This window comes from Pinus tabuliformis, chromosome 6 (assembly GCF_031772625.1).
Source record: "Pinus tabuliformis cultivar Carrire ecotype Pingquan chromosome 6, CPIR1, whole genome shotgun sequence".
NCBI lineage: Eukaryota > Viridiplantae > Streptophyta > Pinopsida > Pinales > Pinaceae > Pinus > Pinus tabuliformis.
This window is the reverse complement of record NC_142292.1, coordinates 533985611-534129789: the sequence shown is the minus strand read 5'-3', so window position 1 is coordinate 534129789 and position 144179 is coordinate 533985611.

Sequence of the window (144179 nt, the reverse complement as noted above, 5' to 3'; positions counted from 1 at the left end):
CAAACAAGGGAAAAGACAGACAATTAAATACATTACATAAAATAAAAACACAAACATTTAAAACCCTACCATCATGAAACAATCATTTGTAACTAATTATAAATATATATTAATTAAAAATACTTATAAAATAATTTGATTCTGGAAGATGCATTGAATAATGATACTTACAAACTAAAAGAACGTGGTCATTTGAAAAAATAAGTGAAATTTTGTTAAACTAAATGCTAGTTTGAACATATATAGTTTGATAGACATTCAATTAATTGGAAGTGTAATTCTTGGATATTATATTTTATGTGTGTAAGATCATGATAAATGTGAATTATATCAAGTTAATAGACAATTTGGTCAATGACCATCCATATGGAATATTCTAATGAAAGCCTTTCTCATGTTCTAAATGTTATACACAAACAAGAGCATAAACAAAAAAACACATACATTACATAAAATCAAAAAACAAACATTTAAAATTCTATCATCATAAAAATTCTATCAAATTATAAAAAATGGTTGACTAAAAAGAAATGTTCATTGAAAAGTGGTGCTTGTGAAAATTCAAATTCATTCATGATGTTGTTGTCATTTGCAGAAAAAAACAAGATTTTATTAAATTAAACTACAAATTAAAGATCAATATTTTAGTATATAAATGCTACACATTAGCAAAGTAATTATTGTATATGATATTTCAGATGTGTAAAAGATTTTATTCGCTGAACAATAAATAATCGAATTTAGACAAACTCAACATAGAAGGAAGCTCATCATAGGCATAGGAGCAAGGATAGTCGACTGAACCCAACAGGGAAAAAAATTGAACATCGACTTGACTTGTGATTCACCCCATGTTACTATGATAACAATTATAGAAAAAAGTGATGGTCAAGATAAAACCCGATCCCGGTAGACTGATACTAACCTAGTAGGTGCATGTTTCAAATTTTGAAGAACCAGTGCATGCATAGTTTCAGTGGTAGTGAAATTTATGGTAGTGCCCAAATCTACCAGTACATTTGGAATTTCTACTCCATTAATTTGCACGATTATAATTGGGTTCCTCGAATCCCCATATTTCATAGGCATGGCCTTTCCCAACATAACATCTAATAGTTTTCCCATCACATGAATTGTGAGTGGGTCCCTTGATTTATTTTTAGGCTTCTTATCACAATATTCCTTGAGGGTGTTTGCATATATAGGTACGTTCCTCATAGTTTCTAATAGGGGGATCTTAACAAGAAAATTTTGTAACTCCCGTAACAATTCAAACTCATCTTAATGGATCTGTTTATTCAAGGTCAATCTTTCTGGATAAGGTGGTTCAGCTTGGTGTTCTTAAGTAATTAGGGGCTGAGGAGGTGTTTGATTTTTACTAACTTCATTCGATTCCTCCTCAACTATTTCTTATTCTTTTGTCTCACTGCCAACTTGTGTAATGACAATAGGGGAGGGTTGAGCATCGACTACCTGCCTAGATCTCAAATTCATCTCATAAAGCTCTATGGTGCATATGTTGTATGAAGGTAGGTTGAGGGTGTCAGATTGCTGAGCTTCCTTATTGTTAGGATTCGGATTGGGTTGGATAGGAAGCTGAGGATGAATAGGTAGATTATTAGGAGTCATATTAGAGGGAAATGGAGTTGCTGTTGTGACATTGGATGGGGAAATTGCCCAAATGGAGAGGGTCCATGCCAGTTCGAAGCCCATGAAGAAGTTGAACTTGCTTGAGGAGCCCATTGCTACCAGTGTGGAAGCTGATATTGGGGCCACATAGGTGGACAAGGCATGGACTGAGGACCCATATTAAAATTATTGAAATACTAAGATGGATCTAGAAACATACCTTGATTTCCAGTTGGTGGCCAAGGTTTCCATGGCTTTTTCGATCCCATAAAGTACATCTGCTCCATCTCTTCACCTATCCCTTCAAAGATTGCTTTCAATCCTAACAAGGAGGGGCATGAAATTGTTGGATTATTTAGCTCACAGATTGCACATTCCTCCAGGGAGTTCAATGGGCATTCTCTTTGTGGATTCTTCTTTCTGCACTTTGAGAAAAATATGGCCAGAGTCCTTGCCAATTCCATCTATTTCTATTTTACTTGGAGTGTGTCTATTTGTGTAGAAAGGGTACTTAGGATATCAGTGCTAAGGTTATCCAGCAGAATTCCAATTTCTACTTTCATGACACCTCCACGAGATACTTTTGTTAATCAAATTCCCTATTTATTCCTTACAACTTCTCTCGAGCACTGAATGCACAACACACAGATGGTATCGAAGTTGTCATTTGATATGTCTCCCTTCCCCACTACATTTAACAACTCCAAAGAGTCTTCTCGAAAGGCTCGGAGAAGGATAATTATTAAAATGTCCTTATCCAAGCTAGAATGACCTGATCTGTGTAGCGTGTACTTAAACTCTTCCACAAAATCCTCCATGTTCTCGTATTCTTTCTGCATGAACTTAAAAATCTCTTCCTTAATATCCCGAGATTTACAATAGTCCTCATACTTCTCCAAGAAAGAGGTTCGCATCTCATCTAATGTGGTGATAGTCTTTCCTCCCAGACCCATAAACAATCGCAGGGTTGCCACTTTTAGTGTAACAGGGAGATTTTCAATTTCTTAGCATCTGTTATATAGTCATATCCCCAAAATATAATATCAAATTCAATGAGGAATTTGTTGGTATCCTCTGAAGTCAACCCATGAAAGCTAGCTAAAGCTGTTAAAGGAATGGGCTTCATTAGTGCACTAGTCCCAACATCCACAATTAGGAATTCAATAGTAGAGGTTTTAGGTTCCATGAATATCCTCCAACAATCACAATGGATTTTAGCAGATTCTGTAGGAAGTGGTGGAAGGATTCTTATCATAGGAGTTTGAGTTGCTTTGATAACACTCCCTTTATCCCTTGGTGATAAAAGTACCCCTACAAATTCTTCCTCTCTGTCACAATGGATTGAATTTTGAGACCCCTTCTCTATGACTTCTTCTTCCTCTATTACTGGCAACGTACTCCTTTACAGAGTATACTATTGTACACCTGTTTTGCTGCTAGAAGGGTATGCTGTGTTAAATCAATAGGGTGTACTATGGATAGCACTGGATGTTCTATAGATTGTCCCTCAGATCTTGTTTGAATACCTGACCTTACGGCAGCATGAGAAGATGCCTCTGATTCAACTTTTGTGATTGGTTTGTTGGATATAAGTATTCCTTCCAAAATCCTATCCTCCATTGTTTGGAGCTCTTTCTCTGCATCTTTTATTAGAATCTTTGTTCATGCAAGTCAGTGAGAGGAAAATATATAAATTAAGTCACTATGTTAAAGACCTAGAGTAGGGTGTCAAAGGACCATTCCCTCCCCAAGACAGGAGATCAATTTTTAGCAAACAAGAAATGGAAATGACTAAAAATTATATCTAGGGTTCAGGGCCTGGAGTAGTGTAGCAAAAGACCCTTCCCTCAACAGGAGAAGAAACTAAACAAGAGAAGAACACACATACAAGGAAATCTACAGCTCGGGACCTGGCGTAGGGTGTCAAAGGACCATTCCCTCCCAGGATGAGAGATTGGGTTTTATTAATGCAGAAAAATTCAATACATCTAACAGAAGAAAACAACTCGGCCCAAAAAAATAAAAGCAACAAAAATCAAAACACTACACTAAGGACTTAGAGCAGGGTAAGGCTTCCTTCCCTAAGATGAGAGATTGATCCTCTGGTTGATACAAATTGTGTCTTGCACCTTGTTAGCCTCCCTGGAAATGGCCCCAAAATATTGGTGTCCAAGTGTGAATAAAATATTCAACCCTTTACGACATTAACTCATCAATCTAGGTGCGTATAGTTTTGAAGGTAGTGCGAAATGTATATATAGGGTGAAGGTTACAACCTTGCATCAAACAAGGATTCGTGATTAAGAAATCAACACATCGCTGTAACAGGAATAAAAATTAAATCACAGAACTTAAATAGGCATTCACAACAATCTATAGAGAGATATGTAACTGCAATAAAGAAATAAAAACAATAAGAAAAACACCATACATAAAACAAAATATGCAGCACCTGATCAGAATAGCGAGTCGAGCTCTCTGATCAGGGTTGTGTTAAATTACAACTAGAGATAGAACAACAAAATTGCATGTATTTGATTAATTTGTGAAGAAGCTGTTATAATACATATCTATACATGGCTAACCTTCCGGACATGAATAAAACCCCTTTTATACAATACATGGGTAATAAAATATTACCCAAAATCCTGGAAACTAAATGCCCAAAATATAGAAGAATTTAGAATAGCGCTAGTTGCTAAGAGAGAGAAAATAGAAATTCTCCAAAATAGGCTTGAAAATAGCTACGAGTTGGTTGTGATGTCTCAAAGTTTCCGAACAACTGCTATGAATCATGGTACTACTACTACATGTTGTGAAAGAGATACATGTTCACTGAAATCTATGGACATAACAAGTTTTACTAGTTTTCATAGGCAAAACCCTCATCACTTTACTTCATCAATTAAATATTACAAGAGACATAAGAAATGAGGGTTACCTCATAGGTTTATCATAATAAATGCATGTTAATTAGTTCAAGAAAGATGAAAAGATACGTGAAAATGTAAAAAAAAGATAAAGAGATTTGGTGCCCAACACTTACCTTAACAGCTTTAGTAAATTACATTTCTAAGTCAAACATACTTGAATGATTATAAAATACAGTAAGAAACTTTAAAAATCAACCTTCAACCAAATTATTGATATAATATAAAGTAATTTGGAAAATTTCTATAACATATGTAACTAACACCTCACGGTCGATGGATATGCTCTTTCAAACAGTAAAACTCCACTTGCAAATGTGTTTCTACTTAGGTGGTGTTAGTAGTGTCATAATCATTACAAAAGAAAAAAGTGTTGGAACTGAATTTGAATTTTCTAACCAACGCCTTTATGCCGTAATATTCTAACAACTTCCATCAAATGGATAAAATTCATCCAATGAATAGCGTGATCCTGATCAACATGTCAACTTTTCAAGCAATAGGATTTCTACATACATTGTGTTCCCTCATTGTTCAATTATTTACCCTATGTGCTCCCTCTCTCAGGAGGTTGCACAAGTTTTTCTGTGTATGAATATTCTCTGTATATTGTCTTCCCTTTCTCTGAAGCGTTCTATGATTATTTTGAGTTTCTTTGAGGTGTTTGTGTATGTATTGTGTCTCTATCCATATTCTCTAATTTTGTGTTCACTGAGAGAGGAGAATGGAACAAATTCGAGGAAAAAATAAATGGTAAAGTCAGTGTGAAAGGGCCAACCCCATTCTGTTTTATTTTTTTAATTTCTAGGATTGTTTCCATTGTTGTTGTAATTCTATGTTATTTGTAAAATATTTGTAATTGTTTACTGGTATTCCAATCTGATCAATTTTGTTTGTAAAAATTTATCAAGCAATTCGTCAGTTATTTTAACTTATCTGAGTTCTGTGTGTATTGAAGTTACAAATCATTAAGATAGACCTTCGGCCAACCTTGATCCTTTGGCCAGCCTTGATGGTACCCAATCACCCCACCTTCCAACCTTACTTATTATTTTCAGACTTCAACACAGAACCTTCCTTCTTCTAGCCTGGATATCCCACCTTCAGGTCCCGCTCCACCATCCTTCTGGTTCCTCCTTCAGGTCCCCACTCCACCTTTAGGTCCCGATCCACCATACTGTTACCCTTCTCAATGAGCTCATATAGCCACTTTCCTCATTATTGCGGATTAAAACCCCATGTGGGTATAGCATATTTGGCATTTGTAGAATGATTATTTGGTAAAATATTTTAATTTTTTGTATTGGTTTTTTATACAGAATTCCTCGATTTTGGACCTTTTTTTGTTTTTTTTGATATCTTGCGTGCTGGTGCTCATCAGCTGAAAATTCGAAGAAAAAAATATTCACAATGTTGGCATGGTCCGTCATTGAAAAGACTAAGTAAAGCTGTTTTATTTTATGCTATCTGAGTTTTGTTTGTATTATCTCCTTTCTCAAGAAGGAGGAATTAATGTGAGTATAACAATGGTTAAGAAGAATAGTTGCCTAGTCGTGCTCATCAGCTGAAAAGTCGAAGAAAAAATATTCATAACGTTGGGATGGTCTGTCATTGCAAAGACTAAGTAAAGCTGTTTTTTCTCGATAATGTTCCTTTCTGTTGTTCTTGTATCTTTTAAGTTTCAAATTATATGTTCTTTAATTTGATGGTTTATTTCTATCAGCAATTTATTTTTGTAGTTGGAAATAGAAATGTTCTAGGGCTTTCACCATTTTCACTCATAATTTATTTAGGCAGGCATGCTGTTGTTTTGTTATTTCTTTTCATCTTCCAGATGCATTTATAAATGTTATAGATCTAGCAAGAACAACTCTGAAGATATCAAAAGCAACTTGGTACAACCAAGAGCCAAAGATGCACTTTAAGCAACATAGACTGCATATAGAGCAAGAAATTGTACTGAGTCAGTTTTACTAAAAGCAACATATACAAAGGTAGGTATTGCATTCATTGTACAACCTGTAGCATTTAAAGTGCCTGTGAAGAGAATAAAAAGTTTCATATACAAAATTCAGCATATCTATGGATCACACTTTTGTTTGGTATATCACCATCTATCTAGCGAGGAAGCTCCTCGTAGAGGACACTACTTATGCCCAGTGGCCAGGCAAGGATCTTCAAATAAAAACAAAAAAAAACATCAACATACTGTTGTTGCCATCCATGGGTACTTTATTTGAAATAGATTTTTAGTCACCGAAGTAGAGTCCCTGATAAAGAGATTGACAACAGAATGCAGGAAAATAAGTAAACTTGATTTTTTTGACCACTGACTGTATGATTTCCTCTTTACTAAAACATGTTTGATAGTTCCCATAAAAGATTATCATCGGTCTATGGGAAGACTATAAACATATTGTTTCATTAAAGCCTGTAATAAATAATAAATAAATAACATTATTAATAGCATTTCACTAAACTGAAACCTGTAATAAATTTCTTCTGTTTCCAACATATACCCTTCACTAGCTCTGGTTTCTTTTTCTTTTTTAACATCCAACCTTTTTTCTCTTAACATATTTCAATTGTTAGAGACAGATTTTGAAGGTGATGTTTCACCGTTTTTATCTTTAACGAATAAAAAGAAATTTGAGGATCAAATTTTTTTATGCATATCAAAATCTTAAATTTTCTTGAAAGTAATAGTTTAAGTTTCTACAATATTTCGATTAATCTGCTCTTTTTGAGAAGATACCATTAGTGGTTTGTTATTTCAATAACCTGCATCTATACTTTGAATAACCTATTATATCAAGTTATGGGTTTCTTTCTTAAAAAGAAATCATCATTTATTTTACCAGTATCCCAAATTCCTGATCCCATCATATAACTTATGCAATTTCCCAGAATACCTGAAGCTTCATAGCCTCTCAATTCAAACAGATGAGCAATGACCAAAATTACAAGGAAAATTTGATAACATCATGTTATCTAATTTTTAGATTATTCTCAAATTAAACAATCAAAACTTTATTTGAAAGAAAAGCATGCTTAAGAGGATATCATTCCCACCAAGGCGAGGATCAAAACAATAAATCTACGAGGATATCATTCAGAATTATAAATCTCTTCTCGAGAGACTTTGACTTCGGCTCTGGTTTATGTTGCTTTCTGTGAGTATTTAGAAAATACATGCAATGGCACGGCCTAATCCCTAAATTTTAAAAACGGACTGGAATTTGTCTAAGGTGCGTCAATGTCATTTACCATATGTTTTATCATTAATTTTAGTGGAATTTAATTTTGTGAAAAGGTGAGAGAACTATGTTCTAAAAATATCAAATTGTTGGGTCCCTATAATACTAGTGATTACCCCATTACTATTGTAGTTATACCCCTTATTTATATTGTTGTGCCCCTATTACCCCCATATTGTTATTTCTGTGCCCCATAGAATCCCTCTATTGTTATTTTTGTGGCCTTATATTATTATTGTTAGGTCGGGTGGATTATATTGTGACTCCTTAGACTCCTATATATAGAAAGGAGGTTTTGTCATTTGAATCATCCAAGAATTGTTCATTTATGTAATGTAAAGGAGGCTGCCCCGTCGAAGAGGATGAATTCTAAGGCGTGATCTATCTTTTCTATCTTTTCTTTAGCTGGTTTCATAACATTTGGTATCGGAGCTTTGGATTCTAGGGTTTCATTGCTCCAAACAGGCCATCGTGGGTCGCAAAAGAACCCATTTGAGAAGAAATCATGCGGAATCTTGGATCCAAATTTTAGAGCTTTTCGCATGATATTTGTGGAGATATGATCTGAGAAAGTTGGTATTTTTGGAGATTCCTGAATTACATTCAAAATAGGTGACTTAGGGAAAATCATCATAACTTTCTCTCTAGGGATCAGATTAAAATTTCGTAAGAAGGTACAGGTATAGGACGGACTGTAGTTTCTTTCATGCATTTTTAGATCCATAGTTTGAAACAGTGACTCATGGCACATTGTACAAGTTTTCTCTACTGAACTAGTCTATAATCAAGTCATTGTGGGAGATTTCACATAACTCTTTCTTGGAAAAACCAATTTGGGTCAGACTTGTGGCATTGGAAAGAGGACACAGAAGGCTACTACAGTTTGTAATTTTAGAACTGGATGATCTGAAATTACAGAGATACATCAGATTCAATATCAGGCTTCTACAAAGTGAAAAAAGGTGTGTAGTTTTATTTTTATTTTTGCATAAGCTTGGTTTGAAGGAATTCAAAGGGCATAGTAAAGCATTATTATCGGTAACTGATGCCCCGAGGAAAGAAAATGCAAACACCTAGTAAGGAACCTAAAAGCTCTAGCATGACTCATGAAGAAGAGGAAGAAATGCTACATGATATATCAAAATTACAAGAACAAGTGCAACAAATGTTACGCTCACAAAAGGTAACAGAAGCTAAGATAAATGGCGTGGAATCTAAGATAAATGGCATGGAATCTAAGATAAATGGTGTGGAAGCTAGGATGGATGATTGGAAGATAGATTTAAAGACAGACATGGAAAAATTGAAGATAGATTTGAACACAAACTTGAAGACAGGCATGACAGATATGAAGACAGATTTGACAAATTTTCTACAAGAAATACTTATTAATGGTGAAAAGCTAGTAAAAGAAACTCATGATGCGAACAAAAGAAATGTTAATCATGATATCATAGACTCTAATGTTGGATCGAAGACCCACCATATTCCCAAAATCGATATGAGGAAGTTTGATGGCAAGGATCCCACAACATGGATATTACAGATGGAGCAATTTTTCGATCTCAATAATGTGCAAAACACACAAAATCTACGTACGGAAACTTTATATTTGGAACCAAATAAATTTGTATGGTATCAATGGCTTTGCTCTCGTAAACAATTTATCACTTGGGCAATTTTTACGGAAGAATTGATAGCACATTACGAGGATACAAAAAGCAACACTTTTTTTAGCCAATTGATAAGTCTCAAACAAAAGGCTTCAATAATGGAGCACATTGAGGAGTTCCAAAAATTGAACATAAGGGTAAAATATATTCCAGAGGAGCATAGGATTGATGTGTTCATAGGGTCTTTAAAGGATAATATCCAACATGATGTTCGCCTTTGGGAACCTGATTCATTAGAGAAGGCATTCAAGTTAGCAAGAAAAATGGAAAGCAAAATTATGGCAACCAGGATACATACCACTCACAACTATAAATATGGAAGTGTTGTTGCCCCTAGTCTTCCACAACCTATAAGGTTGACACCACAACAATTGGAAGAAAAAAGAGCAAAAGGGCTTTGTTGCAGTTGTGATAGCAAATACACTAAAGGTCATAAGTGTGCCGAGAAGAAATTATTCTACATAGATTGTGAAGAGGAAGAAGAAAATGAGCAAGAAAGGTCAAAGGAAGAGGATATACTCCAAGAACAAAGCCTAGATGAAGAAAAAATAAATCCGACCATATCTTGTAATGCATTGGCGGGAATTACCAATCCTCAAACCATTAAGATAGAAGGACAAATGAAGAAGAAAAAGGTAATAGTGTTGATTGATTCAGGGAGCACCCACAATTTTATTCATTGTAGGGTAGCCAAAGAATTGAATTGCTTCCTATATCCAGCACCAGAGTGTCAAGTGATGATTGCAAATGGAGGAACAATAAATTGCTCTAGAAAGTGCCATAATATCAAGCTATCGATGGGAGAATATGTATTGACTAGCCCAATGTTTTCCATTCCAATGGGAGGTGCTGATGTTGTACTAGGAGTCCAATGGCTACAATCCTTGGGTACAATAGCCTTTAATTTTCAATAACATTTCATTAAATTTTCTACAAAAGGAAAGGAAGTTGAATTAAGGGGTATTGCAGGGAAACCAGGAAAGATAATCAGCTCTAATGGTATGACAAAGCTTCTAAAAAAGGAACAAAGAGGTGTAATTGCACAATTATGTTCGCTAGATGTTTCCACATCGGAATCATCTATTTCTCCAGATCTCCAAAAAGTCCTGGACAATCATTCCAAGGTATTTGAGACTCCCAAAGGTCTCCCACCTATGCGTGATCATGATCATGCTATTCATCTAATTCCAGGAAGTGTTCCTCCAAACATCAGGTCGTACAGATATCCCTATGTCCAAAAGAGTGAAATTGAACGTATGGTTGTAGAAATGCTAGAGGCTGGTATAATTCAACTGAGTCAAAGTTATTTCTCTGCTCCAGTAGTATTGGTGCACAAGAAGGATGGATCATGGCGCATGTGCCTGGATTATAGGGAGCTCAACAAGCTCACTATTAAAGATAAGTTCCCCATTCTTGTCATTGATGAATTACTGGATGAATTGCATGGATCAATTTACTTCACCAAGTTGGATCTTCGTTCAGGATATCATCAAATCAGAATGAAGATTGAAGACATTCCGAAAACAGCATTTAGAACTCATGAGGGTCATTATGAATTTTTGGTCATGCCTTTTGGCCTTACCAATGCACCTTCAACATTTCAAGGTTTGATGAATTCAATTTTCAAATCATTCCTTAGAAAATTTGTGTTAGTATTTTTTGATGATATACTAATCTACAACAAGTCTTGGAATGATCATGTTGAACATGTTGACAAGGTGCTACAACTATTGGAGGAGAAACAATTATATGCAAAAAGATCCAAATGTTTCTTTGGAGTCGAGGAGGTGGAATATTTGGGTCATACTGTATCTCATGAAGGAGTTAAGGTAGACCCTAGCAAAATTAAAGCCATTAAGGAATGGAAAATCCCCACATCCATAAAGGATCTGCAAGGATTTCTTGGGTTGATAGGGTATTATCATAAGTTTGTTAAGAATTATGGGAGAATAGTAGCACCTCTAACAACATTATTGAAGAAAGATGCATTTTCATGGACTCCGGAAGCAACAAAGGCCTTTGAACATCTTAAAGTGGCAATGTGCCAAGCATCGGTCTTAGCTACACCGGACTTCACAAAAACCTTTATTGTGGACTGTGATGCTTCAGGAAATGGAATTGGTGCTGTTCTAATGCAAGATGAAAGACCCATTACTTTTGAAAGTCGTTCGATCAAGGGAAATTTTTTAAGCAAAGCTATTTATGAGAAGGAAATGTTGGCAATACTCCATGCACTTAAGAAATGATGACCCTACCTAATGGGAAGACACTTCAAGGTAAAAATGGATCATGACAGCCTTAAATACTTTTTAGAACAAAGATTATCCTCTAAAGAGCAACAAAAGTGGGTCACAAAGATGTTGGGTTATGACTTTGAAATCATCTACAAAAAGGGGAAGCAAAATGTGGTGGCAGATGCACTCTTAAGAAAGGATGAGGATGTGGAAGCATTGTTGTGTGCCATTTCTATTATCCAACCAGATTAGATAAACGAAGCAAGGGAGGAATGGAAGAATGACAAAGAAGTGTGGGCACTTATTTGAAAGCTACAATAAGATTCCACTATGTCTGATACATTTAGCTGGAAAAATGATTCGTTATGGTACAAAGATCGCTTATACCTCTGTAAGAATTCCAAGCTAAAACAAAATATTCTTATCAAATTGCACACTTCTCCCTTAGGAGGGCACTCAGGATTTCTGAAAACTTACCACAGGGTTAAGAAGGAATTTTTTTGGGATGGTCTTAAATCAGATATTCAAAAGTTTGTGGCGGAATGTTTGGTTTGCCAACAAAATAAAGTGGAAACAATTAAGACAATGGGTCTATTACAACCTTTATCCATTCCAAGCCAATGCTAGGAGGAGGTTTCAATGGATTTTATCACAGGTTTACCCAAGTCTGAGGGAAAGAGTGTCATCATGGTGGTAGTTGACAGACTTACCAAGTATGCACACTTTTGTGCATTATCACATCCATTTAAAGCCATTACAGTTTCTACTGCATTTATGGAAACAATTCAAAAGCTACATGGAAACCAAAAGATTATTGTAAGTAACAGAGATCCGATTTTCACTAGAAATTTTTGGACAGAATTATTTTCTTGTCTTGGTACTCAGTTAGCTCATAGCTCATCTTATCATCCTCAATCTGATGGGCAAACATAGATAGTAAACAAATGTTTGGAAGGATATCTTCGTTGCTTTGTTTCTGATAAACAGACACAATGGATCAAATGGTTGCCTCTGGCTGAATGGTGGTATAAAACTTCCTTCCATACAGCAACAAAAATGACCCCATTTATGGCACTTTATGGGTATCAGCCACCGTCCATCACATCATATTTAATAGAAAATTATAAGGTTCAGGCAGTGGAACATCACATCGAACATCAACAACAAGTCCTCCAACTCTTAAAGGATAACCGCGTGTTGGCATAGAATAGAATGAAACAACAGGCAGATCAACATTGCAGTGAAAGAAGTTTTGATGTAGGTGATTGGGTATTCCTACGGCTACAACCATATAAGAAAATGTCCCTCAAGCAAGCTAAGAAGGATAATAGATTATCACCAAAGTATTATGGTTCGTACAAGGTGTTGCAAAAGATTGGTACTATGGCATACAAATTGGAGCTTCCTGCGGCTTCTCGATTGCACCCAGTTTTCCATGTTCCATGTTTAAAGAAGGTTATAGGCGACAAGCTCCCAGTTCAAACAATATTGCCAGAACTTGGCGAGCAAGGAAAAATTATATTGGAACCGGAAGTAGTCACAGAAACAAGAACTCGACAGCTATGAAATCGATCAATTTCAGAGTATCTTATCAAGTGGAAGAACTTATCCGCTGAAGATTCCACATGGGAGGATGAAAATTTTATGTAGAAGTATCCAGAACTACTCAAGCGTTGAGGACAACACTTTTTTTAAGGAGAGGGGCATGTTGGGTCCCTAAAATACTAGTGATTACCCCATTACTATTGTAGTCATACCCCTTATTTATATTTTTGTGCCCCTATTACCCCCATATTGTTATTTTTGTGTCCCATAGAATCCCTCTATTGTTATTTTTGTGGCTTTATATTATTATTGTTAGGTCGGCTGGATTATATTGTGAATCCTTAGACTCCTATATATAGAAAGGAGGTTTTGTCACTTGAATCATCCAAGAATTTTTCATTCATGTAATGTAAAGGAGATTGCCCCCTCGAAGAGGCTGAATTCTAAGACGTTGATCTATCTTTTCTATCTTTTCTTGAGCTGTTTCATAACACAAATATTTTGGAATAAATATCTAGTGACTTTAATATATGTTTTCGTTAGCCGAAAAAAAAAATCAAGATCAACTCTAATCAATGTTTTCATTGACCAACAACACTTACCCATCCCCCCAAGATAGCTAGGATCACCTTGAGTTAAAAGTGGAGACATCGAGCTCTCCTTTCGATCAATTGAATATTTCTAAGCTTCGAGATGTGTCTAAATTTAATTGAATTTAAATTAAATTATTGGAAAATGTTGATTATTAAATAGATCATTAATTTTCCATCTTATAAATTACATTATATTTTAAAAACAAAAACTTATATTCATAGGTTTTAAGCTTTTAGCAAAAAAAATAAAAATTATTTATTAGTTATTATTATATATTTTAAAGGTATTTTTTTTTTCCATTTAATAGGAAAGAAAATCAAATATATAATACAAATAGAAGAATTATTATATATTTTAAGATTATAATATATTTTAAAGAGAAAGATATCAAAATAGTAAACTTTGTTAAGTTAAATAAAATAATAAGTAAGAATTTATATTTGAATTTAAAGAAGATGTTGTATTCTTTGAATTGAAAATGTTCCTGTCCAAAATTTGGAAAAATAGTTTGAATTTGAATTTAAAGAAGATGTAGTATCCTTTGAAATGAACAGGTTCCTATTGAAAATTCATACAGTTTTGGAATGCACATGTGTTGTTGCAGTGGGGAAGGTGGATGGGAAAGGGACGCAAATAGAGACTAAGAGAAAATGAATACACTTGCGAGAGCAAGAGAGAGAGTGAGAGTGAGGGATGGAGAGACAATGTGGGATAGGAGACACAATGTGAGAGGGAGCGATCAAGAGAGGGGGAGAGAAAAAGGGAGTGAAATGCACTAATGAAGAGGAGGGAGAGATAGGGAGTGAGCAAGAGGGAGAGGGATAAAGATAGAGCGAGGGTGAAAGAAATGGAAAGAGAGTCGAGTGGAGGGTGAGGGAGAGGGAGAGAGAGTGGTCGAGGGAGGGAGAGAGGGGGAGAAAGATAGAGAGGGGGAGAGGGAGCGTAAGCAAGACAAAGAGGGGGATGGTGAGAGTTGTAGTGAGATTTAAGGAGAGAGAGGTGGTATAAATAAAGAGGAAGGCAAAGGGAGAGAGCGGGGGAGATAAAGAGAGAGAACTAGTGGGGGGTCATAGGAGGAAGAGAGGGGGGAGCGCGAGGGAGGTAGAGCAGAGGTTTGAGAGGTTCAACATGGGAGGGGGATGAATAGGGGTAGGAAAGAAAGTGATGAATAGAGAGAGGTGGTGTGGGGGATAGAGTGTGAGGGAGGTAGATGGAGGGAGTGGTAGGTTAAGGGAGTGGAAGGGATGGAGGTAGGGATAAAGGGAGAGAGATAATGAAGAAGTGAGAAGGAGTAAGAGGGGGAGAGAGAGAATGAGCTAGAGGGAGGGAGAATGGGAGAGTAAGAGTTAGGGAGAGTGGGAGTGAGAGAGAGAGGGGGAGTGAGAAAGAAGGAAATTTGGGATCGAGAGATGCATAGTGAGGAACAAAGAGAGAGGGGTAGTGAAGGAGAAGGAGAGGGAGAGGTAGTGAGGGTGAGAGACTAAGAGAAGATGGATATAAATGGGGAGAGACATAGAGGGATAGGGACAATGGTGGAGAAAGTAAGAGTGTGAAAGGGATAGAGAGAGATGGTGAGATGGTTGAAGAACATATATGGTGAGAGAGAGAGATAGAGGGAGGGAGGGAGTGAGAGAGAGAGACAAAGAGACAGATAAATAGTGAGACAACATAGGAAGAGGCAGAGGGAGAGAGGAAAGGAGAAATGGAGAGGTATTATAGATAGATGGAGAGGGGGAAGTGGGAGAGAGCGAGAGTGGAAGTGAGTGCGACTAAGAGAGAGCCAGGTGAGAGATGAAGAAATAGGAAGAGGGAATAGAGAGATTTAGAGTGGGAAACAAAGAGAGAGAGAAGGGGGGAGATGGACATATATATCAACACAGAGATATAGAGAGAGAGGGTGACTATGCCACATTCTCCTTCACCTCCTCCCCCTTTACAAATTCTTCCTCCTCCACCTCCCCTCCCTCCCCCTCTCCCCCCATCCCCATCCTCCCCATGTTTCTATTTACCTAGCACCTTCCCCTTCATTGCCTTCCGCACCTCACCTTACATATCCTCCTCCTCTCAATGCTCTCCCACCAAATGGCTCATCCCCCACCTACCCCTACCTATCTCGTCATCCATCCACCTCTATATCCTACCCCTAAGTCTCCTCCTCAACCTCATCCTCCCTCCTCTACTCTCTCCCCACTCCTCCCTTACCTTATTCTCCTCCAACTCCTCCTCTGCCTCCTCCTCTGACGTCAACCTCTCACTCACACTCCTCCTCCTCCTCCCTTTTCTCCTACTCTAACTCCCCACCCCTCCTTTCCCAACTCCACTTTTGGCTGCATCTCCTCCTCCCCCCTTGACCTATTCTTCCTTCCCCTCCTCCAAACATCCTCTTTTTCTCCTCACTTCCCCAATCACTCTAATCCTCTACCAACCTCACCTCCCCCTTCCCCCCCACACATGTTCCTCTTTTTCCATGATCCTTGGTCCTCCTCATCTTTCTAGTATTCCCCACTCATCCCTCATCGTCTTTGTCTCTCTTTTACTTCCTTCTCCTATTTCCAACCTCCTCCCCCTGTTAACCATCCTCCTCTCCTCTCCATTACTACTGCCTTCATTATCTACCTTCCCCCTTCCTGCTCCTCCTCATGCACACCCTTCCTCTCCAACCCTCCAACTACTCCTCCACCTCAACTTCCAACTCCCTATCCTCACCCTCCTCCTTGTCCCTTTCCCTCCCTTGCCTCATAGCTCCACCTCACCTCTAGCTTTATCATCTTCCTTCTCCCACTAGCCTAACATGTTTTTCTCCTCTGCTTTCCAGACGTCTCCCCTTGCCTCGTAATCCTACTATTTCTCCACCTCCTAAGTCTAGTCCTCTTCCCTCACCTCCCTTCTCTACCCCCCATCTACCCCTCCCCTGTGCTCCTCCAACTCTTCCTTTTCTACCTCCTCTCCCCTCACCTCCCACTCCCCCTCCTCCTCCTCCACCTCCAACTATGCCACCCTACTCTACTTCCCCCACTTCTTCCTCCACTCTTTCCTCCCCCTTTCCCTCTTCTTCCTTCCCCTCCTCCACACATCCTCTCTTTCTCCTCAATTCTCCCCCACCCACCCAACTTGGTGAACCACCTCCCTACATCCTCCTCCTCCTTGTACACTCCTCTCCCCCTCCCCAACATCCTCCTCTTGCTACTCCTCCTCCATCCTCATATTGCCCCATTGCTCCTTTTCCTCCACCACATCCTTTGTCTCTCCCTCCTCCCTCCCCTTCTCTTCCCACATCATCTTGCCTTGCCCTCCCCCTATCCATTCGCCCAACCACCACCACCACCAATCACCACCTCTTCCTCCTTCTCCTCATACACCACTCCCTTGTCCACCTCCTCCCCTCAACCACATCATCTTCCTCCTCCTTCACCCCTTCATAACACCTGCCTCTATCCTCGTCCTCCACATCCTTTTACGCCCCTTCGTCTCCCCTTCTCCTCCTCCTCTTCCTTGTACTCCTCCGCATGCATGCCATGCTCCCTCTTTGTCTTCTTCCTCCCCCTTCCCCTCTCTATATGTGTTTGTGTGTAAATAATAATCCAAGAAATAATATGATTTGAAAAATGAATATAAGTAATTAGTTATGTAGAAAAAATTTAACTGATAAAATTTATATAATAATATCAAATCTTTTTGCGAGAAAGCACAAAACTCAATGTTTATTTCTAATTTATAGGACTATCTAAAATAAGTATATAAATTATATAAACTCTTTGAAAACTAAAATAAACTAAAATCTCAATTATCATAATCATAAATTCTAGAAACCTTAAATATAATTAAGATACACGTAAAACACAACGAAACTTCCAAAATCTCAATTACTATAAACATAAACTCTTGAAACCTCAAATATATTAAGATACACACATTGAACACAAGGAATCTTCCAAAAATCTCCAGTGGTCATAGACGTAAGTTGGATGTAACACCACTGTGGATGTTGTATAATAAAAGTAATAGTACTATAATCTCTCATATTCTATTATTTGATGTGGTCACAAAAGGAAGTACATCGACATTGAACTGAATGAATTCATGAAAAAAATACGTTACTCTTTACATATCCCAATATGATAGATGGTCATTTTCTTCAATACCTTTATTGTTAATATGTATTTCTAATCCATTTTTATATTAAGACTATGTACTAGTAGCACTCTCTTTCACAATTATAAAGAACAAAATGGTTTATTAATATTGTAACCCTTATTTTCATTTAGATCTAAGAAGAAAATTTAATTGGCTAGCGATTACTGAGGAGAGAAGAATGTTGATGAGAAAGTCCTCCTCCTCCCTCCTCCACCTCCTCCTCCTCCTCTGCCCCTCTACCTCCTCCCTCTGCCTCCTCCACTTTTCCTAACTCTGCCTCTGCCACATCCTCCCACCTCGCTAGCCTCCTCCTTTGCCTCTACTCCCACCTTCTTCTCTTCCTCCTCCTCCTCCTCCTCCTTCCCATCCCTCCCCTAATGCCTTCTCCTCCCCATCTTCCCCCTCCTCCCCCACCTCCACCTCCTCCCCATCTACCTCCGCCACCACTTCCTACCCCTCCCTCCTCCACCTCTTCCTCCTCCCCCTACCCCTTGCCTCCTTGCTCCCATCCTCCTCCTCATCCTCCCCCTCTCCCACCTCTTCCCACTCCTCCCGTGTCGCTGCCTACTACTCCTCCTCCTGTGCCTCTCTCACCTTTTATTACTTCCCCCCACTCCTCCTTCCCCTCCCTCCTTTGCCTCTTCACCATCCTCCTCAAACCCCCACTCCACCCCCGTCACCTCCTTCGATGCTCCCTTGTGCCTTTATTTTGGTCATGTATTGGCACCCATGTAAATGAATTCAAGTGGGTTGAGTTATATCATGTCAGGGTGCCCATGTAAACTCTTTCGGTTGGTTTGAGTGCGGTCGTGTCATTTAAGGGCATTCCCCAGCACACGAGCCCATGTCAAAAATGCTAAGTTGTTACCGAGGGTGGACCTTATGCATGTTCGTGCAACCTGATTGCCCAGTTATCACTTGTGCCTTCATTTCGGTCGTCTGTGGGTACCCATTCAAAATTGTTCGAGTAGGTAAGGTTGGGTCAGACTCGGTGCCCATGTAAACACATTCAACTAGGCTAGGTTGGATTGTGTCACTTGAGGGTGCCCATGTAAACTTGTTTGGTTGGGTTGGATCATGTTGTGTTGTGTGAGTATGCCCATGTAAAATTTTTCAGTTGAGTCAGTTTGTGTCGTGTCCTGTGAGGGCACCATGCAAACTCATTTGATCGGGTTGGCTCATGCCATGTGAGGGTGCGCATGAAAACTCATTTGGTCGGGCTTGGTCGGGTTGGGCCGTGTCATGTGAGTGTGCATCGGAGAACGCATGCCTGTGAAGAAAATGCTAAGTTGTGACCAGGGATGGGTCGTGTGCACATTCGTATGACCCGTTTGCTCAACGCTCCCTTGTGCCTTTGTTCTGGGCTTGTGTCGACACCCATGTAAACTCATTTGGGTGGGTTAGGTCCTGTCATGTGAGGGAACCCATGTAAAGGCATTCGGTCACATGGTATTGGGTCTTTTCGTGTGAGGGTGCACCTAGGCACATAGGCTCGAGTAAAAAATGATAAGTTGTGAATCTAGGTGGGCCTTGTGTATGTTTGTGCAACCCATTTCCCAACGCTCACTTATGCCTTCGGTTTGGTCATGTGGGGGGCACCCATGTAAAATATTTTGGGTGGGTTGATTTGTGTCATGTGAGGGCACCTAGGTAAACTCGCTCACTCTTGTTGGGTCATGTCGCGTGAGGGCACCCATGTAAACTTATTTGGGAAGGTTAGGTCGTGACATATGAGGGCGTGTCCAGGCACATGTGCTCGTTTCAAACATGCTATGTTGTGACCAATGGTTGGCTTTGTGCATGTTCGTTCATTATGTTTTCTTGACACTTCGTTCTTCCTTCATTCCAGTTGTGTGTGGGTACCCATGTATACTTCTTCGGGTAGGTCAAGTCATGTCGTGTGAGGGCACCCAAGCAAACACATTCGGTTGAGTTGTGTCGTGTCACGTGATGGTGCCCATGTAAACTCGTTTGGGCGGATCAGGTCGTGTCATGTGAGGGTGCGTTTGGCCACACGTGCCCATGTTGAAAATGTCAAATTGTGACCAGGGGCGGGCATTGTGCATGTTTATGTGGCCTATTTGCATGATGTTCCCTTGTCCCTTCATTTTAGTCATGTGTTGGCACCTAGTTCCTATTGCTCCTCTCGCTACCCTCCACCTCTTCCCTCTCCCCCCTCTCCACCTTTGACTCTTCCTCCACCCCCTCCACCTCCAGCTCTTCCTCCTCTCCCCCCTTTGCCTCAACTGCTTGCCCCTCCTCCCCTGCTTCTTCCCCCTCTACCTCTTCCTCCTCTTCCCCTTGCACCTCCATTGCCTCTGTCTCCCCCCTGTCCTCATTCTACTCCTTATCTTCACCTCCACGCATCCCCCAACCTTTGCCTCAGAACCCACCCTCACACACCTTCCCCTCACTATCCTTCTCCTCCTTCGCCTCCTCTCATGCACTCTACCTTCTCCTGCCTTCACCTTTGCCTCTCCCCCTACCTCCTCCCCCTTCTACTCCTCCACCTCCTCCTCTACCTCTTCCTTCTCCTCCCCCTAACCACTTATGCCTTCTCCTCTCCCCGCAAATGCCCATGCCACCTCCCCCTCCACCTCCTCTCTACCTTCTCCTCCACCTCATCTTACTACGAAAAACATAAAAAGAAAAATAATTACATATCACTTAATTCTCTTTATTTATAGTACTTATAGATTTTCAGATTTATTCCCCCACCTCATCCTCTCCTCCTCCTCATTCACCTAAGAAAAAACATAAAAAAATAAATAATTCCGTATCCTTTCATTCTCTTTATTTATACTACTTACGGTATTTACATATTTTCATATTTATTTACGATGATAATTCACATATCAATACATAAATGTTAATAGAACAAATGATCTACATTAAAAAAAATGCAATATAAATAATTAATTATGTGATCTCAAATTTAATTTAAAATAGCTTCCTTGTCATTCTACCAAATCGAGTTAAGGTGGCCAAAATACAAAATTACAAAAATGCCAGTACTATCTGCATATGCTAGTTGCTCATTGTCTTCCATTCCTTAGCTGTTTAGAGGCATTTCTAATCTAATGGTGCATTAGGACAATGTACCTATAGCACTCTGTTTCAACTAATTTATCACCATTATACTGACATGTATGATTGTCTTTCAACTAATTGATCACCATTATATGAAATTGTAACCATTTAGCTTTTGTTGTTATTTGTGTTTATATCTCAAAAGAAAATTTAATTGCCTAGAGATGGGTGAGGACTAACTGTGATTTGTAGTGAGGAGAGACCAATATTAATAAGAAATTGTTCAAAATTTCAAATGTGTGAAGAATAGTATAATGGTCTAGTAAAATTATAAATAAATGTCATCGATAGTTGCAGAAAAATAATTATAAATAAAACTTTGAAACAAGTGCTCAATATTTCAAATGTGCGAACAAAATTATCCATAAATGCTATCCATAATTGTAGAAGGAATTATCCATAAATATTATCCATCACAAGAATTATGGGAGAAAATATATCCTTCCAGGGTAAAGAATCATTTCATCTTACTCTCCATGAGAGATTTTAGGTCCTTCTCACGTATCGAATCACATACAATGAGATTTATGTATATTGCCACACACTCTACAACATGATTTAACTTTGAGTATTACCAACAGAATTAGTCAAATTTAAGTGAGTTTATATGTACCAAAAGATTTATACACGCAGGCAATATAGAAAAGGAAGATATCCATTTATAATAGACAAGATTTAATATCGCTCGTTTAGTATATTACAACAATAATTTGAAATGTAGCTTAATAATATTACATATCTTGTAATTAGCTTTAAAATTATAAAACTAAATCTAATAAATAGCCAAGGTGAAAATTGAAATTAAGTTGTATTGTAATTAGCTTTTAAATTTATAAAATTAAATCTAATAAATAGTCAAGGTGAAAATTGGAATTAAGCTGTATTGTAGAGGAGAGTTAAATTAGGAATAAACGTAAGCTTTCTATTTTGACAAAATCAGGCCAACTAAATTGATGGAAAAAATTGTGTGGTGAGTTAATCAATTATTAAAATAGTGTGGTTAAGTTGGTGGAAATAAAAAAAAAAAACTTTTAATTAGACAAGCAAAAATAAGCTGGTTAAAGGTGATGGATTGTTTAAACTAGCATGAAACCAATAAAAATTTAATTGAACAGGGATAGAGAATAATAAAGGAGTTAATTAGATAAAGATACGATAAGCACTTAAAAACTTATTAAACTGGTCAAGTTTATTCGAAATCTAATATACTAGATTAAACAAGTAGTTCAATTATTAAAAATGTTTGTGAAAATCATTATTAATATAATATTAAATTTAATCAACATGGTAGATTCATCACAAATTCATGGAGCCATTATGGATAAACTATTGAATTAGAATGGAAAGTATTACATACTTGTAGCTCATATTTGTCAAGCAAAGGATGTTTAAGGGTTTGCATCATATTGATGTCTCATCTCTCCTCTTTTCACCATTGAGCTCATCCAAGAAATCAACATTACCATCCTCCACCAACCTAGGATGATATGAGTACATTACCAATAAATGAACATGTAGTTAAACATGCAACCTTTGGAATCAAATTGACAAAAACGAATGATATATAGATGGAATTTGATGTCGTGGAAGAGCTTAAAATCATACCATATAAATGAAATACTATGTCATCCATGCACACGGTCATTGATCTATCCACACAGAGACAAGACATCACTAACTCACACACAGACAAAACATGATTGACTCACACACACATACTGCCATTGAAAATTCTCTCGTCCTCTATCCACACATAAACAGGACATAAGTGTCCATTACTTGCATTACCTATCACATACTCACCCAATACTGGCATGTGCGTTTAAATTCGCTTCAAAGCTTCAATAGCTCCCAAGTTGCTGTTATGATTCCTATGCCTTCTTTCCTATGCCTTCTTACTGGAGAAAAATGTTGAAAGAAAATGTGATATACTTAATTCATAGTTAGCTAATTGTAAAAATTAAAATTACATTTTCTAATAATTTAGAAATAATAATAAAAAAAACTTAAATTTAAAATAACAAAAATACAAATTAGAAAAAAAAATATTGAATTGCTTTCGTTAAGGTGCACAGCGCAAAGTCAATTGTTAAATTCAAAAAATGTTGAAAGAAAATGTGATATACTTAATTCATAATTAGCTAATTGTAAAAATTAAAATTACATTTTCTAATAATTTAGAAATAATAATAAAAAAAACTTAAATTTAAAATAACAAAAATACAAATTAGAAAAAAAAATATTGAATTGCTTTCGTTAAGGTGCACAGCGCAAAGTCAATTGTTAAATTCAAAATATGAATCTCTATATAACGTCTGCAACTTCCAAATAAACTCTATATAAAATACAATTTAAAGATGTGTGTTTTTATTGGAAAAATATCTATTAAAATTCCTATGGATTAATTATTTTTTCCTCCAATAAATAAAATATTTATATAGATAAATGGTTTTTTTTGGCAATAAAAAAAATAATGAAATTATATTTTTTCAAAATATTTTTAAATTAGAAAAAATTGAATGATGCTTATTCTCTTTAATATTTTTAGGAGTATCGTAAATCTCTAGCTCGTTGAAAAATTTTAATTACCAAATATTTGAGGGATTGTTTAGCTACAATCTAGTAGTTGTGAGATTACAACAAGGAGGGAAAATATACAGAAACATACATCCACTGGGTTTCCCAATAATATATTGATTTTAATAATTCTAATAAATTTATTATTAGATATTCCTATTCATTGCACTATATATTAACTCCTTCTAATTGTTTCCCTTCTTTAATGTAACCTTTGACCACTATGCCCACTATAATATCTAATAGAATATGTTTCCTTTAACCAAAAAGTCATTGTGAATGCAAAGAAACTAATATGTCCCATAACCCATATAACCTCTAATTTACTGTGATCACTAGTACTCTTAGAGAATTAGAAACCCTTCCACAATGAAAACTCTAACCACTATTAGGATTAATGAAAAGTGACATTGATTAATTTATAATCCTTAACATACTAACTCTAAAATTAGGTCAACCATTATGCACTATGATCTTTAACACAACCTAAGTTACCGGAAACTCCTGAAGAATTTCCCAGAAACGCGGATCCCCGTTTCCGATACATAAACGGATACGATTCTTGTCTGAAACACTGTAAAAACGTTTTTGTGACGTTTCAAAAAATCGGAAACTTTAGATTTGGAATTGGATACGTTTCCAAGGGATTTAAATTTTTTTGGATCCGTTTCCGCTAAAACGGATCCATGAAAATTGTGATCAGAATCCACCCTTAAAATGTTAAAAAGCTTGAAAATTTGCATAGCCATAAATAAATAATAAAAATGAAGAAATCAGATTTGCAAATAAACTCACTATAAACAGAGTCTCATAAAATCTTTTCTAAATCTTTAGAAACAACAACACTCCATATATTTATCAAAAATTCTTACTAAGAAAAAGATAGATGTTCAAAAATGCAAATAAAGGTGTTTGATGAATGTCTTCGTAAAGAGATTTATTTGAGCGATTAATTTTCATTTTGGTTAAGGTTTTGTTAATTGTCATTGATTTTGCTTTTGATTTCATAAATCCCTCCAATATAACAAATCTTCTCTAGCCAATCTTGTGCCTGCATATAGTCACAAGACCAAGCTAACATTGAGAAGATTGAAATGTTCAGATAGGTCTTGATGGAATATCCCAATGATTCCATGGGCCTTTTAATTTTCATGCAAGGAAGATAGATATCATCTGCCATGCATGATACGTTCTTTGGAGGAGTTGGACTTGAAAGCACAAACGTTGTTGCATTTCTGATTACATTATTAATGATGATGATAATATGTTGAATGTTATAATAATCACTAATGATGATGACAATTTTTATGCTGAATTGATGATGATGATTTGTTTATGTTGAATTCATGACGATGACTATGCATTTTTTGATATAGATTCTAGATTCTAGATTCTAAAAGATGAATGGTAATATGAAATATATATATATATATATATGCATGCCGTTTCCTTGCCGTATCGTATCCTCATATTTTGAAAATTTGTCGTATCCGTTTCAAACCCCGTATCCGTATCCGTTCCCGTATCCGTTTCAGTGCAACTTAGAACACAACGAATTCTAGAAACTATGCCCCTAGTGCAATGTCAGGATAAAGATATTGTAACTCCTAAAAAGTCACAATGCACATAAAATTTAATAGTTATGATATTAGCTATAACTTATATATACATAAAGTGGCTTAACATAGTGAAGATAACAATGAATCAATGGTAGCTCCTTCAAATCAAATTCTATGAGAAGGGAATATAATAAATCTTGACTATTGACATTAACCAAAAGAACATTTGATGGGAGTCAACCTATGGTAATTATATTTATGAGTATTCATATATGTCCCATTAGATGATATGATAATGGCCTATATTTTGTAGATCACTTGAGGCGATAATGTTGGTGTGTCAAGCCCATTTCATCTATTATGCTTATGCTTTCAAAACCTTAATTTTACCTATGTTCCCTATCTTAAGGTCATTTGTTGTTTTCCTTTTTACTAGTAACTAATGGTCATTATCTACTACACTAGAAGTATATAAGAAATTTGTTAGAATATTTTAGTAAAATATAAAATATTGTAAAATATTGGTGCATATATTAATGAATTGTAAAATCTTGTAAAATACTAGTGAATCATTCACTTAATTATAAAATCTTGTAAATTATTGGTGAATCCCTCATTCAATCTTTACATCAAGTTATTTTTCCTTCTGAAAAACAATTATCCAATTACCTCGCTTCAAATAAACCAACATCTTTAGGATTTGGTGGTTCATCACCATCTATATGTTTTTTCAACTCCTTGGTGTGTAACTATTATAGTAATTATTGTGTTTTCTTCTTCAACCAAAACTCTAACAATTGTTGATCAATACACAATTTTTTGAAATTACACAAAATGCGCAATGGGATTGATTAAAAGACAAAAAATCTAATGAAACTTAATTTCCTATATGATAAAAAAATCAATTAACACAAGGTCCTTATAAAGCCACAATTTTCGAGTTCAAAAATATAGCCCACAAAGAGAAATATTCATTACTTAGTATAACAAGTTACAATATAAGTATCATCAAAGGATTTCAACTTCAAAAATTATAATACACTAAAGAGTCTCTCATCCTCCAATATTTTCATGTATTCCTCCTTTAGCCTTTCCCTCAAAAGCATAATTTCATTAAATGAATTTTGTTCCAATGAAAATAGATTCCCTACAATGAACACATAGGAAGCTAGAGCATAGGTCATTATTCCATACAAGGTAGATTGTGGATTCTCTAAAAAATGAAGAAGCTCAAGTCATGTATGAAAGTGACCCAAAAATTAATTTAATTTCCTTAAACTATTAGATATATAGAAAATATTGATAATTACACAAAATATGTGGAATACCCAAAGAATAAATAAAGCCATATATGATTCCTAATATCCTATGTTCATCAAGTAAACATTAAAAAAAAACATGAGGCTTTGTATTCAGGAAAAACCATTGACATTAGCCCAACACTTTTTGAAGCAATGATAATTAGATGAAACAAGTCATTTCCAAACAAATTGTTCATTAAATAATAAAACTAGAACTATAAATGTTTAAGGGACTAACAAATTTTTTAAATAATATCTATCTATATATATATATATATATATATATATATATATATATACATGCTTCAAATTCTTGGACAATATATTAGATTTAAACATAAAAGAAATTTCATGTACTTGAATGACTATATTTGTGCATACATAAAATATTCCTAAATGAATTTCCTATCATTTAATAGTAGGATATTATGTATGTGAAGAGTTCTATTTTGGATTCATGAGAATGTAGCTTTCATTTCCAACTATGCAGAAGAGAGTTCCAATTGAATATCTGAATTTAAGACATGAACCTTAAATTAATTTTCATATCTCCACATCTAGCTCCAGCATCTAATCGTCCACTTTCACCTCCTCCTCCTCCTCCTCTCCCCCAACTCAAATTTCTCCAACTCCACTTTCTCCACCACCTTCTCCTCCTCCTCCTCTTCTTCCACCACCTCCTCCAACTCCACCTCCACCACAATCTCCCTAACCACCACCTCCAACTCCACCTCCACCACCTCAACCTCCACCCCATCCTCCTCCTCCACCCCCTCCTCCTCATCCTTATCCTCCTCCACCTCCACCTCCACCTCCTACTCCTCCTCCTCCTCCTTATCCTCCTCCACCTCCACCTCCACCACCACCTCCTCCTCCTCCTTATCCTCCTCCACCTCAACCTCCACCTCCTCCTCCTCCTCCACCACCTCCTCTTTACACACCTCCTCTTCCCCCACCTCCTCTACTACCTCTGCCTCTACCTCCACCTCCTCCTCCACCTCCTCTGCCTCTAACTCCTCAACCACTTCCACGTCTGCCTCCTGCTCCTCATCCACCACCACTAGCACCTCCTCCTCCCCTGCCTCTTCCTCCTCATCCACCATCAACTCCAACTCCATCTTCACTTCACCCACCACCTCCTACTACTCCTAGTCCTTATCCTCCTTCCTGTGCTCCTCCTCCACCTCCACCTCCTCCACCTCAACTCGTCCTTCTACTCCTCCTCCTCCACCCCTTCCTCCACCATCCCCTCCTCCTCCTCCTTATCCTTCTCCACCTCCACCTCCACCTCCTCCTCCATCGCCTCCTCTTCCCCCACTGCCTCTACCACCTCTGTCTCTACTTCCACCTCCTCCTCCACCTCCTCTACCTCCATATCCTCCACCACCTCTGCCTATTTCTCCACCTCCTCCTCCTCCTCCTCTACCTCTGCCTCCTCCTCCTCCTCCTCCTCCGCCTCTTCCCCTCATCCACCACCAACTACAACTCCACCTCCACCTCCACCACCCCCTCCTCCTACTCTTACTCCTTCTCCTCCTCCTCGTGCTCCTCGTCCACCTCCTTCACCTCATCTCCTCCAACTACTCCGTTTCCTCCTCCTCCTCCTCCACCTAAACCTCCACCTCCACCTTCACCTCCTCCTCGACCTCATACTGCACCTTCACCTTCACCTCCTTTTCCACTCGTCCTCCACCTTCACCTCCACCTCCATCTCCTCCTCCTCCACCTCCTCCTACCCACGCTTCTCATCCTCCTCCTCCTCCACTTCCACCTATACCTCTACCACCTCCTACTCCATCACCATCTCCACATCTACTCCCTCCTCCACCTCCTTCCTCCTCCTCCACCTCTACCTCCACCTGATCTACCTCCAAACCCCTATCTGCTTCCTCCTCCTCCTCCTCCTCCACCACCTCAAACCTTGCCTGCTCTTCCACCTCCTTCTCCACCACCACCTTTGCCTCTGCCTCCTCCTCCTCCTCGTCCACCTCCACCTTCGCATCCTCCACCACCTCCACCTCCTCAATCAACATCACAACCTCCTCCTCCTCCTCGACCACCTCCTCCTCCAACTCCACCTCCTCCTCGACCACAAATTCCACCTCCATCTCCACAACCACCTCTGCCTCTACCTCCACTTCCTCCTCCTACTCCATATCCACCTCTACCACTTCTACCTCCTTCTCCTCCTCCTCCACCTATTCTTCCTCTAACTCCACCTCCTCCACCACGTCCACCTCTGTCTCCTCCTCCTCCTCCTCCTCCTCCTCCACCACCACCTCCACCTCCACCTCCACCTCCACAACCTCCATGTCCACCACTTCTACCTTGTCCTCCTCCTTCACCTACTCTTCCTCCACTTGCACCTCATCCACCACCTCCACCTCTGCCTCCTCCACCACCTCCACCTCTGCATCCATTGCCTCCTCCTCCATCACCTCCACCTCTACGTCCTCCTCCACCACCTCCACCAACACCTCCTCGACCTCTACCCTCTCCTTCTCCCCCTCCACCTCCACTACCTCTACCTTCTCCACCACCTCTTCATCCTCCTCCTCCTCCTCCTCCTCCTCTTCCTCTTCCTCCACCTCCACCACCTCAAGCTCCGCCTCCTCCTCCTCCTCCTCCTACTCCACCACCACCACCTCCACCTCCACCTCCACCTCCACCACCACCACTTCATCCTCCACCAATAACATCGCTTCCTCCTCTTCCTTCTCCTCCTCATCCTCTTCCTCCTCCTTCACCACCTCCTACTCCTCCTCCTCCTCCACATTAACCACCACCAACACCACCTCCACTTCAACCTCTTCCTCATCCAGTTCCACCTCCACCCCCACCTCCACCCGCCTCCACAAAAAACTTATAAAAAAATTGCACATCATTTCATTCTCTTTATTTATAATACTTATGGACTAATTCACTGCGATAATTCAAATATCAATATATACATGATAATATACCAAATAATATGTATAAAAAACCACAATATGAATAATTATGAGAACAACAATTTAATTGATAAGATTTAATTTAGTTTCTAGTTTAAGTCAAATATAATTTTCAGAATTTCACTAACAAAGATACGATACAGGTAATAAAAATTATTTGTGGCGACTTATGATTTTCAATATCAAATTTGTAAGAGTGGTGAACATCAAAAGTAAACACCCAATAATTGAAGTGCAATGTACTTTAACACAACAACATTCTCGTTTTTTTGGGAAAAAAATAAAAATTGATTATTTTTCACATATTCATATTTCTACAGATATATTTTTAAAAATATTAAAATTATAATTTTTATATTTAAAAATATAATTTAGAATGTTGAATTTATTTGTGTATTAAAAATTTCAAAGATATATGATCTAAGCCAAATTCCAATTCCAATTCCAATAAAAAGAAATTGAATCTATTTTCAAATACCTTAAAAAAAAGGAGAGATCAAAGTGTATCACCGACCCAAGAAACATTTCCAATCCATCATTTGACAAACCTGGAAATAGGTGAATGTTTGCATGAATTTATATGAAGTCAAAGTCGTAATCTAATTTTTTGGTCATAATTTTATATGAAGTCAAAGTCGTAATCTAGTTTTTGGGTCATAATTTTGGTGCTAAGCATATCGATGATTGATGTCTCGGTAACCATAAGAAAAAAATTCAGTGCACAAGATTGGGCCGATATACGAAGTGATCAGACTTTTCAATGTGTGAACAAAATTGTAATGAAACACGAAAAGTATCAATAAGTATTCTCATAATTATAGAAAAGCAATTATAGATCTCTAGTCAACATTTCAAACGTGTAAATAAAATTATCCCTAAACCATATCCATATCCATAATTGCAGAAATTATTTTATAAACAACACTTTAAAACAATGATTGTGCAAAGAAAATTATCCATAAACTCTATCCATAGTTGTAAAAAAAAATTATAAACCATATTTTAAAACAAGGCTCCAAAAGAGACATGGCTTCAAATGCTCAAGCAAAATTATCCATAAACGCCATCGAGGAAGAAGAGCCGTGGCTCAAAAATGTTAAGATACCTAGAATTGACAGAAATGGCTATTTATCTCCAGCGTGATTGGAAGTAGATGTATGAAGGGCTAGGTGCGTTGAGCGTGGATCGAAGACACAATCGTTGTATATTCAGTCTGACGCTTTCCCAACAAGGATACAGATCGAACACACGACCTTCAAAGATATTTAGTGTGACGCTCTTCTATCAAACATACATTTCGAACACACGACCATCATGTCATATATTCAGTCTCACGAAAATCATCACAGATTGACGTACCTGAACCATCAGGAAACTGTTATGAAGGAAACGGGTCGAATTCAAGAAGACAGTTCATAAATGGAAAAAATTATCTAAATTTAGAAAGTAACGTTAAATTCACTGACAGGCCGAAAAAGCAAAAAGTCATCTAAATTTAAAAACAGAATATTAATTACATTTGACTCCACAAAAAGGAAAATTGATAAATTAAAAAAATACAAATCAAAATAATTAACGTAAAAATTTTAAAGAAATGCAAAGTAAAAGATAAAAAGTTAAATTTAAAAAAGAGGTAAAAGATTGGCAATTTCAAAGTCCAAAGATTAAACAGTTGATAGTAAAGTAAAAAATTGAAAGTTAAATTTTAAAATAATATTTATTTTTTAAGTAAAAAATGGGCCGTTTCAAAATTAGAAAGACATACTATTTAATTGCTTTTGCTGTAAAAAACCAAAATTCAAAGTGAAAAAAGTAATGGTGAAATGTCAATCTTTATCTTCGTGACTCACACTGCTGAACTCACTTAAATTCACACAATTTTTTTTTTTGCTTAATAACATTTTTCATTAATAAAATATTTTTTTTTAACTAATAAATAAAATCATATAGATTAATAATCATCTTCATTAAAGTCACATGCAATAATAATCCTCTTCATTAGTAATTAAAAAATAATTAATTTATATTTTTTTCTAAATACTTTTAGGGTGGAAAATTTGAATGATAAATACATAGATAAAATATTTTTTTAAAATTTTGAGCTAACCTATTTTTTCAATATTTCTAAGAGTCTTTTAAAACAATGAGGGAAATCATAAGGAAACACACATTTGTTTTACCAGTAATATTTTGATCTATAAAAATATATATTAATATATGTATCTATAAATTCACTTATTGTAACGAATTTATTATTAGTTATTTCTATATATTGCACTATATGTCAAACCCCACAAAATTGTTCCCCTTATTTAATGTAACGTTACATTTCCACTCTGACCACTATAATATCTGATACAATATGTTCTCCTCAACCAAAAACCATTATGAATGTCAAAACACTAATATGACCCACAACTGGTAATTTACTGTGATCACTCATACTCTTAGATAATTACAAACCCTTCCATAATGCAACATCTAACCATTATTACTATTAAAAAACAATGACATTGATCACTTGAAAATTCTTAAGGGACTAACTCTAAAATTAATTAAATCATAGTGCACTATGATCTTTAAAACACAATGAATTCTAGAACCTATGACCTCTAGTACACTTCATGATCATGACAATGTAATTCTTGAAATTTTACAACACATATCAATTTTAATATCTACCACATTAAGTATAGCATTAAAAATATACCTATTATGTACCTAAAGTGGCATAACATAGTGACAATGTTGAATGAAGTGTATCTCCAAATTCAATCCCATAAGAAAGGAATATAATAAATGTTGTGCATTTTGGAGATGATATTTTGATTATCGATATTGATCCAAAAATCACTTTTCATGAGCCAACACGTGGTAGTGGTTTTGATTATTGATATTGAGCCAAAAACACTTTTAATGAGTCAACATATGGTAATGATCTTCATGAGTACTCAAAATTCACCCATTAGATGTTACAATGGTGGTGTATATTTTGTAGATCATTTAAAGTCTTAATGTTATTGTTTGAAGTTCATTTCAACTATTATTCCTTGCATCAATTAGTATTAATCAAATATAGATATGTTTTTTTCTATATTTAGTTATATGTATTTCAAAATTATAAAACTTCTAAATTTATAAATTGTGAATTTCTATATGGTTTTTTCCTGTTTGCACTATTCAATGCAATACCAATAATAAATATTCTTTATTCGGTTTCTATTTATTAATGTTTATATTGTGTTAAATATATGTATTATTAAATTAATTTTTTAATATCTCATTTCTTTTTTCTTACTTCTAAATTTTTGCTAATGAGAAAGAGTCATTTTGCAGGAATAGGGAGAGTCTGTAACATTAAACTAACTATTCTACAATAAATTGGTCAAATCATCATGACGGAAAAATATACAACTAGGAAAAACACATTGTTGACATTTTGAATATGAATCATTATGAATGTGAAAATTCTAATAAGTCCATTTGGTTCCCCTCTTTACTAATTTGGCTAGACATGAAACAAACTTCACTAGTTAGTCCTTTGGAAATCTCTAAAAATATTCTAATAGATGGAGAGTACCTCAACACATACAAAAAATGTTTCCTATGTCATCCCACATTCAATTGTCCCTACAAATAATTGATGTTTGGTATGTCAACTCTTTAGATGTAGACGAACAAGAGAATTCGTATCAGCCTACAGTGACCATATATATATATATGATCAGTCAATAATCTAACATAATATTCCCAATTCCACCACAAGCTCGAGAAGAACAAGGGGATATACTTAGTACCTGTGACATAATATCATAAGAATATTGCAAGAAAAGACTCACAGAGTTGGAAAACAACACGGACATAACCATATACAATAAATGGGAACGAAATTTTTCTAGGTATTCAACTAGAAGATCCACAAAAACAATAGAATCTACACTCAATTTCATGACTTTTTCTTTAGAATACCCTATAAAGGGTAGAGAATAAAAGAAGCCTAGAAAATTTGAACAATTTCTAGAATAATCTATTCGGCTTGATGTCTTGCAGTTTCTTGGACATGGAAAATATGTATTTATTGAAACATTGCTATAGAAAATGATTGTAGTTCAACAAACATAGGAACATAAACAACCAACTCTAGAATAACTCAACATAGAAAGAAGCTCATCATAGGAATACGACCAAAGATAGTGGACTGATCCCAACATGGAAAAAAAAAATTAAACGTCGACTTGAATTATGATTCACCCCATGCTACTACGATAACAAATATAGAAGAATATGATGGTCAAGATAAAACCCGATTCAGACAAACTAAAATTGATGAAGTTTCATCCAAGCATTCTAGGTTTGATGACATATTATGTTGGATAGTCACAATATTCAGCTGTAAAGAGAACAAAAAGAAATGGAGATTTGGTAGGAATGTTATAACTTTTAAATAAAGCGACATAATATAAACATTCCATTAAGGATGAATGATCCACCTTTTGCAACCCAACAACTAGTACATAAGTCGGTCGACCACACGTTATATATGCCTATAATTATGTTGATAACCATAGTTATAACGTAATTATTAGGTTGATGGAAGATATTTAAACCCCATGGAATATGTTGGAACATTCATAGTAATATTGACATATTTCACTGCTAAAATTTTCCACTATGAATTTTTGTTGTTGTTGAAATATGCATGCAACTATTTATTTTTATGAATAACCACAATTTAATTTGTAACTTTAGTTAATTTCTATTTTTTTTTTAATCTATGAAATGTGATAGGAATAATTGGGTACCCATTTTTACGTTATCTTAGATTGAATTTTCTTTGTAGTTGGATCCATTTAATTTATATGGCTTCCCTAGTTTGTCTTAATTTAATGTTAATATTTGCTTTTAAATTAAATTGGAAATAATATCCAAAATAGATATGCCTATAATTATGCTATAGTAAGAATATACATTCGATAGTTATAATTTAATTATTAGTTTCATCGTAGATATTTAAACCCCATCAAATATGTTGGAATATCGTGGTAATATTGACATATCAATAATATAAGCTATTAATTAAATTATCTCAAATTAATTAATTCAAGAAAATGGCATATCAAACATCATATTGGGAATGGTAATGTAAGAAGAAATGTTTCTGTAATAATGGTTGGTTGAATGTGCACGAACAAACATATATTTATATATCATATATTTTTATATATCATATATTTTTATATATTATATATTTTTGTATATTATATAACTCCAATAATAATAATAATAATAATATAATAATAATAATGAAGATATAGTTTAGTTAACTTTTATTAATTTTATAGTCAATATATTCTATATATAACATATTTTAAATGATTTTTGAAATATTTCTTTTTTTAATTAAATTGAGAATGAATGGAGATCATAACAACATTTTAAATAAATCTCAACCTTATATTAATGATTGATATTATTGAATCTCTAACATCAACCTATTGATTATTGGTAACTAAATTAAAATTATAGAAATCCTATTATAAGGTATACATATTATCAACATAACAAAATTAACGAATCATAAATATGTTTCCACAAATTTATTTATATGTATTTCAGATTTGTAATTTATGTATTCCCATTTTTTTAATCACTAATATATATATATATATATATATATATATATATATATATATATATATATATATATATATATATATATATATATATATATATATATAATATGATTTTTGAATATTTTTTGTTTTGTTTTGGCACTTTGTATTGAAATCGAAGGCAATGTTGATTCAATGCAATGGCTTTCACTAACTTCTAGTGTACAATGTAGTGTCTATGAGATTTATTTTTATTAATACTATGCAAATCTCAAAAGCCTTCCAATTTATTTTTTTCGGAAGGGAATTTAAAGGATACAATCCAAAATATATTGAAACCATTATACACATATTAACGTTTCTCTAACCTCATTGCTCATGAAAATCCCCTTCGAATGAGTGCGAGATATGCAAGGCACTTTCCACGTGATTTGGAAGAGAATGATATTATAATATAAAAACATATTTTTTTGATGGTTATTGATAAATTAATAAATATATTTTAGGAAAAAAATAAAATATATGGAAATATAATAAAACAGATATACACTCAATAGGAAAGGTAATACTTTTCATTAAGAAGAAGATAACGGTTCAACAACACACATTGTTTAGGATTTGTAACACGTACATCATCTCCTATTGCAACTCTTCTACTAAAAATGTTCATCACACTAGGGAAACCAAATCTGTAAGGATTAATTAATTAATTTAATTGCTTAGGATGTGATCTATCTTCTCGACAACAACATCACACTAAGGAAATTAAAGTTGAATGTTCCAATCAGTTGGCCAGGGAAGGGAAAAGAAGAGGAATTCACATCCTAAATCTTGTAAATTTAATCCAAGAAGTTCTAATTGACCACGAAACTAGATCTGGTAATTAGCCAACCACCCTTTTCGATGAATTTTTATTTCATTGCAAGGATTTACATTTTTTAATTTATGGTGTATCAAATTTGTACAAATTTTGTAAGACTCCAAACCTTCCCTTATTTGTCACAAAGAAGCAATTAAGGGTAGGGAAGATGTTGGAGGGGCTAGTCAACATAATTGACCATCCCAAATATAGAATTGATATTATAAAGTCGATCAACTGTCTAGTCGATTCGAGAGTCTATGTTAGATAGGCTAAATTGGTTTTGACAATTAAATTGTTGGGACTATCTCGAAATAATTACTATATATATCTATATATATATATATATATATATATATATATATATATATGGAAATGTATGCATCATTAAATCTTTTGTGACTGGATTCTCAAGAAAATATACTATAAAGTAACAATTTATTGGTTCTTCACTACATCATTTCTCTTCTTCTATTCCTATTTTCCTTATCTTCATGTGATTTCTTGTTTTCATTTCTACTAGTAACTAATGGTCATTATCTACTGCTCAAATATAAAATATTTTAAAATATTGGTGCATCTTCATTTCTTCGTTATTGTTTTAGGAGATCCAGGGAGTAGGTTTGAAATTCATACCTCATGAACTAAGAAGAAATGAAGTGAATTTGAGTTCATGCAGTTTTCTATGGAAGGTTTTTGGAACATTATTTTGAAGGTGTTTTCGCATTGATCTTGGGGAGCTTTTTTCGAGTGTTTGAGTTCTTTTTTTCAGGGATGAATATTTTTTTTTGAAAGACGAGTTTAAGGGAGTGACTTATGTGGTTTGAAAGATGAGTTTCAAAGGACATACTCTGTTGCTTGAAGGCCAAGTTCATGGTTGAGTTTTGTCTTTGAAGATCTAGTTTGGGCTTGATTTGAAGTCCATGTTCTAGTGTATTGAAGCCTCAATTCATGTTGGAGCCAACAATTACTGTATCTTTGTGCTTACAGAGGATTGGTGTCCTCACAAGAGAATGAAATAGATTAAAAATTGTTTCATCTCTTAACCCATTGTAGATGAAAGAAAGGAAGTAGAATAGATTTCTCTAAATATTATTATTGGCCCCAATGATATCATCTTATCACCACTTTCTAACAAAGATAAATCTTTGATGATCTCAAGAAATATCTCTCAAACACAAAACCATGTGAAGAGTTTATTAATTTTAGATGTTATAATGACCTAAGAGACAACCATCCTCTAGTTGCTTGCTAGAAAGATTAAACATCACTAGGAAAAATGTATTCCCTCATGTAAAATATTTTCCTTGACATTATCAATGGTGTCTGAGCTATCCACCTCAAAATTATGGTTTTGCTACTCAAAATCTCACTAAATCTTTGTAACCCACCTCTAAGATGAGGTAAAATATAAAGCATAAAATGGTTTTGGACGGTTAATAAATTAAGGCCCATCCATCCTCCAATTTATTTCTAACAAATTTTAGTTTTCAATATTTTAGTTTTTAAAGACAATTTTAAAGGAATGAGATATGTGGTTTGAAATCTAAGTTTCAAAGGATATGCTCTATTGTTTGATGGCCAAGTTTAGGGTTGAGTTTTTCCTTTGAAGATCTAGTTCAGGCTTGATTTGAAGTCCATTTTTTGGTGTATTGAAGGCTTGGTTCATGTTGGAGCCAACAATTACTGTAATTTGGTGCTTACATAGGATTGGAGTCCTCACAGGGGAATGAAATAGATTAAACATTGTTTCGCCTCTTAACCCCTTTCAAATGAAGGAAAAGAAGTAGAATAGGTTGTCCTGAATATTCTAATTGGCCATAATTCTATCATCTTATCATTGATTTCTAACAAAGAGAAATCTTGATGATCTCATGAAAATTTCTCTCAAACACAAAACCAAGTGAAGAGTTGATTAATTTTAGATGTTATAATGACCTAAGAGACAACCATCCTCTAGTTGCTTTCTAGAAAGATTAAACATCACTATATAAAATGTATTCCATCATGTCAAATATTTTCCATGACATTATCAATGGTGTCTCAACTCTCCACCTCCAAGTAATAGTTTTTCTACACAAAATATCAATAAACCTTTGTAACCCACCTCTAAGACAAGGTAGAAAATAAAGAATGAAATGATTTCGGATGGTTAACCAATTAAGACCCATCCATCCTCCAATTTCTTTCTAACAAATTTTAATGTTGAATCTTGACTTTCACATTGTCAATCATTGTCAATTAAATCGCTAACTCTTTCCAAAAAATATCTTCACATATATATACTCATTACAAAACTAATGATGAAAGACAAACCTAACCTAAAAAAAAAAATTATGACAAAGTAAAACAACAGTTTCCATAAAGAAATTCATAGAAGTAAGAGATAACCTTTCCTTATCTATCAATATAACTACAAATAAACTTCATTTCCAACAACAATGTTAAAGGTAGATCCAATAAAAAATGTTTGACAATCTACAAAGTTTGAAAAGATGCTAAGTTCATGGAAAATAACTAAAGGATATTTTACTAAATAACCATACTCCTCAGGGTTGTTTCAAACACAATGAAAACTAAAACTTGCTACCATTGAGTAAGGCATACCAAGGTATCTCTTTTTCATAGTTTTTCTTAGCTTTGAAGTTTCCTTCATGCATAGCCGAAGTGCTAAATATGTAATCATTTCATGTATTGCAAAATTTTTGTGAAAACTAATTTAGGCATATTTTACCAAAAATTCCTACTCATTTGACTATTTTATACAACCAAAAATTAAAATAAGTATCATAAGATAATAGGTACTAAGGAATATCTTTTGTTAGTTCCATATTTTTTTGAATTTCCCATTGGGCATAGCTGAAGGGCTAAGCATGTACTCATTTTTTCTATTTCAAGAGAAAAAATGATTTTGTTCCTGTTTTGAAAAAAGAGGATAGACGAGTAAGGAAAACCACTCAAGATTAAAAAAGAACCCAAAATAAGAAATAAAGGATGCATATAAATATGATAACAACTAATTATGAAGACAACACAAAAATATACATATGATTACCATACCTGTAAGTAAAAGTAGGTTTAACAAATTGGAATAGATTCTCTTCAACTCAATGTAAAATTGGATGATGAAATTATTAAAAAAATAAAATGCAAAGGATATACCATAGTATGCAAATGTCGCGAAGACAACACGAAAGAACATTTTATCATAATTCTTCAATACAACACACTAACTCTTGAATATGACAACATAACAAAATTCCACAAGAATGATTCCATTTCAATTCTTGTTGCACTTCCAATCAATCGAACTCACAATTCACATCAATGAGAACACCGCTATGATACCAAACTTGATCCAAATCTCTTCAGCTACTGGAATTATCCAAGATCTTTTACTTCTGTGATGCTAGCAGAATTGAATTTCAAAGATCATGATATACCACTTGTGCATATTGTTAAGGATATGAAGCATAACAACAACCATCAAATCAATGAGCAAGAACACATTGATAATGGAGTTCACCCATCGTGGGTTACGTCTCCGGGCCCAGTGTCAAGAGAGTGGAGGTCACTTCATTCATGCTACAAGATGATCATGACTACATAGTATATTCTTTATCATTACAAGGAAAAATACATTTCAACTGAGTGGCATGTCTCTCCATGAGATTTTCTCCCTACAGGAACCCTCACTCAAATGGTTCCTCCTTCAGCATGAGAAGCTAAACAATTTCACATAATGTGGCAACAAGTATCCCTCAACATAATGGTAATCAGAGATCTCAACAATAAAGACATCATCTTAGGAAATCATGAAGAATGACATAACATGACTGCATCATATACCTCCACTTTCAAAGATTGCCAAAAAATTAAAACCTTAGCTGCTGAAATGGGCTACACCATTTAATTCCAGTGACGAGTGGTGTAAAATGAAATGTAAACTTGTCTATTTTGAAATTGTCAAATTTCGGACCCTTGGGAATCTTGAGAGATTCATTCCTAAGGATGGTCAAGAAATCTGCTACTCATATGAAGATTTGTAGCACACTAATGTGCTCCTTGTGAAATTTTGTGAGAAATGACTATAAGGTTGATAGCATTTTTCCTCAGTAAAAAATCAACGTCTAAGGGAATCTTTAAGATTGCACAAGATTCTCCAAAGATTCTTTGTCGCTAGGCACGTACATTTATGTTGCTCAAATGAATATTTTGTTCTGCATGGATGGACCGCAGGTAAGAAAACTTGAAAAAATGACTATCTGCTTGTCGAATTCAGTCAGTGGCACCTCTGGTCCTCAAGGGAATCTTTTAAGCATCTTGAGATCCTCCACGTTTAGGGTTCCACACAATTTGTCCTCTCATGCCTCCTTCGAATAGAAAGTTTAGGCATATATGTATGTTTACAGGTGGATTAAACAAATTTTATCATTTGGCCTAACAGTGGAAGAGTCGTTAATGGTGAGAGTGGTCGATGGTTCAATATTGCCACACCCCACATAATATATACAGTTTTATACTCATGTTTTTTTATGGCATGTGGTTGGGTCCATTGGAACTACTCTCATATATTCTGAAATGTGGAGGTGCCCAAGAGGCAGGCTAGCCAGACTGAAGCCCCGCTGCCTCCAAACTGCGCCATGTGTCATCTTTATGGAGGTGGGGTCAGGTCCACCAGCATTCAGGCCACCCAATACATATAATATGTTTTTATATGGTGGGTTTCGGCACGGGTGGTGACCCGCTGACCCTTCTTTGGGTTTTTTAAAATATAACAATGTTCTTCGATTAGGTGAGCACGCTTGGTTCGCTCGCCATTTTTAATAGTTTTTTTTATAAACAAACTTTGTCGTTTTTAAATTTGTGAAAAATAAGGATAATTGGACAAATTAACCATCCTAAAAATTCACCCACACTGATGGACGAATTCTGTGCATAGGGTCTCCGTGGATTTCTTGCCTCGTAAAACTTGGCCACTTGGTTAAGTTTGAACAAAACTTTGGCCACGAATAGCATGGCCATACAAACTCATATTTGAGTGTCATTTGTATAAAATCACGACACAAAATGGAAAAAAAGAACACAATCAATAAACATATCCTAAAAAATAAAAAACACCTTTTAAAATTCTATCATTATAAAGCGTCAATTTCCAGCTAATTAATTTCTAAAGTACATAAGTTCTTGCAAATTATGATAAATGTTTTGTGGTATATTTTTTTAAATGTATTGAGTAGTTGTGCTTTCAAAACATTTATCATAATAATCATTTATGATATTATACTTATCTCTTTTATTGAAATATATGTTAGTTAATAGATGTTATGATAATTTGTAGAAATAAATGGGATGTTGTTAAATCGAATATCAATTTGCACATAAATTTCCACATCAAATAAGTTAATATCAAATTCAATTCGTTTAAAGTGTAATTATTAGATACGATCTTTGTGTATGGGTTAAATGATTATATATGTACAAATACAAACATATACACAAAATAAACTATAATCACAAACATTTGAAATTCTATCATAAAACATAAAATTGTAATTAATTATAAGAATATATTAATTAAAAATAATTTTGATTTTAAAATACACACATTGAATAGTGGTGGTTAAAAAGAAAAAATACATTTTCATTCATCATGTCATGGTCATTTACCAAAATAAGTGAACTTTTATTAAATTGAGCATAGATAAGCTATGCAAAAATTCAATTCATTTGAAGTGTAGTTCTTGCATTTCATAATGTGCATGCTTAAAACCATGATATAAATTATTTATATCATGTTATTTTAACAAAAAATTTATTTTGTTTAAAAATTTTATACATACAAAAAAAACAAAGAAATCAATACATTACATAAAATAAAAACACAAACATCTGAAATTTTACCATCATAAAACATAGATTTGTAAGTAATTATCAATATATATTGATTAAAATACTTTTCAAAGATGCATTGAATATTGATACTTACAAAAAATCCATAGCCATTCATGATGTTATGGTCATTTGGAAAAATAAATGAAATTTTGTTAAACTAAATGCTAATTTGAACATATATAGATTAATACACATTCAATTAATTGGGACTGTAAGTCCTGCATATTTTATTCTATGTGTGTAAAATCATCATAAAGGTATAAAGTCAATAGACAATTTGGGCAATGACCTTCTATACGAGATATTCTAATGAAATCCTTTTGTTCTAAAATTATACACAAGAAAGAGCATAAACAAACAAGCACATACATTTCATAAAATAAAAACACAAACATTTAAAATTCTATCATCATAAAACATCAGCATGTAAATAATTATAAAAATCATATTAATTAAAATACGTATAAAGAATATTGTGCATTGAATATTGGTGCTTACAAAATTTCAAATTCATTCATGGTGTTGAAAAAATAGGATTTTATTAAATTAAACAAGAACTTAAAGATTAAAAAGTTAATATACAAATTCTACTCATCTAAAAGTAATTATTGTATATGAAATTACATGTGTAAATATATTATACACAAACAAACAACCACACGCAAATAGAAGTGCAACAAACAAATACATATCATAAAGTAAAAGCACATAAATTTAAAATTCTATCATCAGAAAACATTAATCTGTAAATTAATTTTTGTATTTCATGTTTATTTTGTTTGTATTTATTATCATCATGAGGGCCATTTGATATATTTTTAGTTTTACATTGAACGATCGTGGTTAAAAAAATATTCATGCTCATAGTCACTTCTGATGTTGTGATTATTTGTATTGTTGAAAAGTATATATTGATTAAAATAAATCACGAAAACTTGTGATTTTCAAACATACAAAAATTGTTGATGATTCTTACAAGGAAAATCTATAGTCATTGTTACTTGTGTTATTGTCGTGGTCATTTGTATCTATAAAGTTTATTGACTAAAAATATTTGTGAAATTTTGATTTTATAATAATTAGATTTAACAAGTTATAGCATAAAAAATTACCTAACTAATACACTAGTTATGAACTTAAAATCATTGAATTAAATAAAAAAAATTGATTAAAATGTAAGATAAGAATATATTAATTAAAAAATAAAATTAAATATTGATAGGGGAACTCTATCAAGATGATGAGCTCGGTGCAATGGCTAGGGTTTTCGAGTGTTTTTGCTTTCCTTATGTAGTCATGATTCTTCAGACATCAAATCCACCGTTTGCATCATTGCTAAGACACGATCTCATTACTCATTGGTCTGATAATAGATTTTTTAAATGGAGTAAATACTGGTTTTAGTATCTTGTGCAAGGATGGAGACTGATAGCCCCAACTGTTGGTAGTATCATTCACCAGATCATCTATGCAAAGTATTTTCTCACCCCGTATGTACATGATGGCATAGAGGGAAGTAAAGGGAATCACATTCATAATTTCGAAATGGGGCTTTGTAGGATTAAGGTGACTCTAGTGTAGAAATATTATAATTGTCTATTCTTAGTCACAAGGCAAATATCGGTCAGATTTAAAGGTAAAATTTTGGCTACAAAAGTGAATCTTCTACGTCTAGCACACTATTTCAAATATCTTTTGTTAAAGATATTGGATCTGGATATTCTCAATCCCCTGAGAACGTTAGGTTATCGAAATGGAGGGGTAGTGTTAGATCTAGAGAGTTTTCTTTTCTTTTTGTAAATTTATATTTTTGCTCCATCAAAGTGGGTGGATTTAGTGGTTTGGCCATCACTTATGATACATGTTAGGATAATGGTGATAAATTAGGCAAGAGGCGCGTTGAACCCTTGTCATGGGATTTTGAGAAGGTGTCCTTTAGGCCCTAGTATTACTTTACCCAAGACTGCTTGTTCGATGGCCAATTGATATGATTCCAGTCATTTGACCTATAACAAGTGAAACTAGGTATACATTTATTTTTCTATAAGTTAAACTATGTATAAATTTATTTTTCTTACCTGCAATGTTCTTTTCTATAGTAGCTTAAAAATATATATATATTTTTATAGGTGAATAAGGGATAGTATGCATGTTCATATATTTATCCATCCAAACCAGTTTCTTTAATTTATTACATATAATATCCTTTCGCATATTTTCACACATTCAAGTGTTTTTTTTTCATGTTTATATATTTATCTATCCAAACAAGTTTAATTAATTTATTATATAATATCCTTTTTCATCTTTGCAAACATTCAAGTGTATTCTTTTTTAGAATATACTTTTCTAAGATTTTATTGTTGGAAATAAATTAAAGACCATTTCATTCCTCCAACCTAGAACTATGTTTCCAGGTAGTTCACACAAAGCTCTAACTCCTACTTCCTAGGATGAGTACAATCATTCTTTCCAAATATACCTTTATATCTTATCGGACCCCTTTTATCTCCAAGAATCTTTCTAAGTGAGTTTCACCCATGAAATTTTTATTTTCAGTCGTGTTTTCTTTGTAGTCTGCAAAGCCAGCAATTCAACTCTAGCAAAAAGGAGAACTTTTTTATTATCTTGCCTCTTCTAGGGCATAATTCATTTCGTGTGAATTAGAAGTATAATATCATATGTAAGCCTTTAGTAGTTTTTCAAGAATCATAACACAAAAGCCAAATTTTCTTTTATATTAATAAAAATAGATATTTACAGTGTCATATGTCACATCACTTCACCCACTTTGTCTTGCTAGGGGAAATTGAATATTAAATTAAAAAGGTCATAATATAAATTTATCAAGGCTTATTACAATTTAGTTTTGTAATTAGAGGAAACATAGGAACCTTGAAAAAGACATCTTTAGCATGTTCAAAAGAGAAAGTTGCATATTTTTAAAAAGAATTGTGTTTGTTTTCAAAATCAATTTATTAAATTAAAAAAATATATAAATCAAAGGTTAAAAATTCAACTCCATACTTGTATTTTTGAAATATATTTTGATTAAAATATTTGTAAAATTAAATTGAACTTAACTGAATTAAAATACAAGATTCAACTTTTTCCTCATTTTCGTATGATATTATGATATTATGTATGTGAAAAAACCCCACACGAAAAGGACACAAAAAATAAACCCATACTAAAAAATATAAAACACATTTTAAAATTCTATCATTATAAAGCATCAATTTCTAGCTAATTAATTTCTAAAGTACACAATTTCTTGCAGATTATCATAAATGTTTTGTGGTATTTTTTTTTTAAATGTATTGAGTAGTTGTGCTTCGAAAACATTTATAATCATAATCATTTGTGATACTATAGTTATTTTTATTATTGAAATATATGTTAATTAATAGTTGTTATGATCATTTTTAGGAATAAGTGGGATGTTATTAGATTGAATATCAATTTGCACATTCATTCGTACATAAAATACGTTAATACCCAAATTCAACTCGTTTAAAGTGTAAATGTTATATACGATCTTTATGTATGGGTAAAACCATTATATATGCACAAACACAAACATATAATCAAAATAAACTATAATCACAAACATTTGAAATTCTATCATAAAACATAAAATTGTAATTAATTATAAGGATATATTAATTAAAAATAATTGTGATTTTAAAATACACATATTGAATAGTGTTGGTTACAACTAAAGATACATTTTTCATTCATGATGTCATGGTCGTTTACCAAAACAAGTGAACTTTTATTAAATTGAGCATAGATGAGCTATGTAAGCATTCAATACACTTGAAGTGTAATTCTTGCATTGTATACTATGCATGCTTAAAATCATCATATAAGTTATTTGTATGAAGTTATTCTAATAAAAGTAAAATTGTGCTCAAGAATTTATTGACACACACACACAAAAAACAATCAAATACATTACATAAAATAAACACACAAACATCTAAAATTCTACCATCACAAAACATGGATTTGTAACTAATTATCAATATATATTGATTAAAAATATTTCTCAAAGATTTATTGAATAATGATACTTACAAAATCCATAGCCATTCATGTTGTTTTTGTTATTCGCTAAAATAAATGAAATTTTGTTAAACTAAATGCTAATTATAACATATATAGTTTAATACACATTCAATTAATTTGGATGGTAATTCTTGGATTTTATATTTTATGTGTGTAAAATCATAATATAGGTTATCTATATCAAGTCAAGAGGCAAATTTGTGCAATGACCTTCCATACAGGATATTCTAATGAAAGCCTTTCTTGTGTTCTAAAGTTATACGCAAACGAGAGCATAAACAAACAAACACATACGTTTCATAAAATAAAAACACAAACATTTAAAATTATATCACCATAAAACATCAACCTTTAACTAATTATAAAAATCATAGTTATTAAAAAAACTTATAAAGAATATTGTGCATTGAATAGTGGTGCTTACAAAAAATCAAATTCATTCGTGATGTTAAAAAAATAATATTTTATTAAATTAAATAGCAATTTAAAGATTAATAAGTTAATATACAAATTCTACTCATTCTATAAGTAATTATTTTATATGATATTACATATGTATAAAAATATCATACACAAACAAACAACCAGAAGCAAACAAAAGCACAACAAACAAATACACAACATAAATAAAACCACATACATTTAAAATTCTATCATGAGGAAACATCATTTTGTAAATTTAATTTTAAATTTTATGTTTATTTTGTTTGATATATTTTCAATTTTACATTGAACGATTACGGTTAAAATAATATTCATGCTTGTAGTCACCTGTGATATTGTGATTATTTTTATTGTTGAAAAGTATATATTGATTAAAAGTAATAATGAAAACTTGTGATATCAAAAATACAAAATTGGTGATGATTCTTACAAGAAAAATCCATAGTCATTGTTACTTGTGGTATTGTCATGGTAATTTGTATCTATAAAATTTATTGACTAAAAATATTTAAGAAATTTTGATTTTATACTAAATAGATTTAACAAGTTATACACTCCACCCATTTTGTACCATAAAAAATTAATTAACTAATACAGTAATTATGAACATTCAATCATTGAATTCAACAAAAAAAATTGACTAAACTGTAAGAGAAGAATATATTAATTAAAAAACCAAATTAAATATTGATAGGGGAATTCTGCCAAGGGCACGAGGTCAGTGTGATGGCTAGGGTTTCTTAGTCTTTTCAGTTTCCCTACGCGGTCAGGTTTCTTCAGACATCTAATCCATTTGTGTCATTGTTAGGGCACGATAACATTGCTCATGGGTCTGATAATCGGGTTTTTGAATGGAGTTAATACTAGTTTCGTTCTCCTATGTAGTGATGGAGACTGACAGCTCGGGCCATCAATAGTATCATTCACCATATCGTCGATGCAGAGTATCTTCTCACCCCATATGCACACAATGGCATAGAAGGAAGTGAAGGGAACCACATTCATTAGTTGGGAATGGACCTATGTAGGATTAAGGTGACTCTGGAGGATCCAGTCATCCACCATCATATTAAACTTGAGGCTTCAGGGACGATCACCTAGACTATGAAATTCAAAGTGCATAAGGGCAGTGTCTAGGTCTAGTATTCCCAAAGGAACATAATCAAATAAAGGGAAAGTAAATAGAGGATTTTTGTTCATAGATATCCTCAGAGGAAAATTTGTTGCCTCAACAACACCAGATTAGACACACAATATACCCAACCCCTACATAGTGGAACAACTAAATCAAATCCCAGTGATGACTGTAGATCTACAATAAACAAATGGTTTGGGCACATCATATGAATCTAAGGAAGTACTATGTAGATTCAATAGTTTCTGGCTAAAGCCAGTGGATCTCTTCCATTAGATATTCACAAATTGGACAATAAATTTTGAGATTCACTTTTGCTACAATGACTTTTTCCTAGTAAAATTTGCATCGTGAGAGGATTTTGAATATATATTGCAAGAGGGTCCATGGTTTTTAGTCTCTGTGAGAGATTTTCTCACCCCTTGGTTCCCATATTTTGATGCCAATATAATGGTAGTATCTCGAATGTTGGTTTGGGTTGATTGCATAATCTACACCTACATTTCTGATCCATAATGTGATAGAAGCCATTGGGAACACATTAGGGTGATACATAAAGAAAACTACACAAATATTTGAGGAAAAATCTATATAATCACTAGAATTTGTGTGGAGGTAGACCTCATCAAATGATTTTCAGATCATATTCTCTTGACACGCAACAAGTAGCGCTCGACATAGTTCCTAGATTTTGAGAACACAACATTTAGATTTGAAATAAGCCGAAAAATGGGACATCCACATGATTTATGTCACGATTCCAAGAAAGTTTCTCAAGGGAAAAAGAAGACAAGAAAGCAACCCAAGGGATGGCAATTCCCACAGCAATTTCCTGAAAAAGAAGAGGATGATGAAGAAATAGATTCTCCTACCAATGAATAAGCCCAAAATACACAAGAAAATGTAGAAAAGGGGAGCATTCATCATGAAGTTTTAGGAACTCCAACAGACACATCAACGCATATGATGATCCCTATAGAAATGGAGACAAGGGACTCAAAATGTCATCACGTATCTGAAAGTTTGGATTCAGATAAGGAAAATCCAAGAAAGAATGAAGTGACCCGCCTAGCACTTGTAATTACCACTCCTTCCCAAGGATAATGGCGAAAGTATAAAAATAAGAAATGGAGAAGAGGGTAACATGATTACCACCATTTTGGAGTTGTATTTTTGGTCTCTATGATCACCACATTTCATTGGAACGATTGAATGCATTATCAACATATACAACATGTAATTTTTGTTGTCATTAATAAAATTATTATTTTTCCTGAGGAAAAAAGAATATATTAATTATAAATAATTATAAAAGAATCTGATTTTCAAATAGACATTGAATAGTATAGTGGTTGTTACAAAAAAAAAAAAAATATGTCATTCATGGTGCATGGTCAATTAGCAAAGTAAGTGAAATTTTATTAAATTGACCATGTATAAGTTAATGCAAGCATTTGATTCATTGGAAATGCATCTCTTGCATTGGATGCTATGCATGCTTAAAATCATCATAAAACTTATTTGTATCAAGTTTATAGACAATTTCTTTAGTGACCTTTCATATGGTATATTATAATGAAAGTTTTTTGTTTGTTCTGGAATTCATAGACATAGAAACACAAACAAGGGAAAAGACAGATAATTAAATACATTACATAAAATAAAAACACAAACATTTAAAACCCTACCATCATGAAACAATCATTTGTAACTAATTAAAAATATATATTAATTAAAAATACTTATAAAATAATTTGATTCTCAAAGATGCATTGAATAATGATACTTACAAACTAAAAAAACATGGTCATTTAGAAAAATAAGTGAAATTTTGTTAAACTAAATGCTAGTTTGAACATATATAGTTTGATAGACATTCAATTAATTGGAAGTGTAATTATTGGATATTATATTTTATGTGTGTAAGATCATGATAAATGTGAATTATATCAAGTTAATAGACAATTTGGTCACTGACCATCCATACAGAATATTCTAATGAAATCCTTTCTCATGTTCTAAATTTTATACACAAACAAGAGCATAAAAAAACAAACACATACATTACATAAAATCAAAAAGCAAACATTTAAAATTCTATCATCATAAAAATTCTATCAAATTATGAAAAATGGTTGACTAAAAAGAAATGTTCATTGAAAAGTGGTGCTTGTGAAAATTCACATTCATTCATGATGTTGTTGTCATTTGGAGAAAAAAACAAGATTTTATTAAATTAAACTACAAATTAAAGATCAATATTTTAGTATATAAATTCTACACATTAGCAAAGTAATTATTGTATATGATATTTCATATGTGTAAAAGATTTTATTCGTTGAACAATAAATAATCGAATTTAGAAAAACTCAACATAGAAGGAAGCTCATCATAGGCATAGGAGCAAGGATAGTTGACTGAACCCAACAAGGAAAAAATTGAACATCAACTTGACTTGTGATTCACCCCATGTTACTACAATAACAATTATAGAAAAAAATGATGGTCAAGATAAAACCCGATCCCGATAGACTGATACTGACCTAGTAGGTGCATGTTTCAAATTTTGAAGAACCAGTGCATGCATAGTTTCAGTGGTAATGAAATTTATGGCAGTGCCCAAATCTACCAGTACATTTGGAATTTCTACTCCATTAATTTGCATGATTAGAATTGGGTTCCTCGAATCCCCATATTTCATAGGCATGGCCTTTCCCATAATAACATCTAATAGTTTTCCCATCACATAAATTGTGAGTGGGTCCCTTGATTTCTTTTTAGGCTTCTTATCACAATATTCCTTGAGGGTGTTTGCATATATAGGTACGTCCCTCATAGTTTCTAATAGGGGGATCTTAACAAGAAAATTTTGTAACTCCCGTAACAATTCAAACTCATCTTAATGGATCTATTTATTCAAGTTCAATCTTCCTGGATAAGGTGGTTCAGCTTGGTGTTCTTAAGTAATTAGGGGCTGAGGAGGTGTTTGATTTTTACTAACTTCATTCGATTCCTCCTCAACTATTTCTTATTCTTTTGTCTCACTGCCAACTTGTGTAATGAAAACAGGGGAGGGTTGAGCATCGACTACCCGCCTAGATATCAAATTCATCTCATAAAGCTCTATGGTGCATATGTTGTATGAAGGTAGGTTGAGGGTGTCAGATTGCTGAGCTCCCTTATTGTTAGGATTCAGATTGGGTTGGATAGGAAGCTGAGGATGAATAGGTAGATTATTAGGAGTCATATTAGAGGGAAATGGAGTTGTTGTTGTGACATTGAATGGGGAAATCGCCCAAATGGAGAGGGTCCACGCCAGTTCGAAGCCCATGAAGAAGTTGAACTTGCTTGAGGAGCCCATTGCTACCAGTGTGGAAGCTGATATTGGGGCCACATAGGTGGATAGGGCATGTACTGAGGACCCATATTAAAATTATTAAAATACTGAGATGGATCTAGAAACATACCTTGATTTCCAGTTGGTGGCCAAGGTTTCCATGGCTTTTTCGATCCCATAAAGTACATTTGCTCCATCTCTTCACCTATCCCTTCAAAGATTGCTTTCAATCCTAGCAAGGAGGGGCATGAAATTGTTGGATTATTTAGCTCACAGATTGCACATTCCTCCAGGGAGTTCAATGGGCATTCTCTTTGTGGATGCTTCTTTCTACACTTTGAGAAAAATATGGCCAAAGTCCTTGCCAATTCCATCTATTTCTATTTTACTTGGAGTGTGTCTATTTGTGTATACAGGGTACTTAGGATATCAGTGCTAAGGTTATCGAACAGATTTCCAATTTCTACTTTCATGATAGCTCCACGAGATACTTTTGTTAATCAAATTCCCTATTTATTCCTTGCAACTCCTCTCGAGCACTGAATGCACAACACACAGATGGTATCGAAGTTGTCATTTGATATGTCTCCCTTCCCCACTACATTTAACAACTCCAAAGAGTCTTCTCGAAAGGCTCAGAGAAGGATAATTTTTAAAATGTACTTATCGAAGGTAGAATGACCTAATCTTTGTAGTGTGTACTTAAACTCTTCCACAAAATCCTCCATGTTCTCGTCTTCTTTCTGCATGAACTTGAAAATCTCTTCCTTAATATCCCGAGATTTACAATAGTCTTGATACTTCTCCAAGAAAGAGGTTCGCATCTCATCCAATGTGGTGATAGTATTTCCTCCCAGACCCATAAACCATCGCAGGGTTGCCGATTTTAGTGTAACAGGGGAGATTTTCAATTTCTTAGCATCTGTTATATAGTCATATCCCCAAAGTGTAATATCAAATTCAATCAAGAATTTGTTGGTATCCTCTGAAGTCAACCCATGAAAGCTAGCTAAAGCTGTTAAAGGAATGGGCTTCATTAGTGCACTAGTCCCAACATCCACAATTAGGAATTCAATAGTAGAGGTTTTAGGTTCCATGAATATCCTCCAATAATCACAATGGATTTTAGCAGGTTCTGTAGGAAGTGGTGGAAGGGTTCTTATCACAGGAGTTTGAGTTGCTTTGATAACACTCCCTTTATCCCTTGGTGATAAAAGTACCCCTACAAATTCTTCCTCTCTATCACAATGGATTGAATTTTGAGACCCCTTCTCTATGACTTCTTCTTCCTCTATTTCTGGCAACGTACTCCTTTACAGAGTATACTGTTGTACACCTCTTTTGCTGCTAGAAGGGTATGCTGTGTTAAATCAATAGGGGGTACTATGGATAGCACTGGCTATTATATAGATTGTCCCTCAGATCTTGTTTGAATACCTGACCTTACAGCAGCATGAGAAGATGCCTCTGATTCAACTTTTGTGATTGGTTTGTTGGATATAAGTATTACTTCCAAAATCCTATCCTCCATTCTTTGGAGCTCTTTCTCTGCATCTTTTATTAGAATATTTGTTCATGCAAGTTAGTGAGAGGAATATATATAAATTAAGTCACTATGTTAAAGACCTAGAGTAGGGTGTCAAAGGACCATTCCCTCCCCAAGACAAGAGATCAATTTTAGCAAACAAGAAATGGAAATGACTAAAAATGATATCTAGGGTTCAGGGCCTGGAGTAGTGTATCAACAGACCCTTCCCTCAATAGGACAAGAAACTAAACAAGAGAAGAAAAAAAATACAAGGAAATCTACAGCTCGGGACATGGCGTAGGGCGTCAAAGGACCATTCCCTCCCAGGATGAGAGATTGGGTTTTATTAATGCAGAAAAATTCAATACATCTAACAGAAGAAAACAACTCGGCCCAAAAAAATAAAAGCAAAAAAAATCAAAACACTACACTGAGGACTTAGAGCAGGGTAAAACTTCCTTCCCTAAGACGAGAGATTGATCCTCTGTTGATACAAATTGTGTCTTGCACCTTGTTAGCCTCCCTGGAAATGGCCCCAACATATTTGTGTCCAAGTGTGAATAAAATATTCAACCTTTTACTACATTAATTCATCAATCCGGGTGCATATAATTTTGAAGGTAGTGCGAAAGGTATATATAGGATGAAGGTTACAACCTTGCATCAAACAAGGATTCGTGATTAAGAAATCAACACATCGCTATAACAGGAATAAAAATTAAATCACAGAACTTAAATAGGCATTCACAACAATCTATAGAGAGATATGTAACTGCAATAAAGAAATAAAAAAAAATAAGAAAAACACCATACATAAAAGAAAATATGTAGCACCTGATCAGAATAGCGAGTCGAGCTCTTTGATCAGGGTTGTGTTAAATTACAACTAGAGATAGAACAACAAATTGCATGTATTTGATTAATTTGTGAAGAAGTTGTTATAATACATATCTCTACATGGCTAACCGTCAAGACATGAATAAAACCCCTTTTATACAATACATGGGTAATAAAATATTACCCAAAAGCCTGGCAACTAAATGCCCAAAATATAGAACAGTTTAGAATAGCGCTAGTTGCTAAGAGAGAGAGAATAGAAATTCTCCAAAATAGGCTTGAAAATAGCTACGAGTTGGTTGTTATGTCTTAAAGTTTCCGAACAACTGCTATGAATCGTGGAACTACTGCTACATGTTGTGAAAGAGATACATGTTCACTGAAATCTATTGACATAACAAGTTTTACTAGTTTGCATAGGAAAAACCCTCATCACTTTACTTCATCAATTAAATATTACAAGAGACATAAGAAATGAGGGTTACCTCATAGGTTTATCATAATAAATGCATGTTAATTAGTTCAAGAAAGATGAAAAGATACGTGAAAATGTAAAAAAAAGATAAAGAGATTTGGTGCCCAACACTTACCTTAACAGCTTTAGTAAATTACATTTGTAAGTCAAACATACTTAAATGATTATAAAATACAGTAAGAAACTTTAAAAATCAACCTTCAACCAAATTATTGATATAATATAAAGTAATTTCGAAAATTTCTATAACATACTAACTAACACCCTCACGGTCAATAGATATGCTCTTTCAAATAGTAAAACTCCACTTGCAAATGTCTTTCTACTCAAGTGGTGTTAGTAGTGTCATAATCATTACAAAAGAAAAAAGTGTTGGAACTAAATTTGAATTTTCTAACCAACGCCTTTATGCCGTAATATTCTAACAACTTGCATCAAAGGATAAAATTCATCCAATGAATAGCGTGATCCTAATCAACATGTCAACTTTTCAAGCAATAGGATTTCTACATACATTGTGTTCCCTCGTTGTTCAATTCTTTACCTTATGTGCTCCCTCTCTCAGGAGGTTGCACAAGTTTTTCTGTGTATGCATATTCTCTGTATATTGTCTTCCCTTTCTCTGAAGAGTTCTATGATTATTTTTTGTCTCTTTGAGGTGTTTGTGTATGTATTTTGTCTCTATCCATATTCTCTAATTTTGTGTTCACTGAGAGAGGAGAATGGAACAAATTCGAGGAAAAAATACATGGTAAAGTTAGTGTGAAAGGGCCAACCCCATTCTGTTTTATTTTTTTAATTTCTAAGATTGTTTCCATTGTTGTTGTAATTCTATGTTATTTGTAAAATATTTGTAATTGTTTACTAGTATTCCAATCTGATCAATTTTGTTTGTAAAAATTTATCAAGCAATTCGTCACTTATTTTAATTTATCTGAGTTTCGTGTGTATCATCTCATTTCTAAAGAACAAAAGTTGCATGCTCGTGCTCATCAGCTGAAAAGTCGAAGAAAAAAATATTCACAATGTTGGCATGGTCTGTCATTGCAAAGACTAAGTAAAGCTGTTTTATTTTATGCTATATGAGTTTTGTTTGCATTATCTCCTTTCTCAAGAAGGAGGAATTAATGTGAGTATAGCAATGGTTAAGAAGAATAGTTGCGTGGTCGTGCTCATCAGCTGAAAAGTCGAAGAAAAAATATTCATAACGTTGGGATGGTCTGTCATTGCAAAGACTAAGTAAAGCTGTTTTTTCTCGATAATGTTCCTTTCTGTTGTTCTTGTATATTTTAAGTTTCAAATTATACGTTCTTTAATTTGATGGTTTATTTCTATCAGCAATTTATTTTTGTAGTTGGAAATAGAAATGTTCTAGGGCTTTCACCATTTTCACTCATAATTTATTTAGGAAGGCATGCTGTTGTTTTGTTATTTCTTTTCATCTTCCAGATGCATTTATAAATGCTATAGAGCTAGCAAGAACAACTCTGAAGATATCAAAAGCAACTTGGTACAACCAAGAGCCAGAGATGCACTTTAAGCAACATAGACTACATATAGAGCAAGATATTGTACTGAGTCAATTTGACTAAAAGAAACATATACAAAGGTAGGTATTGCATTCATTGTACAACCTGTAGCATTTAAAGTGCCTGTGAAGAGAATAAAAAGTTTCATATAAAAAATTCAGCATATCTATGGATCACACTTTTGTTTGGTATATCACCATCTATCTAGCGAGGAAGCTCCTCGTAGAGGACACTACTTATGCCCAGTGGCCAGGCAAGGATCTTCAAATAAAAACAAAAAAAACATCAACATACTATTGTTGCCATCCATGGGTACTTTATTTGAAATAGATTTTTAGTCACTGAAGTAGAGTCCCTGATAAAGAGATTGTCAACAGAATGCAGGAAAATAAGTAAACTTGATTTTTTTGACCACTGACTGTATGATTTCCTCTTTACTAAAACATGTTTGATAGTTCCCATAAAAGATTATCATCGGTCTATGGGAAGACTATAAACATATTGTTTCATTAAAGCCTGTAATAAATAATAAATAAATAACAATATTAATAGCATTTCACTAAACTGAAACCTGTAATAAATTTCTTCTGTTTCCAACATATACCCTTCACTAGCTCTGGTTTCTTTTTCTTTTTTAACATCCAACCTTTTTTCTCTTAACATATTTCAATTGTTAGAGACATATTTTGAAGGTGATGTTTCACCGCTTTTATCTTTAACGGATAAAAAGAAATTTGAGGATCAAATTTTTTATGCATATCAAAATCTTAAATTTTCTTGAAAGTCATAGTTTAAGTTTCTACAATATTTTGATTAATCTGCTCTTTTTGAGAATATACCATGAGTGGTTTGTTATTTCAATAACCTGCATGCATACTTTGAATAACCTATTATATAAAGTTATGGGTTTCTTTCTTAAAAAGAAATCATCATTTATTTTACCAGTATCCCAAATTCCTGATCCCATCACATAATTTATGCAATTTCCCAGAATACCTGAGGCTTCATAGCCTCTCAATTCAAACATATGTGTAATGACCAAAATTACAAGGAAAATTTGATAACATCATGTTATCTAATTTTTAGATTATTCTCAAATTAAACAATCAAAACTTTATTTGAAAGAAAAGCATGCTTAAGAGGATATCATTCCCACCAAGGCGAGGATCAAAACAATAAATCTACGAGGATATCATTCAAAATTATAAATCTCTTCTCAAGAGACTTTGACTTCGGCTCTGGTTTATGTTGCTTTCTGTGAGTATTTAGAAAATACATGCAATGGCACAGCCTAATCCCTAAATTTTAATAACGGACTGGAATCTGTCTAAGGTGCGTCAATGTCATTTACCATATGTTTTATCATTAATTTTAGTGGAATTTAATTTTGTGAAAAGGTGAGAAAACTATGTTCTAAAAATATCAAATTGTTGAGTCTCTATAATACTAGTGATTACCCCATTACTATTGCAGTTATACCCCTTATTTATATTGTTGTGCCCCTATTACCCCCATATTGTTATTTCTATGCCCCATAGAATCCCTCTATTGTTATTTTTGTGGCTTTATATTATTATTGTTAGGTCGGCTAGATTATATTGTGACTCCTTAGACTCCTATATATAGAAAGGAGGTTCTGTCATTTGAATCATCCAAGAATTTTTCATTTATGTAATGTAAAGGAGTTTGGGCCCTCGAAGAGGCTGAATTCTAAGGCGTGATCTATCTTTTCTATCTTTTCTTGAACTGGTTTCATAACATTTGGTATCAGAGCTTTGGATTCTAGGGTTTCACTGCTCCAAACAGGCCATCGTGGTATTTTCGCTATAACTCTTTTTCTGTGATGTTTTAGAAGTCGCAAAAAAACCCATTTGAGAAGAAATCGTGCGGAATCTTGGATCCAAATTTCAGAGCTTTTCGCATGATATTTGTGGAGATATGATCTGAGAAAGTTGGTATTTTTGGAGATTCCTGAATTACATTCAAAACAGGTGACTTAGGGAAAATCATCATAACTTTCTCTCTGGGGATCGGATTAAAATTTCATAAGAAGGTACAAAAATAGGACGGACTGTAGTTTCTTTCATGCATTTTTTAGATCCATAGGTTGAAACAGTGACTCATGGCACGTTGTACAAGTTTGCTCTACTGAACTAGTCTATAATCAAGTCATTGTGGGAGATTTCACATAACTCTTCCTTGGAAAAACCAATTTGGGTCAGACTTGTGGCATTAGAAAGAGGATGCAGAAGGCTACTGCATTTTGTAATTTTAGAACTGGATGATCCGAAATTACAGAGATACATCATATTCAATATCAGGCTTCTACAAAGTGAAAAAAGGTGTGTAGTTTTTTTTAAATTTTTGCATAAGCTTGGTTTGAAGGAATTAAAAGGGCATAGTAAAGCATTATTATCGGTAACTGATGCCTCGAGGAAAGAAAATGAAAACACCTAGCAAGGAACCCAAAAGCTCTAGCATGACTCATGAAAAAGAGGAAGAAATGCTACATGATATATCAAAATTACAAGAACAAGTGCAACAAATGTCACGCTCACAAAAGCTAACAGAAGCTAAGATAAATGGTGTGGAATCTAAGATAAATGGCATGGAATCTAAGATAAATGGCATGGAGGCTAGGATGGATGATTGGAAGACAGATTTGAAGACAGACATGGAAAAATTGAAGATAGATTTGAACACAAACTTGAAGATAGGCATGACAGATATGAAGACAGATTTGACAAATTTTCTACAAGAAATACTTACTAATGGTGAAAAGGTAGTAAAGGAAACTCATGATGCGAACAAAAGAAATGTTAATCATGATATCATAGACTCTAATGTTGGATCGAAGACCCACCATATTCCAAAAATCGATATGAGGAAGTTTGATGGCAAGGATCCCACAACATGGATATTACAGATGGAGCAATTTTTCGATCTCAATAAAGTGCAAAACACACAAAAGCTACGTAAAGAAACTTTATATTTGGAACCAAATCAATTTGTATGGTATCAATGGCTTTGCTCTCGTAAACAATTTATCACTTGGGCAATTTTTACAGAAGAATTTATAGCACATTATGAGGATACAAAAAGCAACACTTTTTTTAGCCAATTGATAAGTCTCAAACAAAAGGGTTCAATAATGGAGCACATTGAGGAGTTCCAAAAATTGAACATAAGGGTAAAAGATATTCCAGAGGAGAATAGGATTGATGTGTTCATAGGGTCTTTAAAGGATAATATCCAACATGATGTTCGCCTTTGGGAACCTGATTCATTAGAGAAGGCATTCAGGTTAGCAAGAAAAATGGAAAGCAAACTTATGGCAACCAGGAAACATACCACTCACAACTACAAAGATGGAAGTGTTGTTGCCCCTAGTCTTCCACAACCTATAAGGTTGACACCACAACAATTGGAAGAAAAAAGAGCAAAAGGGCTTTGTTGCAGTTGTGATAGCAAATACACTAAAGGTCATAAGTGTGCCGAGAAGAAATTATTCTACATAGATTGTGAAGAGGAAGAAGAAAATGAGCAAGAAAGGTCAAAGGAAGAGGATATACTCCAAGAACAACGCCTAGATGAAGAACAAATAAATCCGACCATATCTTGTAATGCATTGGCGGGAATTACTAATCCTCAAACCATCAAGATAGAAGGACAAATGAAGAAGAAAAAGGTAATAGTGTTGATTGATTCAGGGAGCACCCACAATTTTATTCATTGTAGGGTAGCAAAAGAATTGAATTGCTTCCTATATCCAGCACCAGAGTGTCAAGTGATGATTGCAATGGAGGAACAATAAATTGCTCTAGAAAGTGCCATAATATGAAGCTATTGATGGGAGAATATGTATTAACTAGCCCAATGTTTTCCATTCCAATGGGAGGTGCTGATGTTGTACTAGGAGTCCAATGGCTACAATCCTTGGGTACAATAGCCTTTAATTTTCAATAACTTTTCATTAAATTTTCTGCAGAAGGAAAGGAAGTTGAATTAAGGGGTATTGCAGGGAAACGAGGAAAGATAATTAGCTCTAATGGTATGACAAAGCTTCTAAAAAAGGAACAAAGAGGTGTAATTGCACAATTATGTTCGCTAGATGTTTCCACATCGGAATCATCTATTTCTCCAGATCTCCAAAAAGTCCTGGACAATCATTCTAAGGTATTTGAGACTCCCAAAGGTCTCCCACCTATGCGTGATCATGATCATGCTATTCATCTGATTCCAGGAAGTGTTCCTCCAAACATCAGGTCGTACAGATATCCCTATGTCCAAAAGAGTGAAATTGAACGTATGGTTGTAGAAATGCTAGAGGCTGGTATAATTCAACTGAGTCAAAGTTATTTCTCAGCTCCAGTAGATTATAGGGAGGCTCAACAAGCTCATTATTAAAGATAAGTTCCCCATTATTGTCATTGATGAATTACTTGATGAATTGCATGGATCAATTTACTTCACCAAGTTGGATCTTCATTCAGGATATCATCAAATCAGAATGAAGATTGAAGACATTCTGAAAACAACATTTAGAACTCATGAGGGTCATTATGAATTTTTGGTCATGCCTTTTGGCCTTACCAATGCACCTTCAACATTTAAAGGTTTGATGAATTCAATTTTCAAACCATTCCTTAGAAAATTTGTGTTAGTATTTTTTGATGATATACTAATCTACAACAGGTCTTGGAACGATCATGTTGAACATGTTGACACGGTGCTACAACTATTGGAGGAGAAACAATTATATGCAAAAAGATCCAAATGTTTCTTTCGAGTCGAGGAGGTGGAATATTTGGGTCATATTGTATCTCATGAAGGAGTTAAGGTAGACCTTAGAAAAATTAAAGCCATTAAGGAATGGAAAATCCCCACATCCATAAAGCATATGCGAGGATTTCTTGGGTTGATAGGGTATTATCGTAAGTTTGTTAAGAATTATGGGAGAATAGTAGCACCTCTAACAACATTATTGAAGATATATGCATTTTCATGGACTCTGAAAGCAACAAAGGCCTTTGAACATATTAAAGAGGAAATGTGCCAAGAACCGGTCTTAGCTACACCGGACTTCACAAAAACCTTTATTGTGGAATGTGATGCTTAAGGAAATGGAATTGGTGCTGTTCTAATGCAAGATGAAGGACCCATTACTTTTGAAAGTCGTTCGATCAAGGGAAATTTTTTAAGCAAAGCTATTTATGAGAAGGAAATGTTGGCAATACTCCATGCACTTAAGAAATAATGACCCTACCTAATGGGGAGACACTTCAAGGTAAAAACGAATCATGACAGCCTTAAATACTTTTTAGAACAAAAATTATCCTCTAAAGAGCAAAAAAAGTGGGTCACAAAGATGTTGGGTTATGACTTTGAAATCATCTACAAAAAAGGGAAGCAAAATGTGGTGGCAGATGCACTCTCAAGAAAGGATGAGGATGTGGAAGCATTGTTGTGCGCCATTTCTATTATCCAACCAGATTAGATAAACGAAGCAAGGGAGGAATGGAAGAATGACGAAGAAGTGTGGGCACTTATTTGAAAGCTACAACAATATTCCACTATGTCTGATACATTTAGTTGGAAAAATGATTCGTTATGGTACAAAGATTGGTTATACCTCTGTAAGAATTCCCAGCTAAAAAAAATATTCTTATGGAATTGCACACTTCTCCCTTAGGAGGGAACTCAGGATTTCTAAGAACTTACCACAGGGTTAAGAAGGAATTTTTTTTGGATGGTCTTAAATCAAATATTCAAAAGTTTGTGGCGGAATTTTTGGTTTGCCAACAAAATAAAGTGGAAACAATTAAGACACTGGGTCTATTACAACCTTTATCCATTCCAAGCCAATGTTGGGAGGAGGTTTCAATGGATTTTATCACAGGTTTACCCAAGTCTGAGGGAAAGAGTGTCATCATGGTGGTAGTTGACAGACTTACCAAGTATGCACACTTTTGTGCATTATCACATCCATTTAAAGCCAGTACAGTTTCTACTGCATTTATGGAAAGAATTCAAAAGCTACATGGAAACCCAAAGATTATTGTAAGTGACAGAGATCCGATTTTCACTAGAAATTTTTGGACAGAATTATTTTCTTGTCTTGGTACTCAGTTAGCTCATAGCTCATCTTATCATCCTCAATCTGATGGGCAAACAGAGATAGTAAATAAATGTTTGGAAGGATATCTTCGTTGCTTTGTTTCTGATAAACAGACACAATGGGTCAAATGGTTGCCTCTGGCTGAATGGTGGTATAACACTTCCTTCCATACAGCAACAAAAATGACCCCATTTATGGCACTTTATGGGTATCAACCACCATCCATCACATCATATTTAAGAGAAAATTATAAGGTTTAGGCAGTGGAACATCACATCGAACATCAACAACAAGTCCTCCAACTCTTAAAGGATAACCTCGTGTTGGCACAGAATAGAATGAAACAATGGGCAGATTAACATTGGAGTGAAAGAAGTTTTGATGTAGGTGATTGGGTATTCCTATGGCTACAACCATATAAGAAAATGTCCCTCAAGAAAGCTAAGAAGGATAATAAATTATCACCAAAGTATTATGGTCCGTACAAGGTGTTGCAAAAGATTGGTACTATGTCATACAAATTGGAGCTTCCTGCAGCTTCTCGATTGCACCTAGTTTTCCATGTTCCACGTTTAAAGAAGGTTATAAGCGACAAGCTCCAAGTTCAAACAATATTGCTAGAACTTGACGAGGAAGGAAAAATTATATTGGAATAGGAAGCAGTCACAGAAACAAGAACTCAACAGCTACGAAATCGATCAATTTCATAGTATCTTATCAAGTGGAAGAACTTATCCGCTAAAGATTCCACATGGGAGGATGATAATTTTATGCAGAAGTATCTAGAACTACTCAAGCGTTGAGGACAACACTTTTTTTAAGGAGAGGGGCATGTTGGGTCCCTATAATACTAGTGATTACCCCATTACTATTGTAGTCATACCCCTTATTTATATTTTTGTGCCCCTATTACCCCCATATTGTTATTTCTGTGTCCCGTAGAATCCCTCTATTGTTATTTTTGTGGGTTTATATTATTATTGTTAGGTCGACTGGATTATATTGTGACTCCTTAGACTCCTATATATAGAAAGGAGGTTTTTTCATTTGAATCATCCAAGAATTGTTCATTTATGTAATGTAAAGGAGATTGCCCCCTCGAAGAGGCTGAATTCTAAGGCGTTGATCTATCTTTTCTATCTTTTCTTGAGTTGGTTTCCTAACACAAATATTTTGGAATAAATATCTAGTGACTTTAGTTTATGTTTTCGTTAGCCGAAAAAAAATTCAAGATCAACTCTAATCAATGTTTTCATTGACCAAAAACACCTGCCCATCCCCCCAAGATAGCTAGGATCACCCTGAGTTAAAAGTGGAGACATCGAGCTCTCCTTTCGATAAATTGAATATTTCTAAGCTTCCAGATGTGTCTAAATTTAATTGAATTTCAATTAAATTATTGGAAAATGTTGATTATTAAATAGATCATTAATTTTCCATCTTATAAATTACATTATATTTTAGAAACAAAAACTTATATTCATAGGTAATAAGTTTTTAGAAAAAAAATAAAAATTATTTATTAGTTATTATTATATATTTTAAAGGTAATATTTTTTCCTTTTAATAGGAAAGAAAATCAAATATATAATACAAATAGAAGAATTATTATATATTTTAAGATTATAATATATTTTAAAGAGAAAGATATCAAAATAGTAAACTTTGTTAAGTTAAATAAAATAATAAGTAAGAATTTATATTTGAATTTAAAGAAGATGTTGTATTCTTTGAATTGAACATGTTCCTGTCCAAAATTTGGAAAAATAGTTTGAATTTTAATTTAAAGAAGATGTAGTATCCTTTGAAATGAACATGTTCCTCTCGAAAATTTTGGAAAAAAATTCAATTTAAAGAAGATGTAGTATCCTTTGAAATGAACAGGTTCCTATTGAAAATTCATACAGTTTTGGAATGCACACTTGTTGTTGGAGTGGGGAAGGTGGATGGGAAAGGGACGTCAATAGAGACTAGGAGAAAATGAATACACTTGCAAGAGCAAGAGCAAGAGTGAGAGTGAGGGATGGAGAGACAATGTGGGATAGGAGACAGAATTTGAGAGGGGGCGATCAAGAGAGGGGGAGAGAAAAAGGGAGTGAATTGCACTAATGAAGAGGAGGGAGAGATAGGGAGTGAGCAATAGGGAGAGGGATAAAGATAGAGCGAGGGTGAAAGAAATGTAAAGAGAGTCGAGTGGAGGGTGAGGGAGAGGGAGAGAGAGTGGTGGAGGGAGGGATAGTGGGGGAGAAAGATAGAGAGGGGGAGAGGGAGCGTAAGCAAGACAAAGAGGGGGATGGTGAGAGGTGTAGTGAGATTTAATGAGAGAGAGGTGGTATAAATAAAGAGGAAGGCAAAGGGAGAGAGCGGGGGAGATAAAGAGAGAGAACTAGTGGGGGGTCATAGGAGGAAGAGAGGGGGGAGCGCGCGGGAGGTAGAGCAGAGGTTTGAGAGGTTCAACATGGGAGGGGGATGAATAGGGTTATGAAAGAAAGTGATGAATAGAGAGAGGTGGTGTGGGGGATAGAGTGTGAGGGAGGTAGATGGAGGGAGTGGTAGGTTAAGGGAGTGGAAGGGATGGAGGGAGGGATAAAGGGAGAGAGATAATGAAGAAGTGAGAAGGAGTAAGAGGGAGAGAGAGAGAATGAGCAAGAGGGAGGGAGAATGGGAGAGTAATAGTTAGGTAGAGTGGGAGTGAGAGAGAGAGAGGGGGAGTGAGAAAGAAGGAAATTTGGGATTGAGAGATGCATAGTGAGGAACAAAGAGAGAGGGGTAGTGAAGGGGAAGGAGAGGGAGAGGTAGTGAGGGACAGAGACTAAGAGAAGATGGATATAAATGGGGAGAGACATAGAGGGAGAGGGACAATTGTGGAGAAAGTAAGAGTGTGAAAGGGATAGAGAGAGATGGTGAGATGGTTGAAGAACATATATGGTGAGAGAGAGAGATAGAGGGAGGGAGGGAGTGAGAGAGAGAGACAGAGAGAGAGATAAATAGTGAGACAACATAGGAAGAGTCAGAGGGAGAGAGGAAAGGAGAAATGGAGAGGTATGATAGATAGATGGAGAGGGAGAAGTGGGAGAGAGCGAGAGTGGAAGTGAGTGCGACTAAGAGAGAGGCAGGTGAGAGATGAAGAGATAGGAAGAGGGAATAGAGAGATTTAGAGTGGGAAACAAAGAGAGAGAGAAGGGGCGAGATGGACATATATATCGACACAGAGATATAGAGAGAGAGGGTGACTATGCCACATTCTCCTTCACCTCCTCCCCCTTTACAAATGCTTCCTCCTCCACCTCCCCTCCCTCCCCCTCTCCCCCCATCCCCATCCTGCCCATGTTTCTATTTACCTAGCACCTTCCCCTTCATTTCCTTCTGCACCTCACCTTACATATCCTCCTCCTCTCAATGCTCTCCCACCAAATGGCTCATCCCCCACCTACCCCTACCTATCTCATCATCCATCCACCTCTATATCCTACCCCTAAGTCTCCTCCTCAACCTCATCCACCCTCCTCTACTCTCTCCCCACTCCTCCCTTACCTTATGCTCCTCCAAATCCTCCTCTGCCTCCTTCTCTGACCTCAACCTCCCACTCACACACCTCCTCCTCCTCCCTTTTCTCCTACTCTAACTCCCAACCCATCCTTTCCCTCCTCCACTTTTGGCTGCATCTCCTCCTCCCCCCTTGACCTATTCTTCCTTCCCCTCCTCCAAACATCCTCTTTTTCTCCTCACTTCCCCAATCACTCTAATCCTCTACCAACCTCACCTCCCCCTTACCCCCCACACATGTTCCTCTTTGTCCATGATCCTTGATCCTCCTCATCTTTCTAGTATTACCCACTCATCCCTCATCGTCTTTGTCTCTCTTTTACTTCCTTCTCCTATTTCCAACCTCCTCCCCCTCTTAACACTCCTCCTCTCCTCTCCGTTACTACCGCCTTCATTATCTACCTTCCCCCTTCCTTCTCCTCCTCATGCACACCCTTCCTCTCCAACCGTTCAACTACTCCTCCACCTCAACTTACAACTCCCTATCCTCACCCTCCTCCTTGTCCCTTTCCCTCCCTTGCCTCATAGCTCCACCTCACCTCTAGCTTTATCATCTTCCTTCTCCCACTAGCCTCACATGTTTTTCTCCTCTTCTTTCCAAACGTCTCCCCTTGCCTCGTAATCCTACTATTTCTCCACCTCCTAAGTCTAGTCCTCTTCCCTCACCTCCCTTCTCTACCCCCCCCCCTCTACCCCTCCCCTGTGCTCCTCCAACTCTTCCTTTCCTACCTCCTCTCCCCTCACCTCCCACTCCCCCTCCTCCTCCCCCTCCTCCAACTATGCCACCCTACTCTACTTCCCCCACTTCTTCCTCCACTCTTTCCTCCCCCTTTCCCTCTTCTTCCTTCCCCTCCTCCACAAATCCTCTCTTTCTCCTCAATTCTCCCCCACCCACCCAACTTTGTGAACCACCTCCCTACCTCCTCCTCCTCCTTGTGCACTCCTCTCCCCCTCCCCAACATCCTCCTCTTGCTCCTCCTCCTCCATCCTCATATTGCCCCATTGCTCCTTTTCCTCCACCACATCCTTTGTCTCTCCCTCCTCCCTCCCCTTCTCTTCCCACATCATCTTGCCTTGCCCTCCCCCTATCCCTCCCCCCAACCACCACCACCACCAATCACCACCTCTTCCTCCTTCTCCTCATACACCACTCCCTTGTCCATCTCCTCCCCTCAACCACATCATCTTCCTCCTCCTTCGCCCCTTCATAACGCCTGCCTCTATCCTCGTCCTCCACATCCTCTTATGCCCCTTCCTCTCCCCTTATCCTCCTCCTCTTCCTTGTACTCCTGCGCATGCATGCCATGCTCCCTCTTTGTCTTCTTCCTCCCCCTTCTCCTCTCTATATGTATTTGTGTGTAAATAATAATCCAAGAAATAATATGATTTGAAAAATGAATATAAATAATTAGTTATGTAGAAAAAATTTAACTGATAAAATTTATATAATAATATCAAATTTTGTTGCGAGAAAGTACAAAACTCAATGTTTATTTCTAATTTATATGACTATCTAAAATAAGTATATAAATTATATAAACTCTTTGAAAACTAAAATAAACTAAAATCTCAATTAAGATAATCATAAATTCTAGAAACCTTAAATATAATTAAGATACACGTAAAACACAAGGAAACTTCCAAAATCTTAATTACAATAAACATAAACTCTTGAAACTTCAAATATAATTAAGATACACACATAGAACACAAGGAATCTTCCAAAAATATCCACTGGTCATTGACGTAAGTTGGATGTAACACCACTGTGGATGTTGTATAATAATAGTAATAGTACTATAATCTCTCATATTCTATTATTTGATGTGGTCACAAAAGGAAGTACATCGACATTGAACTGAATCAACTCATGAAAAAAATACGTTACTCTTTACATATGCCCATCTGATAGATGGTCATTGTCTTCAATACCTTTATTGTTAATATGTATTTCTAGTCCATTTTTATATTAAGACTATGTACCAGTAGCACTCTCTTTCACAATTATAAAGAACAAAATGGTTTATTAATATTGTAACCCTTATTTGCGTTTAAATCTAAGAAGAAAATTTAATTGGCTAGCGATTAGTGAGGAGACAAGAATGTTGATGAGAAAGTCCTCCTCCTCCCTCCTCCACCACCTCCTCCTCCCCTGCCCCTCTGCCTCCTCCCTCTGCCTCCTTCACTTTTCCTAACTCTGCCTCTGCCACATCCTCCCCCCTCGCTAGCCTCCTCCTTTGCCTCTACTCCCACCTTCTTCTCTTCCTCCTCCTCCTCCTTCCCATCCCTCCCCTAATTCCTTCCCCTCCCCATCTTCCGCCTCCTCCCCCACCTCCACCTACTCCCCATCTACCTTTGCCTCCACTTCCTACCCCTCCCTCCTCCACCTCTTCCTCCTCCCCCTACCCCTTGTGTTACACAGTAATTTGTCACCATCCCTGTTACTCCTCTTGTCGTACCTTGGAGGACTCATCCCGGGAGTTATAAGAAGTGACAAAGTCTAAAAACACTTGCATTATGTTCCCTTGAGCATGAACTTCATGTTCCCTGAAGACACCTTCTACAGATTATCCCTGAAAAGTGCCCCTTTTCCATTGGCGCAAGTCCACAGCATCTTACCCGCGCCAATGATGGAGATCCTCAAAAGAGGGCGCGACCATTGGCGCTCTGTCTTAGAGTAGCAGTCGCACCAACCGAGTTTAGTCATGCTTTTTGCCTTAATGCACGTCCGACTGTTGTTTCCTTCATTACATGGAGCTTTTTGAAGATAAAAAATCACTCTTATGTCGAGCTCTATCCTATCTCCATCTTTAGTGGCTTTCGGGAAAAAGATGTTAATCCACAATAGGTGTCCCGGTTCGTCGTATCCTCCTCCCTTCTTCATCTATATAAGCTTGTCCTTATGCATTTGACAAGCTAGTCGCTAGTCGCTAGTGCTAAGAGACAGAGTTATGGAGTGCTAGATGTTGAGTTCTTGAGTTCTTGGAGGAATGCTAATGAGAGCTAGAGAGGTTATGCTGCCGGAGAGGAGATGCAGTGCAGGACACATATAGTTACTCACCCAGCCAGGAGAGGTTCAACGTCAGAACCATGGTTGTAACTTTTCCTGTTTAATATTAATTAATGAGCGACTGCTATTATAGTTCCAATCTCATTATCATTTATGGTGTTGATTTATTTCCTTTCTGACTGAAATATAGTTGTGCTTTGGTAGATTTTATGTTGGTATCTGTCTCTCCCTTTGCATGTGCAGGTGTTCGTTTATGATCTGCTGGAGCGAGGGAGCGGGAATATCAGCTCTACTTCAAACATAGCGTTGGACTCCAGGTTGGTCTTTCTAATCCACCTTTGATGCATAACTAGGAACTTGCGTGGCAGCGTGGTTTGATTGTGGCTAGTTCTGCTTTAGACTAGTGGGATTGCCTCTGTCCGCAGAGGGGATTTACCTGTCCAACAATTTGGCGACTCCGCTGGGGAGGCCGCTATTGAGTTTGTCCTGCATGACTGTTTTTCTCTCGCTTGCCTGAGTTAATGAACTTTCTGAGTCAATTCTGAAATTGCTATCTGCTGTTTGGTTCTTCTGGGCACTGTCAGTTAGACCCTGGGTAGTTATATTTTCTTTCTGAGTTAGTAAACGCGGCTGGCGCGTTTTTTCTTCTGACAGTCGCGCCAGTTGGCGCAAGTTGCTCCATAGACACCCGCGCCAATTCATTTTTAGCGCGAGTTGCAGTTTCACAGTCGCGCCATCTCTGTGAATTTTTCCAGTTTGATAGCTCAAAGCTCCTTAAACTCAGATTTTTTGTTTTCCATATCTTTTGCCTGCTTCTGGAAGTGTGTTGGACCTCTGTGTGACTGGTTGTTACTTTCATCCTTCAGTTGTTTGCTTATTTCTATCGATTTTGTATCCCAGCCCTAGAGTACCTAGTGGCTGTGCATGTCGAGCCTTCTGTGGGACGTAGTGGTTTGATCATCCAGTCAGCTTCTTGATTGTTTTCCGCACTCATCTAGTGATTCACTTCTAGCTTGCTTGGTTCTTGCTTGACTTCATTTGGTTCATTGAACGTCTTTGCGTTTTCCTTTGCTTTGATAGTTCATCTTTATGTTTCTGAATTGGTCCTTTTGAGTAATTGTGTTTGTATTCGTGGATATCTCTTGAGGTTTGTTTACATGCATTATGCTATCTTAAAAATCAAAAAACAAAAGAGCTTTTTGCATTATATTAGTTAGCATTTATTGTTATTTGTCGCTTTTAAAAAGAAAAAGAAAAGTTGTTATTTCTTGTTATTAGCTGCATTAGGATCTTTGTTACTTGCTTGATGATCATTTTGTTCGTGTGAAAAAATATATCTCTACTCTTCTGTAGGTAGAATTCATCGAATGAAACGATATAATTTTGGCATATAGATTGCATCTAGGAAGTTTGGAGAGACCACATACGGTAGGACCAAAAAACCGAAACATAACCGAAGATAAACTTTAAAATAAATTCAATGAACATAACAACGCATTGGAACATAACGCAAATACTCTAGAGGTCTAGGTTAGAAGACGTGTTCCGGCGTCTTTAAACCTGGTAATTTATCGTCGAGTGGTTGGGTGATTCCTCCACGATGAAACGATAGGTGCCAATACGGACTGAGCTCCCACGTACCGTCGCGTATATACGGGAGACCCCACTAGGCTATTATCCTTTATCCATAGGAAGCCGAGTCTGCCGCCCTACGATTCGTAATGCAGTGAACACAGCATTCACGAAGATCGACCACCCGTACCCTAAAAAGTATTCTGTGGTTTTGCGAAAAGTTTGGCACACCCTTTACCTAGAGTCTCCAGAGTAGTCACTTTTGATCCTTTTCGGACTCCCTAAAAGAAAAGGTGCCTGTGAGCGTCTTGTCACTTCGTGCTCATTAAACATTCGAAGGAGACTAGAGTCATCTTTTATCCTTTTCTCGACTCTTAAAAAATGAAAAGGTTAAGTTTGGTGTCTTAAAATTTATTGGCCACGACAACATCTACCCAATTAGATTTTGTTTGTGTCGGTTTGAAAAGGGTAGGCTCCTTAAGTTTGTGAAGTTTCATCCTGGCAGAATCACCAGTTTCGTCTTCTACCGAGACACTGGTTGTGAGTCTTCCGGTGGTTCTGAGTATACAACCACTAAGTTCTCGCGCCCCAGGTGACGAAACTTACCAATCTCATTGGAACCCTACGTGGGAACCCTTTGAGGACGGTGTCCCTTTTTGGGACTATACCTCTCCTCGTGTGTCAACCCCACCTGTTTCATTTGACATGGATGATTTGTCCCCTACAACGACCGACGAATCCGTTGCGACGAGTGGTGAAATTCCCGTCTCAACGGACATTATACATGTTAGTAGTACACCTACTACTACCAATGTACCACCAGGCTATAAAGCTTTAAGAGATACTATGCCGTCTGGAACTCCGTTTACGGGTCCCATTTGGTCGTCACACATTCTTCCTACTACGGAGCCTTTTACTCCACAAAGTCACAGTCTATCTGTTACCTCCGTCACAACCGCCCCGACGGTTTGTGCAGCCTCTTCGACTCCTATTTCTAGTCATCCTTCGGCTTCTTTGTTTGGAGTCTTTGATCCCATGACGAGTGTCCCAATACAGGGGCCATATGATCCATATTTGTCATCTCAACCGATGGTTGAGGTATCAGTTCCATTGTCAATTGATTGGACCTCCACCTCTTTTCATGGTGGTCAGGTTTCATCTGCGCAATCTCCAAGACAACCCCTTCAAGCCCAACCAGGGCAATCCTTTCATGGGAATCCTTTCGTTACTGGTGCTCCTTTTTCCTCTTCTTATATCCAACCTTCTGGTAACTCAGGTCAGTCGTCTTTTCAACAAGCCCAACCTGGTATCCAGCAAGGTTATCCCATTGGACAAATTGGTCAACAAACTATTAACCCAACCCAATCTAATGTCCAGTATAGTCCAATGTCTGGACAAGTTACTCAACCAGTTGGTCAACCTACTGTCCAGTATTCGCAATCCTCTGGGCAAGCTGGGCAGCCTCAAATACAGTTGGGCCAACCAGCTGCCCAGGCTTCTCAGCCATCTAGCCTGTCAGGTCAACCTTTATATGCGCAACAACAGTTCCAGTCTCAACCGGTAGGCCAACCTCAGTATCAGCAGGTACAACCTTCTGGACAGGTCAGCCAACCTCAATATCAACAAGGTTTTCCTTCTGGCCAGATAGCCCAACCTATAGCACAGCCTACTGGTGCGGCTCAGTCCGGTCCGTGGCCCCAAACGGGACCCCAATACCCATCTGGTTTTCAAATGCAGGCTGGGTCTCAATCACAGACTTTTTATTCAACCCAGCCTGGTCTTCAAACCCAATTTGGAGCCCCACCTCCGTATGGCTACCAACAACCTCAAGGGAAAACTTCGTTTGCCCCATACCAAAACTACCAACAACCGCAAGCGAATCCCTCGCACACTTACCAACAGCCATATGGCGCATCTGCAGCATCGTTTGGTAACCCTTATGCTGGGGGGCAATATACAAATCCCTCTGAACAAAATCCATGGGGGCAAACTCCACCTGGTTGGAACCCTGGTGCTCCACCCTACCAGCAGCCCCAGATGTCTTTCAATCCTCAATTACCATTCTTAGCAACTTTAGAATTATCGGATGTATCCAAATTAACCAATGATCCTATTCTTCATAATCCTTATTGGCCTCCAGTTCCAACTAAGATACCTGGTGACTGTCCAAAATTCGATGGTAAAGCCGATGAAGACCCACAAGCCCATGTCATGACTTATCATTTGTGGTGCTCATCTAATTCATGGCTTGACGACTCAATTCGGCTTCGCCTTTTTCAAAGGACTCTCACTGGCTCTGCCGCTAAGTGGTATATCGAACTCCATCGCGGGTCCTTTCAGGATTTTAATTCTTTAGCTATGGCGTTTCTCACTCATTTCCAGTTACCCATTCGATACGAAACGGGTACACATCTCCTCACTTCCTTAAGACAAACAACGGCTACGCATATCTCTGATCATATCCATGAATGGAGACGGCGTAGACGTATGATCAAATTTTGGATTCCTGACCAGCTTCTTACAGATTGGTTTACAACTTCGTTTGTGCCTCCGATAGCTCGGGATATCGCTATGGGAGCGTGTGTCACTGAAGAGCAAGCTATTGCTCGAGCTCAGTACCTTGACCTAGTTTACTCTTAGTCAGGTACATTATATGATTATTTGCCCGATGTCCCAAGACAAGGAACGTCTAAAGCCCCGCCAACACCCACTGTTGACGGTATCATTGGTTCGGTTAATTCATCCTCAAAGAAAAATCCGGCGAATCCTGCGAAGCAAAAAACATCTGCTTCGAATGGACAACCCTCCCAGGCATCGCCTGGTTCGAATGTTACTTCTGAGGTTAATGCCGTCCAATCTAATATGGCAAACAAGGCTTCGAAAGAGAAGAAAAAAGGGAAAGCGAAAAATAATCCAGAACCACCTAAGCAGGAAACCCTGAAACCTCAACCTGAGAACGGTAGTAAACGCAAACCCAAGTATCCTTGTCTTATCTGCGATGAGGATCACTATACCAAGGATTGCCCGAGGCGGTCCGAACTTAGTCGTTTGTTAAAAGGTACCTCTGGGACTCCTGCGGTTCTCAAAGAGCCCTTTCCCACCCAACACACTCAAAAGACTCAAATGGTGGCTGACCCTACTCAGCCTCCCTCTTCCTTTGGTTCTCAAGTGTTCATGGCTGGTACAATACCCATTAATATCAGTACTCGAACGAAAGATTATCCGTCATCTGCCGGGAAGGAGCCTGAGGTTCCCTCAAGTGCTCCTCCGTTCAGTTCAGGTCCGCTCCATATCGAGAGACCTACCACTGAAACGCCTCTTCGACCCCCTCCAAAAGGAGTACTCCGGAAATCCTCGTACAATCTGAATGCTCATGCTGCACAGCACTACAACATCGTTGAGGACTTAGCACAGACTCCGTCAGCTATGTCCGCTTTAGAGGTTCTCCAGAGCTGCCCTTCTCAGAGGAAGTCAATGCTATCTGCCATTGGTGGCATAGACCCGGCCGATTCGGATCTAATAACTTTTGACTTAGAACGCCATACTCAGAGACTGCCTCCCCAAATCGCCTTCCTCATACAGGTAATTATTGATTCCAAGACGATTCACCGTACAGTTATTGATGAAGGTGCCTCAACTTGCATCATGTCTGTTGCCTGTTGGAAAGCTATTGGATCTCCAACGCTGAGCCAGTCTCCTACTACCTTGGAAGCTTTCGATGGAAGAGCGTCCCGTCCTTATGGTATACTCCAACGTTTACCAATCTCTTTGGAAGGGAAGACGGTCGAGATGGAAGTTGAAGTCGTTGATGCTACTCTAACCTACAACCTCCTTCTCGGACGTAGCTGGATATACGCAATGCAAGCTGTTGCTTCATCGTTCTTTCGAATCATCCGTTTCCCTCATCAAGGGAAGATCGTTACCGTTGACCAGCTCTCCTTTTTTGCTTCTTCTTCCGAAGGCACCATACCGTTTGTGGAGCATACCTCCAAATTACCTAAGAGTCTGGGAGCTGGACTTTTCAAAGATCCCGATCTTATGGGTGTTTTTCCACTCCCTCCTCTAAATATCGCCTCTGTCAGTATGATCACTACTGGCCTTGATCCGTGGTTCATACCTCCCACAGACCAAGTAGATTCCTGGGGCGATCGGATGCCGTTGAGTCCTGCCGAGCTTAATTATGTTGAAATCATTGCTGCCTCGGCTCCCTCTTCTACGCTTACTCCATCCTCAGGGCTTCTCGACAGAGGTTCTTCGGATTCCCTAGGAGAAACATTTCTCTCCGACGAAGCCATTCTTGAAACCATGTCTCTGAAGGAACCTCCTTGGCATGATTCTCACCATCGTTCTTCATTTCTCCCTGCCCCGCAGCATTTTCTGACATGCCTCGAGCAGTTTGCTCCTTGTCTCCCATCACAAATCCTTCAAACGCCTATTCAAATTGATCAGGTCTTTTCTGAGGGGAATATGGCGAACATTACGCAAACCCAACCTATCGACATCTCTGTCAAACCCGGGATAGTCGAGCACCTTCACATTGGAGTCACTTGTACTCCAGAAGAGATTCAACTTTATTCCAAACTTTTTCGCGAATTTCGTGATGTTTTCGCATGGTCCTATGAAGAAATGCCCGACATTGATTCTAGTATAGTGGTACATGAAATAATCACGTACCCAGATGCTAAGCCGGTTCGTCAACGTTTACGTCCTGTACACCCCCGAAAGGCTGCAGCGATTAAAGCCGAGGTAGAAAAGCTTCTTAATGCCGGTTTTATTTACCCTATTCCTCTTACAGATTGGGTTTCCAATATTGTCCCTGTAACTAAAAAACAGGGTACAATTCGGGTTTGTGTCGATTATCGTGATATAAACAAAGCCTGTCCTAAAGATAATTTTCCCACACCGTTCATTGATCAGATCATTGATGAGTGTGCCGGCAGTGAAATGTATTCTTTTATGGACGGTTTCTCTGGTTATAACCAGATCAATATTGCTCCCGCCGATCAACACAAAACTGCTTTTATTTGCCCATGGGGGACTTTTGCCTATAAGAAGCTCCCTTTTGGCCTTAAAAATGCCGGTGCTACCTTCCAGCGTGCAATGTCTTATGCATTTCATGACATTCAGCATATTGTGCAACCTTATCTGGATGATCTTCCTGCTCATTCAGCTAAACGTCAAGACCACCCTCAACACCTTCGCGAAATCTTTCTTCGCTGTCGATACTACCGAATCAGGCTAAATCCTCACAAATGTGTCTTCTGCGTTGAATCTGGCAGACTTCTCGGGTTTATCGTTTCTCGAGAGGGCATCCGTCTGGATCCCCTTAAAGTCGCGGCTATCGTAAATCTCCCTCCCCCCGCTTCTTTGCATCAGCTGCAGAGCTTGCAGGGAAAAGCCAATTTTTTACGTCGTTTTGTTCCCAACTATGCCGAGGTGGCCAAAGGTTTTACACGATTACTGAAGCGTGATGTCCCTTTTTGTTGGGATGCCACAGCTCAGGAATCTTTTGAGCGTCTCAAGAGTCTGCTTGTTTCTGCTCCGTTGCTCCGTCCTCCGAATTATTATCGCGACTACACCTTGTATTTGGCTGCCGCCGATACCACTATCGGCATGGTTCTTGTCCAAACTGATGATGATAACACCGAACATGTTATTTATTATCTCAGCCGCAATCTATTAGACACGGAAACTCGATATGCTTATGTCGAGAAGTTGGCATTGGCCGTAGTTTGTGCGGTACAACGCTTCCGTCATTATATTCTGTTACGTACTACTACTGTAATTTCTGATTGCAACCCCATGACGTATATATTGTCACGCCAGTTACTGGGGGGCAAATACTCAAAGTGGATTGTTATCCTCCAAGAGTTCGACTTGGAATTTACTACTGCCAAGTCTAAGAAATCCCTTGTGTTTGCTGAGTTAATTTGCTCTTTGCCATCTTCTTCCTCTACCTCGCCTGTAGAGGATCAAATTCCGGATGAGACCCTGTTCCTTATTAGCACCCTCGATCCATGGTACGGGGATATCATCACCTTAGAAGGGAGGAATGTTCAAATGGGCCTCATGGTCGTCCAAGGTCCGCTAGATTACAATTTACTCCTTGGACGAGACTATATTTATCGCATACGTGCGATTGTGTCCTCACTTTTCAGAGTGATGTGTTTTCCGCACGAAGGACGGACGATCAGGATCGTAGACCAACTTTCGTTCCCCGGTTCACACTTCACATATAGTCATTTACCCTTTCTAAACGGTCTTATTTCCACAGGAAATGCCTCAACGCCCGCTCCGTCATTCTAATGACGGCAGCTGACCCGGGCGCGTGACTGAAGCCCGGGGGGCATGCATCCTCCTTCAAAATCGTGTCTTTCCAAGTGAACCTTCATTCCATCCACTCCGTGAATGCCATGAAGCTTGGGGGGCATATACCTCGATTTGCATTATCATGCTGGGGGCATGCACAAAAAAAAAAATTTAATAAGCATAGTTTTTCATTTCAAGCTTATGTAAAAATGAAATTGAATCCAAGCAGAGTTCTCTATGGTTCAAGCTTGTGTAAAAATGAACCCATACCCGATTTGCATCCCGTGATTGCCTTTTATCTGCTAAATTTTGCTAGATGAGCCTTGGTTGTTTCATTCCATCGCCACCATCTCTTTGGCCGATCATATGCTTTCGCTTGGTTGTTTATCCTTTCCTGAGGAACCACAGCGATGAGTGGTTTTATTAGCCAGCCTCTTGACCATTACATGTTTCAAGTAAGTTCCACCATTACCGGAACCAGTTGCTATCCTTTATACCACTCGTTCCTTCAGGACGAGTCGCCTTTACGCTCTTTTCTGACTCGTAAAATATGAAAAGATTGCCGAGTATTTTTCCTTTTTTGACTCGTTAAAGAAAATAAAAATGGAGGTCCGCTTTCAGCTCTTTTCTGACCATTTAAAGAGGAAAAGATTGCCGAGTTTTCCCTCTTGACTCGTTAAATGTTAATAAGGGGCAGTCGTTTTAAGTTCTTTTTGTCGACTGTTAAAACATAAAAAGATTACCGGGTTTTTGTCGTTTCAAACTCGTTAATGGTTCCGAAACGACGTGGCTTTGACCGCTTTTTTACTTTTTCAGGTCGAAATCACTAATTATGAAAAGTACTCCTCGATCGTAATGATCGGGCGGTTCTTTCGGGTATTATTTTATACTTTTTCGGGCCCGAGAGACACAACTTTACGAAAAAGGACACCCCTGGAGTTTTCTTTTCTGTTGTCTTTTCAAACTCTCTAAACATGAAAAGACGCCGAGTTCTTCCTTTGTCAGACTCGTTAAAACTTGATGACATCGGATTTTGTCACACCACAAGCACATGCTATCCCCATCAAGCTTGTTAAAAATAACTGGGGTACTCGCCAGAAATGGCGGGGGGAAAAGAAAATTTTTTGACCCATCATTACCGTGACGGCAGTATGTCGCTCTTGAACATGGCACTGTTCTGTTTTCGTGTCCAGGGTGGGGATATCTCATCTCACATCTTTCACTTACTTCCATGGACTTGGGTACCTGATTTGACCTCTCATCCACTCATTGCCTCGTCATCATGACCGTTGATACGTTGATGTCAAATACTGCCAATTCCGTTAATGTGTCGCCGATATGTTCAAGAGAAGTTGACCTCTGCAAAGAAACAACCTCCCTCTGGTAGTTCGTACAATATTGATTCACCATATTGTCTCTCTGTCTCGTGTCGATGATGTGGGAAACATTATGGTCCACCTTCCATCAAGGTCACTTCCTGTCAACTTCAACTCATTATCCAGGAAGTTGATCTAGAGACTCCCTTCCGGTGCCTTGGAGCCTGCATGCCTCAATGGCAGGTTCTTCGTGTTCGACGTGAGGTTTTCATCATTGGCCTCCGATCGAATGATTCTACGGGTTTTCGACTTCAGATCATTTATTCACACACCGTAGATTGTACCTATAGTACCTTGAGGGCCATCGTCATTATTGGTGGTACCTCTCGCGTCTGTTAACAGTTCCCACTATTGGCTGGTAATCAGACGATGTTCATGCATGTTCGACATCAGCTCATATATTCACATGCTTGAACTTGTACTCTTGCTCGGGTCGAGATGGAGCGCAAGACCCTGGATTGTGTCTGTTGTAATCCAGGCGTGATTCTTGATACTTGACTCATTCACTGGATGGCTGCGACCATACCTGAGTCAATTCATTGATCCTAACTAGATGGCTGCGTCCATACTATGGATCTAGATTATTTATGTACTCTCTTATGGATGGCTGCGACCATACCACATACATCATGTAATTGAACTATCAGTCATGTCTCTTAATACAGATCCTCGGCGGCAGTAACTATATGTGTTCTTATAAAGCATTTCACCCCTCTCCACCTCTCGGACTTCATGCTTTAGGGGGCATCTGTTACACAGTAATTTGTCACCATCCCTGTTACTCCTCTTGTCGTACCTTGGAGGACTCATCCCGGGAGTTATAAGAAGTGACAAAGTCTAAAAACACTTGCATTATGTTCCCTTGAGCATGAACTTCATGTTCCCTGAAGACACCTTCTACAGATTATCCCTGAAAAGTGCCCCTTTTCCATTGGCGCAAGTCCACAGCATCTTACCCGCGCCAATGATGGAGATCCTCAAAAGAGGGCGCGACCACTGGCGCTCTGTCTTAGAGCAGCAGTCGCACCAACCGAGTTTAGTCATGCTTTTTTCCTTAATGCACGTCCGACTGTTGTTTCCTTCATTACATGGAGCTTTTTGAAGATAAAAAATCAGTCTTATGTCGAGCTCTATCCTATCTCCATCTTTAGTGGCTTTCGGGAAAAAGATGTTAATCCACAATAGGTGTCCCGGTTCGTCGTATCCTCCTCCCTTCTTCATCTATATAAGCTTGTCCTTATGCATTTGACAAGCTAGTCGCTAGTCGCTAGTGCTAAGAGTCAGAGTTATGGAGTGCTAGATGTTGAGTTCTTGAGTTCTTGGAGGAATGCTAATGAGAGCTAGAGAGGTTATGCTGCCGGAGAGGAGATGCAGTGCAGGACACATATAGTTACTCGCCCAGCCAGGAGAGGTTCAACGTCAGAACCATGGTTGTAACTTTTCCTGTTTAATATTAATTAATGAGCGACTGCTATTATATTTCCAATCTCATTATCATTTATGGTGTTGATTTATTTCCTTTCTGACTGAAATATAGTTGTGCTTTGGTAGATTTTATGTTGGTATCTGTCTCTCCCTTTGCATGTGCAGGTGTTCGTTTATGATCTGCTGGAGCGAGGGAGCGGGAATATCAGCTCTACTTCAAACATAGCGTTGGACTCCAGGTTGGTCTTTCTAATCCACCTTTGATGCATAACTAGGAACTTGCGTGGCAGCGTGGTTTGATTGTGGCTAGTTCTGCTTTAGACTAGTGGGATCGCCTCTGTCCGCAGAGGGGATTTACCTGTCCAACACCTTGCCTCCTTGCTCCCCTCCTCCTCCTCATCCTCCCCCTCTCCCACCTCTTCCCACTCATCCCCTGTCGCTACCTACTACTCCTCCTCCTATGCCTCTCTCACCTGTTGTTACTTCCCCCCACTCCTCCTTCCCCTCCCTCCTTTGCCTCTTCACCGTCCTCCTCAAACCCCCCCCCCACCCCCGTCACCTCCTCTGATGCTCCCTTGTGCCTTCATTTTGGTCATGTATTGGTACCCATGTAAATGAATTCAAGTGGGTTGAGTTATATCATGTGAGGGTGCCCATGTAAACTCTTTCAGCTGGGTTGAGTGGGGTCGTGTCATTTAAGGGCATTCCCTGGCACACGAGCCCATGTCAAAAATGCTAAGTTGTGACCGAGGGTGGGCCTTATGCATGTTCGTGCAACCTGATTGCCCAGTTCTCACTTGTGCCTTCATTTCGGCGTGTGTGGGTACCCATTCAAAATTGTTCGAGTAGGTAAGGTTGGGTCAGACTCGGTGCCCATGTAAACACATTCAACCAGGCTAGGTTAGATTGTGTCACTTGAGGGTGCCCATGTAAACTTGTTTGGTTGGTTGGGTCATGTTGTGTTGTGTGAAGATGCCCATGTAAAATTTTTCAGTTGGGTCAGTTCGTGTCGTGTCCTATGAGGGCACCATGAAAACTCATTTGATCGGGTTGGCTCATGCCATGTGAGGGTGCGCATGAAAACTCATTTGGTCGGCTCAGGTCGGGTTGGGTCATGTTATGTGAGTGTGCACCGGAGAACACGTGCTTGTAACGAAAATGCTAAGTTGTGACTAGGGGTGGGTCGTGTGCACATTCGTATGACCCGTTAGCTCAACGTTCCCTTGTGCCTTTGTTCTGGGCTTGCATCAACACCCATGTAAACTCGTTTGGGTTGGTTAGGTCGTGTCATGTGAGGGAACCCATGTAAATGCATTCGGTTACATGGTATTAGGTCTTGTCATGTGAGGGTGCACCTAGGCACATGGGCTCGAGTTGAAAATCATAAGTTGTGAATCTGGGTGGGGATTGTATATGTTTGTGCAACCCATTTTCCCAACACTCACTTATCCCTTCGGTTTGGTCATGTGGGGGGCACCCATTTAAAATCTTTTGGGTGGGTTGATTTGTGTCATGTGAGGGCACCCAGGTAAACTCGCTCACTCTTGTTGGGTCATGTCGCGTGAGGGCACCCATGTAAACTTATTTGGGAAGGTTAGGTCGTGTCATATGAGGGCATGTCCGGGCACATGTGCTCATGTAAAACATGCTAGGTTGTGACCAACGGTGGGCTTTGTGCATGTTCGTGCATTCTGTTTTCTTGACACTCCGTTCTTCCTTCATTCCAGTTGTGTGTGGGCACCCATGTATACTTCTTCGGGCAGGTCAGGTCATGTCGTGTGAGGGCATCCAAGAAAACTAATTCGGTTGAGTTGTGCCATGTTGCGCGATGATGCCCATGTAAAATCGTTTGGGCGGATTGGGTCGTGTCATGTGAGGGTGCATCTCGCCACACGTGCCCATGTTGAAAATGTCAAATTGTGACCAGGGGTGGGCATTGTGCATCTTTGTGTGGCATGTTTGCATGATGTTCCCTTGTCCCATCATTTGAGTCATGTGTTGGAACCCAGTTCCTATTGCTCCTCTCGCTACCCTCCACCTCTTACCTCTCCCCTCTCTCCACCTCTGACTCTTCCTCCACCCCCTCCACCTCCAGCTCTTCCTCCTGCCCCTCCTTTGCCTCCACCACTTGCCCCTCCTCCCCCGCCTCTTCCCCCTCTACCTCTTTTGCCTCTTCCCCTTGCACCTCCATTGCCTCCGCCTCCCCCCCATCCTCATTCTCCTCCTTATCTTCACCTCCACACATCCCCTAACCTTTGCCTCATAACCCACCCTCACACACCTCCCTCTCACTATCCTCCTCCTCCTTCACCTCCTCTCACTCGCTCTACCTTCTCCTGCCTTCACCTTTGCCTCTCCCCCCACCTCCTCCCCCTTCTACTCCTCCACCTCCTCCTCTGCCTCTTCCTTCTCCTCCCCCTAACCACTTCTGCCTTCTCCTCACCCCCCAAATGCCCATGCCTCCTCCCATGCCACCTCCTCCTCCACCTCCTCTCTACCTTCTCCTCCACCTCATCCTACTACGAAAAACATAAAAGGAAAAAATAATTACATATCACTTAATTCTCTTTATTTAGAGTACTTATAGATTTTCAGATTTATTCCCCCACCTCATCCTCTCCTCCTCCTCATTCACCTAAGAAAAAACATAAAAAATAAATAATTCCATATCCTTTCATTCTCTTTATTTATACTACTTACAGTATTTACATATTTTCATATTTATTTACGATGATAATTCACATATCAATACATAAATGTTAATAGAACAAATGATCTACATTTAAAAAAAAATGAAATATAAATAATTAATTATGTGATCTCAAATTTAATTTAAAATAGATTCCTTATCATTCTACCAAATTGAGTTAAGGTGGCCAAAATACAAAATTACAAAAACACCAGTACTGTCTGCATATGCCAGTTGGTCATTGTCTTCCATACCTTCGCTGTTAAGAGGCATTTCTAATCTAATGGTGCATTAGGAAAATGTACCTGTAGCACTCTATTTCAACTAATTTATCACCATTATCCTAACATGTATCATTGTCTTTCAACTAATTGATAACCATTATACCATAATAGAATGAAATTGTAACCATTTAGCTTTTGTTGTTATTTGTGTTTATATCTCAAAAGAAAATTTAATTGCCTAGAGATGGGTGAGGACTAACTGTGATTTGTAGTGAGGAGAGACCAATATTAATAAGAAATTGTTCAAAATTTCAAATGTGTGAAGAATAGTATAATGGTCTAGTAGAAAACATATCCTTCCAGGGTAAAGAATCTCTTCATCTTACTCTTGATGAGAGATTTTAGGTCCTTCTCACATATGGAATCACATACAATGAGATTTATGTATATTGGCTCACACTCTACAACAATGAGATTTATGTATATTGGCACACACTCTACAACATGATTTAACTTTGAGTATTACCAATAGAATTAGTCCAGTTTAAGTGAGTTTATATGTACAAAAAGATTTATACACGCAGGCTATACAGAAAAGGAAGATATCAATTTATAATAGACAAGATTTGTTATGGCTCGTTTAATATATTACAACAATAATTTGAAATGTAGCTTAATAATATTACATATCTTGTAATTAGCTTTAAAATTTTAAAACTAAATCTAATATATAGCCAAGGTGAAAATTGGAATTAAGTTGTATTTTAATTAACTTTTAAGTTTATAAAATTAAATCTAATAAATAGTCAAGGTGAAAATTGCAATTACGCTATATTGAGAGGAGAGTTAAATTAGGAATAAACATAAGCTTTCTATTTTGACAAACTCAGGCCAACTAAATTGATGGAAAAATTTGTGTTCAGCTAAATTCACGGAAAAAATTTTGTGGTGAGTCAATAAATTAATAAAATAGTGTGGTTAAGTTGGTAGAAATAAAAACAACTTTTAATTCGACAAGCAAAAATAAGTTGGTTCAACGTGATGGATTGTTTAAACTAACAGGAAACCAAAATTTTTTTAATTGAATACGGATAGAGAATAATAAAGGAGTTAATTAGATAAAGATACGATAAGCACTTAAAAACTTATTAAACTCGTCAAGTTTATTGGAAATCTAATATACTAGATTAAACAAGTAGTTCAATTACTAAAAATGTTTGTGAAAATCATTATTAATATAATATTAATTTTAATCAACATGGTAGATTCATCACAAATTCGTGAAGCCATTCTGGGTAAACTATTGAATTAGAATAGAAATTATTACATACTTGTAGCAAGCAAAGAATGTTTAAGGGTTTTCATCATATTGATGTCTCATCTATCCTCTTTTCACCATTGAGCTCATCCAATAAATCAACATTACCATCCTCCAACAACCTAGCATGATATGAATACATTACCAATAAATGAACATGTAGTTAAACATGCAACCTTTGGAATCAAATTGACAAAAACTAATGATATATAGATGGAATTTGATGCCATGGTAGAGCTTAAAATCATACTATATAAATGAAATATAATGCCATCCATGCACACGGTCATTGATCTATCCACACACAGACAAGACATGACTGACTCACACACAAACAGAACATGATTGACTCATACACACATACGGCCATTGTAAATTCTCTCGTCCTCTATCCACACATAAACAGGACATAAGCGTCCACTACTCGCATTACCTATCACATACTCACCCAATACTGGCATGTGCGTTTAAATTCGCTTCAAAGCTTCAATAACTCCCAAGTTGCTGCTATGATTCCTATGCCTTATTAGTGGAGAAAAATGTTGAAATAAAATGTGATATACTTAATTCATAATTAGCTAATTGTAAAAATGAAAATTACATTTTCTAATAATTTAGAAATAATAATAAAAAACAATTAAATTTAAAAATAACAAAAAATACAAATTGAAAAAAAAATATTGAATTGCTTTCGTTAAAGTGCATAGAAAATGCACAAAGTTAATTTTTAAATTCAAAATGTGAATCTCTATATAACGTCTACAACTTCCAAATAAACTCTCTAGTAACGACTATGAATTCACAAAATTATGAATAAGCAGTTAATTATAATTAGTGTTTTTTTAATTATATAGTAAAATTGATAAAATAGAATTTAAAGATGAGTGTTTTTATTGGAAAATATCTATTAAAATTCCTATGGATTAATTATTTTTTTCCTCCAATAAATAAATATTTATATAGATAAATCGTTTTTTTGGTAGTAAAAAAAATAATTAAATTATATTTTTTCAAAATATTTTTAAATTAGAAAAAACTGAATGATACCTATTCTTTTTAATATTTTTAAGAGAATTGTAAATCTCTAGCTCTTTGAAAACTGTAATTACTAAATATTTGAGGGATTGTTTAGCTACAATCTAGTAGTCGTGAGATTACAACAATGAGGGAAAATATACAGAACCATCCACTCGGTTTCCCATAATATATTGATTTTAAAATACATATATTAATATATGTATCTTTGAATCACTAATTCTAATAAATTTATTATTAGATATTCCTATTCATTGCACTATGTATTAACTCCTCCTAATTGTTTCCCTTCTTTAATGTAACCTTTGACCACTATGCCCACTATAATATCTAATAGAATATGTTTCCCTTAACCAAAAAGTCATTGTGAATGCCAAGAAACTAATATGTCTCATAACCCATACAACCCCTAGTTTACTGTGATCACTAGTACTCTTAGAGAATTAGAAACCCTTCCACAATGCAACCTCTAACCACTATTACCATTAATGAAAAGTGACATTGATTAATTTATAATCCTTAACATACTAACTCTAAAATTAGGTAAACCATTGTGCACTATGATCTTTAACACAACGAATTCTAGAAACTATGCCCCCTAGTGCAGTGTCAGGATAAAGATATTGTAACTCCTAAAAAGTCACAATGAACATAAAATTTAATAGTTATCACATTAGCTATAACTTATATATACATAAGGTGGCTTAACATAGTGAAGATAACAATGAATCAAGTGTAGCTCCTTCAAATTAAATTCTATGAGAAGGGAATATAAAAAATCTTGACTACTTTGTGGATGATATCTTAAGATAACAATGAATCAAGTGTAGCTCCTTCAAATTAAATTCTATGAGAAGGGAATATAAAAAATCTTGACTATTTTGTGGATGATATCTTGACTATTGACATTAACCAAAAGAACATTTTATGGGAGTCAACCTATGGTAATGATATTTATGAGTATTCATATATGTCCCATTAGATGATATGATAATGGCCTATATTCTGTAGATCACTTGAGGCCATAATGTTGGTGTGTCAAGCCCATTTCATCTATCATGCTTATGCTTTCAAAACCTTAATTTTACCTATGTTCCCTATCTCAAGGTCATTTGTTATTTTCCTTTATACTAGTAACTAATGGTCAGTATCTACTACACTACAAGTATATAAGAAATGTGTTAGAATATTATAGTAAAATATAAAATATTGTAAAATATTGGTGCATATATTAATGAATTGTAAAATCTTGTAAAATATTAGTGAATCATTCACTTAATTATAAAATCTTTAAATTATTGGTGAATCCCTCATTCAATCCTTACATCAAGTTATTTTTCCTTCTTGTGCATTTATTCTCTAATAGAAAAACAATTATCCAATTACTTTGCTTCAAATAAACCAACATCTTTAGGATTTGGTGGTTCATCCCCATCTATATGTTTTTTCAACTCCTTGGTGTGTAATTATTATAGTAACTATTGTGTTTTCTTCTTCATTCAAAACTCTAACAATTGTTGATCAATACACAATTTTTTGAAATTACACAAAATGTGCAATGGGATTGACTAAAAGACAAAATATCTAATGAAAATTAATTTCTTATATGATAAAAAAATCAATTAACACAAGGTCATTATAAAGCCACAATTTTCGAGTTCAAAAATATAGCCCACAAAGAAAAATGTTCATTACTTAGTATGACATGTTACAATATAAGTATCATCAAAGGATTTCAACTTCAAAAACTATAATACACTAAAGAGTCTCTGATCCTCCAATATTTTCATGTATTCCTCCTTTAGCCTTTTCCTCAAAAGCATAATTTCATTAAATGAATTTTGTTCCAATGAAAATAGATTCCCTACAATGAACACATAGGAAGCTAGAGCATAGGTCATTATTCCATACAAGATAAATTGTGGATTCTCTAAAAAGTGAAGAAGCTCAAGTCATGTATGAAAGTGACCCAGAAATTAATTTAATTTCCTTAAACTAATATATATATATATATATATATATATATATATATATATAATATTGATAATTACACAAAATATGTGGAATACCCAAAGAATAAAGAAAGCCATATATGATTCCTAATATCCTATGTTCATCAAATAAACATTAAAAAAACATGAGGCTTTGTATTCAGGAAAAACCATTGACATTAGCCCAACACTTTTTGAATCAATGATAATTAGATGAAACAAGTAATTTCCAAACAAATGGTTCATTAAACAATAAAACTAGAACTATAAGTGTTTAAGGGACTAACAAAAGTTTTGAATAATATATATATATATATATATATATATATATATATATATATATATATATATATATATATATATGCTTCAAATTCTTGGACAATATATCAGATTTAAACATAAAAGAAATTTCATGTACTTGAATAACTATATTTGTGCATACAGAAAATATTCCTAAATGAATTACTTATCATTTAATAGTAGGATATTATGTATGTGAAGAGTTCTATTTTGGATTCATGAGACTATAGCTTTCATTTCCAACTGTGGAGAAGAGAGTTCCAATTTAATATTTGAATTTAAGACATGAACCTTAAATTAATTTTCATATCTCCACATCCAGCTCCACCATCTAATGGTCCACTTGCACCTCCTCCTCCTCCTCCTCCTCCTCCTCCACCTCATCTTCACCCACCCTCTCTTCCCCCACCTCCTCTACTACCTTTGCCTCTACCTTCACCTCCTCCTCCACCTCCTCCACCTCTTCTGCCTCTAACTCCTCCACCACTTCCACGTTTGCCTCTTCCTCCTCCTCATCCACCACCACTAGCACCTCCTCCTCCCCTGCCTCTTCCTCCTCATCCACCACCAACTCCAACTCCACTTCACCCACAAACTCCTCCTACTCCTAGTCCTTATCCTCCTTCTCGTGCTACTCCTCCACCTCCACCTCCTCCACCTCAGCTCGTCCTTCTCCTCTGCGTCCTCCTCCTCCTCCTCCACCTAAACCTCCACCTCCACCTCCTATCCACTCACCCTCCACCTCCACTTCCACCTCCACCTCCACATCCATCTCCTCTTCCTCCTCCACACCCTTATCATCCTCCTCCTCCTCCACCTCCACCTATACCTTTACCACCTCCTACTCCATCACCACCTCCTCCTCCTCCACCTCCACCTATACCTTTACTACCTCCTACTCCATCACCACCTCCTCCTCCTCCACCCCTTTCTCCACCACCCCCTCCTCCTACTCCTTATCCTCCTCCACCTCCACCTCCACCTCCACCTCCTCCTCCACCACCTCCGCTTCCCCCACCGCCTCTACCACCTCTGTCTCTACTTCCAACTCCTCCTCCACCTCCTCTGCCTCCATATCCACCACCACCTCTGCATATTCCTCCACCTCCTCCTCCTCCTCCTCTACCTCTGCCTCCTCCTCGTTTTCCTCCTCTTCCTCTTCCTCCTCATCCACCACCAACTACAACTCCACCTCCACCTCCACCACCCCCTCCTCCTACTCTTACTCCTTCTCCTCCTCCTCGTGCTCCTCGTACACCTCCTTCACCTCATCTCCTCCTCCTCCTCCTCCACCTAAACCTCCACCTCCCCCTTCACCTCCTCCTCCACCTCATACTGCACCTTCACCTTCACCTCCTTTTCCACTCGCCCTCCACCTTCACTTCCACCTCCACCTCCATCTCCTCATCCTCCTCCTCCTCCTCCTCCTCCTCCTCCTGCCCACCCTTCTCATCCTCCTCCTCCACCTCTACCTCCACCTCCTCCACATCCAAATCCTTTTCTGCTTCCCTCCTCCTCCACCTCTACCTTCACATCCTCCACCACCTCCACCTCCTCCTCCTCCACCTCCTCCTCCTCCTCCTCCTCCACCTCCATCTCGACTAACATCAAAACCTCCTCCTCCTCCTCGACCACCTCCTCCTCCAACTCCACCTCCTCCTCGACCACAAATTCCACCTCCATCTCCACAACCACCTCCGCCTTTGCCTCCACTTACTCCTCCTACTCCATATCCACCTCTAACACTTCTACCTCCTTCTACTCCTCCTCCACCTATTCTTCCTCCACCTCCACCTCCTCCTCCTCCTCCTCCTCCTCCTCCCCGACCTCCACCTCCACCTCCACCTCCACCTTCACAACCTCCATGTCCACCGCTTCTACCTTGTCCTCCTCCTCCTCCTACTCTTCCTCCACCTGCACCTCGTCCACCACCTCCACCTTTTCCCCCTCCACCACCTCCACCTCTGCATCCATCGTCTCCTCCTCCATCACCTCCACCTCTACGTCCTCCTCCACCACCTCAACCTACACCTCCTCCACCTCTACCCTCTCCTTCTCCCCCTCCACCTCCACCACCTCGTCATCCTCCTCCTCCTCCTCTTCCTCCACCTCCACCACCTCAAGCTCCGCCTCCTCCTCCTCCTCCTGCATGTCCACCTCCTCCACCACCTCTACCTGCACCTGTGCCTCCTCCTCCTCCTACTCCACCACCACCACCACCTCCACCTCCACCTCCACCTCCTTCTCCACCACCTCATCCTCCACCAATAATATTGCCTCCTCCTCTTCCTTCTCCTCCTCATCCTCTTCCTCCTCCTCCACCACCTCCTACTCCTCCTCCTCCTCCACATTAACCACCACCAACACCACCTCCATTTCAACCTCTTCCCCATCCAGTTCCACCTCCACCCCCACCTCCATAAAAAACTTATAAAAAAATTGCACATCATTTCATTCTCTTTATTTATAATACTTATGGACTAATTCCCACGATAATTCAAATATCAATATATACATGGTAATATAACAAATAATACTTATAAAAAACTGCAATATGAATAAGTAATTATGAGAACAACAATTTAATTGATAAGATTTAATTTAGTTTCTAGTTTAAGTCAAATATAATTTTCAGAATTTCACTAACAAAGTTACGACAAAGGTAATAAAAATTATTTGTTGCGACTTATGATTTTCAATATCAAATTTGTAAGAGTGGTGAACATCAAAAGTGAACACCCAATAATTGAAGTTCAATGTAGTTTAACACAACAACATTCTCGTTTTTTTTGGGAAAAAAATAAAAATTGATTATTTTTCACATATTCATATTTCTACAGATATATTTTTAAAAATATTAAAATTAAATTTTTATATTTAAAAATATAATTTAGAATATTGAATTTATTTGTGTATTAAAAATTTCAAAGATATATGATCTAACCCAAATTTCAATAAAAAGAAATTGAATCTATTTTCAAATACGTTAAAAAAAGGAGACATCAAAGTGTATCACCGACCCAAGAAACATTTCCAATCCATCATTTGACAAGCATGGGAAAAGGTGAATGTTTGCATGGATTTATACGAAGTCAAAGTCATAATCTAGTTTTTTGGGTCATAATTTTATATGAAGTCAAAGTCGTAATCTAGTTTTTTGGGTCATAATTTTGGTGCTATGCATATCTATGATTGATGTCTCGGTAACCATAAGAAAAAAATTCAGTGCACAGGATTGGGCCGATATACACAAAGTGATCAGACTTTTCAATGTGTGAACAAAAGTATAATAGAACACGAAAAGCATCAATAAGCATTCCCATAATTATAGAAAAGTAATTATAGAAAAGCAATTATAAATCACTAGTCAACATTCCAAATGTGCAAATAAACTAAACCATATCCATAGTTGCAGAAATTATTTTATAAACAACACTTTAAAACAATGATTGTGCAAAGAAAATTATCCATAAACTCTATCCATAGTTGCAAAAAAAAATTATAAACCATATTTTAAAACAAGATTCCAAAAGAGACATGGCTTCAAATGCGCAAGCAAAATTATCCATAAACGCCATCGAGGAAGAAGAGCCATGGCTCAAAAATGTTAAGATACCTAGAATTGACAGAAATGGCTATTTATCTCCAGCGTGATTGAAAGTAGATGTATGAAGGGCTAGGTGCGTTGAGGGTGGATCGAAGACACAATCGTTGTATATTCAGTCTGACGCTTTCCCAACAAGGATACAGATCGAACACACGACCTTCAAAGATATTCAGTTTCACTCTCTTCCATCAAAGATATAGATCGAACACACGCTCTTCCATCAAAGATACAGATCGAACACACGACCTTCCTATACTCAGTCTGACACTCTGCCAACGAAGATACAGATCGAACACACTATCTTCAAAGATCTTCAAAGATATTTAGTGTGACGCTCTTCTATCAAAGATACATTTCGAACACACGACCATCATGTCATATATTCAGTCTCACGAAAATCATCGATTGAGGTGAAATCCGACGTGAACGATGAGGAAGCTGCTATGAAGGAAACGGGTCGAATTCAAGAAGAACGTTAAATTATCTAAATTTAGAAAGTAGAACGTTAAATTCACTCACAGGCTGAAAAAGCAAAAAGTCATCTAAATTTAAAAACAGAATATTAATTACATTTAAGGAAAATTAATTAACGTTTAAATTTTAAAGAAACGCAAAGTAAAAGATAAAAAGTTAAATTTAAAAAAATTGTTAATTGTTTTTGAGGTAAAAGATTGGGAATTTCAAAGTCAAAAGATGAAACATTTGATAGCAAAGTAAAAAATTAAAAGTTAAATTTTAAAATAATATTTATTTTTTTACGTAAGAAATGGGCCATTTCGAAATTAGAAAGACATACTATTTAATTCATTTTGTAGTAAAAAACCAAATTTCAAAGTGAAAAAAGTAATGGTGAAATTTAAAAACTCAATGTGTAAATAACTTCAAACTGCACATAAAATGCACAAAGATAATGTTTAAATCTGAAATGTCAATCTTTATCTTCGTGACTCACACTGCGTGAACTCATTTAAATTCACACAATTTTTTTTGATTAATAACATTTTTCATTAATAAAATAATTTTTTTAACTAATAAATAAAATCATATAGATTAATAATCATCTTCATTAAAGTCACATGCTTTAATAATCTTGATTAAAAAATTATTAATTTATATTTTTTTCTAAATACTTTTAGGTTGGAAAATTTGAATGATAAATATATAGATAAAATATTTTTTTCAAATTTTGAGCTAACCTATTTTTTTCAATATTTCTAAGAGTCTTTCAAAACAATGAGGGAAATCATAAGGAAACACACATTGGTTTTGCCAGTAACATTTTGATCTATAAAAATATTTATTAATATATGTATCTATAAATTCACTTATTGTAATGAATTTATTATTAGTTATTTCTATATATTGCACTATATGTTAAACCCCACAAAATTGTTCCCCTTATTTAATGTAACATTTGACCACTCTGACCACTATAATATCTCATACAATATGTTCTCCTTAACCAAAAACCATTATGAATGTCAAAACACTAATATGACCCACACCTGGTAATTTACTGTGATCACTCATACTCTTAGATAATTACAAACCCTTCCATAATGCAACATCTAACCATTATTACTATTAAAAAGCAACGACATTGATCACTTGAAAATTCTTAAGGGACTAACTCTAAAATTAATTAAATCATAATGCACTAAGATCTTTAAAACACAATGAATTCTAGAACCTATGACCTTGGTACACTTCATGATCATGACAATGTAATTCTTGAAATTTACAACACACATCAATTTTAATATCTACCACATTAACTATAGCATTAAAAATATACCTGTTATGTACCTAAAGTGGCATAACATAGTGACAATGTTGAATGAAGTGTATCTCCAAATTCAATCCCATAAGAAAGGAATATAATAAATGTTGTGCATTTTGGAGATGATATTTTGATTATCGATATTGATCCAAAAATCACTTTTCATGAGCCAACACATGGTAGTGGTTTTGATTATTGATATTGAGTCAAAAACACTTTTAATGAGTCAACATATGGTAATGATCTTCATGAGTACTCAAAATTCACCCATTAGATGTTACAATGATGGTGTATATTTTGTAGATCATTTAAAGTCTTAATGTTGGTGTTTGAAGTTCATTTCAACTATTATTCCTTCCATCAATTAGTATTAATCAAATATAGATATGTTTTTTCTATATATAGTTATATGTATTTCAAAATTATAAAACTTCTAAATTTCTAAATTGTGAATTTCTACATGGTTTTTTCCTATTTGCACTATTCAATGCAATACGAATAATAAATATTCTTTATTCGGTTTCTACTTATTAATGTTGATCTTATTGTGTTAAATATATGTATTATTAAATTAATTTTTTAATATCTCATTTCTTTTTTCTTACTTCTAAATTTTTTCTAATGAGGAAGAGTCATTTTGGTAACATTAAACTAACTATTCTACAATAAATTGGTCAAATCATCATGACGGGAAAATATAAAACTAGGAAAAACACATTGTTTACATTCTGAATATGAATCATTATGAATGTGAAAATTCTAATAAGTTCATTTGGTTCCCCTCTTTACAATTTGGCTAGACATGAAACAAACTTCAGTAGTTAGTCCTTTGGAAATCTCTAAAAATCTTCTAATAGATGGAGAGTAGCTCAACACATACAAAAAATGTTTCCTCCATCATCCCACATTCAATTGTCCCTACAAATAATTGATGTTTGGTATCTTAACTCTTTAGATGTAGACCAACAAGAGATTTCGTATCAGCCTACAGTTGACCAAATATATATATATATATATGAATGATCAGTCAATAATCTAACATAATATTCCCAATTCCACCACAAGCTCGAGAAGAACAAGGGGATATACTTAGTACTTGTGACATAATATCATAAGAATATTGCAAGAAAAGACTCACAGAGTTGGAAAACAACACTGACATAAACATATACAATAAATGGGAATGAAATTTTTCTAGGTATTCAACTAGAAGATCCACAAAAACAATAGAATCTACACTCAATTTCATGATTTTTTTTAGAATACCCTATAAAGGGTAGAAAAGAAAAGAAGCCTAGAAAATTTGAACAATTTCTAGAATAATTTATTTAGCCTGATGTCTTGCAGTTTCTTGGACATGGAAAATATGTATTCATTGAAATGTTGCTATAGAAAATGATTGTAGTTCAACAAACATAGGAACATAAACAACCAACACTAGAATAACTCAACATAGAAAGAAGCTCATCATAGGAATACGACCAAAGATAGTCGATTGATCCCAACATGAAAAAAAATTTAAACATCGACTTGAATTGTGATTCACCCCATGCTACTACGATAACAAATATAGAAGAATATGATGGTCACGATAAAACCTGATCCAGACAGACTGAAATTGATGAAGTTTCATCCAAGCATTCTAGATTTGATGACACATTATCTTGGATAGTAACAATATTCAGCTGTAAAGAGAACAAAAAGAAATGGAGATTTGGTAGGAATGTTATAACTTTTAAATAGATCAACATAATATAAACATTCCATTAAGAATGAATGATCCACCTTTTGCAACTCAACAATTAGTACAAAAGTCGGTCGACCACACGTTATATATGCCTATAATTATGCTAATAACCATAGTTATAAATTAATTATTAGGTTGATGGAAGATACTTAAACCCCATGTAATATGTTGGAACATTCATAGTAATATTGACATATTTCACGGCTAAAATTTTCCACTATGAATTTTTGTTGTTCTTGAATATATGCATGAATAACCACAACTTTTGTAATTTATAATTTAGTTAATTTCTATTGTTTTTTTAATCTATGAAATGTGATAGGAATAATTGGGTACCCATTTTGACGTTATCCTGGATTGAATTTTCTTTGTAGTTCGATCCATTTAATTTATATGGCTTCCCTAGTTTGTCTTAATTTAGTGTTAATATTTTCTTTTAACTTAAATTGGAAATAATATCCAAAATAGATATGCCTATAATTATGATATAGTAAGAATATACCTTCGATAGTTATAATTTAATTATTAGTTTCATCGTAGATATTTAAACCCCATGGAATATGTTGGAATATCCTGGTAATATTGACATATCAATAATATACCCTATTAATTAAATTATCTAAAATTAATTAATTCAAGAAAATGGAATATCAACCCATCATATTGGGAATTTGGTATTTCTATGCCATGGTAATGTAAGAAGAAATGTTTCTATAATAATAGTTGGCTGAATGTGCACGGACAAACATATTTTTATATATTATATATTTTTATGTATCATATATTTTTATATATTATATATTTTTGTACATTATATATTTTTATATATTATATAACACCAATAATAATAATAATAATAACAATAAAGATATAGTTTAGTTAACTTTTATGAATTTTATAGTCAATATATTCTATATATAACATATTTTAAATTATTTTTGAAATATTTCTTTCTTTAATTAAATTGAGAATGAGTGGAGATCATAACAACATTCTAAATAAATCTCAACCTTATATTAATGACTGATATTAAAAACATTCATTATTTATTATTGAATCTCTAACATCAACCTATTGATTATTGGTAATTAAATTAAAATTATAGGAATCCTATTATAAGGTATACATATTATCAACATAACAAAATTAACGAATCATAAATATGTTTCCACAAATTTATTTATATGTATTTCAGATTTGTAAATTATGTATTCCCATTTTTTTAATCACTATATATATATATATATATATATATATATATATATATATATATATATATATATATATATATATGATTTTTTTAATATTTTTTTGTTTTGGCGCTTTGTATTGAAATAGAAGGCATTGTTGATTCAATGCAATGGCTTTCACTAACTTCTAGTGTACAATGTAGTGTCTATGAGATTTATTTTTATTAAAGCTATGCAAATCTCGAATGCCTTCCCATTTATTTCTTTCGGAAGGGAATTTAAAAGATACAAACCAAAATATATTCAAACCATTATACACATATTAATGTTTCTCTAACCTCATTGTTCATGAAAATCCTCTTCAAATGAGTGCGAGATATGCAAGGCACATTCCACGTGATTGGAAGAGAATGGTATTACAATATAAAAACATATTTTTTTGACGGTTATTGATAAATTAATAAATATATTTTAGTAAAAAAATAAAATATATGGAAATCTAATAAAATAGATATACACTCAATAGGAAAGGTAATACTTTTCATTAAGAAGAAGATAACGGTTTAACAACACACATTGTTTAGGATTTGTAACACGTACATCATCTCCTATTGCAACTCTTCTACTAAAAATGTTCATCAGACTAGGGAAACCAAATCTGTAAGGATTAATTAATTAATTTAATTGCTTAGGATGTGGTCTATCTTCTCGACAACAACATCACACTAAGGAAATTAAAGTTGAATGTTCCAATCAGTTGGCCAAGGAAGGGAAAAGAAGAGGAATTCACATCCTAAATCTTGTAAATTTAATCGAAGAAGTTCTAATTGACCACGAAACTAGATCTGGTAATTAGCCAACCACCCTTTTGGATGAACTTTTATTTCATTACAAGGATTTACATTTTTAATTTATGGTGTATCAAATTTGTACAAATTTTTTAAGACTCCAAATCTTCCCTTCTTTGTCACAAAGAAGCAATTAAGGGTAGGGAAGATGTTGGAGGGGCTAGTCAACATAATTGACCATCCCAAATAATTCTAGAATTGATATTATAGAGTCGATCAACTGTCTAGTCGATTCGAGAGTCTATGTTAGATAGGCTAAACTGGTTTTGACATATATATATGGAAATGTATGCATCATTAAATCTTTTGTGACTAGATTCTCAAGAAAATATAATATAAAGTAACATTTTATTGGTTTTTCACTACATCATTTCTCTTCTTCTCCTATTTTCCTTATCTTCATGTGATTTCTTTTTTTATTTATACTAGTAACTAATGGTCATTACATACTGCTCAAATAGAAAATATTTTAAAATATTGGTGCATCTTTCAATTAATTTTAAAATCTTGTAAAGTATTAGTGAATCATTCACTTAAACATAAAATCATGTAAATTATTGGTGAATACCTCATTTAATATTTACATCGAGTTATTTTGCCTTCTTATGCATTGATTCTCTTATAAGAAAACAATTATCCAATTTCTTCGCTTCAAGTAAACAAAAATCATTAGGATTTTGGGGTTCATCACCACCTATAATTTTTTTCCACTCCTTGACCTTCATAAATGCTTCAAATTCTTGGCCAGGATATCAGATCTAAACATAAAATAGATTTCATGTACTTGAATTACTATATTTGTGCATAGAGAAAATATTCCTAAATGAATTACTTATCATTTAATAGTGGGATATTATGTATGTGAAGAGATATGTTCTGGATTCATGATACTGTAGCTTTAATTTTCAATAGTGGAGAAGAGAGTGACAATTTAATATTTGAAGTTATGACATGAATGTTAAATTAAATTTCATGTCTCCACCTCCAACTCCACCACCTTCTCCTCCACCTTTTCCTCTTCCAACACCTCCTCCAACTCCACCTCCACCACAACCTCCTTAACTACCACCTCCAACTCCATCTCCTCCAACTCCACCTCCTCCAACTCCACCTCAACCTCCACTCCCTCTTCTTCCTCCTCCTCCTCCTCCACCTCCACCACCACCTCCTCTTTTCCCACCTCCTCCACCACCTCTGCCTATGCCTCAAACTCCTCCTCCACTACCTCAACCTCTGAATCCTCCTCCTCCTAATCCACAACCATCACCACCTCCTCCTCCTCCACCTTTGCCTCCTTTTTCTCCTCCTCCTCTACCTCTACCTCCTCATCCACCACCACCTCCTCCTCCTCCTTTTTTTCTACCTCCTCATCCTCCTACTCCTCCTCCACCTGCAAATCCTCCACCTCCACGTACTCCACCACATCCTCCTCCTCCTCCTCCTCTGCTTCCTCCTCCTCCCCCTTCACCTCAACCTCCACCTCCACCTTCAGCTCCTCCTCCACTTTATACTCCACCGCTGCCTTCACCTCATTTTCCACTCATCCTCCACCTATACCTCTACCTCCACCACCACATCCAGCACCTCCTCCTCCTCCACACCCTTCTTATCCTCCTCCTACTCCTCCTTGACCTCCACCTATACCTCCACCACCACCTCCACATCCACCCCCTCATCTAGCTCCTCCACCTCCACGTCCACCTCCTCTACCTCCACCTCCTCCTCCTCCTCCTCCTCCTCTGCTTCTTCCCCCTCTTCCTCCTCCATATCCACATCCACCTCCTCCTCAAACACATCCTCATAACCCTCCTCCTTCTCCCCCTCCTCCACCTCCACCTCCACCACGTCACCCTCCACCCCCTCCTGATCCTCCTCCTCAACCTCTGCCTCCTCCTCCTCCACCAAATCCTCCTCAACCTCCTCCCTCCACGTCCATCTCAACCACCACCATCACCACCACTTCCTCCTTCTCCTTCTTGACCACCTCCTCCTCAAACTCCACCTCCTCCACCACCACTTCCAACTCCACCTCCGCATCCTCTACCTCCCCCTCCTCCTCCAACACCACCTCCTCCTCCACCTACTCTTCCTCCACCTCCACCTCCTATACCACCTCTGGCTCTTCCTCCACTTCCTCCACCACCTCCTCCTCCTCTACCACATCCACCTCTGCCTCCTCCTCGACCCCCTCCTCCTTCTCCTCCACTTCCACCACCTCTATCTCCTCCACTATCACCAGCTCCTCCTCCTCCAATTCCTCCTCCTCCTCTGCCACCTCAACCTACACCTTCTCCTCCTCCTTGTCCTCCACCTCCTCTCTACACCACCTCTTCCTACTACTACTCCTCCTCCTCCACCACCTCCTCCACCGACGCAAGAAATTGATAAAATTATTTATATTTTATTAAAAATATGCTTTTTTTCTCTAACATCTATATGTGTTATTGCATGCAGATTTATTATTTGTAGGCAAGACTGTTTGGTTTTGTTTAAAAGGTGTTCCCCACTGGTTATAAATTGTTCTTATTTTTATTTTTCTTTTTTCTTTTTCTGAGAGATTGTAAGAGAATTATGCACACAATTATTAATAAAGTTATATTTTTTATACAATGGTTAAAACTCCTTCCAAGTGCTCAAGGAGGATGGGGCATCATTCTTCTTTGAGTAGACTACTTGTACTTTTTGTTCATGTCGATTATTTTTCTTTAAACTCATACACATCAAAATACATTTTTTAATGTACATTTTACTTTGCAACTTTTATATTTAAAACATGTCATCTCGCACTTCAATTATCATCCATTCATATCATAACACTTATCACAATTGCAATTAAAACCAAAACGCGGTGACATTTTAAAATATTTTAAAACTTCTACACAAACACAAATTATACAATCTTACACAATGCATTGAAAAACACCAAATATCTCTCTCTAATTAACAAACCATTCATTTTTCTTTTGCTATTCATTAATTTTTTAAGTTTTTTTTGTATTGTATTGTATTTTTTAACATTTTATATATTTATATAATTAAATAAGAAGTTATATATAATATATAATTTTGTTGGTTGAATTCTGAATGGTATGATATATATTTACTCAATCGAAATTGTATATATATGTTTGTGATTTTGAAAACGTTTTATGTATTTATGTTTATATTTTGAATTGAAATTGTACTATTTTTGTTTGTTTATTTGAAATTGTGTAAGTGTGTATTTATTTGAATTGTGCATTTTCTTGTTAGAAATCACATATATATATGTGAGTGGTTTTTAGGATGCCTATTTTCTTTTGTATTTTGACATGAAATTGTATATTGAGTGTTTGCTTGTTTGAGCTTGTATTTTGTATGCTTTTCATATTGAAATTGCACACACACACACACACACACACACACACACACACACACACACACACACACACACACACACACACATATATATATATATATATATATGAATGGTTGAATGAACATTTATTTAAGAATATTTGTATGTAATTTGAAATTGTAATCATGTGTTTCTTGTTTGTTAAATGGCATGCTTTAGCTTGATTGATGATATGATGGTGATAATGAGAGCGAGAGAGATAATGAGAGTGTGAGGTGGGAGAGAGAGAGAGCAGAAGAGGGGTGGGTGGAGAGAGGTAGAGGGGGTGTGAGAGGAGGGGGAGAGAGAGAGAGAGGAGGGAGGGAGAGTGGAACAGAGAGAGATATGTGGGTGCAGATAGGGGGAGCAGGAGCATGAAGGGGAGAGAGAGAGGGGGAGGGGAAGAGGGAGCAAGAGAGAGACAGGGAGAGGAAGAGAGAGAGTGTGAGAGGGAGAGGGTCAAAGACAGGGAGAGGGAGAGTGGGGGAGGAAGAGAGTGGGATAGGCAAAGAGAGAGGGAGATGCAAGGGAGAGGGAGGAGGAGGAAAGGAAAGGAGAGGGAAGTAGATAACATGGGGGGGGAGAGAGAGAGAGAGAGAGAGAGAGAGAGAGAGAGAGAGAGAGAGAGAGAGAGGATGGATTAGGGGGAGAGAGAAGGTGAGGGGGAGAGGGAAAGAGAGGGAGGGAGAGGGAGAAGGAAAGAAGAGAGGGGGAGGGAGAGGGGGAGAGAGGGAGGGTGTGAGATAGAGGGAGCGGGCACCAGAAAGAGAGAGAGAGAGAGCTATGAGGGGAGAGAGGAGGATAGGGAGAGGGAGTAGGGAAGAGGGGAAGGAAGAGGGGAAAGAAGAGGGGAAGAGAGAGATAGGTGGGGTAAGAGAGGTGGAGAGGGAGAGGGGAGCGAGAGTGGGAGGGGGAGAGAGCTTGATAGGGGGATGTGGAGAGGGAGAGAGAGAGAGAGAGAGAAGGAGAGGTAGAGGGGAGAGAGAGAGTGGGAGACAAATTCAAAGAGGGTAGTGTGGGTGAATAGAGCGAGAGAGGGGGAGAGAGAGATGGAGAGAGAGGGAAGGAGGAGAGAGTATGATAGGGGAGGGGGAGAGGGATAGTGAGGGAAATAGTGGGAGAGCGAAGGGAGGTAGGAGAGGAAGAGAGAGAGAGAGACAAAAGGAATGGGGGTAGGAGGGGGAGAGAGAGGAAGGGAGTGAGAGGGAGAGGGAGAGAGGGAGAGAGGGTGGGGGGGAATGGATAGGTGGAGAGAGATGGAGAGGGGAAGAGGGTGGGAGTAGGGGAAAACGAGATCATGGGGGGGGGGAGAGGTAGAGGGAGAAGAAGAGGAAGTGAGAGGAAGAGAGAGAGTGAGAGAGAGGAGGGAGGGTGGAGAGGGAGAGAGATGGAGAGAGGGATAAAGGAGGGAGGGAGGAGATCGAGAGAGAGGGAGAGGGAGAGAGAAAGAGATAGGTAGAGGGAGAGGGAGAGAGAAAGAGATAGGTAGAGGGACAGCAGGGAAGGAGAGAGAGACGGGGGAGGGAAAATGATAGAGATAGGGAGGGAGAAGGAGAGAGGGAAAGGTGGTCGAAAAGTGGAAGAGAGAGTAAAAGAAAGATATGGGGAGAGAGAGGGAGAGATAGAGGTTGAGGGAGGCTGGGAGAGAGAGTGAGAGGGGTAGGGGGAGAGCGGTGATGGAGAGAGAAGGAGAGGGAGAGGGGGAGGAGGAGAGAGAGAGAGGAGGGGGGAGAGAGGGAGAGGGGGAGAGGGAGAGGGGGAGAGGGAGGGTGGTATAGGGGAGGAGGAGAGAGAGAGAGAGAAAGAGGGGGGAGAGAGTGGTAGAGGGAGAGGGGGAGTGGGAGAGTGACAGGTGGAGTGGGAGAAGGAGGGGAAGAGAGCTGGAGCGAGGAAATGGGAGAGGGAGAGGAAGAGAGAGAGAGGAGGAGAGGGGGAGAGAGGCATAAAGGGAGAGAGGGTTAGAGAGAGAGGAGGAGGAGGAGGAGAGAGGGGGGGAGTGAGAGGATGATAGGGTGATGGGGAGGGAGAGGAGTCGAGAGGGAGATGGTGGGGAGAGATAGGGGGAGGGGGAGAGTAGGATTTGGAGAGTGAGAGCTAGAGAGGGAGGGGTGATGGAGCAGAATGGGAAAGGGCGAGATGGAGACAGAGATAGAGAAGGAGAGGGAGGGAGAGGCGGAATTAAATGAGGAGAAGGTAGGAGATGGAGATAAAGAGAGAAAGGGTGAGAGAGGGAGATAACGAGAAGAGAGAGAGAGGGAAAGGGAGAGGGAAGGAGATAATGAGAGGAGAGGGAGAGAGAGAGAGAGCGAGCAGGAGGTGGAGTAGGAGGGAGCGAGCTAGAGGGAGAAGGGGAGAGGGAGGGGGAGGGAGAGAGGGAGGGAGAATGGGAGAGGGATGGAGGGGGAAATATGGGGGGATTGGGATAGAGAGAGAGAGAGAGAGAGAAGTGGGGTAAGTGAGGGGGAGGGAGAGAGTGGCAGAGAGGGGGGGGGGGGGGGAGAGAGAGAGAGAGAGAGAGAGAGAGAGAGAGAGTGAGGGAGAGATTGTTGGAGAGGGAGATGGGAGGGGGAAGAGAGAAAGAGAGGGAGAGTGAAAGAGGGAGAGGGAGAGAGATAGTGAGAGGGGGGAAGGGAGGGGAGGTGTAGGGAGAGGAGGAGATAGAGAGAGAGAGAGAGGTAGAGCGATAGAAATAATGTGTGTGAGTGTGTGTGTGTGTGTGAGAGAGGGAGGGAGGGAGAGAGAGTGGTGTGGGTATGGAAGGTGGGGGGGACATGGAGAGGGGGAGAGGGTGGGAGAAGGGGAAGGGGAAATGGTACGAAAGGGGGAGAGAGAGAGAGAGAGAGAGAGGGAGGGAGAGAGAGGAAGGGAGAGAGCGGGAGAGGGAGTGGGGGAGAGTGAGAGAGGGAGAGAGGGGGAGAGAGAGAGGGAGAGGGGGGAGAGAGAGAAAAGGACCAAGAGGAAGAGAAACAAAGGGGGAGAGAGAGATAGAGAGAGAGCGAGAGCGAGAGAGAGAGAGAAAGAGAGAGGGAGAGAGAGAGAGAGAGAGAGAGAGAGAGAGGGAGAGAGATGGAGATATGGGGGGAGAGAGAGAGAGAGAGAGATATGGAGAGAGGGAGTGAGAGAGAGTAGAGAGGGGGAGGAAGAGTGGGAGAGAGGGATGGAGGTGTGGGGAGAGCGGGGAAGAGGGGGAGAAAGATAGGGATAGGTGGAGAGGGAGGGAGAGAGAGAGGGTGAGGGAAGTGGGGAGAGAGATAGTTAGAGTGAGGGGGATGGGGATAGTGAGAGAGAGGGGGAGGGAGAGATACCTTCTCCTTCTATATCCCTAGAACTGCAAATAAACTTCATTTCAAATACTGGTTTTGAAGGTAAATCCAAAAAAATGGTGTGACAATATATAAAGTTCCAAAAGATATTAAGTTCGCAGAAACTAGCTAAAGGATATTTTACTAAAAACTAGCACTCCTCAAGGCTGCTTCAAAGAAAATGCGAATTGAAATCAGTATCATCAGGTAAGGCATACCAAGGTATATGTTTTTCTTTCTTTTGAATTTTCCATCATGCATAGCCAAAGTTCCAAATATGTAAATGTTTCTAGTATTGAAAAAATTTCACGAGTACTAAGTTAAGGATATTTTAGCGTAAATTTCTACTCTTTGGGCTATTTCAAATAACTAAAAATCAAAATAAGTACCATATGATAAGACATACTAAGGTGGGTTTGTTGACATTCAAGTGTGTAAAATTTCCTTGTGGGGATGTTCATTGTTTGGAGTTCCTCTACACAATGATTCTTTGGCACAATGAAATTCAGAGTGGTGATTGTAAATTTTATTAAGTTTTTATATAAATAACTATATGTATTTTATAAAATTTTAAAGGGAATTTTGTAACTTTTATTTATATGTGTTTATTAAAACATTTACTAAATTTCTATAAACCTTAAACCATAAACCTTAAAACCTAAGCATTTTTTAACATGTTAAAATTTATTTGTAACATTTATTTAATTGTTTATTAAAATAATTTACTAAGGTGTTATACAACATGAATCCTAAGCCCTAAACCTCAAACCCTAAACCCTAAACCATAAATCCTAAATTTTTTATAACATTTTTAAAATCGTTTTGTAATTTTTATTTAAGTGTTTATTAAAAGGATTTTATAAAGTGTTGTAAACCCTAAAACCTAAACCCTAACCATTTTACAACAATTTGAAAAATGTTTTCTAACTTTTATTTAAGTGTTTATTAAAATCATTTACTAAAGCCTTATAAACCGTAAACCGTAAACCGTAACCCCTAAACCCTAAACCCTAAAAGGAAGCATTTGACAACATTTTAAAAAATGTTTTGTAACTTTTATTTAAGTGTTTATTAAAAGCATTTACTAAAGTGTCAGAAACCCTAAACCCTACACCCCAAACCCTAACTCCTAAACTCTAAACCCTAAACCCTAAACCCTAAACCCTAAGAGTTATATAACATTTTAACAAGGGTTTTGTCAAATTTTTAAAGTGTTTATTAAAAGTATTTACTAAACCGTCCTTAAACCCTAAACTCTAAGCATTTTATAATATTTTAACGAGCGTTTTGTAACCTTTTTTAAGTGTTTCTTAAAAGCATTTAATAAATTCTTATAAACCCTAAACTCTAAACCCTAAGCATTTTATAACATTTTAAACCCTAAACCCTATACCTTGATAATTTTATAACATTTTAAAAAGTGTTTTGTAACTTTTTTTCAAGTGTTTATTAAAGGCATTTACTGAAGTGTTTTAGACCCTAGACCCTAATCCCTAAACTCCAAAATCTAAGAATTTTATAACATTTTAAAAAGTGTTTTATAACTTTTTAAACTGTTTATTAAAATCATTTACTGTATAAACCCTAAACCCTAAGAATTTTATAACCTTTTAAACCCAAAACCTCAAACCCTAAACTCTAAACCCTAAGTATTTTATAACATTTTAACAAATGTTTTGTTACCTTTTTTAAAGTGTTTATAAAAAGAATTTATTGATGTTTTATAAACCCTAAACCGTAGACCCTAAGTATTTTATAACATTTAAAGCCTAAACCCCAAACCCTAAGCATTTTATAACATTTTAACAAGAATTGTGTACCTTTTAAGTCCAAAACATTAAACCCTAAACCCTAAATCCTAATCATTTTATAACATTTGAAAAACCATTTTTTATTTTTTTTAAGTGTTTATTAAAAGCATTTACTAATGCAATATAAACCCTAAACCATAAACCCTAAGCAATTTAAAACATTTTACCAAGCGTTTTGTAACTTTGATTTAAGTGTTTATTAAAAGAATTTATTAAAGTGTTATAAAACCTAAACCCTAAACCCTAAAACCCAAACCCAAAACCACAAAACCTAAACCCTAAGCATTTTATAACCTTTTAAAAAGTGTTTTGAATCTTTTATTTAAGTGTATATTAAAAGAATTTACTAAAGTTTTATAAAACCTAAACCTTAAACCTTAAACCCCAACCCCTAAACCCTAAGAAGTTTATAACATTTAATAAAGTGTTTTGTAACTTTTTTTAAGTGTTCATTAAAAGCACTTACTAAAGTGTTATAAAACCTAAACCCTAAACCATAAACCATAAAATCCAGATCCTAAACCCTAAACACTCAAACCTAAACCCCAAACCCTAAACCATAAGCATTTTATGACATTTTAAAAAGTGTTTTGTAACATTTATTTAAGTGTTTACCAAAAGAATTTACTAAACTATTATAAACCCTAAATCCTAAACGTTAAAACCCAAACCCTAAACCTTAAGAATTTTATAACATTTTAAAAACCATTGTGTAAATTTTACTTAAGTTTTTATTAAAAGCATTACTAAAGTTTTATAAACCTTAAACCCTAAAACCTATACCCAAAATCCTAAACCCAAACCCTAAACTGTAAACCCTAAGTATTTCATAACATTTTTAAAAGCATTTTGTAACTTTTATTTAATTGTATATTAAAAAAGTTTACTAAATTTTTATAAACCCTAAGCCCTAGACCCTAAATCCTAAGCATTTTATAATCCCTAATCCTTAAACCCAAAACCCTAAGCCCTAAACCAAAAACCCTAAGAATTTTGTACTAGCTTAAAATAAACTTTTATTTAAGTTTTTACTAAAATAAATTACTAAAGTGATATAAACCCTAAACCCTAAGCCCTAAACCCAAGGCATTTTATAACATTCTAACAAACTGTTTTGTAACTTTTATTTACGTGTTTATTAAAATCATTTACTAAAGTGTTATAACCATTAAACCCTAAACCATAAATCCTAAACCCCAAACCCCAAACCATAGAGCTTAAAGCCAAAAGCCAAAAGCCTAAACATTTTATAACATTTTAAAAATCATTTTGTAACTTTTATTGAAGTGTTTATTAAAAGCATTTACTAAATTGTTATAAACCCTAAACCCTAAACATAAACCCCAAAACCCAAACCTCAAACCCTAAAACCTAAACCCTAAACCTTAAAACCTAAATCTCGAACCCTAAAACCTAACCCTAAACCTTAAGCATTTTATAAAATTTTAAAAAATGTTTTTTAACTTCTTTTAAGTGTTTATTTAAAGAATTTACTAAAGTGTTAGAAACCCTAAACCCAAAACCCTAAAACCTAAGAATTTTATAACATTTTAAAAAGTGTTTTGAAACTTTCTTTAAGTGTTTATTAAAAGCATTTACTAAAGTGTTATAAACCCTGAACCCTAAATGCTAAAAACCAAACCTTAAATCATAAACCCTAAACCATAAACCTTAAGCATTTAAAAACATTTTAAAAAGCATTTTGTAATTTTTATTTAACTGTTTATTAAAAGAATTTACTAGCATTTTATAAACCATAAACCCTAACACCTAGAATCTAAACCCCAAACCCTAAACCGTAAACTCTAAACTCCCAACCCTAAACCCTAGCATTTTATGGCCCTAAGAATTATACATAAAAAGCTCTCTAAAAATCTAAGAATTTTTCTAACTTTCATTTAAGTCTTTTTTAAAAGAATTTACAAAGGTTTTATAAACCTAACCCACAAACCCTAAAACAAAACCTCTAAAATTCAAACCCTGAAAACCTAAACCCTAAACCCTAATCATTTCATAACATTTTAAAATGTTTTTGCAACTTTTATTTAAGTGTTTATTAAAATAATTTACTAAAGTGTTATAAACCCTAACCCATAAAATCTAACCCTAAACACCAAACCCTAAAACCTATACCCTATACCCTAAATCCTAAGCATTTCATAACATTGTAAAATGTGTTTTGTAACTTTTATTTACATGTTATAAACCCTAAACCCTAAACCCTAAAACCTTAAACCCTAAGTATTTTATAACATTTTAAAGACCGTTTTGTAACTTGTATTTAAGTGTTTATTGAAAGCATTTACTAAAGTATTATAAATTGTAAACCATAAACCCTAATCATTTTATAACATTTTAAATTTTTTTTGTAACTTTTATTTAAATGTTTATTAAAATGAGTTAATAATGTGTTATAAACCCTAAATCCTAAACCCTAAACCCAAACCCTAAACCCCAAACCCCAAACCCTAAACCATAAACCCTAACAATTTCATAAAAAAATTAAACTAGTTTGTAACTTTTATTTAACTGTTTGTTAAAAGGATTTACTAAAGTGTTATAAACCGTAAACCCTAAACCCTTAGCATTTTAAAACATTTTAAAAAGTGTTTTATAACTTTTATTTAAGTGTTTATTAAAATAATTTACTAAAGTCTTATAAACCCTAAACCCAAAAACGTAAACCCCAAACCCTAAACACGAAGCATTTTACGACATTTTAAAAAGAGTTTTGTAAGTTTTACGTGAGTGTTTATTAAAATAATTTACCAAATTGTTGTAAACCCTAAACCGTACACCCCAAACCCTAAACCCTAAACCCTAAGCATTTTATAACAATAAACATTTTGTAACTTTTATTTAAGTGCTTTATCAACCATAAACGATAAACACTAAACCCTAAACTCTAAACCCTAAGCTCTAAGACCTAAACCAAAAACCACAAACCTTAAACGCTAAATCCTAAACCCCAAACCCTAAACCCTAAGCCCTGAACCCTAAGAATTTTATAACAATTTAAAAAGGGTTTTGTAACTTTTATTTAAGTGTTTATTAAAATAATTTAAGAAAGTGTTATCAACCATAAACCTTAAGCCATAGACCCTAAACCGCAAAGCCTAAACCTTAAACCATAAACCCTAAGCATTTTATAACATTTTAAAAAGTGTTTTGTAACTTCTCTTTTAAGGTTTATTAAAAGAATTTACTAAATTGTTACAAACCTTAAACCCTAAACCCAAAACCCACAACCATAAACCCCAAAACCCTAAACCCTAAACATTTTATAACATTTTAAAAAGTGTTTTGTAAACACTAAACCCTAAACCCTAAAACCTAAACTATAATCCCTAAGCCCATAAACCCAAACCCTAGACCCTAAACCCTAAACCCTAAAATTTAAACCCTAAACTCTAAGCATTTTATAACATTTTAAAAAATGTTTTGTAACCTTTATTTAAGTGTTGATTAAAAGAGTTTACTAAAGTGTTATAAGCCCTAAACACTAAACCCCAGGCATTTTATGAAATTTAAAAAGTGTTTTGTAACTTTTATTTAAGTGTTTATTAAAAGAGTTTACTCAATTGTTATAAACCTTGAAACCTAAAGCCAAAATCCTAAACACTAAACCCCCAAACCATATACCCTAAACCCTAAACCTTAAGCAATTTATAACATTTTATAAATTGTTTTGTAACATTTATTTAAGTTTTTATTAAAACTATTTACTAAAGTGTTATAAACCCTAAACCCTAAACCGTAAACCCCAAACACCAAACCCTAAACCCTATACCATAAACTGTAAACCCTAAACATTTTTGTAATTTTTATTTAAGTGTTTATTAAAAGAATTTATTAGAACATTATAAACCATAAACCCTAAACCCCACAAATCAAACCCAAACCCTAAACCCTAAGCATTTTCTAATATTTTAAACCCCAAACCCTAAACTCTAATTATTTGCTAAAATTTTAACAAGTGTTTTGTAACATTTTCTTAAGTGTTTATTAAAATCATTTACTAATGTTATATACCCTAAACTCTCAGCATTTTATTACATTTTAACAAGCGTTTTCTAACTTTTTAAAACCCTAAACCCTAAGCATTTTATAACATTTTAATAAACATTTTGTATTTTTATTTTTTATTTTTTTACTAAAAGCATTTACTAAAATTTTATAAACCATAAACCCTAAACAAAAAACCCTAAACCCTAAATCCCTAAACCCTAAACCCTAAACCCCAAAACCTATTGCCTAAACCCTCAACAATTTATAACATTTTATAAAGTGTTTTATAACTTTTATTTTTGCTCATTACAATCATTTACTAAAGTCTTATAAACCCTAATCCGTAAGCCCTAAACCCCAAATCCTAAACCCTAATCCCTAATCCCCACCAATTTTATAACATTTTAAAAAGTGTTTAGTAACAACTTTTATTTAAGTTTTTATTAAAATCATTTAATAAAGCGTTATAAACCCTAAACCCCAAATCTTAAGTATTTTAAAACATTTGAAAATGAGTTTTCTAACTTTTATCTAACTATTTATAAATCCTAAACCATAAACCCTATACAGTAAACCCTAAACACTCAACTTCAAACCCTAAAACCAAAACCTAAATTGTAAGTATTTTATAGAATTTTAAAAGGTGTTGTATACCTTTATTTAAGTGTTTATTAAAATAATTTACTAAACCATAAACCCTAAACCCTAAACCCCAAATGCCAAACCCTAATCCCTAAACCCTAAACCCTAAGCATTTTATAACATTTTAAAAAGCATTTTGAAACTTGTATTTAAGTGTCTATTAAAATAAGTTACTAAAGTATTATAAAATCTAAACCCTAAATACTAAACCCCAAATCCTAAACCCTAAATCATAAGCCATAAAACTTAAACCCTAAAAACCAAACACTAAAAACCAAACCCTAAACCCTAAACCCTAAACCCTATGAATTTTATAAAATTTTAAAAAGTGTTTTGTAATTTTCATTTAAGTGTTTATTAAAAGAATTTAATAAAGCATTATAAACCCTAATCCCTAAATCCTAAACTCTAAACCCCAAACCCAAAACACTAAACTCTAAACCCTAAACCATAAACATTTTATAACATTTTAAAAATCATTTTGTAACTTTTATTTAATTGTTTATTAAAGTAATTTACTAAAGTGTTCTAAACCCTAAACTGTAAACTCTAAATTGTAAAGCATAAACCCTAAACCCTAAAACCTAAACATTTTATAAAATTTTAAAAACATTTTGTAATTTTATTTAAGTGTTTATTAAGAGCATTTACTAAATTCTTATAATCCTGAAACTCTAAACACCAAACCCTAGAACCTAAACCCTAAGAATTTTATAACATTTTAAAAAGCATTTTGTAAGTTTTTTCAAGTGTTCATTAAAAGCATTTACTAAAGTATTATAAACGCTAAACCCTATGCATTTTATAACATTTTAAGCCCTCAACCCTAAACATTTAATGGCATTTTAATAAGATTTTTGTAACTTTTTAAAGTGTTCATTAAAAGCATTTACCAAACTATTATTAACCCTAAACTCCAAATCCGAAGTATTTAATAACATTTTAAGGGGTGTTTTGTTATTTTTTTAAGTGTTTATTAAAATAATTTACTGAAGTGTTATAAAACCTAAACCCTCAGCCCTAAGAATTTTAGAACATTTTAATTCCTAAACCCTAAACCTGTAACATTTTATAACATTTTAAAAAGAATATTGTAGCTTTTTTTAAGTCCTTACAAAAATCATTTACTAAAGTGTTATAAATAAAAAACCCTAAACCCTAATCCCTAAACCATAATCATGTTATAACATTTTAAAAAACATTTTGTAACATTTTTCAAGTGTTTATTAAAAGCATTTACTAAAGTGTTATAAACCCTAAACCCTAAACCATAAGCATTTTATAACATTTTAACAAGTGTTTTTTAACTTTTGTTTAAGTGTTTATTAGAAGAATTTATGAAACTGTTATAAACCCTAAATCCTAAACCCTCAATGCTAAACCCTAAACCCCAAACCCCAAACCCTAAACCCTAAACCCTAGGCATTTTATAACCTTTTAAAAAGTGTTTCGTAACTTTTATTTCAGTTTTTATTAAAATAATTTACTAAAATTTTATAAACCCTAAACCCTAAACCCTAAACATTAAACCCTAAATGCTAAACCATAAAACCTAAACCCTAAACCCTACACCCTAAACCGTAAACCCTCAGCATTTTATAACATTTTAAAAATTATTTTGTTATTTTCCTTGAAGTCTTTATTAAAAGCACTCACTAAAGTGCTATAAACCCTAAACCCTAAACCCCAAACCCTAAACCCTAAACTAAAATCTTTTTAAAAACATTTTAAAAAACGTTTTGTAACTTTTATTTAAGTCATTATTAAAACCATTTACTAATATTTTATAAACCCTAAACCCTAACACCTAAACCCTAAACCCTAAACCCTAAACCTTAAACCCTAATCCCTAAACCCTAAACCCTAAGAATTTTACAACATTTTAAAAACCATTTTGTAACTTTTATTTAAGTGTTTATTAAAATAATCTATTAAAGAATTATAAACCATAAACCCTAAACCCCACACCCCCAACTCTAAACCCTAAGAATTTTATAACATTTTAAACCCACAAGTGTTTTGCAATTTTTTAAAAGTGTTTATTAAAAGAATTTACTAAAGTGTTATAAGACCTAAATGCTAGGCATTTTATTACATTTCAACAGGCATTTTATAACATTTTAAAACCATAAACCCTATAGTCTAAAATTTTCATAACATTTAAACCCTAAACCCGAAACCCTAAGCATTTTATAACATTTTAATAAGCCTTTTGTAACTTTTTTTAAGTGTTTATTAAAACCATTTATAAAGTGTTGTAAACCCTAAAACCTAACAATTCTATAACATTTTAACAAGCATTAGGTAACTTTATTAAAGTGTTTATTAAAAGAATTTACTAAACTGTCCCTAAACCCTAAACCCTAAGAATTTTATAACATTTTAACAAGTCTTTTGTAATTTTTTTTCAAGTGTTTATTAAAAGAATTCACTAAATTATTATAAAAGCTAAACCCTAAGCATTTTATAAAATTTTAAACCCTAAACCCCAAACCCTAAACCCTATACACTAAACCCTAAAGCCTAAGCATTTCATAACATTTTAAAAAGTGTTTTGTAACTTTTTAAGTGTTTATTAAAGACATTTATTGAAGTGTTATAAATCCTAAACCCTAAATGCTAGGAATTTGATAACATTTTAAAAAGCGTTTTGTAAATTTTTTGAAGTGTGTATTAAGAGAATTTACTAAAGACTAAAAAAGCATAAACCTTAAACCCTAAACCCTAAATCCTAAGTATTTTATAACATTTTAACAAGCGTTCTTATACTTTTTTAAGTGTTTATTAAAAGAATTTACAAAGTGTTATAAACACTAAACCCTAAACCCTAAGTATTTTATAACATTTTAACAAGTGTTTTGTAACATTTTTTAAGTTCCTTTTAAAAGGATTTACTAAAGTGGTATAAATCCCAAACCCTAAACCCTAAACCTTAACCCTAAACCTTACGCATTTTATAAAATTTTAAAAAGTGTTTTGTGACTTTTTTTGAGTGTTTATCTAAAGCATTTACTAAAGTGTTTTAATCCCTAAGTATTTTATAACATTTTAGCAAGCATTTTGTAACATTTTCTTAAGTCTAAAGTGTAAACTCTAGATCCTAAATTCTAAAGCCTCAACCCCATATCCTAAAGTCTAAAGCCTAAACCCTAAATATTTTTAAACATTTTAAAAATCATTTTGTAAATTTTATTTAAGTGTTTATTAAAAGAATTTACTAAAGTGCTATAAAAGCTAAAACCTAAACACTAAACCCCAAAACCCAAACCCTAAACCCTAAACCCTAAACCCTAAACATTAAACATTAAACTCTTAAACCCTAAACCCTAAACATTAAACCCCAAAACCCAAACCTCAAACCCAAAAACCTTAATCCCTAAATTCCAAACCCTGAACCCTAGACCCTAAGCATTTTATAACATTTTAAAAAGCATTTTGAAACTTTTATTTAAGTGTTTATTAAAAGCATTTACTAAAGCCTTATAAACCCTAAACCCTAAATTCTAAACCCAAAACCCAAAACCCTAAACCTTAAACCTTAAACACTAAACCCCAAACCCTAAACCCTAAAACCTAAAACCCAAGCATTTTATAACATTTTAAAAAGTGTTTTGTAGTTTTTGTTTAACTGTTTATTAATAGAATTTACCAACATGTTATAAACCGTAAACCCTAACCCCTAAACTCTAAACCCAAACCCTAAACCATAAACTGTAAACCAGAAGCCCTAAACCCTAAACGTAAACTCTAAACGCTAAACCTTAAACCCTAATCCCTAAACCTTAAACTCTAAGAATTTTATAACATTTTTAAAATTGTTTTGTAACATTCTTAAACCTTGCAATCCTTGTAGTTCTTCTATAGTATTTTTGTAGTCATATTTCTAACCCACCCAATTGCAAGATTTCTATCAAAAGGTGTGGGGGTGTCTGTAGATTTATTGTGCCACGTGTTCAAATCTAGAGGGGGGTATGTACACCACAATAGATTTTAGCAATGAAATCGCTACGTGAAGACAAACCCTTTGTCACACAAACAAGGTGATCTTACACATCAATCTGTTGTCCAGGCTTGACCATGACCTGAAAATTAGATTATCTTTATTATTTATCTAGCCCCTCTTGAAAATACATTGTCATATTTCATATTATTATCAATATATATAATGGATACTTACATTAAAGTCTTTAAAAATTTGTTCCACAAGGTAATGAATTACCTTCAAATACTGAATTTCGCTAACTAAATTTTATAGTTATGTAATTTAGTCAAGGAAAGATTGAAATTGTTATATGTAACCATCACACTTACTATGAAGGATGCTATCCACAAGAATGTGGGGAAGTGTAACACCCTCCTCCCATATCTACCCAGGTAACTGATCAATCAGGGTAAATATGCGATGAGAGGCCACTATGATATTATTTGACCTCCTAAGTTATGCTAAGGAAGTGGAGCCAATAGAAAAACACCATACATACATCCAACATCAGCATTAGGACCCTTAGGAACCAACCCAACCATTTTTCCAACCAGCACCTCGGTCCCACTGAAATTTTGGACTACATGACCTCTGACGTTCTCATGATATGGGCATGCTAGAGTCGAGGGACCTCTTGACACTCTCACATGGATTATTTTTTCAGTGTTTTGCAAGCATCCCTGATATTTTAGCCACTTTTTCAAGCCCATCACCCAAGTCACTGCCCAAAATTGAATCACATCTTTAGAACAATAAAATAACAAGGAAATGACAATATAAATGAAATCAATTCAATAAGACCTTGACTAGACCCCTACTAACCATGACAAGAATTCCATTAAACATATCATTAATATGTAGTCTACATGTGTAAATAACATATCTGAGGATAAGGGTCTAATACTTAGGTGAGAATCAGTAAGAGACATTGATGCCTCAACATGTTAACTTCCATTGTCAACATGTTGAAAAGTGGTTAAGATTTTCCCCTTTTCCCTTCTCTACTAGTCTGGAAAAATGTTAACACACAAGAAGATTTACACCAAGTTGAGCAGTTTAGATACCAACATAGGCATGGATCTAATAGGTTCCCTCAAGATTCTCTTGCTGGAAAATCATATTTTCCATCTTGCCTTAACTCAACCTATGAAATTTCCCTAGAGAAACAAGGAGACTTAATATTAATAGGTCAATTTATTCATGAAAAGGTTTGATTGAATTAATATTTTCTTATATAATAATGTAGTGATTGATTCGTGTTCATTTGTTTGAAATGTTATACTTTAACATGGTTAAATATATTTATTTTTAAATATGTGTTATGATAATTTGCATTAACAATTTAAAAAGCTCCTCCTTGCTTCAAGATCATAATCTCTACTAATAGGGACAACCACTTGAAGGTGGAAACTTAAATGCCCCAAAAACTTTGCATTGTTGATATGGGCTCTTTTACATATCAACATGGAGAAATGATTTAATATGTTAAATGATTAAAGATGTTAATGGATATTTTATTAAATATATTAATTTATCAACGTTAATGAAAATAAATTATGATAAAGTTTTGCATCAATCACATTATTATTGGTGTGGTAGTAAGATTTATTAAAAACTAATTATTATATTGATTTAATATGTTAAATGATTAATGACGTTAATGGATATTTTTGAAAAACATATTAATTTATTAACCTTAATGAAAATAAATTATGATAAAATTGTGCATTAATGACATTATTATTGATAGGGTAATAATATTTATTAAAAAATAGTTACTAATTATGTTTTTTTTTTAATATTAAAATGTTATGTGATAAAAAAAATTATGTTTTGTTTCCAATGTTGGAATTAACTTATTAACCTTTAAATGGAAAATGCAAATACAATTGAAAAATAAAAAAGAAAAAAGACAAATCTCATTATAATTAAAACTCAATATATTAAATAAACATTAAAATATCATGCATTAAAAATATAAGGCTTAATTAAATCTATATAAAATACACACATTCAAGTTTATAATAAAATTCATGGCTAATACAAATCAACATAAGAAAGACAAGCATTCATTGACAAAACATTTTGTAAACATGCTTAATAAATTTCAAATAAGAAAAGATACAATATACAATTTCAAATGCAATGGAATATAAAATTTAAACACATAGATTCACAAACATTGAGAAAGTTACCTACACATACAAAAATTTGACAAAAACAGATTCTCACATGTATATGCAATTTCAAACAACACCTAGAATACAAATTTAAATAAGAAAATATACAATTTTTATTTTTTAAATATCAAACACAAAATACAAATTCAAATAGAAAAACACATAATATACAATTCCAAATAAGGAAACACACATTATACAATTTCATGTCAATACAAAAACAAACACTCAAACATGCCATTACAACATTAAATAAGCAAACCCAAAACATAAAACCTACTACACAATATTTACGCTATAAAATTAATTGCAATTACAATTCTATACAACAAACACACTATCACCATTTCAAGTCACCTCTAATACAAATATTCATAAATAAGCATTCACTCACATACACACACATATATATATCGAATTTCAAATAAAGAAGCATACAAAGTACAAGTTGAGATAAACAAACATACAATATACAAATTCAACTAAACACACAACATAGAATTTGAAGTCAATAAAAGAAAACACTAAAATATGTTGATGCAACTTTAAAGAAAAGTAAACTCATAATATACAAATTAAAATCTACATTATACATACAAGTTAAAGTTCATAATTTAATGCAACAAACACATGATTAAAATTTCAAATTACATACAATATTCATAAATAAACATTCATACAATCATTCATGTATATATGCAATTTCAATAAAATAAACATATAAAATACAAGTTCAAATAAGCAAACACACAATATACCTACAAAAGAAAATAATCATTGTCAAAACCTCTCATATATAGACAATTTGAAACAAGAAAACGCACAATTCAAATAAACAAACCATCAAAACCACTCACATATACATGCAATTCAACTAAACACAAGTTTACACAATTTCAAATGAAGAAACAAAGATGGTACACACTTGAATTCAAAATATCAACACAAATACACATTTTGGAAACCACAACCATATATATACAAATTCAAATATGTAAATATGTATCCTACCATTCAGAATTTAACCAAGTATATATATGAAGTTAAATTATATGTGTATACTCTTATCTAATTATATAAATATATAAACTAATACAATATAAAAATCTATAAAAGGCAATGAAAAACCTAAAAGAAAACTACCAAAAAAAATTTTCCAATATGAAGGGCTTGTTAATTAGAAAGATATTTAGTGTTTTTCAATGCACTATGGAAGATTGTATAATTTGCATTTGTGTAAAAGCTTTTAAACATTTTTAATGTAAGTGTGTTTTGGCTTAAATGCAATTGTGATAAGTGTTATAATATGAATGGATGCTCATTGAAATGTAACATGACATGCTTCAAATATAAATGCCATAAAATAAATGTATCTTAAAAGAATGTGTTGTGATGTGTATGGGTTTAATGAAAAACAATCAACACAAACAAGAAATACTACACTACTCAAAGAAGAATGGGGCCCCATCCTCCTTGAGCACTTGGAAGGGGTATTTTTAACCCCTTCCATAAAAAGTAATTTTATTAATAATTGTGTGCATAATTTTCTTACAATATTTGGGGAAAGAATAATATATAACTACATCAATATTTACTTTGCCCAGAACCCTTTCTGCAAAACTAGAAGGTAAAGTCCTTTATGTAAATAAATCTGCATGCAAAACCACATAAATATTACAAAAACTTGAAGGTGAAGTCCTTAGTGTAAATAAATCTGCATGCAATACTACATAAATATTAGGAAAACTAGAAGGTGAAGTCCTTCGTGTAAATAAATTTGCATGCAATACCACATAAATATTAGAGAAAAATGTATATTTTTAGCGAGATATATCGAAAATTATCAATTTAATTTTTATATAAAAGTGATAATCATGTATATGGCATATATAAATAATGAAAACAAAATTATCAATTTCTTTTTTATATAAAAGTAATAATAGTAATTTATATCAGATATATAGATAATGAAAACAAAATTATCAATTCTTTTTTATATAAAAGTAATAATAATTTATATCGCATATACGAAAATAAACATACATTCCTTCCCACTTTTCATAAATGTATATCTATAACAATGATTTATGAGTCATTCCTAGAAATAACAATGCAATTATATACATGTCATAAATAAATAAAAAAATATTGTTATTAATGAAATAATCCAAAAAATAATAAACATAATTTAAATAAAAATATATATTATGCATTACGATTATATGTAATAATATAATTAATTTGAATTTGAAAATGTATGAGAGATTTTTTTTGTGAAAAATATAAAACAACAAATGTAGAGGGCAATTTCAATTTATGTGGCTTAAACTATGTTGGGAAAAAACAATAGGAATGATAGAGAGACTAGCTAATACTAGACCAGACTTGGAGGGGGGCGTTGAATCCCCAAAGAAGGGGAAGGTTGTAATGTAACTGATTCCAGGGGGATTGAAGCTAAAAAGGAGTTTATTTGGATTGGATTATTATTAATGTTAAAGTTGAATAAACAAGTGATGATAAGAAAAAAAGAGTAACTCATAGAATAGAGCTATATGTATGTATTAGTTTAATAAACCTGTCAGAAGAAAGGAAGGATAACGGCAAGATGATAGAAGAGGGAAGTTGGTTCCATTAATGAGTTTGAGCATCCAATAAATTTATTAGTGGGTTTAATTGACATGTTAAAAACCTTGGATTAAAGCAACGGACGCATAACACAATAGACAGAGACGTGTAGCTAAGCTGAATCTGAATCCATAGACATGCTTACACAGGTGGATAGAAATGATTTGGTTGAAATTATGGAGGAGGAAACAGAGCATTAAATGAAAAATTCATTGGTATGGTGGGCACATCCATGGCTTGTAAAGGTGGAAAAAGAGCATTAAATTCATATCGGGTAATATTATTGAAGAGGAAATAGAGCCTTAAATGAGAAATTCATTAAATTTAATAGCAGTGGTATGGTGGACACATCTGAGGAGGAAACAGAGGCTTAAATCCATGGCTCATAAAACTATTGAATAGGAAATAGAGCCTTAAATCCATGTCTAATACACTCGGCACAAGGGTACAATTCTTGAGGAAACAGAGCCTTAAATCCATGCCTTGTGTACTTGGCACAAGGGTAAAATTATTGAGGAAAATAGAGCCTTAAATCCATCCGTGATGCTTAAACCAATACACAACTAACGAGTGAAAAGGGGAAAAAACAACCACCAAACCACAGGTTAAAGGAACAAAGAACACAAGACACAACCATGGGAGGTGTTATATAGGAAAATAACAAACTAATCAAATCCAAATAATTCAGAGCTAGTGATGCTTGAATTCCTAGGGGACAGGATAAAGTGTTCAAGCTAGAGTGTGAGACATGCGTACAACGGCGGATTGAAGAAATGAAGAAAATATATGATTTATTGAGGAGGAAGCAGACCCTTAAATTCAAAATAAAAGTGGCTAAAGAACCCAGTGTAAAAAAAAAAAAATAGATACAGATACAAATACCTGGAGTTGAGATTTGATTCGATTTATTTTCTTTAGCTAAATAAACTAAGCTTTGAACAACCCCACTTCTTTCCTTCTTTCATTTATTTTCCTGCAACGCCAGCCCTTCATTTTTACAATACACCCTACAAAAACACAAGGTTATAAAATGGAATTAGCTCTTGCACCAAAGCAAAGATGAACATAATAAACTCTGAAATGAAATTAAATAGGATTGAATTAAACGTGGAGCTGCATTCCGGACTACAGTTGGAAACCGCTCGCATGTGTATATAATATCAAGTTATACGCCCCCACCACACGAAATATTCCGACGACTCCACTCGCTAACTGCACGCCAGTGAAGAATCCCATGTGGCCAGTGTTGGATCGGGATTCGAACCCTGAACGTTGAGTACCGTCGACCTCAGGCTTCCCAACAGACAAGCCAGTCCGCTCAACACGAGCATCGCCCTTCTGAATTTGTCGAGCATGGCCGTCGTGAGGGCGTAGGCGGGTATTTCTACGATTGCGTTGAGGAAAATGCTCACATATAAATTAGTACTCAGATTTACCACGTTCAGGCTTAATCCATAGTACCCTACACGACAGACCAACCAACTGAACGCCATTAAAACCATCCTCGCCTGCGTCACGGGTGATTTGAATACGTCCACCAGGCTTCCCGATCGTTCCTCAAGCTCTACAGAATTGTGCTCGTCCCTGTCCAATGCCAACGATACTCCCGCCCGCAGAGATTTCTCGTTCTTAGCCGCAATCGATCTCATGGCTTTCACGGAATCTTCCAGCCTGCCCTTGACGAGGTACCATCGCGGGGACTCTGATACAAATGGCAGAACGAAAAGGCAATACAAGGTCGAAGGAATCGAAGCGACTATGTACAGATATGTCCAGCTGCCAGAAAACTAGGAGAGTGCTGGAAGTAGAGCTATGCCGAGGGAAAAGAAGTACAAAGTCAACATGCCAACTCGTCCTCTCTTAGACGGCCCAACGGGTTCAGTTGCCAAAACGAAGGAAGACAGCCCAACGCCGCCAGTGCTAATTCCCGTCAATAAACGCATAATCAAATAAACCCAGAAATTGGGCGAGAAGGCCGTCAAGAAACTGAGGATGGCGTTGCAAATACAGACCAACCTCAGCACTCCCTTCCGTCCCAGCGAAGAATCAGATAATTGCCTAAATATTCCGGCACCTGCATCAGTAAATAATCATCAAGATCCAATAACTGTAACCAAGCAAATTCTTAACAATTACTTGAAATTCTTAATGATCTAGCGGCAGCAAAGTGCATATAAAGCTTCAGAGGTGGAATTATCAAAATTACCGATCAAACACCCGGTGAAAAATGCAGACTGCAGAACCCCAACTTTATACTTCAGATCACAAACGAGACCCCATTTAGAAATCGTCGAAACTCCGCTCCCTCCCTCCCAGCTCCATGACGCCCGATCCGTGGAACACACAGATCCCGTGGAACTGCAGGATCCAAACCCGCGCTTCATGGAAAGGAAACCGTCGAAGGGTTTCTTTATGTTGCAGTGCCAATTGGGCCCATAGTCTGCAAAAATCATGACCAATGCATGAAAGGCCTCGAGAGTCCATGCATGATTGGAGAGCACAAAATGCTTGAGCTGCCATCGTCCGAATTCTACCGTCCATTTCTGAATTGAAAGTCCATTATTTTTTGGTTTTTTTAAATTTAAATTTTTGCTTTTCTCTTTTTGGGAAAGGATGCGTTGATGCTTTTTCCTTTTTAAAATTTTTATTCTTGTGCTTTCTATTTTTGAAAAAAGATGTCACGTAAATGTTTTCGCTGCCAGGTTCATGCTTTTTCCGTCCAGATGCTTTGGTTGCCCTGTTTTTTCATAAGGGAAATATGAAATGCACATCTTGCGAAAAAGGTTTCAATCTATGTTTTGTTTTTATTTATTTGCCGTTTATAATTCAGTGTACAATTAATTTTTATTTTAAAATAAATAAAAATTTTATTTATTTTTGGGGATGTTTATAGTAAGGTGTTGAAAGGCTTTATGATCCAAGAGTTTAATGGATATATTATGTTATTTATTTTTTATTTTATTTAATACTTGTTATATGAATTTTTTGGATATTAATATTATTTTTTATTTAAAATTGCAAAGCAATATGTATTTAGGGTAAGTGTATTGACAAATTTGCAAAAGTGTTTTTAATAAGTTTTAAAAAAGGCAAGTGGAAAATTGTGTGTGTGCGAATCTTTACAATGAGGTGCGTCCCCCTGAAAATATAAGAATATAGGAATTAGTGTAGTCATATAAATGAAATGGCTAGAAAACTCAAATGAACATCAAAACACTCACCTCGTGATATATTTCACATAGCCAAGCCAAAAAAAAAAAATCATGAACATCTCAAAACTCATAATTAATTTGTGTCTTCCATAAGAATTTTCTCTTTATCACTGGAGTAGGATTATTCTCCATTTTACTTTTCTAGGAAACAAACTTACTAAGGGCTTTTAAAAATGTAACTAAATATTGTTTATCAACCCTAATGTACTTGGATTTGAGATTTAACGACATATGAGGAGCTTGGGTGGATGGGAATTTTTTAAACCAATTTGTGTCAACTCAACCCTAATGTAGTTGGATTTGAGATCTAACAACATGTGAGGGGTTTGCGTGGATAGGAATCTTTTAAACCAATTTTTTTCCGCAACAAGTCAGATATATGTTTCTATGAATTATTATTTAGTATTTAAATTTCTTCTACTCTTCCATTGTTATAGTTAGCCCAGTGAAAAACATTTTTTTGTGGTTAATTTGCTAACAAGATGTAGCACTATAGAAGACTTGAACATTTTTTAGCATGCGAGATTTCCCTCTTTTGCATGGCTACTATTCTCAACGTCCCATTTTGATATGGCTTCTTGAAACTTATGTTTTTTTCATACCCACATTTTAATTTGATCTTAGGTATGTTCTTAATAGTTTTATCAAAGTATGAATTTCACCATGAACATTACACGTGCTTAAATTAAAATCGGATGAATATCATAAATTAGGTAACTCACAACAGTTGTAATAGCCGAAGAATAAACTTATCTAAAAGAAACCATAGATGCTTGGCGTACCATAATCCAACTAGAAACATGAACATGTTAAGAGGTATGCTATTGGTTGAACCTAATGAAAAAGAAAAATATCTATCATTTAAAATATAAAATAAACTTTACATGAATTTTATAGTATGTAATTGTGGTTTTCCAAAAGGAAAATGACACATGTATTCCATGTGAAAATGCATATCACTGGATTCCAAAAATAAGTTCATAAGTTCCCTTCATAACACTACCAACTTCCCCCGATGGGGGTGCACATGCATTGGTACAAATGGCATGAGATCGGTCATCCAAGCCTGCCTACCCTCCACGTGAATTTAACGTTGCGGTGATGATAAGACCCGGTACCTACTCCTCTGGTGTGACACTCCCCCTCAAGCACTCTGAGGATAAATGCAAACCTTTGTACATGATTTGGCTCAATTCGACAGTTTGGGAAATATGTTTGGTTGGTAAGGAGTTTGATATCGATCAACTTTGTCTTTATGGTGCCTCACTATGGCTCTGGCCTTGGGTGAGGAAGGAAAAAGACACTTGTAGTAGCTTGAAGTGGTTTGACATTAGTCTCCTAGTCTATCCTTGGGACCATGGTATAGATACAATTGCAGTCTGGTTCTTCTCCCTCACTTCTGTTGGCAACAAAGCCTTTTCATCACTCTGCTAGCTCTTGGATGCTCTCCCGCTCATACAGACCACCACAGGTCTTCACAGGTGTGAGGATTTTTATTTGTCATTCGGTATTTTATGCTTTGAGGTCGGGTCTCCCCTTTGGCCCGAATGATATTTCAGTCTCTCGAATACCATTTGGGGGTGGCGTTTATGTTCATGTGCACCCTTGGGGTGGTGTCTCAGAATTATTTTATTCCGGAAACTGTGTTAAATAAACTGGAGCCCTTCTCACCTTCCTAGTAGTACTATAAGGGTAGTGGCTCATCCCTTCTCAGGTCTCTGGGTCTAGAGTATATTGCTTCCCTTACAACTATTCAACAACTTTCTCTATAGGCTCCCCCTGTTGTTAGCTGCCAGCATCAGTGCATAGAGAAATGTTATGCCGACAGGGCCTCCCTCCCCGCGAGTGGGGGTAGCAGGCCTAGGTAGGGCACCCTATACTAGGCCATCACTCGTCCTCCTCTACCTCTTCTAGTCAGGAAATAGAGGATATTGAGGTTCTTTCCCCAACTAATTCGATAGGCCTCCTAGTAGCTCATGCCTCTATGAAATTGATCGTTGAGAAACTGCAACACAAAAAAATTGACATTGACATTCTCCGAGACCACAGGTACAAAGACTGCAATGAAATTTTTACCTATCTCACTAACATTCAATACAACCATAATACCATTCTAGAGCAGTTGGAAAACCTCCTGCATAGCTAGTGTCACACAAATGACCATCTCTGCAGCTTAAAGGGATGGGCGGAACATATTAACTTCCACATTCATAACTGTTTTGGATACTTTGTAGAACCCCTTGTAATGCTCCCCATCCCCCTCCTAGAAATGTTGTCATTAGTTCTGGTTTCTTCTTGTGTCTATCACATCTTGCTAAGGCCATATAGCCATCTGAAAATAATGTATGTAAATTGTTTATGTTGGTATTCTCCAGACCCCAATCTCATAAAGTTTGGTTGGAATGAGGGAGCAGAGGATGTCAAGAGCATTTTTGTTTCAATCATACAGATATTGTAATTTATGGTTGTTATTAATTGTAAAACTTGTGAACCAAATTTCCTTTTTAGATAACACTTAGGTCTGGTTGATTAAGTTGTCCATATGGTATTGCGCAGTGATTTTTTGAACATATTTTGGTACATTTCGTGGTTATAACATATATTCTTCATCATAAAACGACACTCTTGGATTATAGTTGCACAAATTACAGTCATTGAACTTGGGGAGTGTTTATAAAGTGTTGTTTTGATGTATAGTCATCATTTTTCAAGTATCTCTAAGTTTTCTTAAGGAGTTGGTATGTGTCGTGCATGGTTCTATGTATAAATTCATCTTGTTCGCCCCTTGCCACATATTCGAGACTTGGACGAATATTTGGGTTGAAAGTAAAGTCATTAAGGGTAAGAGCACACGAACACACTATGAAGCCTTGATGGGGAATCCTTCGTTATTTGGAAGAGCACCATACACCATCCAAGGGAACAAGGCTCAAAATAATGGGTTTTCTACTCAAAATCTCAATAAATCTTTGTATCCCACCTCTAAGATGAGGTAGCAAATGAGGCATAGAATGATTTTGTATGTCTAATCAATTAAGGCCCATCCATCTTCGAATTTCTTTCCAACAAATTTTAATGTTGAATCTTGAATTTCATATTGTCAATAATGCTAGAACTCTGTACATTTAGAGTTATAGTATTTCTAGTGAGTTAATTCCCTTACTCGTTCGAGAAAATGTCTTCACAAATATTATTCATTGTAAACGAATGCATCATAATGAGTCTGAAGTTGCTGAAAATGAAAATCATGAGATTGTTGAGAATCCTGAAAATTGGACTCCTCCTGCTTTGCATGCTACTGATATTTATAAGCTTCCCATGACCTTTGTTTTAAAGAGAAAGACTTTTCTAAAAGAAGTAGAGATAACTATAAAGATTTCTGCACCCTCTACTCAAATCCTTGCTTTAAACTTATTTTCTGATGATGAAATTAAAAAGTTCCGTCAGTATGCTAAGGATGGAAAATATTTTTATCTTCATTTTGGAGGTATAAGGATAGGACTTTCACCACTATTCCGTCATGGAATAAATACCCCTTGCATTGCTGAACTGTTTGATACCCTAAAACCAGAATAACAAATATTCATCTTTTAGCTGACATCATTTAGAGATTCATTGTCAGATAATGAAGCATCAGTCAAAATATATACATCAGATACTTCATCATTGGAATCAACTACTGACCAATCATCTGCAAATTCTTCAATTTCAAAACAGGCTTTCAATTTACTAGAGGAACTCTTGGGACATTTGCGAGAAAAATGTCCTTCTTGCTTACAAATGAAGCAAGCATTATCTCGTTTTGGTTGTTTCCTCTTTTTAACATATCTAAATTTTCTGAATGGTCTTCTAGGATTAGCAACCCTCTTTGGTTTGTATTTACCATATTTCTTAGTTCTTCTTTTTCTGAAAGGAGTCCAGGGTAATACAGAACGACAAACATTCAAATTTGGGGAAACATTATGAACCTATTTTTGCCAGCACAAATACTTAACCTTTTCTTGACACCGGAATAGGAGATCTATCCAATAGATTTGTTCAATCTTTTTGCCTTGAACTTCAATATCTTTCATAATCATGTCTCCTAAATTTCTAGGTAACTTTGATAAGAAAGCAACTTTTTGAGTAGGATCATTGTTTAAGCTTGCTTTAAAAACTTTAGCCATGTATTCTGATCCAAACTGATCTAAATCTTTTAAATCTTTCAACTCCATTCTAGTTAAATCAGTAATGATTTGCTTTCTTTCATCAGTAGGTTCTGGGACAAATTGAGTAAGCAACAAAACTTCTAAAGTAGCTAGACCCAATGCTGCAACATTTTGTCTTTCTTCATTAGAACCAGCCATCCACCAATCCCACACAATACCTGCCATACATTTTTCTGCTAGCAAGAAAATTGAGAAATTATCCAACTTGGATACTACTTGCATTTGGTACAAAGCACCAATCCATATTCTAATTGATTCGGCTGGATTTTTAGATTTATCTAAATCTAGAACATATCGAGATGAATTAGTAGCAAATAAATCTTCTTCTACTCTTGGATACTTTGGTTCTTTATACCGATTAGCTTTTTGTAGGGAGGGCATTATGAATGATGGAAATAGAGTAGCAGCATTTTCAAAGGTAGCCAATTCACTTTTATTTCTATGAATTGTAGTTGAATTGGGCTTCTCTATTTTGAAACCAATTTGGCTGTTGCTAGACTCAGCTACTTCTTCTTGGGAATCACTAGTCTCCCATTTTTGTGGAATTTCCATAGTTTTAGAAAACTTTGGAGGCTGCGATTCTTTCTTTTTCTTTTCTCTTCTTCTTCTTCCTCTTTCTTCTCTATGTTGTCTATCAGCTGTCTGTTCATCATGTAGAAGTTTAAGATTTGCCAGAATTAATTCACTTTGGCAACCCAAATCATCTAAAACTTCTTCTGCATGTGCACACCATGTAGTTAGATAGTTGCCGATCTGATATGTCTCATCGAGATCATTTGTATTCTGTGCATTATGTTCAATCAAGGGAGCACAATCTGCACGAGTGATTGGTTGTCGAGAAGAGGAAGAAGTAGTGCAGAACTTTGTGCGAGGAGGCCATTTGCCACCCTTGACAAATCTGCGATTGGCATATTGCCATTCTTCAATAGGAGCAAAACGATTGATGCGATGCATTTTATTTACAGTGGGTAAAAAAGGCTTAGAATCTGGTATGTACAATGTAGTGGATGACATTACAGGCTCAGTCTGACTTTGACCGGCTTCTTGGATAGTAGACAAATTATGACTACTTGAAGGAACTTCAGTTGGAGCAATAGGAAACACATATCTTTTCTGCTTGGTAATAGGACGAGGTACTTTTGGCCTTGGAGGAATCAGTTTGACTTGGCCATTATCAATAGCAACTCGTTTTACTTTTAGTTCTGGCTTCTTTTCATCAGCTATGGATTTATATTGGAAATACCAGTTTCCGGGTAATTCAGTAGGGTCATACAATACTCCTTCAACTTGGGCATTAGATAGACCAACAGTAACACAGTCTTTAAGTACAGGCTGTTTCAGCTTTGGATGTGCAATATTAATAAGCTGAAATGAAGCTTGTCCTATCACAGAGAGGTATTCACTTTCTTCTGCCATAGTTAACCCTTGAACCCCAGTTAATAATTTCCAACAGTCTTTCAAATGTATATCATTCAGGCTGATGGCATAATCAGGATAAATTGTTCCATATTGACAACCAGTAGCAAGGTTTCCCATAATAGTACCAATCCTAGCATGATCATAATTTTGATGACGGGTATCAAACAGTTCAGCAATGCAAGGGGTATTTATTCCATGACAGAATAGTGGTGAAAGTCCTATCCTTATACCTCCAAAATGAAGATAAAAATATTTTCCATCCTTAGCATACTGACGGAACTTTTTAATTTCATCATCAGAAAATAAGTTTAAAGCAAGGATTTGAGTAGAGGGTCCAGAAATCTTTATAGTTATCTCTACTTCTTTTAGAAAAGTCTTTCTCTTTAAAACAAAGGTCATGGGAAGCTTATAAATATCAGTAGCATGCAAAGCAGGAGGAGTCCAATTTTCAGGATTCTCAACAATCTCATGATTTTCATTTTCAGCAACTTCAGACTCATTAGACCTTGATGAAACTTCAGTTATGACTTTTTAATCTATAGAAGAGAATGAGTGTAATAGACTGGCCATATTGTATAATCTAAACCAGAGATTGACTAAAGAAAGCATTTATCTACTCAGCCCAATGATCAACAGAGTTGCCTTTCGAAGGCTGTCGGCTTTCTCTAGAACTCTGTCTATAGATTACAGACTCAGGATTTAGAACAGGGCTCTGATACCAAAACAGGTGATGGACTCAGTAACTTACTTGAACCAATTGAAGTGGACGCTTTCAGGCAGATTTCCTCACATCAATCTGAGAAATGCGCGGACTATCGCGAGCCTTTCGCTTCTCCAACGCGCCTTACAATCTCATTCCATGCGATGATCTTGGAACAGAACAGTCCTCAGACTGGCGGCCCAGCAGGCTTCAATATTAATTCAAAATAAGATTACACACCATAGATAGCCTCAAGTATGAGAGCTCTGATTACACACACACACACTCACTCGCAAAACACACGATGCAGAACTCTCTGAGAGTTCTTTCTTAAATAGCCTAAAATCGAATCTAACTTAGCTAAGACATGACATAAGATAGAAATAATTGAGGGTCCTGTCGGTATCTTTTTCCACCGACGGTGTCTACTCAATTTTTCTTTTTGTACAAAGATTCCTGTCACAACATGTGATCAACAGTATCACATTGCTGACAAGAGATTCTTTACCATGAACCTTGCGGACTCCTATCACTATCAAAGTCTGCTTCGAACTCTGAATCTGGTGGGGTCTTTATTCTTTGCCACGAATATGTTAAATTTGAAAGTGTTTCCTGTGGATTCTTCCATGAAGATGTAAGCCATGATAAATATTCCTTTTCCCAAGTAGGGTCATTTTGTACCTGAGCATCTTGATAGACATCGACAAATACGGTCTCTTTTTCTTCTCCAACTTTTGCTTTTCCTTTATAGTCATGGATTGCTATGGAAGATGCCTCTTTTTGTGGTGCATGTGAACTTTGGCCTGTGTCATACGAAAATTTTATGGAATCTGCAGTTTTCCGTAGACTCTTTGATGGAAAGAGATAATCATCTTTGTTCCATCTGTTCACATATGCGAATGGATCTATTTCAATCCCAAGGAAGGAATCTTTCTTACTTTTTCTAAAATCTGGCAAGGATTGCACTGCCAATTCAACCCCATCTAACAAATCCCACTTAAAAATTTGAAACATGCTGACTGATTGCTCGATAGCTGCTTGAACCCATAATTTTCACTGATGACTGACATGTCCTTGATCTTGCCACCCAACTTCAAATATCATTGCTGAACATACCCGGTTTGATAGTAGCAAATTTATCAGACATACAAAATCTTCTGTCCAGCTCCCGGAGGAAACACTGATAGATATTAATGCCTTTTGATTAATGATTAACCTTAACACTCCTCTTTTTCCTTGCATTGGCTCCAGTGTTTTAATCATCGAGATCTTTTCTGGTAATTTTAATGAGTGGAATTCTTGAAGCCACATAGAAACCTTTTTTATTTGCTCTGGATTTTCAGCCAATGTAGATTCTAGAATGCTATCCGTGCCATACACTTGTGCGAACGGATTAGGTTCTATTGGATTGCGGAATTCCATACTCTGATAATCCCAAGGTTCTGTAAAAGTTCTAAGATATTGAAGGGTTCGCATTACACACTGGGAAGCTTTGATCTGAGCTTTCTTTTGACATCTGCCATTTTTTATTTCCCAATCAGCAAAAGGCTGAAACAATTCATATTGTGGAAAAGAATCTGTCGATACAAAATTTTCATCTACTTGTTGCAAAAAGGCTGCCTCTAATTCTTCAAACATATCAGGAATCTTGAGGGATTTTAAAAATCGTTCAACTAATCCATTCATATTAACTTCCTCAAGATCTAACATCTTTGCAGAGACATAAACAGCAACAGAGAAATCAACTCCACCGATTATTTGATAATAATTCAAAGTCTTTAAGACTTTGATCATTTCTGGAGTGTAATGGTTGTCCCATGTGTCATCAAGCAATCTGAAATAAACTTTTACCTGTAAATTTGGTAGAGGATAAACCTTCACCAACTCTTCATTGAGATTAAGAAAAATACCAACATTTTTATGTTGCCAAGCCTGGCATTTTTGAATCCACTGATTTCTTCTTAATCGTAAACCAATGACCTTCTTTATCTGTTCAACAAGGTCAGGTAAGAGGAATTCTAATATCTTAAACCGCTGTACAAAAGTTTCAAAATTATCATCAAGAGTAGATTTATCTGAAATATAAAACATACTCTGTTTATGTACATGAACCTTATTCATTTCTCTTGTCAAAGCATCAGCTAAAAAATTAGAATTTCCTGGGATCCATTCAACATCAAACTCATACATCTGAAACCACATTTGCCATGCTAACAATATTCCTCGAGCTAGCTGTTTTGAAATCTTTGCATTCAGGAAGTATTTAAAATTCATGGAATCTGTCCGAATTAAAAATTTTGCAGGAGCCAAATAGATTTCAAACTTCTGGATTCCATTAAAAATAGCAAGGGTTTCTTTTTCAGCAGGGAAATAACCTTTTTGATGTTTCTGAAATTCTCCCGAGGCATATGCGCAAAGAACTTCTTCAATTTCTTCTCCTTCTCCTTTTCTCTCTAGAAGAGTGGCCGCCCAAAAGTTATCTGATGCATCTGTTTGTAAAATCAAAAATCCATTACCTGGTGGCTTCAATGCTGGCAGATTTTGACATTCCTGCTTAAGCAGCTGAACTGCTCTGGTAGCTTCATCGGACCATCCACCATTAATGTATTGACGAATTGGAGAAGATTTTCAGAGAGATTTGGGATATATTTATGTACATAATTTAGAATCCCTATAAATCTCTGAATCATATGTTTGTCTGTCAACTGATCAGGAAATTCAGATAATTTTGTTAGAACATGCGGCTGCATCTGAATTTTCCCATTACTAATATGAATTCCAAGAAAATCAATATTTTCTTGAAAGAGGATCATTTTCTTTTCTGACAAAACAAGACCATGTGCTTTGGCCTCATCAAGAAATATCTGTAAATGTTTCAAATGAGATTCTAAATCTGAGCTATGTACAAGAATATCATCAATATATACAACAATGAAATCATATTTACTGAAGATATGATCCATTCTTCTCTGAAAGAAGGCAGGAGCATTCTTCAATCCGAAAGGAACAACCTTCCATTGGAAGAAACCTGCAGGACATGTGAAAGCAGTCTTGTGGCGATCTTCTTCTGCAATCTGAATCTGATAATAACCTGATTTCATATCAAATTTGCTAAAGATCTTACTTCCTTGAATTTTCTGCATAATAGTTTCTTGTCTAGGCATAGGATAATTAAAGCTTTTTGTTATTGCATTCAATGGCTTGTAGTTAATAACCATCCTATCCTTACCACGAACAATTTCTGAATGATTTCTGACAAGGAAGGCAGAACAGGAATAATGAGATTCACTTCTTTCAATCAACTGAAGGTCTAGCAATTCTTGAATCTGCTTTCTCATTTCTTTTTCTTCAGCAGGGGTGCATGGTATTAACTTACCGGTTACTCCATTATCATGTAATGTTATAATTTCCTGCTGTGGACTTTTTGTAGTCCAGAATGCCTGAGGGTTGTTTGAACAGCACTTTAACAATTCTTCATATAGACTGATTTGTTCAGATGACCAATTGGGATCTCTATTGGCTTTCTGGGTAGGTTGTGATTTAGCCTCATACATCATCAACACTTCTCTCCAATCATGAGACTCATTCTTTGTTTTCTTGGAACCTACCTTTTTTTGACTCTGCTCTTTTCTAGCTTCTGAGTTTGCCATTGTCAATCTTGGAACTGCTACTGCTTTCTTTTTGACATTGCAAATGATTTTGTCTTCACTTATTGTTACAGGCAGTACTGAATTAATAAATGGCATTCCTAAAAATAGACTTGCAGAAGCATCATAATGCTGAATAAACAAAATAAATGGTATGATAAAGTCAAACAAATGTTGCAATAAAGAAATTCATAGAAACAAGATATAAGTTTTTCTTTTTCATTCCTAGAACTAAAAATGAACTTCACTTCCAATACAAAGTTTGCAAGTAAATTGCAAAAAAATGGTGTGACAATCTACAAAGTTCCAAAAGATATTATGTTCATGGAAACTAATTCAAGGATGTTTGACTAAAACTCAACTCTTTTGGGCTATTTTAGACACAATGAAAATGAAAATGTGTATCATAATTGTTAAATATGTAACCATTTCATGCATTGCAAAATTTTCATGAAAACTAATTTAGGGATATTTTAACCAAAATTCCTACTCTTTGGGTTATTTCAAACAACTAAAAATTAAAACAAGTAGCATTAGGTAAGACATACCAAGGTGGTTTTGTTTTCATTAGTTTTTGCCTTGTTTTGAATTTCCCATTGGGCATAACTAGAGGGCTAAACATGTAAACATTTATTCTATTTTAAGAGAAAAAATATTTTGTTCTTGTTTCCAAAAAAGAGTATAGAATGCTAAGGAAAACGACTCAAAAGTAAAAAAGATCCTAAAAAAAGAAAATAAAGGATCCTTCGCTATTATCTAGTCCATGCAGATTTGAAAGGGTGGCCCTCTACCATTCATACAAGTTTTTCCTGGAGATAGTTAAAGCCAGATAAAATGAAATTTATCTCTGTGTTACTTTTACTTTCACACACTGGGTGGAGAAACCTATCGTGAGTTTTAGAAATAAAATTAATTGTATCACCAAAATAACTCTCATCTTATCTCATATTTTATTTATTATGTGTATTTTTTTTATATTTATTATGTAATTTTTGTTTTTGTCCATTATCTTTCTTTAAACTCATACACATGAAATTATATTTTTTAAGATAGATTTTAATTTGCAACTTTTATATTGAAAAAAGTTCATCTCACACTTCAATTATCATCTATTCATATCATAACACTTATCATAACTGCATTTAAACCAACACGGTCTAACATTTTAAAAAATTTAAAAAGTTCTACACAAATACAATCTTACACAATGCATTGAAAAACACCAAATATCTCTATAATTAACAAACCATTAATATTTATTTTGCTATCCATTAATTTTTTAGACTTTTTTTTTGTATTGCATTATTTAACATTTTATATATTTATATAATTAAATAAGAAGCTATATATAATATATAATTTGTTGGTTGAATTCTGACTGGTATGATATATATTTACTCAATCAAAATTGTACCATTTTTGTTTCTTTATTTGAAATTGTGTAAGTGTGTATTTAGCTGAATTGTGCATTTGCTTGTCTAAAATCACCTATATGTGAGTGCCTTTGAGGATGCTTATTTTCTTTTGTATTTTGACATGAAATTGTATATTGAGTGTTTGCTTGTTTGAGCTTGTATTTTGTATGCTTTTTATATTGAAATTGCGTATATATATGAATGATTCAATGAATATTTATTTATGAATACTTGTATGTAATTTGAAATTGTAATCATGTGTTTCTTGTATTGAATTCTGAATTTGAATGTGTATGTATAATTTAGATTTTAATTTGTATATTGCCTATTAGCTTTTTAAAAAGTTGCATAATCATATTTGACAAAGTTGCTCAATTCCTTCATCAAGGTCTATAATGAACATTGACTGTCAGAATAGTTTGCATGAATATTAAATAGGAACATGCAATCAAACAAATTTAATTTGATTTTAATTTAAGCACTTGTAAGGATGATGGTGAAATACATACTCCAAGAAAACTATTAAGCACATATGATTGAATAAAAAAGTGGGTAGGAGGATGCTCCTCATAGTAAAGATTCGCACACACACAATTTTCCACTCGCTCTTTTTAAAACATATTAAAAATGGTTTTGCAAATTTCTTTAGACACTTACCCTAAATACATATTGCTTTGCAATTTTAAATAAAAAATAATATTAATATCCAATAAATTTCATATAAGAAGTATTAAATAAAATAAAAAATAAATAACATAATATATCCATCAAACTCTTCGATCCTAAAGCCTTTCAACACCCTCCTATCAACATCCCCAAAAATAAATAAAATTTTAAAGTAAAAATTAAATCAACACTGAATTATAAACTACGAATAAATAAATAAAAACAAAATATAAATTGAAACCCGTTGGAAATATGTGCCTTTGATATTTCCCTTTTGAAAAAGCATGGCAACAAAATGAACCTCACAACAAAAGAATCGGCCCAACATGGATGGAAAAAGCATAAACCTAGCAGCAAAAACATTTACATGACATCTTTTTTAAAAAATAAAAAGCACAAGAATAGAAATTTAAAAAAAAACAAAAGCATCAACCCATCCTTTCCAAAAAGAAGAAAAGCAAGAATTGAAATTTAAAAAAAACAAAAAAATAATGAACTCTTATTTCAAAAATCGATGGGAGAATTCGGACGATGGAAGCTCAAGAATTCGGACGATGGAAGCTCATCCAGTCTCGCATGGACTCTCGAGGCCTTTCATACAAAGGTCATGATTTTTGCAGACAATGAGCCCAACTGGCACTGCAACATAGAGAAACCCTTTGAGGATTTCCTTTCCATGAAGCACGGGTTCGAATCCTGCAGTTCACCGGGATCTGTGTGTTCCATGCATCGGGCGTCATGGGGCTGGGATGGAGGGAGTGGAGTTTCGACGATTTCTGTTCATTTCTACTCTGTTTAACTAATGCTAATTCTATTTCATTACTAATTCTAATTATCTTTGTTCATTTTTTTGGCTCACTGAGATCAATTATCTCTCAGAAACGGTATGAATCAAATTCTATTTAATTTCAGTATTTTTGTTCATCTCTATTCTAGTTTGCTGAACTAATCCCATTTCATTTGCAGGGAAATGAATGAAAGAATGAAAGAGGTGGTTGACATTGTTGCTGTTCAAAGCGTACCTCGCTGAAGAAATGAAATCGAGATGGCCCTGTATCTAAATCTCTCATTTTGATTGATTAGTTTAAACATGGTGCTTTAGCCAATTTTATATTGCATTTAAGGCTCTGCTTCCTCCTCCTCAATAATTTCTATTACATTTAATTTTTCTTCCATTCCCCCAGTCCGCATGTGTACACGTCTTCGGCTCTAGCTTAACCAATTTATCCCTTGCGAATTCAAGCACGATTCGGAGTGGGTTTTTAAATGACTTCCCGTAGCTTTGTATTTGGGTTTAATGTGTTGTTTATTAGTTTAGTTTAGTTTGTGGTTTTCCTCTATAACCTCTTTCTTTTTATTAGTTTAACCCATGGTTGCTATGTATTGTGTTCCTTGTTTGGTGGGTTTTTGTTTTTTCTCTCTCGGTATAAATCACTCACTGTGTATTGGAGGTTTTTTTCTATAACGTGTTGTGTATTGAGCTATTTACATCGGCCATGGATTTAAGGCTCTTTTACAACTCATTACATTACATTACAACTCAGCTCTTTCGCGTCAATTGGAAATTCTCTGTTATATATAGCCCTAACCCTCTTTCGCTTCAATCTTCCAGAATCAGTTACATTACATTACAGCTTTCGCCTTCTTTGGCACCTTTACCATTCCTACTCCAGTCTCCAGTATTACCTATTCCTACTCATTTATCTTCCTCCTGCGTAGATTTGAAACGGCGGCCCTCTACCATTCGTACAGGTTTTTCCGGGAGATAGTAAAAGCCAGATAAAATGAAATTTATCTCTGTTACTTTTACTTTCACACGTGCAGAGATATATCATGCATTTTAAAAAGAAAATTATTTGTATCATCAAAATAATTCTCATCATATTTTATTTATTATGTATATTTTTTCTTATATTTATATGTTATATTGTAATCTTTTTTATGCAAACGACTCATATAACTGTCTCGCATTTTTTCCCTTAATATTTATATGCTATATTGTAGGTTTGTTCTTGCAAATGGTTCAGATATAACTAACTGTTTTATATATGTTTTTAGGAAAAGTGTGAAGAAAGGGAAAATTTGTTTTCTCTCTAATATCTATATGTGTTATTGCATGCAGATTTATTATTTGTAGGCAGGACTGTTTGGTTTTGTTTAAAAGTTGTTCCTCACTGGTTATAAATTATTCTTGTTTTTATTTTTCCTTTTTCTTTTTCTCAGATATTGTAAGAGAATTATGCACACGATTATTAATAAAGTTATATTTTTTATACAAGGGTTAAAACTCCTTCCAAGTGCTCAAGGAGGATGGGGCCTCATTCTTCTTTGAGTATACTTGTACTTTTTGTTTCTATCGATTATTTTTCTTTAAATTCATACACATCAAAATACATTTTTTTAAAGTACATTTTACTTTGCAACCTTTATATTTAAAACATGTCATCTCACACTTCAATTATCATCCATTCATATCATAACGCTTATCACAACTGCATTTAAACCAAAACAGGCTGACATTTTAAAAGATTTAAAAAGTTCTACACAAACACAAATTACACAATCTTACGCAATGCATTGAAAAACACCAAATATCTCTCTAATTAAAAGACCATTCATTTTTCTTTTGCTATTCATTAATTTTTTAAGTTTTTCTTTTGTATTGTATTATTTAACTTTTTATATATTTATATAATTAAATAAGAAGTTATATATAATATATAATTTTGTTGATTGAATTCTGAATGGTATGATATATATTTACTCAATCGAAATTGTATATATATGTTTGTGATTTTGAAAACGTTTTACGTATTTATGTTTATATTTTGAATTGAAATTGTACTATTTTTGTTTGTTTATTTGAAATTGTGTAAGTGTGTATTTATTTGAATTGTGCATTTTCCTATTAGAAATCATATATATATATATCTATATATATATATATATATATATATATATATATATATATATATATATATATGTGAGTGGTTTTTAGGATGCCTATTTTCTTTTGTATTTTGACATGAAATTGTATATTGAGTGTTTGCTTGTTTGAGCTTGTATTTTGTATGCTTTTCATATTGAAATTGCACACACACATATATATATATATATATGAATGGTTGAATGAACATTTATTTAAGAATATTTGTATGTAATTTGAAATTGTAATCATTATGAATATTTATATGTAATTTGATTTCTTGTTTGTTAAATGGCATGCTTTAGCTTGATTGATGATATGATGGTGATAATGAGAGCGAGAGAGATAATGAGAGTGTGAGGCGGGAGAGAGAGAGAGAGCGGAAGAGGGGTGGGTGGAGAGAGGTAGAGGGGGTGTGAGAGGAGGGGGAGAGAGAGAGAGAGGAGGGAGGGAGAGTGGAACAGAGAGAGATATGTGGGTGCAGATAGGGGGAGCGCGAGCATGAAGGGGAGAGAGAGGGGGAGGGGAAGAGGGAGCAAGAGAGAGACAGGGAGAGGAAGAGAGAGAGTGTGAGAGGGAGAGGGGCAGAGAGAGGGAGAGGGGGAGTGGGGGAGGAAGAGAGTGGGATAGGGAGAGAGAGAGGGAGATGCAAGGGCAGAGGGAGGAGGAGGCAGACGAGGAAAGGAAAGGAGAGGGAAGTAGATAACATGGGGGAGGGAGAGAGAGAGAGAGAGAGAGAGAGAGGGTTAGGGGGAGAGAGAAGGTGAGGGGGAGAGGGAAAGAGAGGGAGGGAGAGGGAGCGGGAAAGAAGAGAGGGGGAGGGAGAGGGGGAGAGAGGGAGGGTGTGAGATAGAGGGAGCAGGCGTGCGAGAGAGAGAGAGAGAGAGAGAGAGAGAGAGGGAGAGAGAGAGAGAGAGAGAGAGAGAGAGTGGGAGAGAGAGAGAACGAGATAGGGGGATGGGGAGAGGGAGAGAGAGGGAGAGAGAGGGAGAGAGGTAGAGGGGAGAGAGGGAGTGGGAAACAAAGTCAAAGAGGGTAGCATGGGGTGAATAGAGAGAGAGAGGGGGAGAGGGAGATGGAGAGAGAGGGAGAGGTGGAGAGAGTATGATAGGGGGACAGGGAGAGGGATAGTGAGGGAAATAGCGAGAGATCAGAGGGAGGTAGGAGAGGAAGAGAGAGAGAGAGAGAGAAAGGGAATGGGGGTAGGAGGGCGAGAGAGAGGAAGGGAGTGAGAGGAGAGGGAGAGGGAGAGGGAGAGAGAGGGTGGGGGGAATGGATAGGTGGAGAGAGATAGAGAGGGGAAGAGGGTGGGAGTACGGGAAGGAGAGATGATGGGAGGGGGGGAGAGGTAGAGGGAGAAGAAGAGGAAGTGAGAGGAAGAGAGAGAGTGAGAGAGAGGAGGGAGGGTGGAGAGGGGGAGAGATGGAGAGAGGAATAAAGGAGGGAGGGAGGAGATCGAGAGAGAGGGAGAGGGAGAGAGAAAGAGATAGGTAGAGGGAGAGCGGGGAAGGAGAGAGAGACGGGGGAGGGAAAATTAGAGAGATAGGGAGGGAGAAGGAGAGAGGGAAAGGTGGTTGAAAAGTGGAAGAGAGAGTGAAAGAAAGAGATGGGGAGAGAGAGGGAGAGATAGAGGTTGAGGGAGGTGGGGAGAGAGAGTGAGAGCGGTAGGGGGAGAGTGGTGACGGAGAGAGAGGGAGAGGGAGGGGGAGGAGGAGAGAGAGAGAGGAGGGGAGAGAGAGGGAGAGGGGGAGAGGGAGGGTGGTATAGGGGGAGGAGGAGAGAAAGTGAAAGAGGGGGGAGAGAGTGGTAGAGGGAGAGGGGGAGTGGGAGAGTGACAGGTGGAGTGGGAGAAGGAGGGGAAGAGAGCTGGAGCGAGTAAATGGGAGAGGGAGAGGAAGAGAGAGAGAGGAGGAGAGGGGGAGAGAGGCATAAAGGGAGAGAGGGTTAGAGAGATAGGAGGAGGAGGAGGAGAGAGGGGGGAGTGACAGGATGATAGGGTGATGTGGAGGGAGAGGAGTTGAGAGGAAGATGGTGGGGAGAGATAGGGGGAGGGGGAGAGTATTATTTGGATATTGCGAGCTAGAGAGGGAGGGGTGATGGAGCAGAATGGGAAAGGGTGAGATGGAGACAGAGAGAGAGAAGGAGAGGGAGGGAGAGGCGGAATTAGATGAGGAGAAGGTAGGAGATGGAGATAGAGAGAGAAAGGGTGAGAGAGGGAGATAACAAGAAGAGAGATGGAGGGAAAGGGAGAGGGAAGGAGATAATGAGAGGAGAGGGAGAGAGAGAGAGAGAGAGAGAGAGAGCGGGAGGTGGAGTAGGAGGGAGCGAGCTAGAGGGAGAGGGGGAGAGGGAGGGGGAGGGGGAGGGAGGGGGAGGGGGAGGGATAATGGGAGGGAGAGGGAGGGAGCAAGATGGGAGGATTGGGATAGAGAGAGAGAGAGGTGGGGTAAGTGAGGGGGAGGGAGAGAGTGGCAGGTGGGGGGGAGAGAGAGTGAGAGAGAGAGAGATAGAGAGAGAGGGAGTGAGGGAGAGATAGTTGGAGAGGGAGATGGGAGGGGGAAGAGAGAAAGAGAGGGGGAGTGGAGGAGGGAGAGGGAGAGAGATAGTGAGAGGGGGGAAGGGGGGGAGGTGTAGGGAGAGGAGGAGATAGAGAGAGAGAGAGAGAGGTAGAGCGATAGAAATAATGTGTGTGAGTCTGTGTGTGTGAGAGAGAGAGACGGAGGGAGAGAGAGTGGTGTGGGTATGGAAGGTGGGGGGGACATGGAGAGGGGGAGAGGGGGAGAGGGTGAGAGAGAGAGAGGGGGAGAGAGAGAGCGAGATGGAGATATGGGGGGATATATATATATATATATATATATATATATGGAGAGAGGGAGTGAGAGAGAGTAGAGAGGGGAAGGAAGAGTGGGAGAGAGAGGGATGGAGGTGTGGGGAGAGTGGGGAAGAGGGGGAGAAAGATAGGGAGAGGTGGAGAGGGAGGGAGAGAGAGAGGGTGAGGGAAGTGGGGAGAGAGATAGTTAGAGTGAGGGGGATGGGGATAGTGAGAGAGAGGGGAAGGGAGAGATACCTTCTCCTTCTATATCCCTAGAACGGCAAATAAACTTCATTTCAAATACTGGTTTTGAAGGTAAATCCAAAAAATGGTGTCACAATATATAAAGTTCCAAAAGATATTAAGTTCGCAGAAACTAGATCAAGGATATTTTACTAAAAACTAGTACTCCTCAAGGCTGCTTCAAGCAAAATGAGAATTGAAATCGGTATCATCAAGTAAGGCATACCAAGATATATTCTTTTCTTTCTTTTGAATTTTCCATCATGCATAGCCAAAGTGCAAAATATGTAAATGTTTCTAGTATTGAAAAAATTTCACGAGTACTAAGTTAAGGATATTTTAGCGTAAATTTCTACTCTTTGGGCTATTTCAAATAACTAAAAATCAAATAAGTACCATATGGTAAGACATACTAAGGTGGGTTTGTTGACATTCAAGTGTGCAAAATTTCCTTGTGGGGATGTTCATTGTTTGGAGTTCCTCTACACAATGATTCTTTGGCACAATGAAATTCAGAGTGGTGATTGTAAATTTTATTAAGTTTTTATATAAATAATTATATGTATTTTATAAAGTTTTAAAGGGCATTTTGTAACTTTTATTTATATGTGTTTATTAAAAACATTTACTAAATTGCTATAAACCCTAAACCATAAACCTTAAAACCTAAGCATTTTTTAACATGTTAAAATTTATTTGTAACATTTATTTAATTGTTTATTAAAATAATTTACTAAAGTGTTATACACCATAAATCCTAAGCCTTAAACCTCAATCCCTAAACCCTAAACCATAAATCCTAATTTTTTTATAACATTTTTAAAAGCATTTTGTAATTTTTATTTAAGTGTTTATTAAAAGGATTTTCTAAAGCGTTGTAAACCCTAAAACCTAAACCCTAACCATTTTACAACAATTTGAAAAACGTTTTCTAACTTTTATTTAAGTGTTTATTAAATGCATTTACTAAAGCCTTATAAACCGTAAACCGTAACCCCTAAACCATAAACCCTAAAAGGAAGCATTTTATAACATTTAAAAAAAAAATTGTAACTTTTATTTAAGTGTTTATTAAAAGCATTTACTAAAGTGTCAAAAACCCTAAACCCTAAACCCTACACCCCAAACCCTAACTCCTAAACTCTAAACCCTAAACCCTAATCATAAAAGATAAAAGCATTTACAAAAGTTTTATAAACCCTAAACATAAACCCTAAACTATCAAAGATAAAGTGTTTATTAAAAGTATTTACTAAACCATCCTTAAACCCTAAACGCTATGCATTTTATAATATTTTAACAAGCGTTTTGTAACCTTTTTTAAGTGTTTCTTAAAAGCATTTAATAAATTCTTATAAACCCTAAACTCTAATCCCTAAGCATTTTATAACATTTTAAACCTTAAACCCTATACCTTGAGCATTTTATAGCATTTTAAAAAGCGTTTTGTAACTTTTTTTCAAGTGACAAAACTTTTTTTCAAGTGTTTATTAAAGGCATTTACTGAAGTGTTTTAGACCCTAGACCCTAATCCCTAAACTCCAAATCTAAGCATTTTAAAACATTTTAAGAAGTGTTTTACAACTTTTTAAACTGTTTATCAAAATCATTTACTAATGTCTTATAAACCCTAAACCTTAAGAATTTTATAACCTTTTAAACCCCAAACCTCAAACCCTAAACTCTAAACCCTAAGTATTTTATAACATTTTAACAAGTGTTTTGTTACCTTTTTTAATGTGTTTATAAAAAGAATTTATTGATGTTTTATAAACCTTAAACCCTAAACCCTAAGTATTTTATAACATTTAAAGCCTAAACCCCAAACCCTAAGCATTTTATAACATTTTAACAAGAATTTTGTACCTTTTAAGTCCAAAACATTAAACCCTAAACCCTATATCCTAATCATTTTATAACATTTGAAAAACCATTTTTTAATTTTTTTAAGTGTTTATTAAAAGCATTTACTAATGCATTATAAACCCTAAACCATAAACCCTAAGCAATTTAAAACATTTTACCAAGCGTTTTGTAACTTTGATTTAAGTGTTTATTAAAAGAATTTATTAAAGTGTTATAAAACCTAAACCCTAAACCCTAAAACCCAAACCCAAAACCACAAAACCTAAACCCTAAGCATTTTATAAGCTTTTAAAAAGTGTTTTGAATCTTTTATTTAAGTGTATATTAAAAGAATTTACTAAAGTGTTATAAAACCTAAACCCTAAACCCTAAACCTTAAACCTTAAACCCCAAACCCTAAACACTAAAATTTTTATAACATTTAATAAAGTGTTTTGTAACTTTTTTTAAGTGTTCATTAAAAGCACTTACTAAAGTGTTATAAAACCTAAACCCTAAACCATAAACCATAAAATCCAAATCCTAAACCCTAAACACTCAAACCTAAACCACATGCCCTAAACTATAAGCATTTTATAACATTTTAAAAAGTGTTTTGTAACATTTATTTAAGTTTTTATTAAAAGAATTTACTAAACTGATATAAACCCTAAACCCTAAACGTTAAACCCCAAACCCTAAACCTTAAGAATTTTATAACATTTTAAAAACCATTGTGTAAATTTTACTTATGTTTTTACTAAAAGCACTTACTAAAGTTTTATAAACCTTAAACCCTTAAACCTATACCCAAAACCCTAAACCCCAAACCCTAAACTGTAAACCCTAAGTATTTCATAACATTTTTAAAAGCATTTTGTAACTTTTATTTAATTGTATATTAAAAAAGTTTACTAAATTGTTATAAACCCTAAGCCCTAGACCCTAAACAATAAACCCTTAACCCTAAGCATTTTATAATCCCTAATCCTTAAACCCCAAACCCTAAGCCCTAAACCATAAATCCTAAGCATTTTATACTAGTTTAAAATAAACTTTTATTTAAGTTTTTAATAAAATAAATTACTAAAGTGATATAAACCCTAAACCCTAAGCCCTAAACCCTAGGCATTTTATAACATTCTAACAAACTGTTTTGTAACTTTTATTTAAGTGTTTATTAAAATCATTTACTAAAGTGTTATAACCATTAAACCCTAAACCATAAATCCTAAACCCCAAACCCCAAACCCTAGAGCTTAAAGCCAAAATCCTAAAGCCTAAACATTTTATAACATTTTAAAAATCATTTTGTAACTTTTATTGAAGTGTTTATTAAAAGCATTTACTAAATTGTTATAAACCCTAAACCCTAAACATTAAACCCCAAAACCCAAACCTCAAACCCTAAAACCTAAACCCTAAACCTTAAAACCTAAATCCCAAACCCTAAAACCTAACCCTAAACCTTAAGCATTTTATAAAAGTTTAAAAGGTATCTTTTTAAATTTTTTTAAGTGTTTATTTAAAGAATTTACTAAAGTGTTAGAAACCCTAAACCTGAAACCCTAAAACCTAGGAATTTTATAACATTTTAAAAAGTGTTTTGAAACTTTTCTTTAAGTGTTTATTAAAAGAATTTACTAAAGTGTTGTAAACCCTGAACCCTAAATGCTAAAAACCAAACCCTAAACCCTAAACCATAAACCTTAAGCATTTTAAAACATTTTAAAAAGCATTTTGTAATTTTTATTTAACTCTTTATTAAAAGAATTTACTAACATTTTATGAACCATAAACCCTAACGCCTAGAATATAAACCCCAAACACTAAACCGTAAACTCTAAACCCAAAAACTTAAAACTTAAATCCTGAAGCCTAAACCCTACACATTTTATAGCATTTTTAGAATCGTTTTGTAAGTTTTATTTAAGTTTTTATTAAAATAATATACTAAAGTGTTATAAACCCTTAACCCTAAGCTCTAAACTCCCAACCCTAAACCCTAAACCCTAAGAATTTCATAACATTCTAAAAATCATTTTGTAACTTTCATTTAAGTCTTTATTAAAAGAATTTACAAAGGTTTTATAAACCCTAACCCGCAAACCCTAAAGCAAAAACTCTAAAATAAAATTAAAACCTAAACCCTAAACCCTAATCATTTCATAACATTTTAAAATGTTTTTTGCAACTTTTATTTAAGTGTTTATTAAAATAATTTACTAAAGTGTTCTAAACCATAACCCATAAAACCTAACCCTAAACACCAAACCCTAAAACCTATACCCTATACCCTAAATCCTAAGCATTTTATAACATTGTAAAATGTGTTTTGTAACTTTTATTTACATGTTATGAATCTTAAACCCTAAACCCTAAGTATTTTATAACATTTTAAAGACCGTTTTGTATCTTGTATTTAAGTGTTTATTGAAAACATTTACTAAAGTATTATAAATTGTAAACCATAAACCATAAACCCTAATCATTTTATAATTTTTAAAAAAAATTGTAACTTTTATTTAAATGTTTATTAAAATGAGTTAATAAAGTGTTATAAACCCTAAATCCTAAAGCCTAAACCCCAAACCCTAAACCATAAACCCTAACAATTTCATAAAAAATTTTAAACTAGTTTTGTAACTTTTATTTAACTGTTTATTAAAAGCATTTCCTAAAGTGTTATAAACCCTAAACCCTAAACCCGTAGCATTTTAAAACATTTTAAAAAGTGTTTTCTAACTTTTATTTTAATTGTTTATTAAAATAATTTACTAAAGTCTTATAAACCCTAAACCCAAAAACGTAAACCCCAAACCCTAAACACGAAGCATTTTACAACATTTTAAAAAGAGTTTTGTAAGTTTTAATTGAGTGATTATTAAAATAATTTACCAAACTGTTGTAAACCCTAAACCCTAAATCGTACACCCCAAACCCTAAACCCTAATCATTTTATAACAATAAACATTTTGTAACTTTTATTTAAGTGTTTTATCAACCATAAACCATAAACCATAAACCCTAAACCCTAAACTCTAAACCCTAAGCTCTAAGACCTAAACCGAAAACCACAAACCTTAAATGCTAAATCCTAAACCCCAAACCCTAAACCCTAAGCCCTGAACCCTAAGAATTTTATAACAATTTAAAAAGGGTTTTGTAACTTTTATTTAAGTATTTATTAAAATAATTTAAGAAAGTGTTATCAACCATAAACCTTAAGCCATAAACCCTAAACCGCAAATCCTAAACCTTAAACCATAAACCCTAAGCATTTTATAACATTTTAAAAAGTGTTTTGTAACTTCTTCCACCTCCACCTCCACATCCATCTCCTCCTCCTCCACCTCCACCTATACCTATACCACCTCATACTCCATGACCACCTCCTCCTCCTCCACCCCCACCTCCTCTACCACCTCTGCCTCTACCTCCACCTCCTCCTCCTCCTCCACCACCTCCTCTTCCCCCACCTCCTCTACCACCTCTGCCTCTACCTCCACATCCTCCGCCTCTATCTCCTCCACCACCTCCATCTCTCCCTCCTCCTCCTCCTCCTCCACTTCTCCTCCTCCTCCTCCTCCTCCTCCACCTCCTCCACCACCTCCAACTCTCCCTCATCCTCCACCTCTGCTCTCTCCTCCTCCTCCTCCTCCTTTGCCTCTTCATCCCCATCCACCACCAACTCCAACTCCACCTCCACCTCCACCACTATCTCCTCCTACTCCTACTCCTTTTCATCCTCCTCATGCTATTCCTCCTCTGTTTCCTCCTCCTCCTCCTCCACCTAAACCTCCACCTTCACCTCCTCCACTTCATACTGCACCTCCACCTTCACCTCCTTTTCCACTCGTCCTCCACCTTCACTTCCAC